Genomic DNA, 144,179 nt, shown 5'->3' on the forward strand with positions numbered 1-144,179 from the left:
TGTGTAGAAATGTTTTCTAATCTCGCTCCTGAAAGGTCTGGCTCTAATTTTTAGACTGTGCCCCCTACTCCTAAAATCCCCAACCAGCGGAAATAGTTTCTCTCTATCCACCCTATCCGTTCCCCTTAATATCTTATAAACTTCGATCAGATCACCCCTTAACCTTCGAAACTCCAGAGAATACAACCCCAATTTGTGTAATCTCTGCTCGTAACTTAACCCTTGAAGTCCGGGTATCATTCTAGTAAACCTACGCTGCACTCCCTCCAAGGCCAATATGTCCTTCCGAAGGTGCGGTGCCCAGAACTGCTCACAGTACTCCAGGTGCGGTCTAACCAGGGTTTTGTATAGCTGCAGCATAACTTCTGCCCCCTTGTACTCCAGTCCTCGAGATATAAAGGACAGCATTCCATTAGCCTTCTTGATTATTTTCTGCACCTGTTCATGACACTTCAATGATCGATGTACCTGAACCCCGAAGTCCCTTTGGACATCCACTGTTTTTAACTTTTTACCATTTAGAAAGTACCCTGTTCTATCCTTTTTTGATCCAAAGTGGATGACCTCACATTTGTCTACATTGAATTCCATTTGCCACAGTTTTGCCCATTCATCTAATCGATCAATATCCGGAATGGATGAAGGTTTCAGTAGCTGAAGGTCAGAAGAAATCAGCATGAAATGACTGGCGTTTTTTCCCCCCTTAAATTGCTTTCGACACTTTGCAACGTGATGGACTCTCTGAAAATCTTTCCATACAACAGGAATAGGAACAGGAGGAGGCCATTCAGCCACTCGAGCCTGTTCCACCATTCCATTTGATCACGGCTGATCTGTACCTCAATTTCACTGACCCGCTTTTGCTCCATGTCCCTCGATACCTTCACCAAACAAAAAAAATCAATCAATCTCAGTCTTGGAAATTTCAATTGGCCTTCGTAATAACTCTGAGTGGGTTTGGTGCACATGTGTATTTTTTTTTGTTGTTTCGACGAGGCGATGAAAGCATAAATGTTCTTCAAATTAAGCCGTAGGGGGAGATTTACAATTTCCACTGACCTTTGTGTGAAAAAGTGCTTCCTGAATTCACTCCTAAATGGCCCAAGCTCTAATTTTAAGGTTGCGTCCCCTTGATCTGGATTCCACAGACCAGAGGAAATAAGTTTCTCTGTTTCTACTCTATTGAATTTCTTAACATTTTAAAACACCTCAATTAGATCTCCCCTGCTGCCCCCCCGCCTCAATCTTCTAAACTCGAGGGAATACAGGCCATGGTTATGCAAACCTGCCTTCACGATTTAGGCCCTGGTATCATTCTGGTGAATCTGCACTGTAAATATAGAATCATAGAAGTTTACAACATGGAAACAGGCCCTTCGGCCCAACATGTCCATGTCGCCCAGTTTATACCACTAAGCTAGTCCCAATTGCCTGCACTTGGCCCATATCCCTCTATACCCATCTTACCCATGTAACTGTCCAAATGCTTTTTAAAAGACAAAATTGTACCCGCCTCTACTACTGCCTCTGGCAGCTCGTTCCAGACACTCACCACCCTTTGAGTGAAAAAATTGCCCCTCTGGACCCTTTTGTATCTCTCCCCTCTCACCTTAAATCTATGCCCCCTCGTTATAGACTCCCCTACCTTTGGGAAAAGATTTTGACTATCTACCTTATCTATGCCCCTCATTATTTTATAGACTTCTATAAGATCACCCCTAAACCTCCTACTCTCCAGGGAAAAAAGTCTCAGTCTATCCAACCTCTCCCTATAAGTCAAACCATCAAGTCCCGGTAGCATCCTCGTAAATCTTTTCTGCACTCTTTCTAGTTTAATAATATCCTTTCTATAATAGGGTGACCAGAACTGTACACAGTATTCCAAGTGTGGCCTTACTAATGTCTTGTACAACTTCCACAACAGTGTTACGCCATGTAATGTGCAAATGATCCAACTGAACAGCCAAAACAAAAAATGATTAAAAAAAAGCAACTTTCTAACTGCAGGAAAAAAATCTAGAAGGGTCGAAAAAGAAGCATGAAATACCAGGCATCCTCGTGAAATACGACATTAGCTCCCTCAAGATCCTGATCTCCGAAGAAGGAATGCCCACCAGCCAGTTCCTCATTCGCCTTTGTGGCATAATCGGTGGGATCTTCTCTACTGCAGGTAGATATGTTCTTATGTCCTTAAACAAAAGCGTAAGAAATAGGAGCAGGCTAATCCCGGGGATGAGGGGGCGGACATATGAGGAGAGGTTGAGTAGATTGGGACTCTACTCATTGGAGTTCAGAAGAATGAGAGGCGATCTTATTGAAACATATAAGGTTGTGAAGGGGCTTGATCGGGTGGATGCGGTAAGGATGTTCCCAAGGATGGGTGAAACTAGAACTAGGGGGCATAATCTTAGAATAAGGGGCTGCTCTTTCAAAACTGAGATGAGGAGGAACTTCTTCACTCAGAGGGTCGTAGGTCTGAGGAATTTGCTGCCTCAGGAAGCTGTGGAAGCTACATCATTAAATAAATTTAAAACAGAAATAGACAGTTTCCTAGAAGTAAAGGGAATTAGGGGTTACGGGGAGCAGGCAGGAAATTGGACATGAAGCTGAGTTCGGATCGGTCAAGGCCCTGTGGGTGGCGGAGCGGGCCCAGGGGCTGAGTGGCCGTGTCCTGTTCCTACTTCTTGTGTTCTTTAGATTTGAGGTTAGGATCAGATCAGCCATGATCTTATTGAATGGCGGAGCAGGCTCGAGGGGCCGATTGGCCTACTCCTGCTCCTATTTCTTATGTTCTTATGAGCCTGCTCCACCATTCAATAAGGTCACGACTGATCTTCTACCTCAACTCCACTTTCCCGTCAGATCCCCATATCCCTTGATTCCCTTAGTGTCCAAATATCCATTGACCTCAGTCTTGAATATACTCAACAACAGAGCATTCACAGCCCTCTGGGGTAGAGAATTCCAGGAGATTCACAACCCTCTGGGTGAAGAGATTTTTCCTCATCTCAATCCTAAATGGCCGACCCCTTATCCTGAGACTGTGCCCCCTAGTTCTAGACTCTCCAGCCAGGGGAAACAGCCTCTCAGCATCTACCCTGTCAAGCCCTCTCAGAATTTCATACGTTTCAATGAGATCGCCTCTCATTCTTCTAAACTCCAAAGAATATAGGCCCATTCGACTCAATATCTCCTCGGAGGACAACCCTCTCATCCCAGGAATCAATCTAGTGAACCTTCGTTGCACTCCCTCTAAGGCAAGTATATCCTTCCTTAGGTAAGGGTTTGATATGAAAGATACAACGGATCTGACAAACTCAACTCAGTGTATCAGTCCCTCAGTCTGTGTATCGGTGTTCCCAATGCCTGATAGTTTTCAAGGGTTCTTGTATGTGTCACTTTATGGTGACACATACAGGAACCCACAGCTGGAGTACTGTGTGCAGTTCTGGTCGCCACACTACAGGAAGGATGTGATCGCTTTGGAGAGGGTGCAGAGGACATTCACCAGGATGTTACCAGGGCTGGAGCGCTTCAGCTATGAAGAGAGACTGGGAAGATTGGGTTTGTTTTCCTTGGAGCATAGGAGGCTGAGGGGGGACATGATTGAGGTGTACAAAATTATGAGGGGCACAGATAGGATGGATACTAAGGAGCTTTTTCCCTTCGTTGAGGGTACTATAACAAGGGGACATAGATTCAAGGTAAAAGGCGGGAGGTTTAGAGGGGATTTGAGAAAGAACTTTTTCACCCAGAGGGTGGTTGGAGTCTGGAACTCACTGCCTGAAAGGGTTGTGGAGGCAGGAACCCTCACAACATTCAAGAAGCATTTGGATGAGCACTTGAAATGCCATAGCATACAAGGCTACGGACCAAATGCTGGAATATGGGATTAGAGTAGACAGGGCTGATGGCCGGCACGGACACGATGGGCCGAAGGGCCTCTATCCGTGCTGTATAACTCTATGACTCTATGACTCTAAGTGCGCAGCGACGTCGAAGGACGAGATACCGCTTCCCATTGGCGATTCTCGACCCAGTGAATTTCTGGTGGAGCGGTCTCAGCAGAGGTCGAGTCACGCAAGTAGTATTTTTGCTTCTTGCGTCAGGAGTCCCCCACTTGAGCACGTAATCCAGGCGGACACTCCCTGTGCAGTACTGAGAAAGGGCTGCACTGTCGGAGGTGTCGTCTTTCAGGTGAGAGGCTAAACTAAGGCCCCGTCTGTCTGTTCGGGTGAATGTAATAGATCCCAAGACACTATTCGAAGAGGAGCAGAGGAATGTTGCTGGTGTCCCTCAACCAACACTTCTGTGCCTTCGAGCATCCTCTCTGTCAGCTTTGCTTGCCAGTGTAGTGTAGGAGTCTTACAACCTGGTGTTGTAAGACTCCTTACATAGTGTAGGGGAATCAAGGGATATGGGGATCAGGCAGGAAAGTGGAGTTGAGGTTGAAGATCAGCCATGATCTTATTGAATGGGAGAGCAGGCTCGAGGGGCCGTATGGCCTACACCTGCTATTTCTTCTGTTCTTATGTAGAGTTGAGAAAGAATAATGAATCTTCAAATATATGGCTATTTAAGAACATAAGAAATAGGAGCAGGAGTAGGCCAATTGGCCCCTCGAGCCTGCTCCGCCATTCAATAAGATCATTGGCTGATCTGGTCCTAACCTCAAATCTAAACTCATGTCCAATTTCCTGCCCGCTCCCCGTAACCCCTAATTCCCTTTACTTCCAGGAAACTGTCTATTTCTGTTTTAAATTTATTTAATGATGTAGCTTCCACAGCTTCCTGGGGCAGCAAATTCCACAGACCTACTACCCTCTGAGTGAAGAAGTTTCTCCTCATCTCACTTTTGAAAGAGCAGCCTCCTTATTCTAAGATTATGCCCCCTAGTTCTAGTCTCACCCATCCTTGGGAACATCCTTACCGCATCCACCCGATCAAGCCCCTTCACAATCTTATATGTTTCAATAAGATCGCCTCTCATTCTTCTGAACTCCAATTTGCCCATATACCAACTTCGAAAGGTAAGTCAGTGGCTGTGAAGGTCTGAGGGATGTCCTGAAAGATGTTATATAATATGAGACTTCTTTCTTATCAACTTCTAATCCTTGTTTTCAAATCCCACCATGGCTTCGCCCCTCCCGATTTCCATCGCTCCGCACTGGCGGCCGTGCCTTCAGCTGCCTAGGCTCCAAGCTCTGGAATTCCCTCCCTAAACCTTCTCTCTCCTGCTTCAAGATGCCTCCTAGAACCTACCTCTTTGACCAAGCTTTCGTCGTAATGTCTCATGTGGTGCGGTGCGGTGTCAAATTTTGTTTGATAATCGCTCCTGTGATGCGCCTTGGGACATTTTACTACATTAAAGGCGCACGTTGCTGTTGTTGTCCATATAAAAAGCTGGCACAGTACTTTTAGGGTGCAGTCATACCCCGACTGTGACGTCGGAGTGACTGATTTGGACTCCGCTCTGGCACTGCAGTTAGTGTGAACGGAACCTGAATCGGGCATCGGGGACTGACCGGTCCGCACAACAAAGCTGCGTGACGCTTCCTGCGGGAGGTCGTCTCACTCCACTCCACCACTAGTTCAAGCCCGAGCACCAGATTCACACTCCAAACACCAAACTTGGGGAATGTGAATGCGCTTCTGTTTTCTGCGAGTGGCTCTCCTCAAAATTAGACAGAGTATTTCCCGTTTTGGGAGGGGAGGGGTCGGGTTGGGTGGGGGGGTGGGGAAAAGGATTATCATCTTTAGGTCTGCAAAGAACAGGTGCGAAGTGATCCTGTGGTAAGTGGACGTTTGAAACAAAGGGCGGTGGAAGTTTGGAACTCTCTTCCGCAAACGGCAATTGATACTAGCCCAATCGCTAAATTTAAATCTGAGATAGATAGCTTTTTGGGAACCAAAGGTATTAAGGGATATGGGGCCCAAAGGCAGGTATATGGAGCTAGATCACAGATCAGCCATGATCTTATCAAATGGCGGAGCAGGCACGAGGGGCTGAATGGCCTGCTCCTGTTCCTGTGTTCCTATGAAACAAAGCACTTGAGAAGAAAGGAAAAATTGCATTTATATGGAACCATTCACATTCTACAAACCTAACAAGTAACTAGTCCGTCTGTTTTTGGTGATGTTGGTTAAGGGATATTAGCCAGGACCCCAGAAGCATTCCCCTGTTCTACGTCAAATTAGTGCCATGGGATCTGACCAGGCACTCAGGGCCTCAGTTGAACTTCTCATCTGAAAGACGGCGCCTCGGGTGATGCAGCACTCCCTCAAATACTGCACCGGAGTGCCAGCCTGGATTACGCGCTCAAGTCCCGGAGTGGGACTTTTCTGACTCAGAGGCAAAAATACTACCACCTGAGCCAAGCTGACACTTGAAACAGGCTTTCCGTTATGTACCCGGGATGAAAAAAGGGGCATTCAGGTCCATACCCGGCCACTCCATGCACCAGCCCTCCCTTTCCCCGAACTCTTGGGAGAGGCAAGAAAAAAGAACTGCAGCGAATTCAACCATCCGCTGTCAAAATTTTCCTCTCTGACCCCTCATGGGCAACCAGGCAAGATGCATTAATTGCCTTCCAGAATTATTCGGCCTTACCTTCCACGTGAGGTGATCGCCTCATTTGCCGAAAATCCAGCTAACGCCTTAGAATCATAGAAGTTTACAACATGGAAACAGGCCCTTCGGCCCAACATGTCCATGTCGCCCAGTTTATACCACTAAGCTAGTCCCAATTGCCTGCACTTGGCCCATATCCCTCTATACCCATCTTACCCATGTAACTGTCCGAATGCTTTTTAAAAGACAAAATTGTACCCGCCTCTACTACTGCCTCTGGCAGCTCATTCCAGACACTCACCACCCTTTGAGTGAAAAAATTGCCCCTCTGGACCCTTTGGTATCTCTCCCCTCTCACCTTAAATCTATGCCCCCTCATTATAGACTCCCCTACCTTTGGGAAAAGATTTTGACTATCTACCTTATCTATGCCCCCTCATTATTTTATAGACTTCTATAAGATCACCCCTTAACCTCCTACTCTCCAGGGAAAAAAGTTCCAGTCTATCCAACCTCTCCCTATAAGTCAAACCATCAACTCCCGGGAGCCTTCTCGAAAGACTTCAGAGTCAGTCCTCACTACCACCTCCAGAATCTTGTTCTACTTTTCTCTGAGCAATCAACCTGTGGGACTCCCAAATATTTAATCTCATTCCTGCTTCCCGGTTTGTTTGGTGGCCAAACCCCATTACACAAATGATCCATTCACTTTTACGTTGTCAATATCCTCAATCAACTTGCATTATATATCTCCTTTAATGTAGTAAAACGTCCCAAGGTGCTTCACAGGAGCATCGAACAAAGTTTGACACCAAGCCACGTAAGGAGATATTGGGACCGATGACCAAAAGCTTGCTCAAAGAGGTAGGTTTTAGGAATCTTAAAGGGACTCGATAAAATTAACATAAGTAAAGCAACAGTAATGAAGAAAATAATAGCACTAAAGAGTGACAAATCCCCAGGACCAGATGGTTTCCATCCCAGGGTTTTAAAGGAAGTCGGTGAGCACATTGCGGATGCCCTAACTATAATCTTTCAAAGTTCTCTAGATTCAGGAACTGTCCCTCTTGATTGGAAAATTGCACGTCACTCCGTTTTTTTAAGAAACGAGAGAGAGGGAAACCGGGGAATTATAGACCAGTTAGCCTAACATCTGTTGTGGGGAAAATGCTGGAGTCTATAATTAAGGATAGGGTGACTGAACATCTCGATCAGAGAGAGCCAGCATGGATTTGTGAAAGGTCGGTCGTGCCTGACAAACCTGATTGAATTTTTTGAAGAGGTGACTAAAGTAGTGGACAGGGGAATGTCAATGGATGTTATTTATATGGACTTCCAGAAGGCATTTGATAAAGTCCCACATAAGAGACTGTTAGCTAAGATAGAAGCTCATGGAATCGAGGGAAAAGTACGGACTTGGTTAGGAAGTTGGCTGAGCGAAAGGCGACAGAGAGTAGGGATAATGGGCAGGTGCTCACATTGGCAGGATGTGACTAATGGAGTCCCGCAGGGATCTGTCTTGGGGCCTCAATTATTCACAATATTTATTAACGACTTAGATAAAGGCGTAGAAAGTCTCATATCTAAGTTTGCCGATGACACAAAGATTGGTGGCATTGTAAGCAGTGTAGATGAAAACATAAAATTACAAAGCGATATTGATAGATTAGGTGAATGGGCAAAACTGTGGCAAATGGAATTCAATGTAGACAAATGTGAGGTCATCCACTTTGGATCAAAAAAGGATAGAACAGGGTACTTTCTAAATGGTAAAAAGTTAAAAACAGTGGATGTCCAAAGGGACTTAGGGGTTCAGGTACATAGATCATTGAAGTGTCATGAACAGGTGCAGAAAATAATCAAGAAGGCTAATGGAATGCTGGCCTTTATATCTCGAGGACTGGAGTACAAGGGGGCAGAAGTTATGCTGCAGCTATACAAAACCCTGGTTAGACCGCACCTGGAGTACTGTGAGCAGTTCTGGGCACCGCACCTTCGGAAGGACATATTGGCCTTGGAGGGAGTGCAGCGTAGGTTTACTAGAATGATACCCAGAATTCAAGGGTTAAGTTACGAGCAGAGATTACACAAATTGGGGTTGTATTCTCCAGAGTTTCGAAGGTTAAGGGGTGATCTGATCGAAGTTTATAAGAAATTAAGGGGAACAGATAGGATGGATAGAGAGAAACTATTTCCGCTGGTTGGGGATTCTAGGAGTAGGGGGCACAGTCTAAAAATTAGAGCCAGACCTTTCAGGAGCGAGATTAGAAAACATTTCTACACACAAAGGGCGGTAGAAGTTTGGAACTCTCTTCCGCAAACGGCAATTGATACTAGCTCAATTGCTAAATTTAAATCTGAGATCGATAGCTTTTTGGCAACCAAAGGTATTAAGGGATATGGGCCAAAGGCAGGTATATGGAGTTAGATCACAGATCAGCCATGATCTTATCAAATGGCAGAGCAGGCACGAGGGGCTGAATGGCCTACTCCTGTTCTTAAAGGAGGAGAGAGAGGCAGAGAGGCTTAGGGAGATAATTCCAGAGCTTAGGGCCTAGGCAGCTGAAGGCATGGACGCTAACGGTGGAGCCAAGAAAATCGGGGATGCGCAAGAGGCTGGAGATCTCGGAGGGTTTTGGGGGGTTAAAGAGATAGGGAGGGGGCGAGGCCAGAGGGATTTGAAAACAAGGATGAGAATTTTGAAATCGAAACATTGCCAGACCGGGAGCCGATGCAGGTCAGCGAGCACAGGGGTGATGGGGGAACTGGACTCGGTGCAAGTTAAGATACGGGCGGCAGCGTTTTGGATGAGCTCAAGTGTACGGAGGGTGCAAAGTGGCTGTCCGGCCTGGAAAGCATTGGAAGAGTCAAGTCCAATACCTTCGAAGTCTACATCTCTCCAGCGAATACAAACCCAAAGTATGAAAACCATGCGTCAGTCTTGGGCCCACTACCCTTTTGCCTGGGTCACAATCAAAATGGCAGATGTGGGTTCAATGACATGCAATTCTTGAGTGAGAAGAATTGAGGGATATGATGAGAGGACTTACATTTATATAGCGCCTTACACAACCTCAGGACGTCCCAAAGCTCTAATTTCTCCAGATTCACGTGCCATGTAGTCCACTTGTGAAGGTCCCGACTCTGCCACACAATTTGGTGTTTTCTGCATGTTTAATTACTGTACGACCTATACCCTCCTCCAGATCATTAATGCACCGAACCCTGGGGCACATTGTGACCGGATCCCATTGGGAAGCCATTCCATTTAAAACTACCCACTGTTGGTGTGCAAAGTACTGTATGGAAAATCACAGCGTTCGTAAGACTAATCAGAACATGCTGCAGTCCAGCCTGTTTATTCAGGAAAGGGAACTTTAAAAAAAATTAAACACAAAAAGATAAGTTTTGAGGAAAAGTCACAATCAAAATAGCAGAAGTGGGCTCAACTGGATGCACTCCTTGAGCAAGAATTGAGGGACATGATAGAATCATAGAAAGGTTACAGCACGGAAGGAGGCCATTCAGCCCATTGAGTCCATGCTGGCTCGATGCAAGAGCAATCCAGCTGGTCTCACTCCCCCGCACTATCCCCGTAGCCCTGCAAATTTTTTCCTTTCAAGTACTTGTCCAGTTCCCTTTTGAAGGCCATGATTGAATCTGCCTCCACCTCCCCCTCTGGCAGTGCATTCCAGATCCTAATCACTCGCTGTGTAAAAAAGTTTTTTGTCATGTCGCCTTTGGTTCTTTTGCCAATCATCTTAAATCTATGTCCTCTGGTTCTTGACCCTTCTGCCATTGGTAACAGTTTCTCTCTATCTACTCTGTCTCGACCCTTCATGATTTTGAATACCTCGATCAAATCTCCTCGCAACCGTCTCTGTTCCAAGGAGAGCAACCCCAGCTTCTCCAGTCTATGCACGAAACTAAAGCCCCTCATCCCTGGAATCATTCTGGTAAATCTCTTCTGCACCCTCTCTAAGGCCTTCACATCTTTCCTAAAGTGCGATGCCCAGAACTGGACACAAAACTCCAGTTGCAGCCGAAACAATGTTTTATAAAGGTTCATCGTGACTTCCATACTTTTGTACTCTATGCCTCTATTTATAAAGCCCAGGATCCCGTATACTTTTTTAACCATTTTCTCAACCTGTCCTGCCACCTTCAACGATTTGTCCACATATACCCCCAGATCTCTCTTTCCTGTACCCCTTTTGACCCATCATGCAAGCTCCAGTGCTGGCTCCTGAACTAGAGTTATCTATTATAATCCTTTTTTCCTGCCCTTTTTTCATATTTTCATATCCCCATGATCCAGGTGATTTGTGCTGGTCAAATATTTTGTTTCCAACTGATAATGTTGCACAACTTCAATTAACTTGCTATTGGATGACTTAACTTGTCCTTGGCGGCAAATTGCCATGTAATTATACAGAAAATAGCTAACAGTTTTTTACTGTCAATAGTTACTTAACATGTGGGAAAACTTGACCCAAAGTTTATGTTTAAAATTTGGCATTTAAGCTTCACATCACAGGGCATTGGTTTTGTGCCCAAATTCTAAGTGCACGGTGATCTATTTCACCCATTATTTTGTTCTTTTTACCCCTCTTTTCCTGAAGGTGCTGAATTATGCTGGGGCATAAAAAACCTGCAAGGGGATATAGACAGGCTGGGTGAGTGGGCGGAGATTTGGCAGATGCAATACAATATTGGAAAATGTGAGGTTATGCACTTTGGCAGGAAAAATCGGAGAGCAAGTTATTATCTTAATGGCGAGAAACTGGAAAGTACTGCAGTTCAAAGGGATCTGGGGGTCCCAGTGCAAGAAAATCAAAAAGTTAGTATGCAGGTGCAGCAGGTGATCAAGAAGGCCAACGGAATGTTGGCTTTTATTGCTAGGGGGATAGAATATAAAAACAGGGAGGTAATTGCTGCAGTTATATAAGGTATTGGTGAGACCGCACCTGGAATACTGCATACAGTTTTGTTCTCCATACTGAAGAAAAGACATACTTGCTCTCGAGGCAGTACAAAGAAGGTTCACTCGGTTAATCCCGGGGATGAGGGGGCGGACATATGAGGAGAGGTTGAGCAGATTGGGATTCTACTCATTGGCGTTCAGAAGAATGAGAGGCGACCTTATTGAAACATATAAGATTGTGAAGGGGCTTGATCGGGTGGATGCGGTAAGGATGTTCCCAAGGATGGGTGAAACTAGAACTTGGGGGCATAATCTTAGAAGAAGGGGCTGCTCTTTCAAAAGTGAGATGAGGAGAAACTTCTTCACTCAGAGGGTGGTAGGTCTGTGGAATTTGCTGCCCCAGGAAGCTACATCATTAAATAAATTTAAAACAGAAATAGACAGTTTCCTAGAAGTAAAGGGAATTCGGGGTTACGGGGAGCGGGCAGGAAATTGGACATGAATTTAGATTTGAGGTTAGGATCAGATCAGCCATGATCTTATTGAATGGCGGAGCAGGCTCGAGGGGCCGACTGGCCTACTCCTGCTCCTATTTCTTATGTTCTTATGTTCAGACCTCCAGTATCTCATCCAAGCATCTATTTTTGAGCATAGGCAATGAGCGTCAGCAAGGTGTTTAACTGTGGAGGCCATCAGAGCCAAAGCTTCTTTCATTTTAGCCATTCTTTTCAGTTCTCTTCAGCCCACTCTTTTATAAAATGCACAGACTCTCCCATTCAACAATGTAGAACATTGATGAACACCGTCAATGTAGAAAACATCTCAAGGTCCTAAACGGGGGAGGGAGGGAGAAAAAAATGAGAATAGGCAAGGGGAAGGATGCCTAGCCATGAAGGCAGAGATTAGGAGGGGTGACCGAAGGCTTGGTTGAAATGATGTGTTTGAGAAAGTTTTTAAAGGTGAGAAGACTTACATTTATATAGGGCCTTACACAACCTCAGGACGTCCCAAAGCTCTTTACAGCCAACGAAGTACTTTTGAAGTGTTATGCTGTTGTAATGTAGGAAACGCGGCAGCCAATTTGCGCACAGCAAGGTCCCACAGACGGCAATGTGATAATGACCAGATGATGTTTTCAGTGACGTTGGTGGAGGGGTAAATACTGGCCAGGAGAACTCCCCTGCTCCTCTTCAAGATAGTGGCCGTGGGATCTTTTACATCCGCCTGAGAAGGCAGATGGGGCCTCCGTTTTAACGTCTCATCCGAAAGACAGCACCTCTGACAGTGCAGCACTCCCTCAGTGCTGCATTGGAGTGTCAGCCATGATTTTGTGCTGGGGGACTTGAACCCACAAATTTCTGACTGAGAGGAGAGAATGCTAGCACTGAGCCAAGGCACATACATGATGTTGAGATCAATTAAAAAAAGCAAATGATTATTGGGTATTTACCTGTTCCTATCAATTCTTACATTACTTCCTTTAGGACTACTGCACGATATGTGTGGGTTCATTATTAATCTTCTTTGCTGCCAATGCAAGACCAGAGAACAGTTGCAAAGGTAAGTTATACAACGTCCAATATCTGGCTTTGTTATAGTAGAGTAGCAACCATAGAAAATTATTGGTTAAACTATCTGTTCTCAAGATAATTAAGGACGTTGGAAGGTCATTCCAACATGATTAAAGACGTTGATAGGGTAGAGAGAGAGAAACTATTTTCTCTGGTGGGGGGAGTCCAGAACAAGGGGGCATAACCTTAAAATTAGAGCTGGGCCACACAGGGGTGATGTCAGGAAGCACTTCTTCACACAAAGGGGCGTGGAAATCTGGGACTCCCCCCACCAAAAAAATCTGTTGAGGCTGGAGGTGAACTGAAAATGTTAAAACTGAGTGATAGATTTTTTTGTTGGGTAAGGGTATTAAGGGTTACGGAACCAAGGCGGGTAAATGGAGTTAAGATACAGATCAGCCGTGATCTAATTGGCAGGATGAAAGAAACTATTATAGCACTGGAAAGGGATGATGTAGTTGAGGGGTCAAAGATAGAATCTGTTTGGTTAGAATTAAGGAACAACAGAGGAGCTATTACGCTATTGGGTGCATACTATAGGCCACCAAGAATTGAGGGATACAATGAGAAGACTTACATTTATATAGTGCCTTACACGACCTCAGGACGTCCCAAAATAGTGGGAAGGAGATACAGTACAATATTTGCAGGCAAATAGTGGGAAGGAGATACAGTACAATATTTGCAGGCAAATAGTGGGAAGGAGATACAGTACAATATTTGCAGGCAAATTACGGAAAGATGCAAGAACTATAGACTAGTGATAATGGGGGACTTCAATTATCCTAATATAGGCTGGGACAGTAACAGTGCAAAAGGCAAAGAGGAGAAGAAATCCCTGAAATGTGTTCAAGAGAACTTTCTGGAACAGTGCGGTTCCAGCCCAACCAGGAAGGAAACAGTGCTGGATCCAGTTCTGGGGAATGGAGTGGGACAGGTGGAGCACGTTTCAGTGGGGGAGCATTTGGAGAACAGTGATCATAATATCATTAGGCTTAGAATAGTTATGGAAAAGAAAAAAGGATCAAAGGTGAAAATGCTTAACTTTTCAGTGAGTTAAAAAGGGATCTTGCCCAGGTGGATTGGAATCAAAAATTGGGTAGGCAAAACAGTAATTGAACAACTCAAGGAGGAGGTACAGAGGAGACACATCCCTACGAGCGGGAAAGGAAGGGCACCCAAAGCTGGAGCTCCCCGGATGACTAAAGATAGAGATTAAAATGAAACAGAAAAAGGAGGCTCATGACAAATGTAAGGGAGAGAACCAGGCTGAATACGGAAAAATACAGAGATCTAAAAAAGGGAATAAGAGGGGCAAAGACAGAGTATGAGAATAGATTAGCGGCTAACATAAAGTGAACCCAAAAGTCTTTTATAAACATATATATAGTAAAAGAGTGGGACCGATTAGGGACAAAAAAGATCTTCTTGTGGAGGCAGAGGGCATGGCTGAGGTAACAAATGAATACTTTGCATCGGTCGTCACTAGAGAAGAGGGCGCTGCCTTTGTAGCGGTAAAGGAGGAGGTGGTAGCGGTATTGGATAGGATAAAAATAGATAGAGAGAAGATACCTAAAAGATTGGCAGTACTCAAAGCAGAAAAGCCACCCGGTCCGGATGGGATGCATCCTAGGGTTAACGAGGGAAGTAAGGGCGGAAATTGCGGAGGCTCTGGCCACAATCTTCCGATCCTCCTCGGATATGGGAATGGGGCTGGAGGACTGCAAATCTTACACCCCTATTCAAAATTGGGGAGGGGGATAAACCAGGCCAGACAGCCTAACGTCAGTGGCGAGCAAACTCTGAGACACAATAATCCGGAACAAAATTAATCAGCACTTGGAAAAGTATGGGTTAATAAGTGAAAGTCAGCATGGATTTGTTAAAGGAAAATAGTGTTTGACTAACCTGACTGAGTTCTTTGATGAAGCAACAGAGTGTTGATGAGGGTAGTGCGGTTGATGTTATGTATATGGGCTTTCAAAAGGCATTTGATGAAGCACCACATAATAGACTTGTTAGCAAAATTAAAGCCCGCGGGATTAAAGGGACAGTGGCAGCGTGGATACAAAATTGTCTCGGGCTCAGAAAGCAGAGAGCAGTGGTGAACGGTTGTTTTTCAGACTGGAGGGAAGTACACGGTGGTGTTCCCCAGGGGTCAGTATTAGGATCACTGCTCTTTTTGATAGATATTAATGACCTGGACTTGGGTATAGAGGGTATAATTTCAAAGTTTGCAGATGACACGAAACTTGGAAATGTAGTAAACAATGTGGAGGATGGTAACAGACTTCAGGAGGACATAGACAAACTGGTGAAATGGGCAGACACATGGCAGATGAAATTTAACAGAGAAGTGTGAAGTGATACATTTCGGTAGGAAGACTGGTACAATTTTAAAGCGAGTGGAGGAACAGAGACCTGGGGGTGCACATATTCGCACCAGACAAGTGCCAAGCAATGACCATCTCTAACAAGGGAGAGTCTAACCACCTCCCCTTGACATTCAACAGCATTACCATCGCCGAATCCCCCACCATCAACATCCTGGGAGTCACCATTGACCAGAAACTTAACTGGACCAGCCATATAAATACTGTGGCGACAAGAGCAGGTCAGAGGCTGGGTATTCTGCGGCGAGTGACTCACCTCCTGACTCCTCAAAGCCTTTCCACCATCTACAAGGCACAAGTCAGGAGTGTGATGGAATACTCTCCACTTGCCTGGATGAGTGCAGCTCCAACAACACAAGAAGCTCGACACCATCCAGGACAAAGCAGCCCGCTTGATTGGCACCCCATCCACCACCCTAAACATTCACTCAATTCACCACCGGCGCACAGTGGCTGCAGTGTGTACCATCCACTGCAGCAACTCGCCAAGGCTTCTTCGACAGCACCTCCCAAACCCGCGACCTCTACCACCTAGAAGGACAAGGGCAGCAGGCACATGGGAACAACACCATCCCGACTTGGAAATATATTGCCGTTCCTTCATCGTCACTGGGTCAAAATCCTGGAACTCCCTTCCTAACAGCACTGTGGGAGAACCTTCACCACTCAGACTGCAGCGGTTCAAGAAGGCGGCTCACCACCACCTTCTCAAGGGCAATTAGGGATGGGCAATAAATGCTGGCCTTGCCAGCGACGCCCACATCCCATGAACGAATAAAAAAAAAACACAAATCTTTGAAGGTGGCAGGACAAGTTGAGAAGGCTGTTAAAAAAGCATACGGGATCCTGGGCTCTATTAATAGAGGCATAGAGTACAAAAGCAAGAAGGTTACACTGAACCTTTATAAAACACTGATTAGGCCTGAGCTGGAGAATTTTTTTTCAATTATGGGCACCACACTTTAGGAAGGATGTCAAGGCCTTAGAGAGGGTGCAGAAGAGATTTGGTGCCAGGAATGAGGGACTTAAGAGGCTGTTTTGAGGCTGGAGAAGCTGGGATTGTTCTCCTTAGAACAGAGAAAGTTATGGGGGGATTTAATAGAGGTGTTAAAAATCATGAAGAATTTTGACGGAGCAAATAAGGAGAAACTGTTTCCAGTAGCAGATGGAGCTGCACTCATCCAGGCAAGTGGAGAGTATTCCATCACACTCCTGACTTGTGCCTTGTAGATGGTGGAAAGGCTTTGGGGAGTCAGGAGGTGAGTCACTCGCTGCAGAATACCCAGCCTCTGACCTGCTCTTGTAGCCACAGTATTTATATGGCTGGTCCAGTTAAGTTTCTGGTCAATGGTGACCCCCAGGAAGTGAGCAGAGGACACAGATTTAAGGTGATCGTCAAAAAAGCCAGAGGCAACACGAGGAAACATTTTTTATGCAGCCATTGTAAGGATCTGGAATGCGCTGCCTGAAAAGGCGGTGGAAGCAGGTTCAACAGTAACTTTCAGAAGGGAATTGCATAAATACTCGAAGGGAAAAAAAAATTACAGGGCTATGGGGAAAGAGCAGGGGAATGGGACTAATTGGATAGCTCTTTCAAAGAGCCAGCACAGGCGCGAGGGGCTGAAAGGCATACTCCTGCTCCTACGTCCCATCTTAATTCATCCATGCAGAAAGACCCTAAAGTCCCATCATTGCAGCATTCTCCAATGATTCCAGGGTTTTTATCTTCCCCTGTTGGTTATTCCACGTTAAGAATTTCCTCCTAACATTCTTAAATTTGCCCTTTTCCTATTCTCAACTTTTTAAAAATGTTTCCAAATTTACCTTTCCCATCCTGTTAACTATTACAGACGCCTCTCATCCCTCAGACGCCTCCTTTCGCAGCTGAACAGACCAAAAGCTCCTTGAATCTTCCCTCAGACCTCTTGACACGAGGGATCAGACTCGTGGCCGTCACAGCATAGCCAAGTTAACTGGTTTCCACGCTTTGTTCGAAAATTCCCCCGCGGCTCGTTGCGTGCACTCATCTCTCGCAAGCTGCTCTAAGTCGTAAACGGGAGTTGATGAGGCTAAAATGTACCTTGTACAGGATTACTTGGCACTAGATTTTTTTCACACGCGCTCAGAAGTCCACTGTAAACTGTACGTTAGGTCAGTTGATCAAGAACCAGTTTTCCTCGTGGCCTCATCCTGAGAAACTAATGCAGCAAAGCGACAGAATGGAGAGAGCTTGGTTAGCTCGTCTGTCTGGCCAACCTATTAAAAATCTCTGTTTTAAAAACTACCTGTCACGCCGCTGAAAAGTTCTAATTGAACGTTCATCTTTTTCAGACGCGGGTGAAATTCTCCTCCAACCAAACGGCACAGAACAGTCACATCACCATAATCCTCCAGCCTACGTTTGGAAATGCAAGGTGTCGATGCTTTTGAAAGCAGCAGGATTTCAAACAATTGCTGGAGATGGGGCGCGGAGGGGGGGAGGGGGCAGGAGAGGAGAGGAGAGGAGAGGAGCAGCAGGGTAAACCTCTTTTTAAAAAAAAATTGTATTTAAATAAACACTCCATTTTGGTTTTTGGTTCTCAAAGGCACCCATTTAATTTTCCATTCACAAATCACTGTAGTTGTACTGCAAACTGTGACACTGATGCTTGTCCATTTTTCATACAAACAGTGTAAAAAATATGAATGCTGCCGTTGCAGTGTAGCATTTAACATTGCTTTCAGGATGAAAAAAGTTTTTACTCGAAGTGTACAGAAAATCATTTCCTTAAAATTAAAGTCAATTGCAATACAGATTTAACCTTACTGGTACACCAGCTGATAACCAATAAATATTAGCCATTTCAATTACAAATGTCATCTATTGTCCTCTGTAGAAACATTCACTAAAAAATAGTGTCGTTATTGTTTCTTAAGGCTGCCAGCCACACAATGCACAATGAAGTACTATTTTTACAACAGTTCTTAACAGCACAATAAAAGCCTGTGCCACTTCCACATCCCCCCGTCCCCATCACCATGCCATACACAGTCGCAAATTTTTTATTTTTTTTTTAAGTGCTGCACACAGACCAGTCCCGGCAAAGTAGACCTCGACGAGGTTCTAAAAAGAAAAACTGTTGAAAATTAAGATACAAGCTCAGGGTCGCCAAATCCCAGTTAAAGTGAAAAGGGCTCTCACGGTTTACAAAATCCCCATTTTTTTTTTGTGCGGCCGTGTAAAGCGAGACTTCAATTTCAGTCGCCAAACATTCGACATCCGCGTAATAAATTTAAACTGGTCTTCTCTTGAGATCGGTGTTGGGGGCCCGCCCCCGCCCCCCCCAGTTTAGAGATACGGGGGAAGAGAGAGGGGGGCACAAACATTTTGCCGCAGAAGGCAACGACGTTCTGAAGACTGGAGCGTTTCACGAAGGTTTTTTTTTAAAACACAAGTTTGGTTCGGACTCCAGTCCGGCCATTCCCCTCCTCGCGCAAGGCAAGAGGAGGAGGAGTAACCCGATGAACATTTTCACCTGCGGTACATCACCGTAGTTCAGCTGCCAAACTACTGATTGCATTTGTCTCATGCTTTGTAAGCAAAGGGAGCGGACAGGTATGGTGACTTGCATCGATCTACGCGCAAAATGAGGAGAATCTCGAAGAAAATAAAAACTACAAGAATGATGAGAGAGTGTGTAAATGCAAGTACCCACTCGTATGGATTAAAGGCTGGTGGCTTTGGGTCTTGGCTTACGTTATAACCTCTTGGCTTCTCTATGCTGTTGATTTGAAACAGATCATCTGATTTTCTTTTTTTTTTAAAACGAAGACGAGCGGCCAGATGCTACATTTCACTCAACCAGTCCACCAGAGCCAACAACTATTAGTAAGGTCAAACCGCCGATACCTCAGGTCAACAGCTGTGATTATAGCTTTTCACACCAACATCAAGCACGTTGTTTGTATCGCAGAAGGATTTGAGATGTGTCAGCATTGCAGTCCCAATATTCAGCAGGGTAGAGGTTAAATGGTACCCACCCAGTATAACTATGTGATGCGATCGAAGCTCATTGTTATTAGTGAGATGTTAGATTACATTGGTTGTGAGGCCACAAAAATCTAAACTGGATATTCGCAGCTCAGGTTTTAAAGAGGGAACCTGTAACATAATTCCAAAAACAATACGCTTTACTCGGTCAACTTTTATACCAACAGCAACAATGCCAGCATCCCAATTGGAACAATCAAATGGAAAATGCCAGTAAATCTGCGAGGCCAGCTGACATTCTCACATCCATAAATACATTAACGTTTGTTAAAAATTTTCAGCGTGAAGCCCATAAAGTCTAGCGAAGTCAGGCACATTCTGATACTCCAAGTAAGACAGCTCTCCCTCCCCCAGGGCAAGGCAAAACCCATTAACAAGTTCATTTTCTCAACTTTATCATCAAAATTCAACTGCTTATACATGTCTGCAGAGAGCATAGTGCGTTAATTCATCAATCCCACTTATCTTTCAGGAATGTTTACAGGTAGTATAGATAGCTTGCGTCTTCCACATACGCCCACGGCTCTAAATTAGAGCGCATTTGGAAAAGGCAGGTGGGTGGGAAGGGGTGAAATCAGAGTTGGGCGGTGGTACAAAAACGGGCGATGGCGAATCGGCCGCCATTTTACACTTCGCCCGATTTTCTTTTCCACTGAAGCCACTCCTCCCCAACTAGGTTTTTGCTTTTTGCATTCAGACATTCAGTTAAAGCTCCTGGAGTATAAACTCTGTACCCAAGTCTTTTGGGGTGGGACTGGACTGTCCCACAGGGGACTGCTGCAGAAAGTATGGAAAAAAGTTTCCTCTGGTACCCTTCAGTCACTGCACCCCCCAAGCGCAGGCTGCAGACTTTCCAGCCAAGAGCGTGTCTTGTTTTAACATTTACCGATTAATTATAGGATTGCTGCTCTGTGCTTCTTGGTTCAGCTAAAGCAAATACTGCTATCGCTATTAAAAGGCAGATCAGAAGAAGCTTAAGAGGGAAGTTGATCTTCATGACCAGTGAGTCGAGTGGATAAGCATACGAAGGCAAATTCTAGCCTCAAACCCGATGTGAACGTGAACGTTAGGAGGCTTCTTTCTCTGGGTTTTATTTGCACCATTGAAGTTTAAACTGAACGTCCTATCCTGTGACCAAAAGGTTAATCGATAAAGCCAAACTGAACATGCACTATGAGTAAATTACCATTTGCGGGACAAACTCTACCTGCAACAGGATACGTTTCAAAAAAACTTCTCATGAAGAGGCAGAGATGACCTACAGAAATTTGAATACAGTTATTCAATGGAAAAAAAAAATGAAACTTATTTTCCCCATGTCATTCTTCCTTCAGTGTTAAAGCTTATTTTAAAACCCTGAAACTGATTTTTTTTTTTCACTGTACTTCAGTGCATTTCTGTACTAGATGGTGCTAGATAGCCTAAATTATCATAAAGTAGCTTCAACAAATTACATACATGACAAAATATAACAAGGTACAGGTATTTTTTTTTTTAGTACAAACATTAACACAAGATTTATCAATGTCCAGTACAGCTATCCATAAATGCATAGGTGACTGAGTGCTTGTGGTTCCTTCAGTATCTCATGGTGCTAGATGCCCTGAAGTAGGATAAGAACTTGTAGCACAGGCTGACCACAAAGTACCAGATGTTCCGCGCCATCTGCGATCTTGCGATGAAAACTCTCCAGATCAGGACAACCAGGATTGTATTGAATGCATAGCGAATATTTCTCAACCTACAATTTGAAGGAACACAAGTTTCTCAGGCTTGCCACATACATGTTTCTCAAAACGTAGCTTTGAATTAATCCGCACTTATTTCAAAAACTTCACACGGACGGGAGTGAATGGGAAAGGAATCTCGACCCGCCTGGCACCATTTTTTGCTAACGTGTCGATTTGCTAATGAGCGTTGAGAAAATGCACAGGGTGCTTATCGTTCGTTCTTCGGGCAATGCTCACATTTATTGCCCGTCCCTCACTGTCTTCAGATGTGGAGATGCCGGTGATGGACTGGGGTGGACAAATGTAAGGAATCTGACAACACCAGGTTATAGTCCAACAGTTAAACTTATAACTTGGTGCAAACCGTGTGTGGGGAAATTCTTGCTGAGCCACCTCAGAGGGCATGAAGAGGACTGGAGGCTTGTGTGGGCAAGACTGGGTAAGGGTGCCAGGTTCCCTTCCCTAAAGGGATCACTGAACCGGTGGAGTTTTTAAAATGACAAATGTCAGCTTTCGTGGTTATTTTTTCCCCCCCCCAGGCGCCTGCCCACAAGTCACCAGATTACCATAACCACTACATAAGAACATAAGAAATAGGAGCAGGAGTAGGCCAATCGGCCCCTCGAGCCTGCTCCGCCATTCAATAAGATCATTGGCTGATCTGGTCCTAACCTCAAATCTAAAATCATGTCCAATTTCCTGCCCGCTCCCCGTAACCCCTAATTCCCTTTACTTCCAGGAAACTGTCTATTTCTGTTTTAAATTTATTTAATGATGTAGCTTCCACAGCTTCCTGGGGCAGCAAATTCCACAGACCTACTACCCTCTGAGTGAAGAAGTTTCTCCTCATCTCAGTTTTGAAACAGCAGCCCCTTATTCTAAGATTATGCCCCCTCGTTCTAGTTTCACCCATCCTTGGGAACATCCTTACCGCATCCACCCGATCAAGCCCCTTCACAATCTTATATGTTTCAATAAGATCGCCTCTCATTCTTCTGAACGCCAATGAGTAGAGTCCCAATCTACTCAACCTCTCCTCACATGTCCGCCCCCTCATCCCCGGGATTAACCGAGTGAACCTTCTTTGTACTGCCTCGAGAGCAAGTATGTCTTTTCTTAAGTATGGACACCAAAACTGTATGCAGTATTCCAGGTGCGGTCTCACTAATACCTTATATAACTGCAGCAATACCTCCCTGTTTTTATATTCTATCCCCCTAGCAATAAAAGCCAACATTCCGTTGGCCTTCTTGATCACCTGCTGCACCTGCATACTAACTTTTTGATTTTCTTGCACTCGGACCCCCAGATCCCTTTGTACTGCAGTACTTTCCAGTTTCTCGCCATTGAGATAATAACTTGCTCTCCAATTTTTCCTGCCAAAGTGCATAACCTCACAGAACTGTACCTGGTCACTTTAGTTATAACTTATGTTTAGTTTAACAATATGTTTGGCCTCAAACTGAGCATGAACTTCATCTCGACTATGAGATGCAACCCGGCTCGATCATCTTCACCGGAAGTATTTCAGTAAAGCCGAGACATTTAAAAAAAATTTTTTTTTTTTTTAAAAACTGCTATAGATCAAATCACTAAACTAAGATTAAAACTATTTTCTCCATAAGGAAGACTGGCGGTCTTTCAGCAGGCCACGCGAAAAGGATTTAGTCCCAAGATTTTAAGATATGGCGGCAGCACCCGAGTTTCAAATTTGTCCTCAGGATCTGACCTTTCACTTGGGAAGTTGATGCCACTTTTAGGTGCCGACAAAAAGCACATTGTTGTTGACTCGATGTGTGGTTCTCATAAGCTGGTACGGCCAAGCCGAGCTCCCGACCGTGGGATGATAAGGAAACGCCACACGGGCTGCGGCGGTTCAAAAAGGCGGTCCCACCATCACCACCACCACCTTCGAGGGCAGCTCAAGGGCTGGGCACTAATTAACTGTGGCCGCGCACAGGCATGAGAGGACCACGGTAAAGTGATCTGACGACCATCTCAAACCATGCCAAATTAGTCAGAAAGAATTGTAGGCTCACTTTTCTTTTTAAGAAGTATCTGAATTAGATCCCTTTCCCCTCCCGCTCCCTATCCTATCCTCTTCTCCTCACAATGCTGCAATTTAAATCGCACACATTACGTCACCGAGCCGACATACTTGATCAGATGTTTCCTGGCAGCAGGTAGGCCGGACAGTTCTTCGTTGAGCACATATTTCTTGGTTCCCATACAGTAGTTCTCCATGTACTCTGCCCAGTGAAGCTGCCTCACATCAAAGTTGAATACCTTATAAGCAAAAAAAAAAAAAAAATTACAATTCGTATTAATAAAACATTGCGCACACAGACTGGAGAAATATTCAAGCCGTGCAACTGGAATCTGGACAGCTAGGCTGAGTTTGCCAAGAAATTTTATGAATTAACGAGTCAGAAATTCCTGGAACTGCAGACAAAAATAACCTGCCTGCAGATCTTCATACCGCAGCACATCAGCACTTTACTGATGAAGCAGAATTTCTGCAGACTGGATTTCACAAAAGAAAAATTTCTATTTCTACGATGTTTCCACTGGCAGGAGGGTCGGGGTCGGCAGCCAGAGGGCACAGATTTAAGGTAATTGACAAAAGAACCGGGGGGGGGGGGGGTGGGGGGGGGCGCGGAGGGGGAGAAGAAGAGAATTTTTTTTACGCAGCAAGTTGTGATGATCTGGAACGCGCTGCCTGAAAGGGCGGTGGAAGCAGATTCAAGAGTAACTTTCAAAAGGGAACTGGATAAATAGTCGAAGGGGAAAGATTTGCAGGGCTATAGCTCAAAGAGGCCATTTGGCCCATTGAGCCTGTGCCGGCTCTTTGAAAGAGCTATCCAATTAGTCCCACTTCCCCTGCTCTTTCCCCATAGCCCTGTAATTTTTTTTCCCTTCAAGTATTTATGCAATTCCCTTTTGAAAGTTACCATTGAATCTGCTTCCAGGCAGCGCATTCCAGATCATAACAACTCGCTACTTAAAAAAATGCTTCCTCATGTCGCCTCCGGCTCTTTTGCCGATCACCTTAAATCTGTGTCGTCTGGTTACCAACCCTCCTGCCACTGCAAACAGTTTCTCCTTATTTACTCTATCAAAACCCTTCATGATTTTGAACACCTCTATCAAATCTCCTCTCCACCTTCTCTGCTCTAAGGAGGACAACCCCAGATTCTCCAGTCTCTCCACATAACTGAAGTCCCTTCATCCCTGGCACCATTCCACTAAATCACTTCTGCACCCTCTCTAAAGCCTTGACATCCTTCCTAAAGTGTGGTGCCCAGAACTGAATACAATACTCCAGCTGCGACCTGAAACGTTAGCCCTACATTTTTCTCTCTCCACGGATGCGGCCTGACCTGCTGAGTGTGTTGGCCAGAGGCTGCAGAAGACTGCTGAGCTGAATTCGAAGTGCTAACAAAGACACTGACCTTTTGAACTGAGGTGACCTGGAGTTCAGTCACTGGTCTGAACTGGGTTTGAATTCGTTCCGCTTCTTACAGGGACAAAGGGACGGTGATGCTACCTGGGCCCTTGGAACAGAGCCAATCAGGGGGTGACATCGGTCACTCCAGCAACTCTGAGCCAACGGGAGAAGACAGCATCGTTCGAAAAGACAGACTTGGGGAATAAAAACTGAAGAGTTGCTGGCTTGGTCTCAGTGTGTGTGTGTCTTTGTTTGTTTGTGAGCAAGAGAGAGAGTCAGTGTGTGTTTTTGTTGGTGTGTGTTTGTGTCTTTGTTTGTGAGGGAGACTCTGGAGACGAACCCTCGTGGAAGTGAGAACCTTACGTCAGGGACGTAAAGACTGCGTCGGGGACGTGGAGACGACGTCGGGAGTAAGAGATAGAATTGCCTGGCCAGCAGCGTCTCTCCTTTCCGGGTAATATATCCTTTCTATTCTGGGACCACTCTGGGAGTGTTGTCAGGGAAACCTAGTGGGTGTGCGTTTAAAGCCTAATACTCGGGGAGTATTACTAGAGAAACCTAGTGGGTGTGCGTTTGAAGCCTAATACTCGGGGAGTATTACTTGGAGAAACCTAGTGGGTGTGCGTTTAAATCCTAGTTTGAGTATAAACCTGTATAACCTGCTGTAAACTACATGCCTATATCTAACCAGACGTATAAGCGGTATGTACATGATCTAATAACGTTAATAAAGCGAATTGAGAATTGAGAGAGAATTGACTCTTCCTCTGTGTACTAAGCCAAAACCGTTAACCGGTGACTTCCGGTCAACAAGTGTTACCAGCATTTAGTGTTTCTTCGTCAAAAGTACTTCACTGGCTGTAAAGTGCTTTTGGGGGCGTCCTGAGGTCGTGCAAGTTCTTTCTTTATAAGTGATCTATATTGGGCAGCCAATGCCGAGGTTACACCCTAGACCTGGATCAATGCTGCACAAATATTACATGCTACATGATGCAATGCTGATCTTCAACTGGGTTGTTGCATTAAAGTCAACATCTCCACTTCTTGCCCAAAGTCCACCGGGCACCCCAGTGCGTTTGGACCCAGAGATTAGGTGAACTACTGGCTGTTTTCAGAATTGTTTCACAAGCAACAACCTATTTTTCACATCATGTGGGGAACGGATACAACAACTTGCATCGATACCAGCACCCTGTACGCGGTATAAAACGGCCCAAAGTGCTTCACAGGAGCGTCTTTGGTAGGGAGGGAGAGGCTTTTCTCTTAAACTGTACAACGGTCAGCAATAAATCCTCACCCTCGTTCTCAAATCCCTCCATGGCTTCACTCCTCTCTGTCTCTACAACCTCCACGCCAGCCCAACAATCCTCCGAGATCTCTGCGCTCCTCCAATTCTGGCCTCTTGCGCATCCCTGATTTTAATCGCTCCACCGCTGGCGGCCGTGCCTTCAGCTGCCTCGGCCCTAAGCTCCGAACATCCCTCCCCAAACCTCTCCACCTCTCTCCGATCCCAATATATCCTTAAGTGGCTCGGTGTCAAATTTTGTTTGATAACCGCTCCTGTGAAGCGCCTTGGGACGTTTTACCACATTCAAAGCGCTATAGAGATGCGAGTTGTTATTGTAATCAGACAAAAATTGATACCGAGCCAAAGGAGGAGATATTAGGACAATTGAGGTAGGTTTCAAGGAGCGTCTTAAAAGGAGAAAGGCGGAGATGTTTACAGAGGGAATTCCATAGCTCAGGGCCTAGGCAGGTGAAGGCACGGCCGCCAATGGTGGGGACGAAGGAATCAGGGACGCGCAAGTGACCAGGATTGGAGGAACGCAGATACTATCTTTTCGACAGCTGCTTGCACAGATCACTTGGGAATATATCGGCCGTTCCTTCATCGTCGCTGGGTCAAAATCCTGGAACTCCCTTCCGAACAGCGCTGTGGGAGAACCGTCACCACACGGGCTGCAGCGGTTCAAGAAGGTGGCTCACCACCACCTTCTCGAGGGCAATTAGGGATGGGCAATAAATGCCGGCATCGCCAGCGACGCCCACATCCCGTGAACGAATAAAAAAAAAAGTGTGGCTCTACAGGATGTCCAAATGAAGGTCTGAAACACGAAACAGACACGCAACCACTGAGGAGATGGGGAACCAGGCACGTCCATCAGAACAGCAGAAAGTTGCAGACTTTTTTTTTTGTGCGACGCTCTTCAACTGTTTGTAACGTGAACTTGCAGCTCTCGGTGATAGAAGCATTTCTCCCTGCAGCCTTGGTCTCACTTACTGGATTATAACCGCAGTGCTTAGCAACCAGGCGTGCTGAAGACATGTCTGCTATTGACATTGCGATGAATCATTTAACCAGTCGCAAACAACTTTCTGGGCTGGCCAATGGTGCAGAAGCACAGTAAAAAGCCGTAACGTTTTAAACTGCTGGATAACAAATTACAGGGTAATTCTGGAGGGCATTGTAACAGGGTGATTTTCAGTTTCATCGTGCCACTTTCCATTTACACAGCTTTAATTGGACTGCACACTGAAGCAACATTAGTGAATCAATAAATTACACCTCAAGTGTTATTGAGGTGCCAAGGAGAACAGAAAATCGTTCATCTCAAGGCACACCCATGCATGTGCCATCAACACTGCTGTGTGTCTGAAAACAGGTTGGCTGGAAAAGTGATGAATGGCAAAGGCAGCCTAGAAAAGGAAAAGAGGGGCTGAAAATGATTTTGAGAGAGAGCGCGAGAGAGAGAGAGCGCGCGAGAGCGAGCGCGAGAGAGAGAGAGAGCGAGAGCGAGAGCGAGAGCGAGAGCGAGAGCGCGCGCGAGAGAGAGAGAGAGAGCGCGAGAGAGAGAGCGAGAGAGAAAGAGCGAGAAAGAGCGAGAGAGCGAGAGAGCGAGTATAATGTTCTACTCAACCCACACTTCAGAGACCACAAAAAGCAAAGTTTCTCAATACATTATCTGTCAACTGTGTCCTTAAGACCTCAGTGTGATCCACTCAATAGCCAAGTTCTTAACACTGACCATTACCAGGAGTCAGAACTCTCCTACTTCTGGCCTGCCTGACAGGCAACATTAGTCCCCAAGAGAATTACAACTCTGTGAAGTTAGCGAACAAGACAGCCCTCCTGCAACAGAGTCAGCGTGCCCTACCAAACAAAACGGGTCATGCCTGCGACGGTCATATACAGACAATCAGAGTGGATCTTCCCAAGTCATTACGGAGGGCAATGCCACAGAAACGTGCACTGACTGGTGTCTCACAATCCCCACTCTACCGCAGGGAGATACCTGTACACTGACTAGTGCCTCTCAATCCCCACTCTCTCTCGGAGATATCTGTACACTGGCTGGTGTCTTTCAGTCCCCTCTCCCTCAGGGATAGTAATTATCAAAAGGGAATTGGATAAATACTTGAAGGGGAAAAATCTGCAGGGTGAAGGGGAAAAGAGCAGGGGAGTGGGGCTAATTAAAAAATAGCTCTCTCAAAGAACCGGCGCAGGCAGGATGGGCCAGATGGCGTCCTTCTGTGAAGTATCATTCTATGAGAACAAAATAGCCCACGTTTCCAACTTTAGGACAATCATGCATTTAGTTTTAAAGGCAATCTGACCAATTTAGAAACTGCCCCGCAGTAGACGTGGTACAGTTTCCAGTCTGCGACGTGCATGGTAGCTAAGACCCTGGGAGCAAGGCAAAATTAAAGCAGCATTGTACTTTTAATCGTTGCTGACCACAACAAAGCAGACACTTTCTGTGGCACCCTCTGATTGCCACGTGACAGAAGGCACCCTTCAGGCCGTTGGCTGCAAGCTAGTCCCTGGATCAGCATGTTTCTTCGTCCGCCCCCCCCCCCCACAGTGACGGAGTCAGAAATCACTTCAACATTTCCTTTTCGGAACAGCATTTTCAGATTTCTGCAGGGCAAGATCACCTTCCTAATGCCTCTTGGGAACGAGAAGTAGCACAACTTGTACTTCTGGCCTTGATGCACCATCTTGATAATACGGAGGTATATTAAAATCAAAGAAAAAGATACTGAAGGCGGCTGGAAAACTTCTCTACCCTTGAAACCCATAAATACCCAAGTAAGATAAATTCTAATAAGGACCTTGGCTTTTATTAATTGGCAAAAAACACTTCATTAGCACATTAACCCAGAGATGCTGACAGCATCCATATCAATTCAATACTGCGTCTCTCAGCAGTCACTAGATTTCATATAACGAAACCACTGCTTTGTACAAACCGAATTTATCAAACTTCGACGCTGAAAATGGAATTCCTTCAGGACAATTCCGATTCAAGTGCATTTTGGTCAAGTTTACTGAAAAACATGAAGTTCAAGTCTGGTGTGATTGCTATTCTACTTAGCAGATAAAACTCAGCATTCTGTTTGAAAGAAAGGATCTGCATTTATATAGCGCCTTTCATGACCTCAGGACAAGCGCTGCACAGCCAATTACGTACTTTTGAAGTGTAGTCACTGGTGTGACGTAGGAAATGCGGCAGCCAATTTGTGCACAGCAAGGTCCCACAAACAGCAATTAGATAAACGACTTTCTGTTTTAGTGACTGATGTTGGTTGAGGGATAAATATCGACCAGGACACCAGGGGAAACTCCCCCTGTTCTTCTCCGAAATAGTGGCCGGGGGGATCTTTTACGTCCACCTAAGGTGGACGGTGGTCCCGGTTCAACGTCTCAACCGAAAGTCGGCACCTCCGACACTGTAGCACCCCCTCAGTACTGCGCTGAAGTGCCAGCCGAGATTACGTGCTCAAGTCTCTGGAGTGGGACTTCAACACACAACCTTCTGACTCAGAGGTGAGACGGCTACCCGCTGAGCCACAGCTGGCATCAGTTTTTGCAGTTTCAAACCATTTCCTCATCACACAGCACAAAAACTGCCCCTGGCTCGCCATTGTATTTATGATCTCACTCGGAGGCCACGGGGTGGGAAATGGCACAATGTCAGTGGTGTGGAAAGGGGGTTGATCACCTGGCTGAAGAGTTAAGAACTAGGGGGGCCATAGTCTCAGGATAAGGGGTCGGCCATTTAGGGCCATGACGAGGAACAAATTCTTCACTCAGAGGGTTGTGAATCTTTGGAATTCTCTACCCCAGAGGGCTGTGGATGCTCAGTCGTTGAGTATATTCAAGACGGAGATCGATGGATTTTTGGACACTAAGGGAATCAAGGGATATGGGGATAGGGCAGGAAAGTGGAGCTGAGGTAGATGATCAGCCATGATCTTATTGAATGGCGGAGCAGGCTCGAAGGGCCGTATGGCCTACTCCTGCTCCTATTTCTTATGTTGCAGCTGAACTTATTGTTGGGGGCAGAGTAGAAGCAGAGCTGGGTAGTGATGCTGGGTGCCTAAAATGGATACAACCTACAGCCTTCACCTTGAGCACCAAAATACTCCAGAAAAAAAAATACAATCCCACTCTGAACCATCTGCAATAAGCTGACGTCTCAAAAGAATGAATCCAATTTATATATAGCTTATGGAATGACAAATTCAGGGCAAAAAATACAAATAGTTACAGCGCACGTTAAATAAGACCTACTTTCTTGTCTTCTGGGTTCATCTGACTCATAAGCATGTTTATGTTATCAGTGTTCCACACCCATGAGTGGCTTGTGAAGTATTCAACCAACATCATTGACCTGTGTAGCCGATTAATGATTTTCATCATCCTAAACATCAAGAAAGTCAAGTTAATCGAAGCAATCAAACACAAATATAAGTAGTTGCAAATTTTTCGCATCAAATAAATTACAGGTAAAACTAACAGCATGTCACTCTGAATACAACCCACACTGCAAAAAACGACTGACAAAAATTACAGCATAATTGTTTCAGTAAAAAAGGTTAAATTCCATTAGCTTTAAAGAACAAAAATCTAGTGACAACAGCAATGGCCCACAGGCAAAGTTACTGGAAAAACGGACAGGATCACAGAGTTCGATTCCCAAAGCATTGGTAAAATCCCAATGGAATTTCACTTATTCAGTTACCATAAATCAGTAGCCTAGCCCATGAACAAATGAAGAACTGTGAAATGTACTCATGAACGATGGGGTTATGAACCATTTCAGTACGGCTCATCGCCCAAGACCCTCAAGACCCATTTCCAAGACAAGATGCGCAAGTTTCAGTACTGGGAGTTTAAATACAAAGTCAAGAACAAAACTCAAGGACTGGAGGGTTTTCAGGACTCAGAAGTCCATGTGTTTTGAAAGTTTGCAAAGTTTCAATTATTAAACGAGGGCACACAAGTAGGGGGAAGAGGGGGGAGGGAAGAGGAGAAACTGCAAATGGTGAAAATCGGAAATGAAATCAGAAAACGTGGATGTGCAAAGCAGCCCCGTCACCATGAGAAACAGGTGTCAGAGACCCGATGATGGGCGCACACCCGAAAACAATAACCTCCTCCTTTTCTCTTCGCGAATAGGCTTTAGCCGGGCAAGTTTTCCGATTTGCAAGTCATTTCAAACTTTTCAATTTAAACACAACTTTCCAATCCTAATTACAGGCCAAGTCAAACCTGAATGAGACAAATTACCATGCAGTGGGTGAAACTGGGCTTGAAAAGTTGAAATTTCCACAACAAGACAGCAAGCTCCATCCGAGGTTTAATACCCTAATTATTATCTGGTTAGAATCGGACATATTGGAATCCAGGTCACCGTTTTGCAATTGCTTACAGACTGGCGCGTGGAGGTAAGTCAAATTCTGTTTTTTTTAAAAAAAAAAACAAATCACACAGGATTCCAGCATTTTACCAGTGATTTTTGCAGCTCGAATTGGACAAAAGGCAATTTGTCCATGAAACCGACAGTGAAAGTGGGCAGTGCTGATTAACGATCAAAATCCGCTTCCCATTACCGCAACCCATCTTTTGAAACAACTGCCCGAGTTGTGACATCAACACCGTCAATCTGCGGATTCAGCTTGGGAACACAACGACGCTACTAACTGGCTGCTGACCATCCGCCCATTTCAAACTTGCTTCGAAAGTTAACACTGCTGTGGATGCAAAGGGTCCACACACCTTAAACCTTGATGTGGAGATGCCGGTGATGGACTGGGGTTGACAATTGTAAACAATTTTACAACACCAAGTTATAGTCCAGCAATTTTATTTTAAATTCACAAGCTTTCGGAGGCTTCCTCCTTCGTCAGGTAAATGTTCAGGAGCTCCTTGAAGCCTACGCATTTATACATCACAGAACAATACATGGTGTTTACAGACTGCCCCTGCAACTGCCCGTTGCCAAGGCAATCACCGTGTTCAGACAGAGAGGTGTCACCTGCAGAACCCCCGAATACACATTCAACAAAAAAACAAACAGGAAAAAAAAACAGAGAGAGGCAGAAACATCCGGAAGGCAGAGAAAGCCAGCAAATGACCCATTATATTAAAAACAGATAACATTTGTTCGCTGGTGGGGTAACGTGTAGCGTGACATGAACCCAAGATCCCGGTTGAGGCCGTCCTCATGGGTGCGGAACTTGGCTATCAATTTCTGCTCGACGATTTTGCGTTGTCGTGTGTCTCGAAGGCCGCCTTGGAGTACGCTTACCCGAAGGTCGGTGGATGAATGTCCATGACTGCTGAAGTGTTCCCCGACTGGGAGGGAACCCTCCTGTTTGGCGATTGTTGCGCGGTGTCCGTTCATCCGTTGTCGCAGCGTCTGCATGGTCTCGCCAATGTACCATGCTCTGGGGCATCCTTTCCTGCAACGTATGAGGTAGACAACGTTGGCCGAGTCACAGGAGTATGAACCATGCACCTGGTGGGTGGTGTCCTCTCGTGTGATGGTGGTATCTGTGTCGATGATCTGGCATGTCTTGCAGAGGTTACCGTGGCAGGGTTGTGTGGTGTCGTGGACGCTGTTCTCTTGAAAGCTAGGTAATTTGCTGCGAACGATGGTCTGTTTGAGGTTGGGTGGCTGTTTAAAGGCGAGTAGTGGAGGTGTGGGGATGGCCATAGCGAGGTGTTTGTCCTCATTGATGACATGTTGAAGGCTGCGGAGAACATGGCGTAGTTTCTCCGCTCCGGGGAAGTACTGGACGACAAAGGGTACTCTGTTGGTTGCGTCCCGTGTTGGTCTCCTGAGGAGGTCTATGCGATTTTTTGCTGTGGCCCGTCGGAACTGTCGATCGATGAGTCGAGCGTCATATCCCGTTCTTACTAGGGCATCTTTCAGCGTCTGTAGGTGTCCATCGCGTTCCTCCTCGTCTGAGCAGACCCTGTGTATTCGCAGGGCCTGTCCATAGGGGATGGCCTCTTTGACGTGGTTAGGGTGGAAGCTGGAAAAGTGGAGCATCGTGAGGTTGTCCGTGGGCTTGCGGTAGAGTGAGGTGCTGAGGTGCCCGTCTTTGATGGAGATTCGTGTGTCCAAGAAAGAAACTGATTCTGAGGAGTAGTCCATGGTGAGCTTGATGGTGGGATGGAACTTGTTGATGTTATCGTGTAGTCTCTTTAGTGATTCCTTGCCGTGGGTCCATAGAAAGAAAATGTCGTCGATGTATCTGGTGTATAGTGTTGGTTGGAGGTCTTGTGCAGTGAAGAAGTCCTGCTCGAACTTGTGCATGAAAATGTTGGCGTATTGGGGTGCGAATTTGGTCCCCATGGCTGTTCCGTGTGTTTGGGTAAAGAACTGGTTATCGAAGGTGAAGACATTGTGATCCAGGATGAAGCGGATGAGTTGTAGGATGGCGTCCGGAGATTGGCTGTTGTTGGTGTTGAGTATTGATGCTGTCGCAGCGATGCCGTCATCGTGGGGGATACTGGTGTATAGTGCCGAGACGTCCATCGTGGTGAGAAGTGTTCCTGGTTCAACTGGTCCGTGGGTACTGAGTTTTTGTAGGAAGTCTGTAGTGTCGCGACAGAAGCTGGGGGTTCCCTGTACGATGGGTTTCAGGATGCCCTCGATGTATCCAGAGAGGTTCTCACACAGGGTTCCGTTGCCTGATACGATGGGACGTCCGGGTGTGTTGGCTTTGTGTATCTTTGGGAGGCAGTAGAAGTCTCCCACGCGGGGATCACGTGGGATGAGAGCGCGTAGGATGCTTTGAAGGTCTGGATCGAAGGTCTTGATCAGTTTGTTGAGCTGGTGGGTGTGTTCTTTGGTCGGATCTGCGGGTAACCGTCTGTAGTGTTCCTGGTTGTCCAGTTGTCGGTATGCTTCTTTGCAATAGTCTGTTCTGTTCTGTATGACGATGGCTCCTCCATACAGACGGTTACCCGCAGATCCGACCAAAGAACACACCCACCAGCTCAACAAACTGATCAAGACCTTCGATCCAGACCTTCAAAGCATCCTACGCGCTCTCATCCCACGTGATCCCCGCGTGGGAGACTTCTACTGCCTCCCAAAGATACACAAAGCCAACACACCCGGACGTCCCATCGTATCAGGCAACGGAACCCTGTGTGAGAACCTCTCTGGATACATCGAGGGCATCCTGAAACCCATCGTACAGGGAACCCCCAGCTTCTGTCGCGACACTACAGACTTCCTACAAAAACTCAGTACCCACGGACCAGTTGAACCAGGAACACTTCTCACCACGATGGACGTCTCGGCACTATACACCAGTATCCCCCACGATGACGGCATCGCTGCGACAGCATCAATACTCAACACCAACAACAGCCAATCTCCGGACGCCATCCTACAACTCATCCGCTTCATCCTGGATCACAATGTCTTCACCTTCGATAACCAGTTCTTTACCCAAACACACGGAACAGCCATGGGGACCAAATTCGCACCCCAATACGCCAACATTTTCATGCACAAGTTCGAGCAGGACTTCTTCACTGCACAAGACCTCCAACCAACACTATACACCAGATACATCGACGACATTTTCTTTCTATGGACCCACGGCAAGGAATCACTAAAGAGACTACACGATAACATCAACAAGTTCCATCCCACCATCAAGCTCACCATGGACTACTCCTCAGAATCAGTTTCTTTCTTGGACACACGAATCTCCATCAAAGACGGGCACCTCAGCACCTCACTCTACCGCAAGCCCACGGACAACCTCACGATGCTCCACTTTTCCAGCTTCCACCCTAACCACGTCAAAGAGGCCATCCCCTATGGACAGGCCCTGCGAATACACAGGGTCTGCTCAGACGAGGAGGAACGCGATGGACACCTACAGACGCTGAAAGATGCCCTAGTAAGAACGGGATATGACGCTCGACTCATCGATCGACAGTTCCGACGGGCCACAGCAAAAAATCGCATAGACCTCCTCAGGAGACCAACACGGGACGCAACCAACAGAGTACCCTTTGTCGTCCAGTACTTCCCCGGAGCGGAGAAACTACGCCATGTTCTCCGCAGCCTTCAACATGTCATCAATGAGGACAAACACCTCGCTATGGCCATCCCCACACCTCCACTACTCGCCTTTAAACAGCCACCCAACCTCAAACAGACCATCGTTCGCAGCAAATTACCTAGCTTTCAAGAGAACAGCGTCCACGACACCACACAACCCTGCCACGGTAACCTCTGCAAGACATGCCAGATCATCGACACAGATACCACCATCACACGAGAGGACACCACCCACCAGGTGCATGGTTCATACTCCTGTGACTCGGCCAACGTTGTCTACCTCATACGTTGCAGGAAAGGATGCCCCAGAGCATGGTACATTGGCGAGACCATGCAGACGCTGCGACAACGGATGAACGGACACCGCGCAACAATCGCCAAACAGGAGGGTTCCCTCCCAGTCGGGGAACACTTCAGCAGTCATGGACATTCATCCACCGACCTTCGGGTAAGCGTACTCCAAGGCGGCCTTCGAGACACACGACAACGCAAAATCGTCGAGCAGAAATTGATAGCCAAGTTCCGCACCCATGAGGACGGCCTCAACCGGGATCTTGGGTTCATGTCACGCTACACGTTACCCCACCAGCGAACAAATGTTATCTGTTTTTAATATAATGGGTCATTTGCTGGCTTTCTCTGCCTTCCGGATGTTTCTGCCTCTCTCTGTTTTTTTTTCCTGTTTGTTTTTTTGTTGAATGTGTATTCGGGGGTTCTGCAGGTGACACCTCTCTGTCTGAACACGGTGATTGCCTTGGCAACGGGCAGTTGCAGGGGCAGTCTGTAAACACCATGTATTGTTCTGTGATGTATAAATGCGTAGGCTTCAAGGAGCTCCTGAACATTTACCTGACGAAGGAGGAAGCCTCCGAAAGCTTGTGAATTTAAAATAAAATTGCTGGACTATAACTTGGTGTTGTAAAATTGTTTACAAACCTTAAACCTTAGCAGGTCTTTTTTTTTTTAATTTGCTTTTCACGTGCTGACAGACCTGCTGCACACTTCCAGCCTTCAGAATATAACTGCACGACCAGGAAGGCCACTCGTTAATTCATTTATCCAGAAAGACCCCGACTGCAGCGTCCAATCGGTTCTTAAATGATTCCAGGGCTCCGCTATATATCCAGGAGACCATTCCAGGTGTTTATCACTCCCTGGAGAAATTCCTGTTATCAGGTCCTAAATGTGCCTGTTGCTGGTTTGAACATGTGCCCCCTTGTCCCACCTCTTGCAATTTAATGGTCCAGATTTACCTTTTCCATGCCATTTACTTCCCCTCAAGTTACACCTCCGACACGAGGGATCAGAAATGTGCCTCTTCTCCGCACTACCTCCAGTGCTTGGATGATTTTCTGTTTCTCATTTCAGATTTCTAGCATTTGCAAGTTTCCTTTTTTTTTAAAAAAACCAGCACCACGAAGGATCATGAGTGACTCAAAAGGCACTATCCGGGTGCAGCTTACTGAAGGTGCAGGGCTCTCTCTTTGTAAGACGCGTTTCCATTGTGTGCACTCCAGAAACTCACAGCATTGCAGCTTCGTGCGTGCGGGTCTATAACTCTGCTGATGGGCCTTCAAGACCAGTTCCCGACTCAGGGTGTAAAAGGGGAGCGAGCAATGCATGGAGGCAGCTCTTCAAACAGGAACCAAACCTTAAGCCGTAAAGGTGCCCAACATTAAACTTGCAGTAAAGATTAAACATGCTGTGCTTCTGGCAGAGTCTCAAATGCTGCAGCCTCTAACACGTTTGCACACTAATCCTAATGCTTCAAATAGTAGTGCTATTTTTTCCCCCCCATTCATGCTCTTGACCCAAAATTCACACTGTGAGCAATGTACTTTACACTAAGCAGCATCCAGTTTGAACTGCGAGCTTTGGGCTGAGAACAAGGAACGGAGCAAAGTAAGCACTGTGAAATTATACAGAATCTACAGCACAGACAGCCCAACTGGTCCATGCCGGTGTTTATACTCCACACAAGCCACCAACCACCCTGCTCCCCTGTATCCCCCCATTCCCTTCTCCCTCATAAATGGATCAAGTTTCCCCTTAAATACATCAACGCTCTCTCTGCTTCAACCACTCCATCTGGCAGTGAGTTCCACGTTCTCACCACTCCCTGTGTAATGAAATGCCTGTTAAATTCTTTATTTGATCGGTTAGCAGCTATCTTATATTTATGCCCCCTTGTTCTGGACTCATCCAAACAGCCTTTCCACCATCTACAAGGCACAAGTCAGGAGTGTGATGGAATACTCTCCACTTGCTTGGATGATTGCAGCTCCAACAACACTCAAGAAGCTCGACACCATCCAAGATAAAGCAGCCCGCTTGATTGGCACCCCATCCACCACACTAAACATTCACTCCCTTCACCACCGGCGCACTGTGGCTGCAGTGTGTACCATCCACAGGATGCACTGCAGCAACTCGCCAAGGCTTCTTCGACAGCACCTCCCAAACCCGCAACCTCTACCAGCTAGAAGGACAAGAGCAGCAGGCACATGGGAACACCACCACCTGCACGTTCCCCTCCAAGTCACACACCATCCCGACTTGGAAATATATCGCCGTTCCTTCATCGTCGCTGGGTCAAAATCCTGGAACTCCCTTCCTCACAGCACTGTGGGAGAACCGTCACCACACGGACTGCAGCGGTTCAAGAAGGCGGCTCACCACCACCTTCTCAAGGGGCAATTAGGGATGGGCAATAAATGCTGGCCTCGCAAGCGACGCCCACATCCCGTGAATGAATAAAAAAAAAGGTTCTCCACATCCAACCTATCAAACTCCTTCATAATTTTAAAGATCTTTATCAGGTCTCCTCTTAGTCTCGTTTCCAGAGAAAAGAGCCCCCAAGCCTGCTAAATCTTTCCTGATGTTTGAATCCTCTCAATTCTGCACTTTCTCCAGTACTTCAACATCTTTTAGCATATGGAGACCGGAACTGCACACAGTACTCCAAGTGTGGTCTAACCAAGGTTCTATATAAATTCCGTAGATTTTACAGCACAGATTGATTGCAAAAGCTGTTAACCTGGTCACAATATTCTATCTTTTGCATTTTTTGTCTCTAGTTAGAGCAGTGCTGGTCATGTGGCTAATTGTACTTCTGATTACAAAGTAAATAATGAGAATTAGTCACAGTCATTGGGATTTGATAGAGGTGTTCAAAATCATGAATGGTTTTGATAGAATAAATAAGGAGAAACTGTTTCCAGTGGCAGAAAGGGCCGGTCACCAGAGGACACAGATTTAAGGCGATCGGCAAAAGAATAGAGGCGACACGAGGAAACATTTTTTTTTTTTACGCAGTGAGTTACGATGATCTGGAATGCGCTGCCTGAAATTTGCAGAGCTATGGGGAAAGAGCAGGGGAGTGCGTCTAATTGGTTTAGCTCTACCAAAGGGCAGCGCAGGCACAATGGGCCGAATGGTCTCCTTCTGTGCGGTATCGTATCATCATACTCTGTGACCTCAATGCTCTCATTCACACGGCATGTGCACGTGATCGTCAACCTTTTTGTGCGTTTGTTGGTAAAGTGATAAGAAAAGCAGAGCGTGCGCGTGTGTTTTTTTTTAATTGCTGTGTGTGGTTATACTTCCTTGGTTACCGAATCTTAATGGATGTTTGAGTAAATATACACGCGAAGTACATTGTGTGTGCAAGGCGTTCCCTACTAAAATGAGTCCATGTGGGCTAATACGATATCGCCATAGCCACACCTGTGGCTAGTCGACGATTTCTATTAGACAACACCGAGTTAGAGGAACTGTGTTTTATGAGTGTTTAAGGTGCTGCGATTTTGCCTTTTTGCATTGTGTGGGCATTTGCCCAAAGGGCTCTGCTTGTGCCCTGGTTTGTCACATTTTAGGTAGGTGAAGGTACAAGTGCATCGGTAAACACGGTTAGTCCATGTTGTACTGTCCACTGGCAATGATTTTATACTGTGCTTGAGATGGGGGTGCATTTCTATGGCACCTTTCACAACCTCGGGACATCCCCAAGCTCTTTACATTAATGAAGTACTCTTGAAGCCTAGTTGCTGTTGTAGTGTAGGAATTGCGGCAGCCAGTTTGAACACAGCAAGGTCCCACAAACAGCAATGTGATAATGGCCAGATAATCTGTTTTCGTGACGATGGCAGAGAGATAAACGTTGGCCAGGACACCGGGGAAAACCCCCCCTGCTGTTCTTCAAATAATGCCGCAGGATCTTTTACGTCCACATGAGAGTCATAGAGTCATAGAGTCATACAGCACGGATAGAGGCCCTTCGGCCCATCGTGTCCGCACCGGCCATCAAGCCCAGTCTAATCTGATCCCATATTCCAGCATTTGGTCCGTAGCCTTGTATGCTATGGCATTTCAAGTGCTCATCCAAATGCTTCTTGAATGTTGTGAGGGTTCCTGCCTCCACAACCCTCTCAGGCAGTGAGTTCCAGACTCCAACCACCCTCTGGGTGAAAAAGTTCTTTCTCAAATCCCCTCTAAACCTCCCGCCTTTTACCTTGAATCTATGCCCCCTTGTTATAGAACCCTCAACGAAGGGAAAAAGCTCCTTAGTATCCATCCTATCTGTGCCCCTCATAATTTTGTACACCTCAATCATGTCCCCCCTCAGCCTCCTCTGCTCCAAGGAAAACAAACCCAATCTTCCCAGTCTCTCTTCATAGCTGAAGCGCTCCAGCCCTGGTAACATCCTGGTGAATCTCCTCTGCACCCTCTCCAAAGCGATAACATCCTTCCTGTAGTGCGGCGACCAGAACTGCACACAGTACTCCAGCTGTGGCCTAACCAGTGTTTTATACAGCTCCATCATAACCCCCTTGCTCTTATATTCTATGCCTCGGCTAATAAAGGCAAGTATCCCATATGCCTTCTTTACCACCTTATCTACCTGCTCCGCCGCCTTCAGGGATCTGTGAACTTGCACACCAAGATCCCTCTGACCCTCTGTCTTGCCTAGGGTCTTCCCATTCATTGTGTATTCCCTTGCCTTGTTAGTCCCTCCAAAGACAAGGTTTCAGGTTAACATCTCATCCGATAGAGGGCACCTCTGACAGTGCAGCATTCCCTCAGAACTGCACTGGAACGGTAGCCTAGATTGTGTGCTCAAGTCACCAGAGTGGCATTTGACCCCACGACCTTCTGACTCAGGCGACAGTGCTACCCACTGAGTCACTATGGTGCCAATCAGCTTGGATTTATGGCCACTATTATAAACAGCTAATTTTCTTAGGGTCTACTGTTCAAGGAATAGTTGGGGACTTACAGCAATGTGGACATAAAATTCAAGGCTGTGTCTGGTTCCCTCCCAGTCGGGGAACACTTCAGCAGTCAAGGACATTCAGCCACCGATCTTCGGGTAAGCGTTCTCCAAGGCGGCCTTCGAGACACACGACAACGCAAAATCGTCGAGCAGGAATTGATAGCCAAGTTCCGCACCCACGAGGACGGCCTCAACCGGGATCTTGGGTTCATGTCACGCTACACGTAACCCCACCAGCGAAAAAAGAGTTATCTGTTTTTAATACAACTGGTCATTCTCTCTCTTTCTCTTCCTTTCGGATGTTTCTCTCTCTCTCTCTGTCTTTGGGTTCGGACCGTTTGTATATTCAGTAGTCCTGTACGTACTGTCTCTCTGTCTGATTGCCTTGACAACGGGCAGTTGGAAAGATTATCTGCAATCACCAGGTATTGTTCTCTGACTATATATGTGGTAACCTTCAAGGAATCCCACACTCACCTGACGAAGGAGAAAGCCTCCGAAAGCTTGTGATTTTCAAATAAAACTGTTGGACTATAACCTGGTGTTGTAAGATTCCTTACATTTGTCCACCCCAGTCCATCACCGGCATCTCCACGTCATGGACCTAAGTAGGTCAAACTTTAAAGAGTTCAACTGCATTTCTTCGCCATACATCACTGCAAGATCAGTGTAACTAGGAGCAAAAGAAACCACTTCCATCAACGAGCCAGAGAGTCACTTCATTCAGGAGTCCCACAAGGCCACTGACAACTATCAATACTGCCCTTTGCAGCAAATAAACAACAAAGTATTACTTGCACATGGTGGCATCTCCTCCACACGACCATGGATAAACCCAATCTGCACTGGCACCACAGACATCTTCCCCACACACCCCACCACCCCAGCTTTTAGCACCCCCACCTCAAGCACAGTACAAAATTATTGGTCAATGGGCCAACACGTTCAGCAGCATCTTCATAAGCAGGCTGCCCAGCAAATTTTCCATAAACAGTTCCTCCAACTGAAAGGCAAAAAATGTGTAAGTTAAATTGTGAACTGGTTAACAGCTTTTGCAATCAATACAAAACCGTCGGAATAAAGAGCTCGCATTACTGTTGACTGCGAGGATTCTTTGTGAAACGAGTCGGGGCAGCTTCAACCCAGTTCTTAATGGGCATGGGTCCATTAAACTGCCTGCGTTTTGCACTAACGTTCAAAAAGGCGACAGGAATGGTTGATGAGCAAAAACGCTACACCACTAGCTTCTCCAGACGGAGACTAAATTAGATTAGAGCGAAGATTAGCTTACAATGCAGCTGGACTGCTACATCTGACGTAGGAGTGCTTTATAATGCAGTGAAGCCTGAAACGAGAAAGTTCAATTCTCATGCACCAACACTTGCCTCGATACACAACACTTTCCCCAAAATACAAACCTCATGCAATTGCTACCAAGGCCTGTCTATTACAATTTAGATTGTAAACCAAGAATTTTCCAGTTGGAAGAAAATATGGAAAAAAATTATGACCAAACAGGTGAGCGTATCATTTTTGAAAACACATCACCCAAGGATTCAGAAAATAAGCACAATACTGAATTCCCAAGCGTTATCTTAAGCCCTGGAGAATACAGTACAAATATAGTCTGAGTATACTTTGCAAACTACGCAATAAACCCCATGGTTACAGATAAGGGCCCACCTCCACCTCCTCTTATACAAACAGTTGGGCAACAGCTGCTGCGTGCAGACCGAAACCTGCGTCTTTGAGTTGTTGAGTTAGTGTAGGCTCCCAAAATCACAGTAAATCAATTACTGGCGAGTACAGTTTCCAGTCAGCTCACATGATGATAACGCCACGCTATTAGGTCAGGCTTACACAGAAGCAGGAAGATCAACAATATACCGACAGCACAATAATCAAACTTACACTATGTACAAACTGGGTTGACTGTTTAAAACTAAGGCGGCGCCACTGATCCGTAAAGTTTTCGAATCAAGTCTCGGATAGCAAACGCTCAAGATTATTTCTTGGGGAGTTCCCGCTGTCTCCTTCAAGTGCAGAATCTTAGCAAATCGATTACTTCAGACTGTGAGAACGTCCTTGGGTTATAACAGATGCTTCAGCCTTTGATAGATCAGTCCCTTCGACAAACAGTGCCCCCCTACGCCACAGTGAACGCCGAGATCACGGCCTAGGGCTACCCCCTGCCCTCCGCGACGTTCACAACCTTGAGCGGGTGAGAGACGGGGCGGAGGCCTGGGAGCGAGAGGGAGGCGTGGCCAGCTGCGTGGATCACCTCCATCTTCGTGACGAGGGAGTTAATGAGCTCCTTGCAGTTTGAGGTGAGGGCGAAGGGGCTGGGGAGAGGGGGTTTAAGGAAGCGGAAGGAGGCTCAGATGTTTGCTCTCCAGGGTGATGCTGGAATCGTGGGCAGATTTGGTTGAAGAGTGTGTGAAGCTCAATAGTGCTTGGCTTGGCATGGCTAGGTCAGGCCAGATCTGGTGACAGATGGCTGGGCCATTTGTGTGCTAGGTAAACATAGGAATATAAGGAGGCCATTCAGCCCCTCAAGCCTATTCCACCATTCAATTAGATCATGGCTGATCTGTACTTCAACTCCATATCCCTCGACACCCTTACCCAATGAAAATCTATCATAGAATCATAGAAGTTACAACATGGAAACAGGCCCTTCGGCCCAACATGTCCATGTCGCCCAGTTTATACCACTAAGCTAGTCCCAATTGCCTGCACTTGGCCCATATCCCTCTATACCCATCTTACCCATGTAACTGTCCAAATGCTTTTTAAAAGATCTCATGTCTTGAAAAGTCCCAGCATTCACAGCCTTGTGGGGGACATGGTTCCACATTTCCACTGCCCTTTGTGTGAAAAAGTGCTGCCTGATTTCAATCCTAAACGGCCCAGCTCCAATTTTAAGATTGTGCCCTCTTGTTCTGAATTCCCCCATCAGAGAAAATAGTTTCTCAGTGTCTGCCCCATCAAATCCTCTTAACATCTTAAACACCTCAATTAGAATCACCCCTCAACCTTCTAAACTTAAGGGAACACAAGCCAAGTTTATACAACCTGGCCTCGCAATTTAACCCTTCAAGCCCCAGCATCATTGTGGTGAACCTGCGCTGCACCCCCTCCAAAGCCAACGTATTATCCCTCATGAGGTGCGATGTCCAGAACTGAGTGCGATACTCCAGACGGGGTCTGACCAACAGCTGAAGCATCACTTCCTCCCCTTAGTATTCCAGCCCCCTTGAGATAAAGGCCAACATTCCACCAGCCTTTTTGATTGCTTTTTATACTGTGCACGAGCTTTTGTGTACATGGACACCCAAAATCTCTCTGCTCTTCCACGGTTCCTACTTTCTTACCGCTGAGAAAATGTTCTGATTTATCGACCTTGGATCCAAAATGGATGACCTCACACTTCCCCACGGTGAACTCCCACCTGCCACTGTTTTGCCAACTCACTTAATCTGTCCATGTCCCTCTGTAACTTCCTGCTCCCATCCACACAACTTACTGTGCGCCTCCTAACTTGGTCATCCGCAAAAACGGATATGCAACTCTCGACTCCTTCGTCCAAATTTTTGAAGATACAGGGTGAAAAGCTGAGGCACCAGTACAGATCCCTGGGGAACACCACTTCTCAAACTTGAGTTTGCACCCCTCAGACTTCGGAGAGTGAAGGTTGGGGGCTGCAGCGAGGAAACCAGCAGATGTCAGGGACTAAGAATGTTGCTGGGAGCAAGGGAAACAAAGACAGGTGAGAGAGTAGTTAAATGAATTGCCAACGGCAGAGATGGCAGAGTGAGCCGGGGGGCCAGAACAGGGGAATTGGGAAGGAGTGAGGTTGAATGGTGAGTTTTTCCTCATGGGCAGATGGTATTGTAAGCGGGTAGGATGATGTGGCTGGTAAAGACGACAAGGGCGTGGTCAGATGTAGCCTCGTGCGACTATAAAAGTGATCATGAAGCTGGTCGCATTTTCATTAAAAAAAAACCCCAACTGGTTCACTAATGTCTTTTAGAGAAGGAAACCTGCCATCCTTACCCGTTCTGGCCTATATGTAACTCCAGTCCCACATCGATGTAAAAGGCGGGAGGTTGAGAGGGGATTTGAGAAAGAACTTTTTCACCCAGAGGGTGGTTGGAGTCTGGAACTCACTGCCTGAGAGGGTTGTGGAGGCAGGAACCCTCACAACATTCAAGAAGCATTTGGATGAGCACTTGAAATGCCATAGCATACAAGGCTATGGACCAAATGCTGGAATATGGGATTAGATTAGACTGGGCTTGATGGCCGGCGCGGACACGATGGGCCGAAGGGCCTCTATCCGTGCTGTATAACTCTATGACTCGTAACTGCCCTCTGAGGTGGCTTAGCCAGCCAATCAGTTGCATCAAACCATTATCGGCGGTTCAAGAAGGCGGCCAGCACCCCACCACCACCCCAATGACGGACAACCAGGGACGGGCAATAAATACCGGCCTTGCCAGAGCCACCCACACCCTGAGAATGATTTTTTTTTTTTTTTAAAAAGGCTGTGGGGTCCAAGCCCCGTTCCAGGATTTCAGACCATGGTCCAGATTGGCACCGTAACTTTTTGTGTCTCTCATCTCTGGTATCATCTCAGTGACTTCCATTAAATGGTATGCCCAAAGTCGCACTGTCAACCAAACCAGTTTGGAACAGCAATGCGATCATATTCAGTGCAAAAGGCAGAGATGCACCTTTGACGTTACAGCAGATCTACGATAAAACTGGTCTAACCAGAAAGCTGCACTGTGCCTCAGCTCGGCCACACCCAAACTGGAAAAATAGGTCATAGCTGAGAATACTCCATTGGCTTTGACAATATTACGCGACAAACCACGGTAGTGATAAGAGTCAACAAGTGCACACAGTTCACACCTACTAAAACAGGCATCCCTTTATAACCTATCACTGCACTCCAAAAAAAATAATTCATTGAAATATTGCAAAGCACTGTACACAATGACAAATAAGGTGCTACATAAATGCAAGTGTTTGCTTCTTTCTTCAATTAATTACTTCATTGTTAAAATATTATGCATCTAGGACAAGAAAAGGCTATCAGACTTGCGTGCGCTCACCCCATTTGACGCTGGACTCATCCCCACGTCCTGAGAGAGGCAAGAGAAAAGACTAGTAACCAGTTCAAGAACGCCATGTCAAAAATTCCTCTCTTGCCTCTCAAAAGGTGATCAGGCAGACCCCAGAGTGCCCCAAACCCATTAGTTATTTCACAGAATAATTCATCTTACCTTCCCTCTGCCACGTCATTTTTTCTTTCCAAAAATGCGCCTAACGCCTTCTTGAAGGACTGCAACGAGTCAGTCCTCGCTACCAGCTCTGGAATCCTGCTCCACAGGTCGATCACCATCGGAGAAAAGTAAAGCTAAGGCGTATCTAACCTCACTTCAAACGGGTAGTTAAACCTGGCCCATCACCGCAAACAATCTACTGTATGTCATCAATACCCGTAAAAATTGCGGGAATAGCTGAATCAGATCCCTTCTGCGTCTGTGCCTCTCCAGCAGATTCAAACCCAAGGCATGAAGTTGGTCTCCACAGCTCAGTACGCTTAGGCCAGGATTGTCCTCGTTACCCTTGTCTGCACCCCTCTCAATGCCACGATGTCCATCGGGAATTGGGGATACCCAAATTTTATACAATACACCATGAGATATCACCAGTGTCTTATATAACGTCATTATTGTGGCCCTACTTTTGTACCAAATAGCGTAGCCAATACAGCCCAGGACCCTGGTCGCCTTGACCACAGCTGCTTGACCAACACTGCACTTGAAGCTTTAGGGACCAGGCACCATTAATCTAGGCCCACTCACGCTATTCTCTATCTCATACCAGAGCCTACTTCCTCAAACTATCCAAACCCAGCGGCAACCTATTTGCTTTTTCTAAAGTCTCGATTCCACTGCAAAATTTACTATGGTCCTTGAATCTAATCACTCGCCTTGCTCATTACCTGCCCCCACACGATAAGACACTTATCCATGCTTTCGTCACCTCGAAGTATGACTTTTCAAGTTGGCACTGTTGCTTCAACCCTCTACAAGTTACAACTGGACGACAAGGACGAGGAGCAGGTGTGGAGAGGCTGCGGCGGGGAATGGATGGGGGAAGGGCAGCGGAGGTCGACAATGGGAGGACAGAGAACAGTGGGGGGGGGGGGGGGGGGGGGGATGTCAAGTAAAGGGAGAGCGAGAGGGAGAACACAAGAATCAGCAGCTGACTGTTTTTAGGAAGAGAATCACTCCCATCGATCGTCTTCCTTCCCCATAACTATCGGTGATTGCTACTTTTAAATAATCTGAGCGTCCAAATGGCAATTGTTAAATACGTCCGTGTGGACACCACACAGTGACTGGCACAGGTTATCAGTGAAAACTCCCCATCACAGCTCCACCTATAGCAGGTAATATGTTATCCCCATCAGTAGGCTTCACATTGAAGTTTTTGATGAAATACACATCCCAAGTAGCAAATTTAATATACATACAGCAAGAGAGAAAATGTCCAGCCAGCGACTTATCTTCTTTTGGGAAGGGGGAAGATAAGCAGGCCTCTTTAAGCTTTGGATAGCACCCAGATGACATGCCAACGTTCTGTGGCAGACTCAGTAATCTGCTATCAAGCCAGGCATGCTTGAAGTACTTTAGGATATTGTTAACAATTGACCAGCCAGCTCGAGTCATCAATGGGACCTGCAGAGGCTAGGACTCTTCCCACTGGGGGCAACCCCTGATAACCCTGCAAGGCAACGCCTTAATGGCTTGGGTGGAAGCCTAGCGGTGCTGCGTGCTATTAAAACTCCAATAGGGACCACTGCATTCACTTGGGGAGCCCCAATCCTTCCTCTGCCAACCTGCATCCAAGCTCTTTTTCTTAAGTGGGAGGCGTCTCTCCGGGGAAGAGTATGTGCATTAAAATATCTAGTTGCGTGGTTTGCAGGCGGGATTCTGCACGTCTGACACCTCGCTGACCAAAAATAACAGCAGTAAAAATAGTATGCTAATAAATTTACAGATACAGAAGAGTATAGAAAAGGAATGAAAGAGACATAAATCTGATGATCTTGCAAACCACTTTTGTCCAGTGACAATAGTTTGAAAACCTATTATCTATTCACTGTACCAATGTTAACAAATTTTTCTTGATGACGAGTAATTAAAGTGAAGTGTCAGCCACGGCTCAGTGGTAGCTCTCTGGCCGGAGTCAGACGGTTGTGGGTTCAGGTCCCACTCCGGAGACCCGAGCACAAAATCTAGGCTGACACTCCAGTGCGACAACTATCGGAGGTGCCGTCTTTCGGATGAGGCGTTAAACCAAGGCCCCGTCTGCCTTCTCAGGTGAACGTAAAAGATCCCATGGCACTGTTCCCCCCCGTGTCCTGACCAATATTTATCCCTCAACCGACGTCACTAAAAAACATTAGCTGGTCATCATCACATTGCTGTTTTTGGGATCTTGCTGTGCACACAATTGGCTGCCGTGTTTCCTGCGTTACAACGGTGATTACACTTCAGAAATACTTGATTGGCTGTAAAGAGCGCTGGGACATCCTAAAGTTGTGAAAGGCACTATATAAACACAAGTTCGTTCTTACTTTCCAGTTTCTGTAGTTATTTGTAAACAAAGTACATCCTTGTCCTAATGGGGATAGTTTGCAATCAGCCGGCACAATCAAACTTTAATAAAAAGGGATGTGAAAGCGTTTGGTGCAGTTTGATCCTTCGGGAACGACAGGAGTTCGTCAACTAACATATGTGGATCTTGTTACAACTTCTGAGAAAGGCTGAATTTTGTTTGGTGTGCTCAACTTTTGTTCCGTCATAATTAATTTCAGTTCTAAAACTCTTTCCCTAAATGCTTCATGAAAAAAAATCTGACATTTCATTTGGTGTGTCAATCACATCATCATTGCCAGGTCGATAAGATGCAGAGTTATACTGTACTCAATGGGCGGGTAATTCCCAGGTCACAACGCAAGTTACTGTATTCAACAGTTTTAACATTTCCATCGCTATATACAATAAATGGTCTCTGAAATATAAAATATAAACTTGAAAGTATGTACTAGGCTGCATAATGGCATTGAGCTCCGATACATATAGAAACATCGAAAATAGGAGCAAGAGTAGGCTATTCGGCCCTTCGGGCCTGCTCCGCCATTCAAAATGATTATGGCTGATCGTCTAACTCAGTACCCTGTTCCCGCTTTTTCCCCATATCCCTTGATCCCTTTAGCATTAAGAAATATATCTATCTCCTTCTTGAGTACATCTAATGACTTGGCCTCCAGTGGTAGAGAATTCCACAGGTTCACCACCCTCAGTGAAGAAATTTTTCCTCATCTCGGTTCTAAATGGCATACCCCGTATCCTGAGACTGTGACCCCTGGTTCTGGACTCCCCAGCCATCGGGAACATCTAGTCTGTCTCGTCCTGTTAGAATTTTATATGTTTTGATGAGATCACCTCTCATTCTTCTAAGCTCTAGTGAATATAGGCCTAGTCGACCCAATCTCTCCTCATACGTCAGTCCTGCCATCCCAGGAATCAGTCTGGTAAACCTTCGTTGCACTCCCTCCATGGCAAGGACATCCTTCCTCAGATAAGGAGACCAAAACTGCACACAATACTCCAGATGTGGTCTCACCAAGGCCCTGTATAACTGCAGTAAGACATCCCTGCTCCTGTACTCAAATCCTCTTGCAATGAAGGCCAACATACCATTCGCCTTCCTAACTGCTTGCTGCACCTGAATGCTCGCTTTCAGCGACTGGTGTACAAGGACACCCAGGTCTCGTTGCACCTCCCCTTTTCCCAATCTATGTAATTAACTTTACAACACACTAGATTTATTCAGACCACTGTTGTACATTTATTTTTCTTTTTAGGTAGACAAGCACTTCTGCAAATTTAAGCTTCTACAAACCTCCTTGCAAAATCTGGATTCACGCACTAGATTAATCTACCAACAACCCCAGCTAGAGCCCTGAATTACTTTAGGGCCAATTTTCTGTGTGAATATTTGTGTTGGCACAAACTAGGAAAGCCTGGTGAGGCGTGCAATGATAATTGGTGAATCGCCAATGAATATAAATATGCCAGAACCTCTATTTGACTGCTTTTATTTATTGCCAATTTAAAAAGCAAAAAGTATCTCTCTCTCCAACTCAACCAACGTTCTATCAAAGAAGTCGACCATTATTTTTTAGTCCCAACCCCTTCTGAAGTGGCTCGTTTAGCTTGAGCGGCGGGACAGCAGCATCCGTGTGCTGGCATTGCACAATTATATTGCTGAAGGCAGTTATCTGATCTCAGCGGCAAGATCACAGCCCCAAGATGCAAAGGCTTGATTCTGCTGCCAGCCAGGTCAAGGCAGCTGGTTTTCGCAATGTAAACGGATGAAGCCAGCGCACTGATGCCACCCTCCCGCCATCCAAACTGAGTCTCGTGCTCCACTTTCACACTAGGGCTAGCTGTCGGATGAGCTGCAATACACTATTGGGGGGGCGGGTCAGCTGGAGTTGATCTCGCCAACTAATGCTACAATGGCTTATCATAAGAACATAGGAACAGGAGTAGGCCATTCAGCCCCTTGTGCCTGCTCCGCCATTTGATAAGATCATGGCTGATCTGTGATCTAACTCCATATACCTGCCTTTGGCCCATATCCCTTAATACCTTTGGTTGCCACAAAGCTATCTATCTCAGATTTAAATATTGCAATTGAGCTGGTGTCAATTGCCGTTTGCGGAAGAGAGTTCCAAACTTCTACCACCCTTTGTGTGTAGAAATGTTTTCTAATCTCGCTCCTGAAAGGTCTGGCTCTAATTTTTAGACTGTGCCCCCACTCCTAAAATCCCCAACCAGCGGAAATAGTTTCTCTCGATCCACCCTATCCGCTCCCCTTAATATCTTATAAACTTCGATCAGATCACCCCTCAACCTTCGAAACTCCAGAGAATACAACCCCAATTTGTGTAATCTCGCCTCGTAGCCTAATCCATCGGCTCACAGACAAATAAGACCAACAAGCGAAGTAAACAAGGATGTCGTCTTCAGATAAACTCACTTACAACATCTTCGAACAGTGCCACCACACACTTTCCAATTACATCCAAATACAAAACACACCTGGGCATTCAATCAAGGATTGCTGGAGGGTGGCCCCTCCGAGTCGATCAAGTCCTTAAGCTGACCGCCAGCCCAGTCTTGCAGGCGATCGATTTAAGCGAGGCTCGTGTATCAGACAGTGTTTCTGGACAGAACACTGCCTCGTAGCGAGACCAATAACTAAAATCCTAGCCTCAGTGGATATTCGTACCCTGCCATCTCGAATTGCAGTTACTGTAAGTCCCGGCTGGGATGATAAACATATTCACCCTCCAAGTATTAGTCAACAGGGAATGGAATTGATGACAGCGATTGAGGAGCTCACAGCTTAGGGTTTTTTTTTTCCCCCCCATAATATCTTACCTTTAGACAATGGGCTTCATTCTTTTAATTAAAATTTTATTTCTGGTACGTACAAGACGAATTAAGCGGAAAAACCTCCAAGGATATAACTTTTCATTCAGCGACACGTGACCTTCTGTTCCCATGCCCTTTTAACCGTCCCTGTATGGCCGCCTGCAATTCTTCACAACAGCGGGATCAGGTTAAAACTAATTAACTCGTGCTTGTGGGGATTTTTCTTCTGGAAAAACGGAGGGGGGGGGGGGGAGGTAATTTTAAAAGATTGCTCGGATCGTAATTCAGATGTGGCCTGATGGACAAAAGCAACTCATTTACTTAGGGTAGGAAAAGCAAATCAAGTCAATTTGAAACCCAACTTGAATTTATTGCCGTAACAAACTATTGCTCATGGAATGTCATTGCTTTATCCATGATGTGGAGATGCCGGTGATGGACTGGGGTTGACAATTGTAAACAATTTTACAACACCAAGTTATAGTCCAACAAATTTATTTTAAATTTCACCAAGCTTTCGGAGGCTTCCTCCTTCCTCAGGTGAATGTTGTGGACATAAAGTGAAGATAAACTCACTTACAACATCTTAGAACAGTGCCACCACAACTTTCCAATTACATCCAAATACATAACACACTTGGGCATTCAATCAAGGATTGCTGGAGGGTGGCCCCTCCGAGTCGATCAAGTCCTTAAGCTGACCGCCAGCCCAGTCTTGCAGGCGATCGATTTAAGCGAGGCTCATGGATCAGACAGTGTTTCTGGTTCCACAACATTCACCTGAGGAAGGAGGAAGCCTCCGAAAGCTTGGTGAAATTTAAAATAAATTTGTTGGACTATAACTTGGTGTTGTAAAATTGTTTACAATTAAATAAAGCTGTTGGACTATAACCTGGTGTTGTAAGACTCCTTACATTGCTTTATCGCCATCCCCTCCCACCACCCCCATCCGAGCTCCCCAAAATATAGTTTGATTCAGATGCAGTCTAGTCCTCTTGAACAACCAACCTGTTCCAAAACTGGTTCCTTAAACCCTCTCTCCGACACCACTCTTACAATCTCACAATCAGCTGCCTAATCTTTCACCTGTCCATTTTGACGCAAGCCACTAGCAGTACTCCAGAAAATACTCGTCTTGAGGTCTTGCCTGTATCTTTCTTCCTGTGCAAGAAACCTTCCTCAATCGTAACAACATAGTTAGTTCCCCAAATGACAACGACCACCAGCTGCTCATCCAAGCTCCCAAAATTTAGTCCACATGCTACTCAGTGCCTTTCACCCATGCTCAGAGCCTCTCCCCCCAGATAAGGGCAGGAAATTGGGCATTAATTTAGATTTGAGGTTGGGATCAGATCAGCCATGATCTTATTGAATGGCGGAGCAGGCTCGAGGGGCGATTGGCCTACTCCTGCTCCTATTTCTTATGTTCTTATAATGATACTTATTTCCTTCAGAAATGGCCTCCAGAGTCTGATCTTCAACCACCTCCTTTTTTTCCCCCGAGGGGAGAAAGGTGTTGGGCTACTTTCAGGCTTACATACTGCTCGCCTCCCTCCTGACGGCACCCGCTGGCTCCCTTTGCGCGGCATGCTGCGTTCTCCCAACCCTTCCCCTCCTGTTACAGACACGCACTTTCTAAGGAACACGGATTCGAAAACTCTCTCCTCGGCCTGTGGACTGGGGAATGAACTCCAGTGCTCCTCGATTACAAGAATCCATTGCTCGAGTGATGACTGTTAAGTCTAAGTGCATTCTTCCTGCGTCTCGCTCAGATATGGGGAATACGACACCACCCATTGCAATGGTCACACCATGGTGCACATGCTGGTTAAATAACCTACACCTTTAGATGTTGAGAAACTATACTTGAAAATTTAAAATCTCACACCTTTCAGCTTTTTCAAAGATAAATGCAAGTAGCTTTTTTGTTTAGATGGGTGGAAGAAACAATGGATTGTTGGGCTTCCATCGTAAGAAACATTCCAGCTGAGAAGTCAAGCCGAGGTTCCGCCTGCCCATTCTCGCGGTACGGGTGGGTATAAAAGATCCCATGGCACCGTGCAAAGAGGAGTTCTCCAACGGAGTCCCGGTCCATAGACTTCCCTCAACCCGCACCACCAAAAACAAATTAACCAATCATTTGCCGTTTGTGGAATCTTGCTGTGTGCAAATTGGCTTCTGTGTTTACCTACCTAAGTGACTGTCTTTCAAAAATAATTACGTAAGGCGTTACATAAATTTCTTTTATTGATCACCTTTCACTCCACTGCTTGTAAACCTAACCCAATTTCAATGCGCTAATCGAAGGGGAAACTTTCCCACATTCTTCCAATCAATTCCATGCCAGAATTTGACAGCCGTATTTTGGACCCCTCTGCTGTAGAGTATAAACATTACATTTCTAATAGATTCCTACTATGCCTTACATTTTCCTTTCCACAACCTCCCCTCCCCCCCCCCAACGTTGTGCGCTATTTCACCCGAGCAGTCAGACAGGAGACTTACTCCCAGACATCAGACGCCATTCCCTATCCGGCTGGTAGCGGAGACCCGGGGTGGCTGGTTCACGGATTTTTCCCCTCCTTCCAACTAAGCGCCTCGCCTCTTAGTGCCGACCCGCCCGCACGGCTGAGACGGGGAGCTCGCCACTTGGGGAAACTGCAGGTTACGTGTTCGCACCCCGCGACTCTTAACGCGGCAAGCTGGCGCTCCACTGCACAAATGCACCTCAACTTTAAACCTGAAGATCCCTATTAAAAAATCTGAAAGGACCATGGAGAACGACCATGCAGGTTTTTGTGATTAAGATTAGTGCACCAACAGCTACCTTAAAAAAACACAAATGCAAAGTTAAACAGCGTTAAGAACCATGCCACTAAAGCCCATGTATGTGGACTCCCAAAACACTGCCAATACAGAGGCTATTCTCTGCTGAGCTATTCTTACCGGGGTTTGTGACCAGTCAGCCTGAGACAAGCATCATAAAACAATGCAGGTACTGTATGACTGACAGCAATCCAATACTGATGCAAAATAGGGTTGGAACGAAGGTTTACATTTGGGCGTCTCATTGCCCGTTCTAAAGGATTCATCTTGAAGGACATATTTACATGATACTCTGCAGAGAAAATAAGTATAATTGTTGTTTTGAACGAAACGTACCAGACCACTTGTGGGATAGTGAAGATTTAAAGGAAAATTCCAGGCTTCAAGTTAAAGTTGCAAAAAACACTCTTCCATTTCGTTTACAAAATTAACAGGTTTCAAAGTGCACGTTTTCCATTCAGGCAATAGCTGCATCAGATCAGCTGCCGTCATAATACTTCCATTTAAATAGATCAACTGGGAAATATCAAAATAGTCTTTTATTACAATTCGTAAAAAAAAAGTGAAAGGGTGGATTACTGAGCATTTGTGGCTCTGGTGAAAGTCAAACTGAATTGAAAGACACACAGCTCCTCCACTCCCGCCCGCAGGACATTATATTCAGGTGGCAATGGAAAACAATTCACTTTCAAAACTGTTTCTCCCCCCACCCCACACACACACCCGCCTCCGCACAGACCGGAATTTGTGCTAGGGACGTGAATTAAATACAAGCCTGAAGACTTCCTTTAAATGTGTTGACAACTCCCAAACATTTCTAAGTTCCAATGATTTCAACAGTAGCTTAAATGAGAACATTTACTTGTGCACCACTCTATACCATCCTTCCAGAAAATATGAGGGACTGGTGGATCCAATCAGTATTTTATGGTTGCTAAAATTATCCTAACTGTTGAGAGGTCCTTTTTTTTTTGCACGCCAAATGGCTAGATGGAGACTATAGCTCAAGAGTTCTGAAGTAGAACAAAAAGACGGGCTTTTGAAAAGACACATATTGGTTCAGTTAAGGAGACAAGTACAGGGTAAAGCTAGCCACCATTACCTTGGTTTTCTTCCAGTAAGCCTGAGGTAGACATCATACAGGAATGCTGGGGCCTTATGGCTTACAGCAATCCAGTAGTGATAGATCAAGTGATTGGAGGTTAGATTTACATTGGGCCGTCTGAAGGCCTGTTCGAGAGGGTTCCTCTTGAAAGTGGATATTACATGGTACTCTGAGGAAGAAAAGTTGCATGACAGTATAATGATTTTTTTTTGCATCTGCTCAGACCTCTAGTGAGGCCAACAAGGATTTAGGGCTGTAAAGGAAGCATCAGTCCCCACTGCACAAATTTTCGTTGCTCACCCCGAAGTGGCACTACTGCCAGAAATTAGCAACGTGGCTTTACCAGGCAATCAACAGACTACTTGATGGTAGCCATTCTGCGACCAGTGGACATTTGTGATCTAATCAAACATCTGATTTCATCAATATTTGTCCCGTCGTTGTAGAAAACGGACAAGGGTTAAAAATGTGATTAAACGGATATAATAGACACCATTGCGATTTCACTAGGTTCTGGCTGAACTACCACTTCTTGATTTACGTTCAGTTGGAAAAATAAAAATCAGACCAAGACAGAGCGAAGCAGCTCTAGTCTTCGAAAAGCATATTCAGACAGGAATTTTTAAAAAAAATTGACCGCCCTATATAAAGGCAACAGGGTTTTCGAGCAGTCCCAGTGCCATAGGAAATGAAGCAAGGTGTTTGTTCATCAACCACACACGCAAACAGAACAGGATTTAACACGTAATCCTACCAGCTGCAGAATGACTAAATAAAATACATCAAACTGTAGCAGTAGAATATGCAGACCATATAATCGCACCAAGAAGGCTTTCCAAGTTGACTGGAATCATAGAAATTTATGGCACAGAAGGCGGCCATTCGGCCCATCGTGTCTGTGCTGGCCGAAAAAGAGCTATCCAGCCTAATCCCACTTTCCAGCCCCTGGTCCGAAGTCTTGTGGGTTACGCCACTTCAAGTGCATATCAAAGCACTTTTTAAACGCGATGAGGGTTTCTGCCTCTACCACCCTTTCAGGCAGTGAGTTCCAGACCCCCCACCAACCTCTGGGTGAAAAAATTTCTCCTCAACTCCCCTCTAATCCTTCTACCAATTACTTTAAATCTATGCCCCCTGGTTATTGACCTCGCTGCTAAGGGAAATAGGTCCTTCCAATCCGCTCTATCTAGGCCCTTCATAATTTTATTCACCTCAATTAAATCGCCCCTCAGCCTCCCCTATTCTAAAGAAAACAACCCCAGCCTATCCAATCTCTCCTCATAGCTAAAATTCTACAGTCCTTGCAACGTTCTCATAAATCTCCTCTGTACCCTCTCCAGTGCAATCACGTCTTTCCTGTAATGTGGTGACCAGAACTGTATGCAGTACTCTAGCTTGGCTCTTTGTACAGTATATAAGCTGCCGCAGAATAAAGCCCTCGTTTGTAGGAAACTCTCTCCCTGGTCAGCTGAAATAGAATCATAGAATGATTTCAGCACAGGAGGCGGCCCTTCGAGCCCGTGCTGGCAAGTGTTAGGGGGCGATACTGGTCTTCGCCAGTAGCACGAAACGGACTTGTAGCGAATCAGCAGCCATTTTTACACCATGCCCGATTTCTTTTTCCCACTGAAGTTTCTACTGCTGTAGACTGATTTTACTCCCGTTGTCTGAAACTATCACTTCGCGTCATGAGACGCAGTGGGCAAAAACAATGGCAAGAGAGGATTTAAAAACTCCCAATGACACAAGGCAAATGGAAAAGCATGCTGTGTGTATATACAAAAATATTTGGTGCATTACCCCTGTAACCCTCGACTCGGATATATTCATCATAGCAGATACTGACTTTTCCTTTAAAGAGCTTCATTTTTTTGTTTAAAAAAAAAACTTTAGGTCTTGTACGAAAATGCAACATACTTTAGAATGCTACTTCATGAGACCAGTATTCCCCCCTGATCTTAAGTTATACAAGCTCTGCTTTCATCCCCAAATGGAATCAAAATACCTAACCTCTAAGAAAATCAAGGGTTATTTAATTGACCCTCGATACATGGGGGTATTAAAAATAAGATACTCCTGAGGAATAGCCCATCAAGACCCGCTACATTCCTTCAAGCACGAGTAATCCTCTGGGTCCTACATCACCCATTTCAATCTCAATCACACTGTCCGTGTCTGCGGCATAATTAATTTTCCATTTTCAACTCTGCAACCAAAAAGGGGCAGGATGCATCTAATTTGGGGTTTCGGATTACATTTTTGCAGCCGACTGAGAAAGTTTGATGTATTTTAAGTGTATATGATGGAGTTAACAAAATTACATCTGTAGTACTATCGAAATCAGTGACCATTTTACTGATAGGCCAACCAGTATCGCATTGTAACGCTCTGTAAAACCTTTTTTGTTTGGACTTGAATTCCGTCAATTAAATGGCCCTCATTTTTGACAAGCAGCGTGGGAAGATCACGCAATCGGAACCACCACCTTTAAACCTATTCCACACGGAAAAAGAGCTACAACACAAAGAAATCAGGTTGGGAACAACACGGTTGACACAAGCATATCTCGAGATCTTGTGACACTATAGAGCCCAAGAAAATAAGAATACAGTAAGTAAAGAGATTCTCTGGGTCAAAATTGCATTTGGTTACAAGTGGAGGAAAATAAATTTGAATCATCTTTTCTTAATATTTTCAATATTCTACTCGCTGTACATTAAGACAAAGCGTGAAACTGTACTTTTCGACCTCATTGTATTATTGTAGTGGTGACTTTCTTTTCTGTACAAGCAGTGCCACGCAGGCAATTAGCCAGAAAATAACCGGACCGTTAATTGTGAAGATTATTGGACTCCATATGTAATTTAACTCCAGGTGTCATGAAACTAAAACCGGGTTCCAAATCATGCAAGAAAACGACCCATGAATCAGGACTGTAACATGGGACACTTTGTTGGGAGTCCCAATTCTCCTCTTGCTTCATTTCGATTAGAAAATTTCAAAAGAGCAGCTGTATGCAGAGTTGATTATTCCAAAAACTATATTTCAACCATGCTACGCTAGACAATGATACTGAACTAAAATTATACTGTAATTAAGTTAATAGCAAGCATTTAACATTTATGCAATGAAAGAAGTATTTTAAAACAATAAACCACATTTCCTACCAACTTCACCCCAATGGAAAGGATTGGTACCGCCCGTAGTACAGTTGTAAACTAAGATGTTTCTTGGTCTGAAAGGTAAAATTAAAACTACACTTGGTACTTTTAATGCCGCAATCGACTTTGTTCTGAAAGAAGTAAATGTAATTTCAGAGTCAGAATCTGAACAGTATTCATTTCAAACCTTGCAATGGTTCAACCCTACAACCAATACAAGGTGGGGCGGGGGGGAAGTATAGACATCTGGACTGTGCCTCTGGAATTTCTTTTTAAACAAGAAATTTAATTTGGAAACGTACTGAAATTGCTGAATAAGTAGATTAGTCCATGAAAGGGGGATGGTAGAAAAAAATAATTGAGCCACTCTGGGATGCATAAAGTCTTTTTCCCCTTAACATCTTGGAGCTGCTGAGGACAGGTACAAAAAACTAAGGGGCAGCTACAAAGAATAATTTAAAAGGCTAATGGAACGTTAGCCTTCACCTCAAGGGGGCTGGACTACAAATCGGCAGAAGTTATGCTTCAGTTGTTCAAAGCTCTGGTGAGACCCCATCTGGAGTACTGCTTTCGGTTTTGGGCGCTGCACCTCAGGTCGGATATATTGGCCTTGGAGGGGGCGCGGGGCAGATTCTGCAGAATGATGCTGGGCTTAAAAGGGTCAATATGAGGACAGGATGCACAAACTAGGCTTGTATAGACGATTAAGGGGTGATCTAATTGAGGTGATTAAAGGATTTGATAGGGGAGAGAGAGAGAGAGAGAAACTATTTCCTCTGGTGGGGGAAGTCCAGAACAAGGTGGGGGAAGTCCAGAACAAGGTGGGGGAAGTCCAGAACAAGGTGGGGGAAGTCCAGAACAAGGTGGGGGCATAACCTTAAAATTACATCAGGGGTGATGTCAGGAAGCACTTCTTCACACAAAGGGGAGTGGAAATCTGGAACTCTCTTCCCCCAGAAAGCTGTTGAGGCTGGGGGGTCAATTGAAAATGTCAAAACTGAGGTTGATAAGATTTTTGTTAGGTAAGGGTATTAAGGGATAGGGAACCATGGTGGATAAATGGAGTTAAGATTCAGATCAGCCATGATCTAATTGAATGCAGAACAGGATCGAGGGCCTGACTGGCCTTCTCCTGTTCCGATGTTAAGGGGACACAAAGTGGCAGGTCTCATGAGGTTACACATTTAACATGCATGGTACCCATTTCTTTACCAGACACAGAGATGGGGGGGTAGTACTTCAAACAGGGAGTACTCTGCAAGGAATTTCTTTCCCCTTTAAAGCTGCATTAGCCACTTCAAGTTAAAGAGGAGTCACCTGCTGTACCTATGAACGCCCGAATACCACGCTGCTGCCAGGGTCATGTTTATAACCACATCCACTGGAATCAGATCTGCCACGGCACTGTTTGACGCTCTCATGGTACGAAGGATTCCTTTTCCAGCCTAAAAGATCAACCAATTAGATATAGGGGAGGGGAAATAAAGCTCATTCCGAAGCTTTTACACTGAATTGCAATATCGTTACAACTCGCTACAGCAAATGACAACAGCGCTGTGTTAGCAGATTGAAGTGGACAGTGGCTGAATGCTGCCATTTTGGAAAACGTTTACAGAAAAGTAGTTACGAAGACCTTAATACAAGTGTTGCCTGCGCAAGTAAAATGCAGGCACTGAGATCATGAATCGTACACAATTCCCTGATACGTGCATTTGCAGGGAGAGGTTCTGTGCTGGGAACATGCAGGCAGAATATTGACCCTTGTATTCAAGGTAGAAAGTTGGCATTTTTTTTTACCACAGATTAAAGAATATAACGGTACTGCTTTAATAACTACATATTTTAATGTCACACCACCTCAGCACGACTGATTTGAATTTTGACAGTATCCCTATGGCTACACTCGACATTGGGAGGGGGGGTCTGCATATTTTCTTTGCATATGTCTTCTTTGCATGTGTCTTCAAATGAACAAAGATAAAACTGAAGAAAATTTGGCACTGGCAGCAAGAAACCGCACAACCAAATTGGCTCAAGTTAGGCCAAGCGCTTCCAATCAACGACCTGTGCCCAAGGGCAGGTCCAAGCTCGATCCCCAGTCCAAGATACAGCGAGCGAGGGATCGTCAGCTTGGCTTGCGGTATCTCACATCAGAGGAGGGGGAACATTGAGGCAGAGAATCGCTGGTACCCAGATGGGGGCATGGCAGCGCCCTGAAAGCGGACCACGCTCCTTCCTTCTCAGCTGCATCCGTCAGACTGGGTAAAGTATTGTGCATTAGAAAAATAAAGAGGCCAACTTGCCTAAATACCCATCTAAAGAATTTCTTAATTAACCTGACAACGGTCCAAGTCAAAATGATGTGGCATTATAGATTAATTTTCAATTCATCACAGATAATTCACGAAGACAATGCAATCATCAAACTTCCAGTATTTTCTTGCGTCAATTGGTTTCTAACACCCACTGCAGCTTTTATAGGGATATTGGTAGCTTAAATAGTGAAATTAGAAAACGTTTCAGTCTCAAGGGGCACGATTTTCAAATGCAAGTCCGTTGCGTCGGGGGCGGGCAAAGAAAAGTCGCAAAAATCCGGAGCGGGGACGAATCCCAGCTCCGAGTTTCACACAGGCGCACCGTTCCCGAACCCGGAAATCCCGCCAGCAATTAAAACCGGCAGGACGATATTTAAAACAAGCAAATGTACCTCAGTACTTAAAGTGCTTCGTTTCTTACATGTTGGCCACTTAAAACGATTTTCAAACTTACCTGGGCGGCTTTCCCACGGCTTCCGATTCATGCCTGGTGAAACCGGGCATGAAGGGCCGGATCAGTCAAAAAATGAAGTAAACAAATGAAATAAAATAACATTTCACAACTTAAAAAAAAATAAACGGACTGACCCTTCAAACAATGTCACCTGCACCCCCCTGCTCCGATGTCTCTCCAATGTCTCCCCCCACCCCCCAACGATGTCCAATGTCTCTCCCCGCCCACGCCACTCTCTCTTGTAGCAGCCGACGAGGTCTCTCTCTACCCCCCGACCCGGACTTGCAGCTCCTGTCGGCAGCCAGCCTGTCAATCAGGCTCGCTGCCGGGCGCCAAACCCGGAAGAGGCTTCAATTGGCCTCATTGGGGTTGCGATCGGACACCGCAACCCGCCTAACCAGCCTGCCGGGTTCGGCGCCCGCAAATCACACCCCTCCCTCCCTGCCCCATCCTGCCGCCCTTTGAAAATTGACCCCAAGGTCTCAAAAACTGACACGGCAGAAGGGAAATTACAACTTTGCATATTTGCAAGTCCTGGTGATCAATATGAAGTAATGCCAGCACAGTAGCTGATACATTCAAATGGATTTCACATAGCAGCATTAGCAAATAGGGTATTGGGTTATAAGAGACAAGTACTTCAATTTGTAACTGAACACAGTATGCAATGGACAGTCTGTTTTATGCAATAGATTTGAGAACCTACGAACTGATGTAACTCAATATTACTTACAGCAATGAAAAGTCCACTAGGTCCATTGAAGTTATCAATCCAACCCTGTTTGCAGAAGATACAAGAAAGGAGACCAAAAGAAAAAAAATCTTGTTAAGTCGCTTACTACATACTGACATTTACCATACAGCGACTATCTCATTAAATATCTTCTAAAACACAGCACAATGATTACTGAGTAACAGAAGTATAATGGTTGTAAAAGAACATTCCGACTGAATGAGAGCAGACATCAATGCATGAAACCCTGCAATATCAGAACAGGACGACTGGATCATTACTACTATTCCTAAAGTTATACAGCATTGGTAAACACTGGAAGCTAAGCAACGAGTAGCCGTGGACACACAAGGCGTACCCCCACTGGCACAGCGAGCGAGCAGAATAACCTGCAGTGCCACTTGGTCATTTCCATTAAACCCTGAAAACGTGACCGCAGAAATACACTGCGAGAAAGATGTCCAAACTGCAGGCAGTGGGCCATAACCCAACCACAGGCTTTGGAAATCTGGCCCATGAATCCCAGGCAACCGAACTCTGTTTGACTTTTCTTTCCCACTCACCCGGCTTGCCCTCTTGGGATTTCATGGGCCTGGAGGTTTGGGAATGGCTGCTCAAAGGATTGTTGCCTCTTTCGAGGTCAAATCCTAAATCCGAACACCAAAAGATCTGTGCAAACCTGCAACTTCAGATACACGCGAAGTAACGTGGATTAAACATAGAATAGAATCATAGAAGTTTACAACATGGAAACAGGCCCTTCGGCCCAATATGTCCATGTCGCCCAGTTTATACCACTAAGCTAGTCCCAATTGCCTGCACTTGGCCCATATCCCTCTATACCCATCTTACCCATGTAACTGTCCAAATGCTTTTTAAAACACAAAATTGTACCCGCCTCTACTACTGCCTCTGGCAGCTCGTTCCAGACACTCACCACCCTTTGAGTGAAAAAATTGCCCCTCTGGACCCTTTTGTATCTCTCCCCTCTCACCTTAAATCTATGCCCTCTCGTTATAGACTCCCCTACCTTTGGGAAAAGATTTTGACTATCTACCTTATCTATGCCCCTCATTATTTTATAGACTTCTATAAGATCACCCCTAAACCTCCTACTCTCCAGGGAAAAAAGTCTCAGTCTATCCAACCTCTCCCTATAAGTCAAACCATCAAGTCCCGGTAGCATCCTAGTAAATCTTTTCTGCACTCTTTCTAGTTTAATAATATCCTTTCTTTAATAGGGTGACCAGAACTGTACACAGTATTCCAACTGTGGACTTACTAATGTCTTGTACAACTTCAACAAGACATCCTAACTCCTGTATTCAATGTTCTGACCAATGAAACCAAGCATGCCGAATGCCTTCTTCACCACCCTATCCACCTGTGACTCCACTTTCAAGGAGCTATGAACCTGTACTCCTAGATCTCTTTGTTCTATAACTCTCCCCAACGCCCTACCATTAACGGAGTAGGTCCTGGCCCGATTTGATCTACCAAGATGCATCACCTCATATTTATCTAAATTAAACTCCATCTGCCATTCATCGGCCCACTGGCCCAATTTATCAAGATCCCGTTGCAATCCTAGATAACCTTCTTCACTGTCCACAATGCCACCAATCTTGGTGTCATCTACAAACTTACTAACCATGGATTAAAACTTTACGTGAGACCCGCAAGGTTTGTACCTAAGCAGCCCAAGTATACATAAAACTGCTTTACATTATGTCTAACATCCCCAATTTCTTTCGCCCCACCGTTGGCGGCCGTGCCAGGTCCGAAGCTCTGCAATTTCCTAAACCTCTCTACCTCTTCCTCTTCCTTTATGACGCTCATTAAAACCTACCTCTTTGACCAAGCTTTTGTCCTAATAAACTCCGTATGCAACTCGTTGTCAAATTTTGTTTGATAAAAGCTCGTGAAGTGCGTTGGGGGCGTTTTACTAGGCGCAATATAATTGCAAATTGTTGTCATCTAAACCATTAAGGAATTACCACAAAACTTACAGGGAATGGTTCCTTCCAGCTGGCTCCCACAATTGAAGGTCTGACAATTGCAACATTTAAGTTTCCACATTCCTGCTGTACAACATATTCTGCCATGGCTTTAGTGTAGGTGTAGGTGTTTGGTCTCTCGCCGATTAACTTTCTTGTAATGTCCTGAACGAGACCATCATCCATCCACCTGCGAAAAATTTATAACGGTGAAAAATTTGAAGCCTTCAAAAATAGCTGTTCCAATCTATGACTGAATTGGTTCAATTTAAGAGGGGATCTAAAACTATAAATCAAAAAGCAAGATTTATATGGGCCACCAATCCCACTGAAGTAACCCTACCAAAGTTCAAACAGGTACCGAAATCTACAAAGTAGAACACTACAGGTACTGCAACGAATGAAGGTCAGAGTCGAGGTGTGAGAATATGCTAGTACTCCCAATTACCAGAATACAAAATCGCACAGACTAACAACACAATGCCTAAAAATCTGAAGTATGCTGCTCCCGAGAGCCAGAAAGAGAGTGTACGCTTTGAAATCCAGCATTTATTTGCAGAAAGCTATCAGCTACTTGCCATCCAATATTCCCAGAATCTACAGTAATTTTAAAATAGCTTTTGAAATTTTTCTGCACAGCTTGGGAGGGAAAGAAAAAGTGTAAAGACTGAATGCAATGGTCTACATCTCAGGAAAAAAAAAATCTAACCAGTGAGAATTGTGTTTTATAAACAAGTACAGGAAAGAAATAAGACAGCAAACATACTCCAGAGCATCAATCAATTTCTTAGGATCCACTGGAGGCGGATAAATGACCTCCTCAATATGCTTGCGATTGCAATGCGCATACGCGGTGGAAACGTGAATGAAGACCTCAAGCTTCTTCATCAGCTGTGCAAAAGCAAGGAGCTGGCGGGTAGCAACTACATTCAACTGCATTGCATCTCTGTAAGGGAAGAAGATCAAAGTTAGTGATCAGACACACCAAAATACAAGTATTGAAATACACTGGCCAATTATTTTAAAAATAGGCTCATTAGAGAATAGGACATCATCACGCAGTTAATCTCCCATCAGTTTTTTAAAAAAAAATAACATTTAAGGTAATTGGCAAAAGAACCATAGGCGAGATGAGGAGAATTTTTCATTTTTTAACGCAGCGAGTTATGATGATCTGGAATGCGCTGCCTGAAAAGGCGGTGGAAGCAGATTCAATAGTAGCTTTTAAAAAGGAATTGGATGAATACTTGGAAGGGGAGCTAGCTCTTTCAAAGAGCCAGCAGAGGCGCGATGGGCCGAAAGGCCTCCTTCTATGAGTCTATGAAAATGAAACAAAATACAAGTACATCCCCATATCAATGTAATCCAAGAACAAAGACAACCACAAAAAATTAAGCATCAAAGCTCTTGATGTCGAATTGTAGAAATTTTCAGCATAGAATGTACAAAGACACATTACCATTTTGTGCCACAACGACCTTTGTTTAACTCACCAGGATTGTAAACGCGTTTAATGTAAACATTAAACTGCATTTACAGCCACTCAAATTTGGTTCAACATTAAATGTATAACCTGAGGATATTGCAGTCTGTTCAATATATTTTATGTCACATGTTTAAAGTCACCACTTCTTGAATATATATCTAAAAATATATATTATATACACACACCACTTACTTTTAAATCTGTAAAACTTCACTACATTAAATCTTATAGCCTGTGCATCCCAATCCAAAATTTTTAAGTGATGTTATGGCAATATTAGACATAACATTATAGTTTGCCAAGTTGTGCTGTGCAGCAATGTTAAGCGCGGGCTTTGTGCGCATAGAAAATGCCACTCATGGATGTGTAAAAGAGCTGATTTAAAATCAGAACAGAGAAGGAGCTCTCACTCTCCTCAGCCAAGTGCTGTATGTGAGTATCCTTTTTGCGAAAATGTAAACAAATTGCAAGGGAACCGATCGGCAGTTATAAAGTTACATACTGACTTGCTGGTTTCCTGACCTGATGTTCTGAAAGGCAAGATTGTCGAAAATTTCTAAACCCTGCACAACACACTTGGTCTTTCATAAAAGGCACTGCTGTGCCAGATTCAGTACAAAAACATGTTCTTATTTTAAAACTGCACTTGCTGTACAACAGATGTACAAATAACCACATTAAAACAATTTAACAAAGAACCAATTTGAGAATACCTGTTCTTGTATCAAATCAAATGAAGTCTTTCTGATTGCACGTTTACAATCTCAGTTTTCAGGCGTTCATTCAGTCCAATGAGGGACAAGTTGAAATTGTACAAAAGAATAAAGCAAAAAGTAATTTAAAGCAATTCTTGTACTGTGTCAAAGCAGCCAGCTTGGGTGGTGGGGGCGGGGGGTGGGGGGGTTACCTTACACAGTGGTAAGATTAAAGATACTAGCCAGAGTCACTACCGGCTGTGGCAGCCTTTGAAACTTTGGAGTTGCCTTCTGCTGCTCGAGACCCCTGCGTCAGGATCTGGAGGCACTACTGCAACACGAGTGGCTTAAAGAGCCCTGAGCCGGTTCATTTTCATTAGTCTAAAAACTTGATGCCTCATACAACAATTTCTCTTTTTTTTGGGGGGGGGGAAGAGGGTGGAATACATTCGTGAATCATTCAGCAATGTGGCCGCAGAAATTCCAGAGTCCCTGCTCCGCCACTGACTGCAGCGAGCACGCACCCCGTCTCAACAGGGACAGGGGCAAGGACGGAGTCGTTTCTGTCGTCGCGGGAGGCAGCCCGTGCAGGCAGCCCGCACCGTTGGTGCCGCTGGTAATCGGGGCAGCTCTGGCATGGAAATCCCTAGGTCCAGGAAGCGCCTTAGGCAAATGGCAGGCTTTTAAAAAAAAAATCCAACGTTCCAAAAGGTGAATCAAACCTCTCAAGGATCAATTACCTTTCTCTTGGGCAGTCCGAGGATCTTTAAAGGCTCAGTACGGATCCCGACATCAGCTTTCAGCTGCTGGACCTCTCGGACGGCATGCTGGGCAAAACTCACAGGAGCTCCCCAAAAGGCTCTTGCAGATGCGTGGGGAGAGGGCGAAAGACTCACCCGCGCACTGCCCTCCCTGAACAGATCCACCCCAAACTCCCCTCCCCCGAACCACCCACCCACCCCCAAACAGGTGACCTTCCCACTTTGCGACCCCCACTCCCCACTGGAATTTTGGCCCCATAGTATTTTGATTTCCACAAACTATCATGTCCCTACAACTGCATGCTCTGCATTTGCAAGAGACAGAAATGTTAGGGCTTATTCCACAATGCAACACCAATATCCTCATTATTTATTGGGAAAATCTTATAGGACAAGTTAAAACATTATACAGCAACCATTTCATCAAGAACTCATGATTGTTATCAGTTTAGATGGAATTTTTTTTTAAAAATTGCAAACACCTACTTCAAGGTTTCATTGAAGCGAACTGTAGCAGCGCAGTGAAAGACGATATTAATGCAGGACGTCAGGAGTTCCTTGTCAGCCTGGCTGAGCCCAAGCTCTGGCTGAGTCAATTCACTGCTCAATGCTACAATCTTCTCTTTGAAATCCGGCTGCTCATCTCGCAGTCTGTCAAAAAGCTGCACAGGGATGAAATTATAAAACAACGTTAGATACCCGACAAAGAACAAATGCTGCCACCTCACCCTTGTGATGGTTAATGTATTTAGTGGATAAAGGGCATATTAATAAAACTACATAGTGCTGATTCTCAATTCAAATGGTAGTATGGCGATTTTTTTTTAAATGTTAAAGTTTATCTCTATCAGTGGAAAATAGTAATTAAAATTTATATTCAAGTACACAAAAGGAGTGGCTCATCGGTAGCACTATCATCCCGGAGTCAGAAGATTATGGGTTCAAATACCAATCAAGAGACTTGACCACAAGTGCAGTACTGAGGGAGCGCTATGTTGTCGGGAGGCACAGTCTTTCGGATAAGGCGTTAAACCGAGGCCCCATCTGCGCTCTCAGGTAGACATCAAAGCTCCTATGACACTTTTCATGGAATGATGTGGAGATGCCGGTGATGGACTGGGGTGGACAAACCTAAGGAATCTTACAACACCAGGTTATAGTCCAACAGTTTTATTTGAAAATCACAAGCTTTCGGAGTTTACCTCCTTCGTCAGGTGAGTGAGTCACTCACCTGACGAAGGAGGTAAACTCCGAAAGCTTGTGATTTTCAAATAAAACTGTTGGGCTCTAACCTGGTGTTGTAAGATTCCTTACACTTTTCATGGAAGAACTGGGATGTTCTCCTGGTGTCTTGGCCAACATCACTAAAACAGATTATCTGGTCATTACCTCACTGCTGTTTGTGGGACCTCGCCGTACGCAAATTGGCTGCTGCGTTTCCTACATTACAACAGTGACTACACTTCAAAAGTAATTGATTAGCTGCGAGGAGCGTTGGGACATCCTGAGGCGATGAAAGGCGCTATGCAAATGTAAGTTCCTTCTTCAAGTTAGATCACATTAAAACTCAGGTCTTAGGCCTTAAAATTAGCTCAGAATAAACTCAATAAAAGACTTTTAGGAGGGCAAAGCCACGATAGCAGAATGAGAAAACGGGTGGCAGATCCAATTTAATGGGAGGTTAACATATTTTGGGAAAAAATACTCAATGGAATATTGGAAGAACGGGAATATACACTCAATGGAAAGATGCTGAGCAATATAGACGAACAGAATTCAAATACAAAATACAATTCCCTTAAAGTTTTAGTGTACATCGATAAAACCATAAAAAGGCCAATAGCATTTTGGATTTTATAAACGTGACACACAGATTGAAGAAGTAATGATAAATTTGTACACGGCAATGGTTAGGCCACAGCTGAAGTGCAGTGCGCAGTTTCAAGTGCCCCGCTGTAGAAAGCACATTAAAGCATATAAGTGGTAAAAGTGTAGTCAAAGGAAGGGTGGGACCGATTAGGAACCAAAAAGGAGGCAGTCTCCTTTGTCTTCAGTAAAGAGGATGCTGCTGCCAATGTCACAGTAAAGGAGGAGATGGCAGAGAAAATGGATAAGATTGAAGTGTGATGTGGAGATGCCGGTGATGGACTGGGGTGGACAAATGGAAGGAATCTTACAACACCAGGTTATAGTCCAACAGTTTTATTTGAAAATCATAAGCTTTCGGAGATTATCTCCTTCGTCAGGTGAGTGAGTGAATGAGAGGTTCTCAAATCGCTTATCTTATATTAGGCTGGGACACGATCACACCAATCAAAGGTGTCGTTGGTGTTCAGACAGGTTAGCCACTGAAAACAGTACATCCCAGTATACACAATGGGTCAGATTACAAAGCCAGAGAGAGAAAGAGACCCGAAAGGCAGAGAGAGAATGTCCAGTTGTATTAAAAACACAGATAACTTTTTTTTCCTGCTGGTGTGGTTACGTGTAGCGTGACATGAACCCAAGATCCCGGTTGAGGCCGTCCTCATGGGTGCGGAACTTGGCTATCAATTTCTGCTCGGGTAAGCGTTCGCCAAGACGGCCTTCGAGACATACGACAACACAAAATCGTCGAGCAGAACTTGATAGCCAAGTTCCGCACCCATGAGGACGGCCTCAACCGGGATCTTGGGTTCATGTCACGCTACACGTAACCCCACCAGCAGGAAAAAAAAGTTATCTGTTTTTAATACAACTGGACATTCGCTCACTCTCACACTCTCTCTCTCTCTCTCTCTCTCTGCCTTTTGGGTCTCTTTCTCTCTTTGTCTGTGTAATTTGACCCATTGTGTATTCAGTATACTGGGACCTACTGTTTTCCGTGGCTAACCTGTCTGAACACCAACGACACCTTTGATTGGTGTGATCGTGTCCCAGCCTAATATAAGATATGCGATTTGAGAACCTCTCATTCACTCACTCACCTGACGAAGGAGATAATCTCCGAAAGCTTGTGATTTTCAAATAAAACTGTTGGACTATAACCTGGTGTGGTAAGATTCCTTAAGATTAAAGTAGATAAAGAGGAGGTGCAAAAAGTTGGCAGCGCTCAAAGTAGAAAAGTCACTTGGTCCGGATGGGATGCATCCTAGGTTGCTGAGGGAAGTAAGGGTGGAAATTGCGGAGGCTCAGGCCAATCTTCCAATCCTCCTTAGATATGGGGGTGGTGCCAGAGGACTGGAGGATTGCAAATGTTACAACCCTGTACAAAAAAAGGGAGGATGATAAACCCAGCAACTACAGACCAGTCAGCCTAACGTCAGTGGTGGGGAAATTTTTAAGAGACATTAATCCAGGACAAAATTAATTGGCATTTAAAAATATGGGTTAATAAATGAAAGCCAGCAAGGATTTGTTAAAGGCAAGCTGCGTTTGACTAACTTGACAGTTCTTTGATGAAGTAACGTAGAGGGTTAATGTTGTGTATATGGATTTCAATTGGCATTTGATAAAGTACCACATAAAAAACTTGTTAGTAAAATTGAAGCCCATGGGATTAAAGGGACAGTGGCTACGTGAATACGAAATTGGCTAAGGGACAGAAGGCAAAGAGTAGTGGTGAACGATTGATTTTCCAGACCGGAGAGATGTGTGCAGTGGTGTGCCCCAGGGGTCGGTATTAGGACCACTGCTCTTTTTGATATGTATTAATAACCTGGACTTGAGTTTACAAGGTATAATTTCAAAGTTTGCAGATGACATGAAACTCGGAAATGTAGTAAACAGTGAGGGGGATAACAACAGACTTCAGGAGGACACAGATAGACGGGTGAAATGGGCAGAGATATAGCAGATGAAATTTAGCGCAGAGAAGTGTAAAGTGATTCATTTTTGTCGGAAGAATGAGGAGAGGCAATATAAACTAAATGGTACAATTTTAAAGGGGTGCAGGAACAGAGAGACCTGGGGTTGCACATACACAAATCTTTGGAGGTGGCAGGACAAGTTGAGAAGGCTGTTAAAAAGGCATATGGGATCCTTGTCTTTATAAATAGAGGCATAGAGTGCAAAAGCAAGGAAGTTATTCTAAACCTTTATAAAACATTGGTTAGGCCCCAGCTGGAGTATTGTGTCCAATTCTGGGCACAACATTTTAGGAAGGACGTCAAGGACTTGAGGGTGCAGAGATTTACTGGAATGGTACCAGGGATGAAAGACTTCAGTTACGAGGATACTAGAGAAACTGGAGTTGTTCTCCTTGGAGAAAGTTATGGGGAGATTTGATAGAGGTGTTCAAAAATCATGATGGGTTTCAATAGGGTAAATAAGGAGAAACCGTTTCCAGTGGCAGAAGGGTTGGTAACCAGAGGACACAGATTTAAGGTAATTGGCAGAAGAACCAGAGGACACAGATTTAAGGTAATTGGCAGAAGAACCAGAGGCAACATGAGCAAAAAAAAACGTACCCAACAAGTTGTAATGATCTGGAACGCGCTGTCTGAAAGGGCAGTGGAAGCAGATTCAATAGTAACTTCCGAAAGGGAATTGGATAAATACCTGAAGTGGAAAAATTTGCAAGGCTGTGGGGAAAGACCAAGGGAGTGGGACCAATTGGGATAGCTCTTTCAAAGAGCTGGCACAGGCATGATGGGCCGAATGGCTTCCTTCTGTGCAATATCATTCGACGATTCTATGAAAACCACAGACAGCAGCTAGCATAGATTTGCCAGATTGATGTCTGGGTTGAGAAAATATAGTTATGACGAGAGACTGGAGTTGCTGGAACGACATCAATTGCAGCAGAGAAGTCTGAGAGCTGTTTGGAGGGTTGTAAAATTATGAAGGGTTTTTATAAAAGTGTATGGAAAACCAGGATTGACGAACCAGCACCGACACAACCAAATACCAACTTAGCACCCAGCAGCTGGTCACCTCCCTAATTCTACGACGCTGCTCGGCACTATTACGCCCCTGTATAACACCTTGGGACTTTTATTGTGTTACGGCATCATTTAAATTCAAGTTACTGAAATATTTACAAACAACTAAAACTTATTCGGACCGCTGGCAAGGAATCCATTGTATATATAAGGCTCCATTTTGTGGCAAACAGATGTCATCGGAATTTGCTAATTGCAGCGCTTTGGAACATGTCCAAAAGTTAGACTGTCAAATCTCGGCTTCCTTTTCCCTTCCTCCGTGGTTGGCACCAACTGGATTTGTGACGACAGTTCCTTGTTCTTTAACTTTGACGTCCTTGTAGATATGCTTTTTACTCACTTATCCCCCTCGCCACACACAGTCAACACATCCTCATGTACACATCTGTCAGGCCTTGACCCACCCTACCTCTGCAGCCTTCAGCCCTCCATACCAACTCTCACTCCACAAACCACAACTGCGCAACCCTCCCTCAGCTCCACCGCAAGCGACAAAGCCTCTGGTCAACACAACCCTGTTGACTCGAATTCTCTTGCCGAATCTCTCAAGTCTCTCCATCCTCAAGAGCCTCCTCAAAACCCTTTACCTTCACCTCCCTTAACTCCCATTTATTCCCGGATCGAGGAGTTTAAGATATTGAAGGATTTGACAGGGTAAATATGGAGAAACTATTTCCTCTGGTGGGAAAACAAGGGACATAATCTTAAAATTAGAGCTTGGCCGTTCAGGACTGAAATCAGGAAGCACTTTTTCGCACAAGGGTCGTCGAAACTTGGATCTCTCTCCCCCACCAAAGATGCTGATGTGGATGCTGGGGGGACAATTGGAGCTTTCAAGACTGAGATAGATTTATTTTTGTTAGACGAGGGATATGCAGCAATGGCGGGAAATGGAGTTGAGGTGCAGATCAGCCATGATCTAATTGAATGGCGGAGACGGCCCAAAGGGGCTGAATGGCCTCCTTGTATTCCTAACGTTGCTATGTTAACATTTATAGATTGTGAACAATTTTACAACACCAAGTTATAGTCCAGCAATTTTATTTTAAATTCACAAGCTTTCGGAGGCTTCCTCCTTCGTCAGGTGAACGATGTTCACCTGACGAAGGAGGAAGCCTCCGAAAGCTTGTGAATTTAAAATAAAATTGCTGGACTATAACTTGGTGTTGTAAAATTGTTTACAATTGTCAACCCCAGTCCATCACCGGCATCTCCACATCATAACATTTATAGAATCATAGAATCATAGAAGTTTACAACATGGAAACAGGCCCTTCGGCCCAACATGGCCATGTCGCCCAGATTATACCACTAAGCTAGTCCCAATTGCCTGCACTTGGCCCATATCCCTCTATACCCATCTTACCCATGTAACTGTCCAAATGCTTTTTAAAACACAAAATTGTACCCGCCTCTACTACTGCCTCTGGCAGCTCGTTCCAGACACTCACCACCCTATGAGTGGAAAAAATTGCCCCTCTGGACCCTTTTGTATCTCTCCCCTCTCACCTTAAATCTATGCCCCCTCGTTATAGACTCCCCTACCTTTGGGAAAAGATTTTGACTATCTACCTTATCTATGCCCCTCATTATTTTATAGACTTCTATAAGATCACCCCTTAACCTCCTACTCTCCAGGGAAAAAAGTCTCAGTCTATCCAACCTCTCCCTATAAGTCAAACCATCAAGTCCCGGTAGCATCCTAGTAAATCTTTTCTGCACTCTTTCTAGTTTAATAATATCCTTTCTATAATAGGGTGACCAGAACTGTACACAGTATTCCAAGTGTGGCCTTACTAATGTCTTGTACAATTTATAACTTGTAATAAGTTATCCCAACCTTTCTCCTTGTGAAGAGCCTTGGAAGGTTTTCCACACATAAGGTACAAAACAAGTGCGTGAGTTGTTTTTTTTTGGTATCATTTGCGAGGTTCTGGAAATTTGTGGGCAAAATTAGGCCAATGTTAGTTAAATTTGGTTACACCTTTTTAATGGCCTAATTTTTTCAGTTTGTGCGATGCAACTCACGAGTGGATTGCTGATTACCATAGGTGTGGAGCACATGAATGAATAATGAAAAGTGTTTATCCTCAAGCATATAAAGCTCATTGTGTTCAGCGTAACACAGATGGAAGCTCTTTGAAACAGTAATTACTGCGGCTGGGAACCAGTAATTATATATTAAATACACGGTTTGTCGGTGGTGAGGGGGCGAAGGAGAGAAAGGGAAGAGAAAAATCAGTACATACATAGGTCTTTAAATTGAAAAACCAAGTTAAAGGGCTGTCTTGAAAAGAGTGAGAAACGAAGAAAATCAAGAAGAAGCGATTAGGTGAGGCCCAACTTGTACAGAGCCTCCCAAGACAAACATCAATCGTGGCATTGCTTAGGTAGTTTGAAACAGTCTTTTGCTGTTTCGCCGCTAACCTGGCCTGTCCCTTTAAGGACACTGCTCAAGCACTTCCTTTAAGAATCCAGATTATTGTAGCTGCCTGTGAATTCCAGAGGTTAATTAAAGATCAGCAACTTTTAGACTCCAGAGCATAAGAACCCATGTATGAAATACCTGGCTGTGTCTCTCATCTAAGACTGTTCTGCATCTGTGACATAGTGTAACGCTCAGAGTGTGCACCAGACATAAGAAGCATTAACTGCGTCTATCAGAATACAGAACACAGAACAAAAATAAAGCATTTTCAAAAGCCACATATTAACACTGGTATTCCCAAAAATTCCTGTATCAACACAACTTGCATTTATATAGCGCCTTTAATGTAGTAAAACGTCCCAAGGCGCTTCGCAAGAGCATTTTCAAACAAAATGTGACACCGAGCCACATAAGGAGAGTGGGACAGGTGGTAAGGGGAATGTTTTAAGGAGCATCTTAAAAGGAGGAGAGAGGTAGAGATGCAGACAGGTTTAGAGCGCGCTTAGGGCCGAGGCAGCTGAAGGCATTGCCGCCAACCAAAATCAGGGATGCGCAAGAGGTGAGAATTGGAGGAGTGTGGAGATCTCGGAGTGTTGCAGGGCTGGAGGAGGTTACAGAGATAGGGAGAGGGCGAGGCCGAGGCCATTTATTTGGTCGAGAAAATATAATTTGTGTACCAGCAGAACAAATTAGTACTTTAGACATCCAACAGGGACCTGCACAAGAAATTAGTTTACCGTTGTTATGCCTCTCCATTTAGCTGGGCCTTCTTTTTAAGAATGATAAGATATCGAATCAAACATGAATGCAATGAACAGAAATTTTTTTAAAAAGAGATACACTTCTTGCACACAGCCCTTCCCTTTGCCCAATCTCCCTCAAAATAGACAGAATCATGAAATAACCAACCATGGCCTGAAACACCATTTACCTTACAGTTCAGCATCTCCTGAACTCGTGCTTGAGGATTCTGGCCTGCTTTGGGTCTCACGAGGATATATGCAGTCTTGACTGCAGGACAAGAGCGGAGCAACTTCTCGAGCAGCACCTTTCCCATGAAGCCGGTGGCTCCAGTGATGAGAACATTCTTGCCCAGGTAGAATTCTGGTATCGTCACCATGTTGTCCTCCCAATGTCAACAACAGGATTTTAACTGGCTCTTTTGAGTAGAGAAATCTACAGCAGTCTGTTGGAAACAGAAAAGAGTGCAATTAATAACAAGCACAGCAAAGGCAACACCTCATTCCCTCTCCCCAAAAAGCAACACATTTTTATTATATGCAGCACCTAATTTTTCAATAAACAAACCCAATTCTAAAATTTCAATTGGGAAAGCATGGCCAATTCTGCTTGCTGCATTTACAATGTTTGAAACAACCTGTGCAAGATTCAAAGCATCTCGCGCTATTATAGGGGAGTAATCGCAAAGTGACCTTCGATCAATGCAGTTCAGAGTAACCACCGTTCATACATCATAGCCACATTTATTGACAATATAGTGAAATGCACTGTGACATGCCATTTAATGAAACCAGGAGAATGCCGACAGCTGGAAAGCCTCCCATCTATATCCTAAAATCCTCCACTAAAGATTCTGAGCAACCGAACTTTAGCTACAGTCCCCACTGCTTATAGCGGGTGCATTTTTGTGAATGCGATTTGCCTTCTCTACATGATGGCCGGGGTAGAGCTATGACAGATCGGAGCGGTGTTGTGTGTTTAACATTGGCCTGTGTGTCTGTGTCTGGAGGGTATTCAAAAAGGTGAGGGAAATTTACAGTAATTTTTCTATGTATTAAACATGGTGCATTGAATAAAAAAAATTAAAAATAAACCATTAGTCAGGTCAGAGGCTGTGTATTCTGCAGCGAGTGACTCACCTCCTGTCTCCCCAAAGCCTTTCCACCATCTACAAGGCACAAGTCAGGAGTGTGATGGAATACTCTCCACTTGCCTGGATGAGTGCAGCTCCAACAACACGCAAGAAGCTCGACACCATCCAGGACAAAGCAGCCCGCTTGATTGGCACCCCATCCACCACCCTTAACATTCACTCCCTTCACCACTGGCGCACAGTGGCTGCAGTGTGTACCATCCACAGGATGCACTGCAGCAACTCGCCACGGTTTCTTCGACAGCACCTCCCAAACCCGCGACCTCTACCACCTAGAAGGACAAGAGCAGCAGGCACCTCCAAGTCACACACCATCCCGACTTGGAAATATATCTCCGTTCCTTCATCGTCGCTGGGTCAAAATCCTGGAACTCCCTTCCTAACAGCACTGTGGGAGAACCTTCACCACACGGACTGCAGCGGTTCAAGAAGGCGGCTCACCACCACCTTCTCAAGGGCAATTAGGGATGGGCAATAAATGCCGGCCTCGCCAGTGACGTCCACATTCCATGAACGAATAAAAAAAATTAGTAACCAACATTTATTAGTTCTTTAAAAGACGATACGTACAATTTCAGTGCACCATTTAATGAACATAAATGCTGATAGACAAGCAGGTATCAGTACTGTGACTAAATCTTTTCTGGTTAGGGCTTTCCCTTCTTAAGAGGGCAACAGAAATGCATATCGAATTTCTGATGGGCGTGGAAATTATTGGGGAGTCTGATGGACTTACAGTCCATCGTGTATATGCGGTGGGAACTGTACTTTCTTTTAATCCTGAGTTTGGTTTGCAGAGTTTCTCTGGGTATCTCTGGGAGATCATCCCTATTCTTGACAATAATATCAATTGGAGGGTCTCCAGGATCTCTCCAGCAGAGGATGTTCCCGATGGCTGGGGAGTCCAGAACCAGGGGTCACAGTCTCAGGATACGGGGTATGCCATTTAGAACCGAGATGAGGAGAAATTTCTTCACTCAGAGGGTGGTGAACCTGTGGAATTCTCTACCACAGAAGGCAGTGGAGGCCAAGTCATTAGATGTATTCAAGAAGGAGATAGATATATTTCTTAATGCTAAAGGGATCAAGGGATATGGGGAAAAAGCGGGAACAGGGCACTGAGTTCGATGATCAGCCATGATCATTTTGAACGACGGAGAAGGCCCGAAGGGCCAAATGGCCTACTCTTGCTCCTATTTTCTATGTTTCTATGACTGTACTGAAAAGTGTAAGGAATCTTACAACACCAGGTTATAGTCCAACAAATTTATTTTAAAATCACAAGCTTTCGGAGATTATCCCCTTCGTCCCCTTCATTCACCTGACGAAGGGGATAATCTCCGAAAGCTTGTGATTTTAAAATAAATTTGTTGGACTATAACCTGGTGTTGTAAGATTCCTTACATTTGTCCACCCCAGTCCATCACCGGCATCTCCACATCATGTACTGAAAAGGGCATTCTGAACAAAATACAAGGTCTCTTCCCACCAAAAGGTATTTGTTCTTGGGATGTGGACGAGACTGGCTAGGCTGCATTTGTTGCCCATCCCTAGTTGCCGTGGGCATCAAGAGGGCACGATGAAGTCCGCCCAAATGAATCCTTCCCTTCCAGATATCGACTTACCTTCTGTGTAGTCCCAGCATTTTGTTTTTCTTTAGATTTCCAGCATTCAATTTTTTAAATACACACACACATACTTTTTTTCGCTGCTTTGTAAACAGGCCGCATCTCCTGGGACAAGCTGCCTGCAAGTCCACTCCACTTTTATTAATGACTTGTTCTGAACTCCAAATTCCATTATTTATGTTTACATGTCAGTTTGGCTCAGTGGACAGCATTCCTGCCTCTGAGTCAGAAGGTCACATGTTCAAGCCCCAATCCAGGACTTAAGCAGATAGCCTAGGCTGACGCCCCAGCTCTATATGCGGTGGGAACTGTACTTTCTTTTAATCCTGAGTTTGGTTTGCAGAGTTTCTCTGGGAGATCATCCCTATTCGTGGCAATGGAGGGTCTTCCAGGGTCCCTCCAGCACCGCTTCAGCGGAGGAAAATCCCACATTGTCAAAGATGCCGTCCTTCACAAGAGACGGCAGAGCAGGGCCGCCCCGTCTCCTGTTCAGGTGGACAGACATTAAAGATATCATTCCACTATTCAAACAAGAGCAGAGCTCTCCTGATGCCACGGTCAACATCCATCATTCAACCAACAGATCAACCACCGACAGATTAACCGGTCAATGTCTCATTTGCTGTTTGTGGGACCTTGATGTGCACAATCTGGCTGCCGTGTCTGCATACCAGACAGATATGATTGTACTTTTAAAAGTAGTGCATTGGCTGTGAAGCACTCGGGGACATTGAGGAATAAAAGTTGCTGTGTTAATGTAGGTTCTTTCTTCTTTACACCAGAAGTATAAAAGAAGAGACCAGGAAACCACTGGATACAATATTTATTCAACAGGCAACAATAGCTTTTGTTAACAATGTTCAGGCACTAATTGGCGGGGTCCACCAGTGGATAAATATTGCATCCAGGAGGTGCTGAGTTTGGTTCCCGCACTTTATGTTAGAGAATCCAGTCAGCCTCATAGGTGAGCTGAGATTATTTGATAGCAAGTCTACTGCATCCATCACTGCAAAAAGCAATGGCTAGGAAATGGGAGTGCAAGAATAGAGAAGGGCAGCATTGCTCAGCTTGGTTTATAAGCAAAACAGCACCATTAATGTACTAATGCTAATTAAACCATGATGAAACGGTACTGTTCTATAATCAGTTGTTGTTAAAATGTCAGCCCGATGACTGAGAATACTTCCATGATTTATTGACAACTTGCCTATTCATAGGAAATGCGCAATTTATAAATCTTACTTTAAAAGCACGTAACTCCTAAAGTGTATTTTCAAAAGGCCTTCGATAAGGTTCCAAACAGTAGGCTCATGTCTAAGGTCAGGGCATGTGGAGTCAGGGGACAGGTAGCAGAATGGATAAGCATGTTGGCGATAAAACAGAAAACAGAGAGTAGGGGTTAAAAGGTGGGAAGTGATGTTCCACAAGGATCGGTGCTGGGACCACTGTGGTTTACCATTTACACAAACAATTTGGGCTTGGGAATTGGAAGTACAATTTCAAAATTTGCAGACACCACCAAATTAGGGGTTATAGTTAATTCTGAGGAGGGCTGCGACAAAATACAGGAAGACGTTAATAAATTGCAGAATGGGCGTGTAATTGGCAAGTGAATTTCGATATAGGTAAATGTGAGGTATTACATTTTGGTATGAAGAATAAGGGGGCCACATACTTCTTGGATAATAAGAGTCTAAATGGGGTAAAGGAGCAGAGGGATCTGGGGGCACAGATAGACAAATCACAAAGTAGCAATACAGGATAATAAGGCCATGAGAAAAGCAAACCAAGCACTGGGGTTCATTTCTAGAGGGATAGAATTGAAAAGCAGAGAAGTTGTCAAACTTGTATAGAACCTGGTTTAGACCACACTGGGAGTACTGTGAACAGATCTGGTCTCCATATTATAAAAAGGATACAGAGACACTGGAGAAGGTGCAAAAAAGATTCACTAGGTTGATATCAGAACCGAGGGGCTATACCAATGAGGAAAGATTGAACAGGTTGAGGCTCTTTTCGCGAGAAAAGAGAAGACTGAGGGATGACCCGATTGAGGTCTTTAAGATTACGAAAGGACTCGATAAGGTTGTCGTAGAGAAGATGTTTCCACTTGGGGGGGGGGAAACCAGAACTGGAGGCCACAAATATAAGATAGTCACTGATAAATTCAACGATTTTATTTGAAATTTACAAGCTTTCGGAGGCTTCCTCCTTCCTCAGGTAAATGTCAGGAACTCCTCGAAGCCTACGCATTTATGAATAAATTGTTTACAATTGTCAACCCCAGTCCATCACCGGCATCTCCACATCACTGATAAATTCAATAGGGAATTCAGGAGAAACTTCTTTACCCAGAGAGTGGTGAGAATGTGGAACTCGCTACCACAAGGATTATTTGAGGCAAAGAGTATAGATGCATTTAAGGGGAAGCTAGATAAACACATGAGGGAGAAAGGATATGTTGATGGGGTTAGATGAAGTAGGGTGGGAGGAGGCTTGTGTGGAGCATAAACACCGGCATGGACCCGTTAGGCCAAATGGCCCTGTTTCTGTGCTGTATGTTCTATGTAATTCAATGCATCCTCATTCCATCCATAAAATAGAAGGCATACTTAAGCAGCACATTAATGCACCAAACTGCCGTCTTTCTCAGTGCTGATTAACAGATGTAAAACACTAGATTACCTCATTCACCATCTACCACAAAACAATGAAAGTAATCCACTGTACGTGAAGTGCTTTTGGATTTTTGAGAAACATGATAATGCGCTGAATAAACTCAACTCTGACAAACTAATCAAAATGTTATGCTTTATTAAATCTAAGATGCTTGAACTATTATTGGAAACATCAAAACATTTTAATGAATCTCCTGTAACAGACGCTTATTAACACAACGGTACACATTTAAAAATATTTTGGCAGAAATTTGGTGGATTTTTTTTTCCCCCTTTATTTAGGTGTCAGCCGTGGCTCAGCAGTAGCACTCTCTCCTCAGGGTCAGAATGTTGTGGGTTCAAGTCCCACTCCAGAGACCTGGGCGCATAATCCAGGCTGACACTCCAGTTGCGCTGGATGCCATATTTCGAATGAGACGTTAAACCGAGGCCCTGCCTGCCCTCTCAGGTGGGTGTAAAAGCTCCCGTGACACTACTTGAAAAGCAGGGGAGTTCTCCCCTGTGTCCTGGCCAACATTTACCCCTCAACCAATACCACCAGAACAAATTATCTGGTCGTTATTGCTGTACGCAAATTAGCTGCCGCATTTCCTACATTACAACAGTGACTGCACTTCAAAAAGTACTTCCTTGGCTGCACAAAATGTTTTGGGATGTCCTGAAAAGAACTATATAAATGCACGTCTTTTTTTAAATATTAAATTAAAAAATAAGGCAAGTCATTTTTCGATGAATATATTTTGCAGATTGCAGTTTTCAAAGCAGCAGCTGAAGAATCAGGTTGTACCACTACACAGAAACCCGGAGGAAAACTAGCAATCAGAATTAGGCCAGAGTATGACCAAGTCTATCAGATTCAACAACAACTTGCATTTATACTGCGCCTTTAACGTAGTAAAACGTCCCAATGCATTTCACAGGAGTGATTAATCAAACAAAATTTCCCACCGAGCCACATTACGAGATGTTAGGACAGGTGACCAAAAGCTTGGTCAAAGAGGTTGGTTTTAAAGAGTGTCGTAAAGGAGAGGAGAGAATTCCAGAGCTTGGGACCAACGGTGGAGCGAAGGAAATCGGGGATGCGAAAAAAGGCCAGAACTGGAGGAGCGCAAAGATCGCTGAGGGTTGTCGGGCTGGAGGAGGAGACAGAGATAGGTAACCTCACTGATGACTAGTTTGACAAAGTGATCTACATACATGTTTATAAATTACTAACAAATCAACTGTGGAACTGCTCACAGTAAATCAGGTAACACACGATTTTAGAACGTCAGGAGCATTATGGCTTTTAAGGTGTAGCCGTGTTTAAGTTAGCCGGTTCCTTCAAGGCCACAAAATCCAATTGCTGTGAGCAGCAAGATCTCGGGGCCAATTAGAGATTAATCACCGTTGGGAGGGAAGTTTACAGACCGACAGATGATGATAAATTCCTAAATCCATTTCAGAAGAATCCAGCGCCATTTTTTTTTAAACACACATCCAACAGTCTGAAATGTGCTGGATTCGAAACTACAAACTGCTGATGGACAGACAGGGTGTAGCAAATTTCTCTGGGGTTATTAGGTTTTTTAAGTGGAAATTTGGCTGCATTACTGAAAAACAGGATATTAAAAAAAGTTAGACATGCTAATTACTGATGTTAAAAATTGTATATACATGCCATGCTTTAAATAGGAAAAAAAAATGCCTGTGCAAAATAAGAGATAGTTTGGAATTCTACTGAAAGCAGAAAATTGAAAAACAGGAAGTGCACTGCAAAAAGCACAATAAGCTTGTGTATAATGCTATTATTATTCAAGAGTGTGTGAAGATAGGGACAAGAACAGAACAAGCACAGTATGGTACAAGAGAAAACATTCTCATGCATCAGGAGATGCCTTGAAGTGCAGTAAGAGTAGGGTAGACACAATATGATTTCTAATATAGAATCATAGAATCATAGAAGTTACAACATGGAAACAGGCCCTTCGGCCCAACATGTCCATGTCGCCCAGTTTATACCACTAAGCTAGTCCCAATTGCCTGCACTTGGCCCATATCCCTCTATAATATGCACCGTGGCAAATCTTATTGATCCAGAGCAAAATACAGCTGCAAATTCTTCGAGCAGAAACAAAGGGTAATGGAATACTCTCACACAAAAGCTGCGGATGCTGGAAATCTGACGAAAGGTCATCGACCCGAGACGTTAACTCTGTTTTTCTCTCTCTCTCTCTCCACAGATGCTGCCTGGTCTGCTGAGTATTTCCAGCATTTTCTGTTTGTATAACAGAATACCCTGTTGCAACAGTCACCACACACACCAGGGACACAGCGTGTACGTCAACATCAAGGCTGAAAACATGAGCACTGCCAAGCCAAAGCCTGGGGGAGGGACAAGGAAAAAAACATTTTGAAGTTTGCTGCAGAAAAAATTTACAGTTGCAAGATTTATTTGTGTGTTGATGAATTTTGCAGATTAAGATATAATCTGAAAATAGGTTTAACTGCAGCCGAAATCACAACAAAATAGCTAATCCTCCCCCCAACTACCCTTTATAACAACTTGCATTTAAATAGCGCCTTTAGTCGTAAAATATCCCAAAGCGCTTCACAGGAGCGATTATCAAACAAAATCTGACACTGAGCCACCTAAGGAGATATTAGGACAGATGACAAAAAGCTTGATCAAAGAGGGAGGTTTTAAGGAGCGTCTTAAAGGAGGAGAGAAGGGTAGAGAGGTTTAGGGAGGGAATTCTAGAACTTAGGGCCGAGGCAGCTTTTGGTCACCTGTTCCTTGGCTTGGTGTCAAATTTCGTCTGCGAACGCTCCTGTGAAACGCCTCAGGACATTTTTGCTGCGTTAAAGCCGCTAAATAAGTTGTTCTTGTTGTAATTTCAAAGTCAACTGTTCAAATACTCTTGCAATACCTAGTCTCCCATTAGCAAATATTTAACTTCAGCAGTCCAGTAACTATCAAAGGCTTTTCCAATAACGAACAGAAGTGCACATATTCGATAGGTTAGCAGAATTGGAATTGCAACTGTCGGACATTGCATTTGCACCCAAGTATACCACCAAACCCTCAGAACAGTGAGGCGCTGTGATACGAGATGGCATCCAATTCCACTGCTGTAACAGACACCATTTTAGCACATATCAAAATGGTCCTGTTACATAACACTGCTCCAAGTGCAACTTTTAAATGCCAGATGAACGAAATGCTTTACTAAATCTTTGCAGACCTCCATACGGAAGGCAGGCACAGCACACTGTGCTAATCCCAATAAAATCCTATTAGCATATGCCTTACAGAGCTAGATATATAGTCTTGATCTGCTGATCTGCCAAACTCTGATGAATCAATAGGTGATGCCTGCTGCTGATCATGTGGATCAGCAAGTTTTACAGTTTGTAACCAAATTAAATACTGTACAGTAATAGATCAGCAGAAGCCAGCAAATGGCTCCACATCACTGGCACCAGATTTTAGAGAAGTGCCAAAAAAATGTAAACTGCTGGAGCTGTAACCCTCGCTCAATGGTCTTTTTGATGCCCCTTTGCCGATTTTTCTACCGTCCTGAAGGCATCAACTCCTCACGGGGGCATGGTTCCAGGGCACTAGGCAGTCTCCGCTACCTCCCCCAAGTGGGTCAGATGTCAGCCCCGGACAGTGAGTGTTGGCAAACTACTCAACCACACAGGGCATCGCAAGAACATAAGAAATAGGAGGACGAGGCCAGACGGCCCCTCGATCCTGCTCCGCCATTCAACAGGACCGTGGCTTCGCCCTCAACTCCATTTTCCCGCCCGCTCCGTGTGTAAATGCCTGCATCACAGAGGCCTACACACGGTCACGTCTCGGAGAGGATCACTGGGATCCCGATTTTCCACTCCCTAATCAAGGGGAGCTCCACGGTCCATCGGAACAACCAAGCCACGATGTTAGCTGAGATGACCAGGGCGTGTGCCTTCCTGGTCTGTGTCGCTCAGGTACTCACTCGATAAACTTACCGAACCACTGGGGGAGCTGCATTCTGGATGATACTACTGAGGGCGGGGAGAAAAAGGAACTGTTCTTTGTAATATTAATTTTCACTCCTTAATCTTACTCATAACGTCATATTCTTTATTCAGTAATCTCACAATGCAGAACTCAAATCGCTTATTTGATTAAAAAGCCCCCAGAGATCAGTGTCTATGGAGGAAGTACTGTAAAGTGAGAAAAAAAGGTTTTTAAAAAAAAAATCTTGTCTTTACAAATATTTACCAATTTCAACACTCATTAACCCTTATTGTGCCAGGCAACGTGTCTGGTGCTGGGGCTTGAGCGATGCTGAAAAATCAAATCAAAACTTGGTCAGCTCGTTTCTGTGACACAAACACCTCAATCGTTGAAGTTCCAGGCTTTTAACTATACGTAACTAGTTTGCAGGCCAGTCAGTTTCTTCTGCCGCAAATCCCACCTCTAAAAGCAGAAGTGGGAATCTGGGAGACAGAGGAACGGGTACACATCTGAACAACTTACATTTTCATTTTCATAGTGCTTTGTGTGTTAAATGTTACATGACATCTAAATGAGGAGAAACGACCGCCCAGTAACAGTGGAGCGAGTGGCGAGGAAAGCATTAGCGGAGGTGACTGAACGTATAGCCAAAGGAGGAATATAGGAACAGGAATCATAGAATGGTTACTGCACGGAAGGAGGCCATTCGACCCAGCTTGTCCCACTCCCCCGCCCTTTCCCGTAACCCGACAAAGTTTTTTTCCCTTCAAGTACTTATCCGATTCCCTTTTGAAAGCCACAACTGAATCTGCCTCCACCGCCCCCTCAGGCAGTGCATTCCAGATCATAACCACTCCCTGCGTAAAAAAGTTTTTCCTCATGTCGCCTTTGATTCTTTTGCCAGTCACCTTAAATATATGTCCTCTGGTTCTTGACCCTTCCATCAATGGGAACAGTTTCTCTCTGTCTGGGCCCCTCGTGATTTTGAACACCTCTACCAAATCTCCTCGCAACCTTCTCTGTTCCAAGGAGAACCACCCCAGCTTTTCCAGTCCATCCACGAAGCCATTCAGCCCCCCCAAGCCTGTTCCACCACTCAATTAGATCATGACTGATCTATATCTGAACGCCATTTGTGAACGATTTTGAAGGCGAGGCTGCAGAGCACGGGGCTTCAGGGAGAACCGCGGGGTACAAGCCCAAGGTGGACAGAACACGCTCTGCCATTGAAAGTGGATCAGTGGAGATGCACAAGAGAGGCAGGGTGCAGGAGCGTCACCAATGGATGGAGGGATGCTATGGTGGGACTTGTAAATAAGGAGGATGATTTTGAATTGAATGCACTGAGGGATAGAGTCCTTAGAGATTGGCGAGGACAAGGGCAATCGACCAGCAAGACAGTGCAGGATGTTCAATGGAAAAGGAGTACAGAATGTTAGAATAGGTTACATAAAGTAGGAAAAAGTACAAGAGATTAAGTAGAAGATAGAAAAAGTAGGAGGAAGATTGGGCAGGTAGAAGTGTTTACTTTCTTTTGGTATTTGTTATAGTGTTAATAAAAATGGCATTTCAGAAGCTTCATTACTGTAATTTTAGGCTTCATTTTAGCATGCTAAGAACAAGCTGGAAACAGACAAAAAAAAAACCAGTGAGCCTGGAATGCCTCCGAGCAGCCAGCAGAACAATGTTGGGTGTAACATAGCAAAAGAAATGTTTCACCTGTTCAGAGTTATTGTTCACTATTTTACCAAGGCAGCCTGATCAACCTGTTTACCTTGTTGTTTTGCGGTTAACAAGATCATACCAAAGATACCATAATGCAAGAAAAGGGGTTGTTTTCTAAGACTTGGATGCCTTGACAAAAATGTTTTGATTGCAGCAGGGACTCAGTAGATGTAATGTCTGTAGTCATCTGTTGCCTCTCCAACTTCCTTCCTGTTTAATTGCCAATCCATATTAATCCTTGAGATTTCTTCTCGGTAACATGAAGTACCCCGTACTAATCAATTAATGTGCAACCAAATATTGTGCCAATCAAAATTACAATAGGCAGCAAATCTCTGGGAAGCTTAAATATGTTGATAACTTTATTTAACAGGTATTTTGCTGAAAGTTGTGGATCAGTTAAACAAGAGAATTCTAATCTTTCATTTACTCGGCATGGGAACATTGGAACAGGAGTCGGCCACCATCAAGCTCACCATGGACTACTCCTCAGAATCAGTTTCTTTCTTGGACACACGAATCTCCATCAAAGACGGGCACCTCAGCACCTCACTCTACCGCAAGCCCACGGACAACCTCACGATGCTCCACTTTTCCAGCTTCCACCCTAACCACGTCAAAGAGGCCATCCCCTATGGACAGGCCCTGCGAATACACAGGGTCTGCTCAGACGAGGAGGAACGCGATGGACACCTACAGACGCTGAAAGACGCCCTAGTAAGAACGGGATATGACGCTCGACTCATCGATCGACAGTTCCGACGGACCACAGCAAAAAATCGCATAGACCTCCTCAGGAGACTAACACGGGACGCAACCAACAGAGTACCCTTTGTCGTCCAGTACTTCCCCGGAGCGGAGAAACTACGCCATGTTCTCCGCAGCCTTCAACATGTCATCAATGAGGACAAACACCTCGCTATGGCCATCCCCACACCTCCACTACTCGCCTTTAAACAGCCACCCAACCTCAAACAGACCATCGTTCGCAGCAAACTACCTAGCTTTCAAGAGAACAGCGTCCACGACGCCACACAACCCTGCCACGGTAACCTCTGCAAGACATGCCAGATCATCGACACAGATACCACCATCACACGAGATGACACCACCCACCAGGTGCATGGTTCATACTCCTGTGACTCGGCCAACGTTGTCTACCTCATACGTTGCAGGAAAGGATGCCCCAGAGCATGGTACATTGGCGAGACCATGCAGATGCTGCGACAACGGATGAACGGACACCGCGCAACAATCGCCAAACAGGAGGGTTCCCTCCCAGTCGGGGAACACTTCAGCAGTCATGGACATTCATCCACCGACCTTCGGGTAAGCGTACTCCAAGGCGGCCTTCGAGACACACGACAACGCAAAATCGTCGAGCAGAAATTGATAGCCAAGTTCCGCACCCATGAGGACGGCCTCAACCGGGATCTTGGGTTCATGTCACGCTACACGTTACCCCACCAGCGAACAAATGTTATCTGTTTTTAATATAATGGGTCATTTGCTGGCTCTCTCTGCCTTCCGGATGTTTCTGCCTCTCTCTGTGTTTTTTTTTCTCTGTTTTTTTTCCCTGTTTGTTTTTTTGTTGAATGTGTATTCGGGGGTTCTGCAGGTGACACCTCTCTGTCTGAACACGGTGATTGCCTTGGCAACGGGCAGTTGCAGGGGCGGTCTGTAAACACCATGTATTGTTCAATATGTATAAATGCGTAGGCTTCAAGGAGCTCTTGAAACATTTGCCTGAGGAAGGAGAAAATCTCCGAAAGCTTGTGAATTTAAAATAAAATTGCTGGACTATAACTTGGTGTTGTAAAATTGTTTACAATTGTCAACCCCAGTCCATCACCGGCATCTCCACATCATGACCATTCAGTTAGATCATGGCTGATCTGTACAATTCGAAGGGTTGCTTCTTGCACCAAGACAGACATTAAAATCAATGTTAGCTTATACGATCCGAAAAGCCCAGGTCACTGGTGATTTGTTCTACTGTGTGGCCACTTAAAAGTGTAGTCTTCTCTGGGTAGAGCCTAAATCTGCCAATGATGTCGCAGCCCTTTTCCCCCCAACGATGGTCTGGACTTTTCCAAACTGCTAGACCCGCCAAGGTTATCGAAAAATTTGAAAGCAGAGGCAGAAATATAAATCAACGAGGGAAACCAGCATCAAGGAGAGAATAAATAATAAAAGGTGAGTGGGATGCAGAGAAAAATATAATACAAAAAGTAAGCAAGAGATCAGTGGCCTCCAAACATTGCACGCTCCTCCAGAGATAAAAACTTCATCGGTATTTACAGATCTTTAGGTGTTTGTATCAGCTGTGCCTCAGTAGTCAGAAAGTTGTGGGTTCAAGTCCCACTCAAGAGACTTAAGCACAAAAATCTAGGCTGACACCCCAGTGCAGTGCTGAGGCAGTGCTGCACAGTCAGAGGTGCCGCCTTTCGGATGAGACGTTAAACTGAGGCCCCGTCTGCCCTCTCAGGTGGACATAAGAACGTAAGAAATAGGAGCAGGAGTCGGCCAATCAGCCCCTCGAGCCTGCTCCGCCATTCAATAAGATCATGGCTGATCTGATCCTAACCTCAAATCTAAATTCATGTCCAATTTCCTGCCCGCTCCACGTAACCCCTAATTCCCTTTACTTCTAGGAAACTGTCTATTTCTGTTTTAAATTTATTTAATGATGTACCTTCCACAGCTTCCTGGGGCAGCAAATTCCACAGACATAAAAGATCCCAAGGCAATATTTCAAGAAAGAGCTGGAGAGTTCTCCCCATTGTCCTGGCCAATATTTGTCCCTCAGCCAACACCACTAAAACAGATTATCTGGTCATGATCAGATTGCTGTTCGTGGGACCTTGCTGTGCGCAAATTGGCTGACGCGTTTCCTACATTACAACATTGACTACACCTCAAAAGTACTTAATTGGCTGTAAAGCGCTTTGGGATGTCCTGAGGTCATGAAACATGCTATATAAATGAAAGTTCTTTCTATTTATTGGACTAAAATACACTTAGGAAAGTTGCAATTGTGGTCTAGGTGCCCGCAGGCCTCCTTGGTATTTAATTAGGTGGTCAAGGAGAAAAGCTTGGACACCCCTGGCATAGACCTTTAGAAGATAACATGCAGCAACACAATTGAAATATGAATAGAAGAATTTAAGAGCATCTGCGAAGTTCTTTGTATGTGCTTCCTAAGCAAAAAATTCTGCATGCAGAATTGCGTGACCGTTAACAAGTACCAGACTGATCGCCGATAAGAAATTATCTTCAATTTTCAATGAAAAATGGTGGGAATCATAGAATTCAATATAGAATTCACAGTACAGGAACAGGCCTTTCAGCCCAACTGGTCCCTGCCAAAGTTTTCTAGATTCAGGAACCGTCCCTCTAGATTGGAAAATTGCACGTCACTCCGCTTTTTAAGAAAGGAGAGAGAGGGAAACCAGGGAATTATAGGCCAGTTAGCCTAACATCTGTTGTGGGGAAAATAATTAAGGATAGGTGACTGAACACCTCGAGAATTTTCAGTTAATCAGAGAGAGCCAGCATGGATTTGTGAAAGGTGGGTCGTGCCTGACAAACCTGATTGAATTTTTTGAAGAGGTGACTAAAGCAGTGGACAAGGGAATGTCAATGGATGTTATCTATATGGACTTCCAGAAGGCATTTGATAAAGTCCCACCGAAGAGACTGTTAGCTAAGATAGAAGCCCATGAAATAGAGGGAAAAGTACGGACTTGGTTAGGAGGTTGGCTGAGCAAAAGGTGACAGAGAGGAGGGATAATGGGTAGGTACTCATGTTGGCAGGATGTGACTAGTGGAGTCCCGCAGAGATCTGTCTTGGGGCCTCAATTATTCACAATATTTATTAATGACTTAGATGAAGGCATAGAAAGTCTCATATCTAAGTTTGCCGATGACACAAAGATTGGTGGCATTGTAAGCAGTGTAGATGAAAACATAAAATTACAAAGGGATATTGATAGATTAGATGAATGGGCAAAACTGTGGCAAATGGAATTCAATGTAGACAAATGTGAGGTCATCCACTTTGGATCAAAAAAGGATAGAACAGGGTACTTTCTAAATGGTAAAAAGTAAAAAAAACTGTGGATGTCCAAAGGGACTTAGGGGTTCAGGTACATCGATCATTGAAGTGTCATGAACAGGTGCAGAAAATAATCAAGAAGGCTAATTGAATGCTGGCCTTTATACCTAGAGGACTGGAGTACAAGAGGGCAGAAGGTATGCTACAGCTATACAAAACCCTGGTTAGACCACACCTGGAGTACTGTGAGCAGTTCTGGGCACCGCACCTTCGGAAGGACATACTGGCCTTGGAGGGAGTGCAGCGTAGGTTTACTAGAATGATACCCGGACTTCAAGGGTTAAGTTACGAGGAGAGATTACACAAATTGGGGTTGTATTCTCTGGAGTTTCGAAGGTTAAGGGGTGATCTGATCGAAGTTTATAAGATATTAAGGGGAACAGATAGGGTGGATAGAGAGAAACTATTTCCGCTGGTTGGAGATTCTAGGAGTAGGGGGCACAGTCTAAAAATTAGAGCCAGACCTTTCAGGAGCGAGATTAGAAAACATTTCTGCACACAAAGGGTGGTGGAAGTTTGGAACTCTCTTCTGCATTCTCTGTTCCTATGTTCAGTGTTTAAACTCCACATGAGCCTCCTCCATTCCCCTCTTCATCTAACCCTATCAGCATATCCTTCTTATCTCCCTCATGTGCTTATCTGGTTTCCCCTTAAATGCAATATCAATAACGGAAAGGAAAAAAAATCAGAATTCCATGTAATAAAAACAGAACTTGACACCAGTGAAAATCCCATATAATGAAAACTGTAAATGAGTGGGTCCAGTTATCTACACTGAGTCCGTTCAACACAGTTTAAACAAGGGAGTCACTGAATTAATTCCATGACTCATACACATTCAGATCTGTTCATGTTGGCAGAAGGCAAGATTGACTTACTGTGTTCCATTTACACAGCTTTAATCCAAAGTGGCAGCTCTGTTGCTTCTTCCACATTGGGAGTGGAGCAGCCATTGTTACAAGGTATTATCTAAAAATTTAAACCCTTTCAATCTTGGGTTTAAAACTAATACAGCCACGGTACACACTTGAATCAAACATTGGCCTCGCCGTGTAAAAGCAGCATGGTGGAAACAGTTTTGACCTTATCCTGCAAAAACCAGTTTATATTTAATCACAGGCAGAGAAAGAAATTCTCCCTGCCAAGCCAAGTGCCTCCTGTCTGCATCCAGTTCACTTCGTCCTTCCAATATACAATTTAAGTTTTTTTTTTAAATTGTTTGTTTCTGGGATTATGGGCGACACAGGCAAGCAAGCCCGGTCGCCCTGAACAACTGACTGGCTGCTTCGGAGGACATGAAGAGCCACACAGTGTGGGACTTAACTCACATGCAGGCCAGATGGGTGGGAGCAGGTAGAAGGTTCCCTTCCACAGATTACCACACTTATTGAATTCAGTTTTCACAATTTATCATGGTGGGATTGAACTATTGACCTCTGGGTTGCTAATCCAGTACCAAATCCACTTACACTACTGTGCCCGCAGAGTTCAGGAATAATTCCAGCTAAATGGCTTTTGTACTTTTTATTTAAAATTCTTACTTTTAAAAAAAAAAATTGCACTGTTAAGTACATGGGCTCAGAACACTTACAACTACAAAAAATTGGGATGGGAATTCCCCCATCAGTAGACGGCCAGCAGGGTGGGGGAGGGTGCTTGGATGGGGATCCCCTATCAGTAAACAGCCAGCAAGGGGAGCGGGGTCCCATAGTCCTGATGGTCTACCCACCTTCCGAGGCCACGGGAGCCTTCTCCGCCTTGCCATGCTTCCCTCCCCCTCCGCCGTATCCACATCCTCTGGACACATAAGAACATAAGAAATAGGAGCAGGAGTAGGCCAATCGGCCCCTCGAGCCTGCTCCGCCATTCAATAAGATCATGGCTGATCTGATCCTAACCTCAAATCTAAATTCATGTCCAATTTCCTGCCCGCTCCCCGTAACCCCGAATTCCCTTTACTTCTAGGAAACTGTCGATTTCTGTTTTAAATTTATTTAATGATGTAGCTTCCACAGCTTCCTGGGGCAGCAAATTCCACAGACCTACTACCCTCTGAGTGAAGAAGTTTCTCCTCATCTCAGTTTTGAAAGAGCAGCCCCTTATTCTAAGATTATGCCCCCTCGTTCTAGTTTCACCCATCCTTGGGAACATCCTTACCGCATCCACCCGATCAAGCTCCTTCACAATCTTATATGTTTCAATAAGATCGCCTCTCATTCTTCTGAACTCCAATGAGTAGAGTCCCAATCTACTCAACTTCTCCTCATATGTCCGCCCCCCTCATCCCCGGGATTAGCCGAGTGAACCTTCTTTGTACTGCCTCGAGAGCAAGTATGTCTTTTCTTAAGTCTGGACACCAAAACTGTATGCAGTATTCGTTTCTCTCATTTTCACCTCCTTTTCCCTTGCACCATCACTTCTGTCATTTAATCATCTTCTGCCCTCCATTTGATCACAGGCCTCTTTTTATCCCACCCCCTTTTCCCTGACTCTGTTCATCTATAACATCTTCCAGTTCTGACGAAGGGTCATCGACCTGAAACGTTAACTCTGTTTCTCTCTTCACAGAGGCTGCCTGACCCCGCTGAGTGTTTCCAGAAATTTTCTGTTTTTACTTTCAACGACAACATCGGGAAGAGAGCAACATCTTAGGACAGGTTAGTTAGTACTTGAACCGATGGTCAAATTTTGACCACCACAATTTATAGATGCAGGAAAAAGTCATTTTTCAATCACTAGTGTGTTTATTATGGTAAAAAGGACCCGAATTATGTTTAGTCTGCACCTGCTTGCTGTATTGTAAATGAGGTAGAGCAAAATTGTGGCCATGTCTAATGCCATCTTTTTTGTCAACAAGTCCTTAATCACTGAGCATGCACATCTGTGTTGAACAGTGCTCATTACACTGATGCTACAACAGAACAACTGTCGACAATTATATACAATTGAGTGACTCTCAATACTGGGGAGGAGTGTGTAAATATTCACTATTCACTCAGCAAACGTGTTAATGATTAAAACAGAGATGCTTCGCTCACTGATAGTCTATGTAATAATCAACAGACTATGTAATAATCAACTGCTTATGTAAATAAGTCTTATACAAGTAACATGAAGTTTCACACACTTAAAGTCTGTCGCTCTTGCACCTGATTGATAAGAGATATGCACGTAGCAACTTAAAAAGACTGTTTAAAAAAACGTCAGTCATTTCCTGCCTGACCTGGCCTCTCTCCCCACTGTTGGTTATTCACATGCCAGCCTGGTTTCAGCAACTTTTGTTGCCTAAAATATTCATGACTGTCCTGTAATCTCATGACCGAAACTACAGCAAAGAGAGTCTCCCGAGTACAGCAGGATTATTTCTCCAGCAAAATGCAGTGAGTGGAGGATAGTTACATAATACAAATTGTGTGCGCAAAATCAATCCCAGTCACTGACAGCAATCTCCAGGTGCAATTGATGGGGGAATTACCCAATCATCTCCATTCTGGCCGTGACTTGCGGTGTGACTGTATGCAGCCTACGATAACTTGACTTTGTGGCCTTAAAAAGGGCTGAGCAGCTTAAACCGTCCCAAACTTTGCAGTGGAATAATACCATCCGATACACGGTATAACATTCCTGTTATTGTAAAACAGCATATCCTCCGGCTTACACTCAGCAATGTCACGGGAGCTCTGCTGACATTCTTTGAAAATGTTGGTCGCGAACTTGCAAAACAGAAACATTTCTTTGATTAGCTTCCACTAAATGCCCATCAGTTCCTACTTTCACCAGGGAACCTGCGGTATCCAGTTCTGTGAATCGATTGAAACTAAGGACATAAAAAACAAACTGCAACATGATCTTAAAAGCAATTGATTGTTTACAAATCAATTGAACCCATGGTTGTGCGGTTAACCGCAATGTGCGCAGATAAAAGGGTTTCTGGCCAATCTGCCAACTTCCAGGCTTATATCAAAGATTAAACACGAATACAAAATTCATTGGAAACAGGAAAAAAAAAGGGAACAGCACTAGAGTAGAAATCAATACTGGGATCAGCTGCAGGTACATTTTTCTACATATGTACCTGTGAATATAAGTTCATCTTTCCAAATTCTGAGAATTGCTGTCTCAACGGGGATGAGGGGCTTTAGTTATGAGGACAGACAAGAAAAACTGAGGGTCCTTTCACTCGAACACGGAAGGCTGGCAGAAGATCGGATAGAGATTTTTTAAATTATAGGGATAAAATACAAGGGATCTTTATCAGGTAAATTGGGAAAAAATGCTTCCATTGGCCGGTGAATCAGCACCGACGGGGCATAAATTAAAGATTATCACCAAAAAAGTAAAAGGCAGAGGTTGGGGGAATTTTTTAAAAAAAATAAAACGCAGAGGGTTGTTGGAACATGGTAAGCTCTGCAACAGGGATGCCTGAACTTTTGTAGTTGGGGTCAGATTCCCATGCCGAGACCAGTTGAGTGGGCCACGTGATTTACGCAGAAATGTAAGCCTTGACGCAAAGAAAATTCAAACGCTCAAAATTCAAACCACCACGCACACTAAAGCAGTACAACTCAAAACAAAAATCAAAATCGCCAAAACCCGCAACAAAAGATGCGCAAAACTTCGAAGCCCCTCCCGAATCTTTCTCCCCTCGTCATCCTCACTCCCATCCTTCTCCTGCCCCAAAACTTAAACCGGGAAGCTTCAGCCTCAGCTCAAGTGCTGACTGATGCAAAAAGGCTGCTGCTTGATTAGTCTAACTCCATCAGAGAGACTGGCACATTCCAAGGTCCAGGACTACGTGCTCAGGGACACACCGAGGATGGGTGCGGCCGCCGCAAAGGCTCTGTGGGGAAAGGCAACCGTTTAGAGCCTTCCCGCCACTGTATACCGAGGGGCTGCAATCAGGGAAAAACCACCCCGGGCAGAATGTAAAATTCAAATTGCTGTAATGTACCTGTAATGAATATGTAATCAATAATCTGTATTGAGTATAATGCAATGAGACACCCCAGAGTGTCATCAACTGTAATTATGTACAATGTGTTCATTGAACTGTACTTGATGTAACCTGCAAATTGTATAATCTGTATTGTGTACGTTTGGAATGTGATATGACAACTGTATTGTATGTTTTGCTGCAAATTTTATGAATAAAGTATATTTTTGGAAAAAAAAAATCAGGGAGGAGCAGGCTTTTCTGCTGCCTGGCCCGTTAAAGTTTAAAGGGTGCAGCTGAGCCACTCACAGAGCCCCGACCGTTTCTCATATTAAAACGCTCGAAGCCGCTTCCGTTGAAACTAAAGCAAAAGCAAAAAATGCCGCGGATGCCGGAAGTCGGAAATAAAAACAGAAAATGCTGGCAACGCTCAGCCGGTCGGGCGGCACCTGCGGAGAGGGAAGCAGAGTTAACATTTCAGGTCAATGGCCTTTCAATGGAACGGGAAGAAGTAAAGATTTAACGTTTTTTCCAATTAAACTAACCCCAGTTGAAATCAGTTTTGTGCTTACGGGCTAGCCAGATTTGGCCTGTTGGATACTCCAACTGTACCAGAAACACGGATGGTTGCAAAATCTACTGTGGCTTTTAAAAGGAAGTAGATAAATATTTGAGAATTTTTTTTTAAAAAAAGATTGTGGGGGAAGGGCCGGGGATAAGATCTAAGTGTGTCGCTCGAGCAAAGGCAGGTGTAATGTTCCAAATAGCCGCCTTCTGCGTGTAGCATCCTATAATTATAAATGCCTTTAAACGCAGTACGATACATAACTTACTAATAGTTTCCAGCGTTAAGAACGTATACCACAGCAACCGACACACATCACAGATCGACCATTATCTCAACCTGAAACACTGCGGGCCTGAACTGCAGCAGATCCAGTAATTCAATACTCAGCCAGCTTGCCTCGTTAATTGGTAGAGCAGTCACTGGCCCCATGTGACAGCAGAAAACCTTGCAAGCCAATGCCCGAGAGAGCACGATGGTCCTGGCTCGGCAAGCAGGAAGGAGCCGCTCGAGGAACAGCGCCTCATCTTTCGTTTAGGCACTTCACAACCTTCTGGACTCACTGATTTCAATAACTTCAGATCATAACTACCACTCCCATTTTTTTTCTCGGTCAGCTCGTGCTGGTAATGGTTCTGCTGCTGCCATTTACAGCTACTCCTGATCAATCTTTTGTTTCTTAACCTGTCCCATTACCACCCTTCTTGCCTTGCATCATTATCCCTTTTGTCATTTAATCACTCGTGCCCTCTACCCTATCACGGACCTTCCCTTTTGTTCTTTCCTCCCCTCCCCGCCTCACCGTTCCCTGGCTCTGAACTTGCTCAAAAATTTTAACATCTTCCAGTTTTGACGAAAGGCCTGAAACGTTAACTCTGTTTCTTTCTCCACAGATGCTGCCGGACTTGCTGAGCTTCTCCAGCATTTTCTGTTTTCATTTCAGATTTCCAGCATTTTGCTTTTGAGGAAGGAACCTTATTGATTCTCTATACTGGTAAGCTGAGCGCCGGTAGCTGATTAAACCCCACCAAAAACCCCTGCACAGATATGGGCGTCTTAAGCCTAGGCTCTTGCTGGCCTGTGCCTGCATTGTCAGAATGCGGATAAGTGGGTTGAGCCCCCACATTTACAAAACTGAGCTAATCTACAAAGGCGCAAAGCTAGCTGGAAGCCCTGCGTTTGTCAAACAGGAGCGGAGAGCAAGGGCCAATCATAAATCCATCGCAATTAAATGTCATAATTGAATCCAGAATTGCAGTCATTTTACTTTCAAACCTGCCCGGAGAATCTGACTGCTGCTGCACTGTCAGAGGTGACGTCTTTCAAATGAGATGTTAAACCGAGGCCCCATCTGTCCTCTCAGGTGGACGTAAAAGATCCCTTGGCACTATTCGAAAAGGAGCAGGGAAGTTCTCCCTGATGTCCTGGCCAATATTTATCCCTCAACCAACATCACTAAAAAAAACAGATTATCGCATCATTATCACGTTGCTGTTTGTGGGATCTTGCGGTGCACAAATTGGCGGCCGCGTTTCCCTACATTACAACAGTGACTACACGTCAAAAAGTACTTCATTGACTGTAAAGTGCTTTGGGACGTCCTGAGGTTGTGAAACTCGCCGTATAAATGCAAATCTCTCTTTTTTATCCAAGTTATTTTATTTACCTATTTTTGTTAACCTGCTTCCTTCCCCGCCCCTGAACTGCTATTTTGGAATCAGGACTTAAAACAAAATAGGTGATTCCGTTAAGTACTTGCCGCATATAACTTAAAAGGCGACAGAAATAAATGGATCCTGCTATTGGAAAATGTTACGGGCAACCATTCCAGTTATGCATTTAGTGCGCTGAACAGTGAGGCACAAGTGAAAGCATAACCATGTGAAATTTTCAAACTACGACTACTCAAATGGAGAGTAAAACTCCGCAGTACAATTTCAGATTATTTCCTTTTAAACGTTGGGTAGATGTTTTTCCGAAGCTGTTAAAAAAAATTTTCGCAAGAAGCTCAAGGCCAAACTTCCCCTTGCCTGGGATTTGTGTCCTTGATCTACAGGAAATGTCTGGAAGTCAGTATCACTCACCTGTGTTTTCAAGGTTACCTGGCTGAAGGGTCGACAGACTTGGAAATAAAGGTACACAGTCCAGGCCGTGACTCAGATCATCAAAAACAACCTATTTGGTGTCAGGCTTGGAGTTTCAAAGGTGTTGAAAATCCCTCCGGCAGCAGTTCTCGCGCTATGTTGCAGAGGTTCGTAATTATATTTGTAAACAATTTTACAACACCAAGTTATAGTCCAGCAATTTTATTTTAAATTCACAAGCTTTCGGAGGCTTCCTCCTTCCTCAGGTAAATGAGGAAGGAGGAAGCCTCCGAAAGCTTGTGAATTTAAAATAAAATTGCTGGACTATAACTTGGTGTTGTAAAATTGTTTACAATTGTCAACCCCAGTCCATCACCGGCATCTCCACATCGTAATTATATGGCATTGACAGAGCTCAGAACGGTACAGCAACTGACCAGGTAGCTGTGAATGGTTTGGTGGGTCCTTACTTTCCAATTGCATGCTTTGATGTTGCTGCAAAAACTCTGAACCGCAGGCCAGTTACCTGGGCGAAGATGCTAACAAATCAAAAAGGTGCAACCGCCAAGTCGGAATGGCTGAGGCGTTAATGCTACAAGATACTGGGCCATAGTGCTCAGCCACAAGAAAGATATTGTCGACAGTGGAAGCATAGGACCAAGACTGTGCGAATGCTGATAGGGCTGACAACACCAGCTGATGTGGCCAATGATTTCCTCTCCCGAAACAACTAGAGTCATAAACAAGCTGAGGCTAGACTTGCACCTGACAGGTGCCTGAAGAACTGGTGCAGGAGAGAAGGGCCTCGCATTCCTGAGGGAAGTTGACACCCGAGGGGTGGCCTTCATCTGAACCAAAAGAGGACCAACATCCTTGCGGAGAAGATTAAAAAAAAGAGTGGGGGGGGGGGGCGGGGGGAGGATTTAAACTGATACAGCAGGGGATGAGGACATTCTAAGTTTGAGATAAGAGGGAGAGAGTAGAGTTAATAGGTCTATTGGAGTAGAAGCAGAAGGCTTACCGAAAATAAATACTGAAGAAATATCAGAATATAAATCCTTAGGTAATTTCCTGATTTAAGTAAGAAACAAACAAGCTATGACGAAGAGATAAAAACATTTGCAGATGGGGCATGGGAGACTAAAAAAAAAGCCACAAAAAAGAATAAGGATCAGCGAGGCATAAAAACATTAAGTCAGGATTGAGTGGTATGTACATGAATGGACTTGAACTCAAAAAAAATCGGAATTGCAGTAAATTTAATAAATGTGCAAATAAGGTGACTCATAAAAGGCTGGTTAGAAAAATTCAGGCATGTGTCATAGCAGAAAATGCAGCAACACGCATAGAAAGTTGGTTGAGACAGGAAACCAAGTTAGGGTAAACGGGTGCTGTTCGGATTGGACAAGGATGGGAACGTGGAAACGGGAACACAATCTCAAAAATTTGGTAGAAACACACAGCAGAATGGGCAGACAGGTGGCAGATGCAATTTAATTGAATTGTTCTGTCTTAAACCCCTACCAGGCTTTTTATTTTTTTTTAATTCTTGCTGGCTGTGTGCGGAACATAGGAACATAAGATCAGGAGTAGGCCATTCAGCCCCTCGTGCCTGCTCCGCCATTTGATAAGATCACGGCTGATCTGTGATCTAACTCCATATACCTGCCTTTGGCCCATATCCCTTAATACCTTTGGTTGCCAAAAAGCTATCTATCTCAGATTTCAATTGAGCAATTGAGCTAGTATCAATTGCCGTTTGCGGAAGAGAGTTCCAAACTTCTACCACCCTTTGTGTGTAGAAATGGTTTCTAATCTCGCTCATGAAAGGCCAGGCTCTAATTTTTAGACTGTGCCCCCTACTCCTAGAATCCCCAACCAGCAGAAATAGTTTCTCTCTATCCACCCTATCCGTTCCCCTTAATATCTTATAAACTTCGATCAGATCACCCCTTAACCTTCAAAACTCCAGAGAATACAACCCCAGTTTGTGTAATCTCTCCTCGTAACTTAACCCTTGAAGTCCGGGTATCATTCAAGTAAACCTACGCTGCACTCCCTCCAAGGCCAATATGTCCTTCCGAAGGTGTGGCGCCCAGAACTGCTCACAGTGTGGATTGGTGTGAGGCAATACATTTTTTTTGGGGGAGGTGCTCAGTACTCCAGCACACTGCTAATGTCTGACCAACAAGCTTGGCTCATTAATGAGATAAAATTCTTCCCAACTGGCTCCACACAACCCTACCAGACAATCCCCTAATGGATAAAATGGTCCTGGATGGGCAAACTGTGGAAAGCCAACCAATGCTTTGCGCTTGTAAGCTGCATGGGCCAGATTCCAAACCCGGGTGCCAAAGATGAAAAGATGTCTCTGTGTTACACCGTTGTGTGACCAGAGGTTAGTTTTGCATACCGCTTAGGTAAGAGCATGAAGTTTGTCTATAGGTTAACATAAAGGTAGTTAAAAAGGTAGCATTTTGCCATTTGAAAAGGAAACTTCATTATTCTTGGAAGACCAAAAAGCACAACGAAAAAAAAAATGAAACTATGAACCACAGCCAGGAAACTCACTACAGAATCTTGGACCGAGCCAATGATCACAAGTTCTTTGAAGCTAGAGTTCTAACAGCAACTCATATTAACAGCTACAGATGATACCGAGAAAGAAATGCCACTCACAATCATGTAAAATACGAATTATGTTAGATATGTTTATAATCAAAGAACATTTCCCATTCTCAACTGAGACATTCTTAACTGCGACAGAAAATAATTCACTTGAAGTTCAGCAGCCATTTGCAGACTGCTCAAAAATTCTCTACAGGTCAACAGTCACATCTTGGCGGAAAGTGCAACTGTACACAATTCATGACACTATATTTTAGAGTAGCAGTGGATGCTTTAAACATGTTCTAATCTGATAAACCTATTTTACGGCAGTAGAAAATTTGTGCACAATCTGACTGAACACTCCTAAAGGCTTACCAGGCTTTTTATTTTTTTTAAATCCTCGCTAGCTGTATTCATGCCAGTAGAAACAACAAAGGCAGCTATTCTACTGCTAACCTATACATCGACACAGAAATACTTTCATTTGAACTGCTCTGCTGAATCAGGACATAGATAATGAAATTAGCTAATAAGGAATGAAATGTCTCATGTATATCAAGGGTTTTGCCAAGTCAGCAATAGTGCCCGTGCAACTGCCACTATAAATATCTCAATACACACACACACCTTTGAGATCACTGTCATTAGTAGACTGGAAACATTAAAAAAATTACTTGAAATGACAGTCAGGAATGTCAGTAGTGATAACATAGACGGAACAATTCAAATGCAGGACAGACAGGCAGAGACAGACGTGGTACATCTGAGTCAGAAGGTTGAGAGCTCAAGTCTCACTCCAGAGATTTGAGCACAAGAATCTATGCTGACACCCCAGTGCGGTACTGAGGGAGTGCTGCACTGTCAGAGGTGCCATCTTTCGGATGAGACGTTAAACCGAGGCCCCGCCTGCCCTCTCAGATGGACGTAAAAGCTCCCATGACACTATTTGAAGAGCAGGTGAATTCTCCCCGATGTGCTGGCCAACATTGGATGAGTGCAGCTCCAACAACACTCAAGAAGTTCGACACCATCCAAGATAAAGCAGCCCGCTTGATTGGCACCCCATCCACCACCCTAAACATTCACTCCCTTCACCACCGGCGCACAGTGGCTGCAGTGTGTACCATCCACAGGATGCACTGCAGCAATTTGCCAAGGTTTCTTCGACAGCACCTCCCAAACCCGCGACCTCTAACACCTGGAAGGACAAGAGCAGCAGGCACATGGGAACAACACCACCTGCACGTTCCCCTCCAAGTCACACACCATCCCGACTTGGAAATATATCGCCGTTCCTTCATTGTCGCTGGGTCAAAATCCTGGAACTCCCTTCCTCACAGCACTGTGGGAGAACCGTCACCACACGGACTGCAGCGGTTCAAGGAGGCGGCTCACCACCACCTTCTCAAGGGCAATTAGGGATGGGCAATAAATGCCGGCCTCGCCAGCGACGCCCACATCCCATGAACGAATAAAAAAAATTTACCCCTCAACCATTATCACAAAAACAGATTATCTGGTCATTATCACATTGCTGTTTGTATGTGCGCAAATTGACTGTCGCATTTCCTGCATTACAACAGTGACACTTCAAAAAGTACTTAATGTGTATCATAAACGCTCCTGAGTTCATGACTGGCGTTATATAAATGCAAGTTATTTATTTACTTTTCATATAAAAGGAGCTCCTATAACTTTGACCAAGCTTTTGGTCACCTGTCCTAATGTCTCCTTCTTTGGCTCGGTTCAACTTTTGTCTGATTGCGCTCCCGTGAAGCTCCTTGGGTCGTTTTACTGCGATGAAGGCGCTCTCTCAACGCAAGTTGTTGATGTGGCATCATCCAACTTAGTGAGCAATGCCATGGGAGATCCTCCAGCAATTTCACAACGCTAAGGCAGTCTGTCACAATGCTGCTACTGTTCCAAAAGCAATCCGATATATTTCTGTGGAACTGCCACGCAACTGTTGTGGTCATATAACCTGACACCGTTTAGGCAGGTAGCCTGAGTACGTTTTGGCACCAAGGATTTCGTTCAAAGCCTCAAAAGTACTAGGGCGTTTTCATTCCACCACGTAAACAGAGTGCATATAACTGGGTCACTAAGCACGCAACATTGAAAATCATCTGCGCAGAAATCTCAAGTTCCATACCCGATTACAAAGAAAACCTACCTCAAAAAGAAAATCTGGTCATACTCATTGCAATTAATACAAGCATATTTTGTATACAATTAGAGATATACATATTAACGATTCAGGCTCAAATTTATCAAGTTTAAGTTGTGAAATGTAACCAAACCCGATTTTAGAATCTTTGTGCGTTTGCGTCACAAGTAAAATCTTTCAACTGTTACGTTATACATCACCTGAAAGGAGTTTCTCACCTGCAACATCTGCACCAAAAGTGTAGCCGTAATTTCAACGACTATTAGGGGTCCAGCAAAGTGAGACATTTAACTGGGAGGGTGAGGGGGGATGCAAAGAGAGGAGGGGAGGTGGGAGCCCCAGCCCAGAGTGCCAGGGAATATTCAAGAATAGGGCTTTTATTCCTGTGTCTCACTTTGCAGTGCACCTTCTCACAACCCACTTCGCAAACAGAATCCAAAAAATTGCACCAATTGGCTCCTGCTGATCACCGCTAACAGCAAGATTTTTTAAAACCTGTCTTTTCAGAAATCTACCTTTTTTGGCGGATTTCAACCAGCACAGGACGCATTTGCTAATTTCAACAAAGTATAAAATTGTCTTCTAATGTTTAATCCCCGCATTTAACTGTACTGCACTGGGAAGGGGTGATTTAAGACGAGGGATTGGATCCGATAGTTTAAACTCTACATTTACTTCACCACTCCAATAAACATTATATAGTTTTTTTTTAAATGCAATTTATTGTTTTGGGATATTTAGTCACACTTTGGATGTCATACTTAAATTTCTGGCAATTTTTTTTTTAAAGTACCAGTCAACCTCCCACTGCTTTGCATGTGGGGAATTTTTTTTTTATTATTCGTTCATGGGATGTGGGCGTCGCTGGCAAGGCCGGCATTTATTGCCCATCCCTAATTGCCCCTCGAGAAGGTGGTGGTGAGCCGCCTTCTTGAACCGCTGCAGTCCGTGTGGTGACGGTTCTCCCACAGTGCTGTTCGGAAGGGAGTTCCAGGATTTTGACCCAGCGACGATGAAGGAACGGCCGATATATTTCCAAGTCGGGATGGTGTGTGACTTGGAGGGGAACGTGCAGGTGGTGTTGTTCCAAAGACCAAAGACAGTTTTCAGGTGCAGTGGGAAGTGGGAGTAGAGGTTAGAGTGTATTTGATTCAGGGCATGCAGCTGTAATTGAGTCCCCATTTTAAAGTCATACATTCTGACCTTATTTTATGTATTTCCATTATAAATCCACATTTATAATTGAAACTGCCTATGTAAACCTGTCACTGTAATTGCACCATTCTACTAGTGATGGCGCTGCAGCACCTTACAGGGTGTAATTACAGTGTGACGAGTTTACATCGGTAGTTTCCATCATAAATGTGGACATAACCTTTTCCATAATAAACTGACACAAAGTGCACGCAGATATAAGATTACACACACACACACTTAAAATGATCTGATAATTCAATTTTTAAAAAACATTAAATCCTGTGTTATTTACATTGCCCAATTCAAATTATTGGATAACTCAATTTTTAGATTACATTTTTTAAATTCTCATCGTCGTTTTCGAAACCCTCCATGGCTTCGCCCCTCCCTATCTCTGTAACCTCCTCCAGCCCTAAATCCCTCCGAGTTCTCTGCCCTCCTCCAATTCTGGCCTCTTGTGCATCCCCGATTTTCATTGCTCCGACATTGGCGGCCGTGTCTTCAGCTGCTTAGACCCTAAGCTCTGGAATTCTCTCCCTAAACCCATCCACCTCTCTCTCCTCCTTTAAGACGCTCCTTAAAACCCATCTCTTTGACCAAGCTTTTAGTCACCTGTCCTAATATCTCCTTACGTGGCTCCTGTTTGATGCAGCAGGTACAGGCACAACAAGCAATTAGGAAGGCAAATGGCATGTTATACTCCAACCCCCTTGCAATAAAGGCCAAGAGTAAGGAGGTCTTGTTGCAATTATATAGGGATCTGGTGAGATCACACCTGGAGTACAGTGTACAGTTTTGGTCTCCTTACCTCAGGAAGGATGCACTTGCCTTAGAGGGGGTGCAACGAAGGTTCACTAGATTGATTCCTGGGATGAGGTAGGAGGAGAGATTGAATAGAATGGGCCTATATGCTCTTGAGTTTAGAAGAATGAGAGGTGATCTAATTGAAACGTATAAGATTCTGAGAGGGCTTGACAGGGTAGATGCTGAGAGACTGTTTCCCCTGGCTGGAGAGTCCAGAACTAGGGGGCATAGTCTCAGGATAAGTAGTCGGGCATTTAGGACTGAGATGAGGAAAAATCTCTTCACTCAGATTGTTGTGAATCTTTGGAATTCTCTACCCCAGAGGGCTGGGGATGCTCAGTTGTTGAGTATATTCAAGACTGAGATCGACAGATTGTTGGACATTAAGGGAATCAAGGGATATGGGGTTAGGGGGGGAAAGTGGAGTTGAGGTTGAAGATCAGCCATGATCTTATTGAATGGTGGAGCAGGCTCGAGGGGGCCGTATGGCCTACCCCTGCTCCTATTTCTTATGTTCTTATAACGCTCCTGTGAAGCGCCTTGGGATGTTTTACTACATTAAAGGCGCAATATAAATGCAAGTTGTTGTTATTTAAGAAATAGCAATCCACTCATTTCTTGTTCGTTTCTTCTGACTTTGCCAAGGAATTTACAAACCGGTTACATTCTAATTCACCCCAGAACGTGCCTGTTTACAGCAATTAAACCTCATGGCCCTAAAGGCACAGTTCCACTTATACTCAGCTCCGCCTTGCACAGAATAGATTGTGCGTTACTTGGTGTGACGCTCCTGTCCTTATCAAAGGACATATCTTCCAACTTTTAACGAGAATGCCATGGTAGATCCACTAACGGGGAAAAAGTTACAGGCTTGTGTTGTTAAAAGGCTGTCATTTTAGCATAAATGCAGATTCACACTGTTCATAATTGGCCGAGCTACACCAAAAATGCTTTTGTAAAACCGATTTGATGGACTAATACATAAAAAGCGCTAGAAAAAAATAAAGCAATAAAGAATTGTTTCAGTTCTTCATAGAACCAACAATAATGGTATAGTATGCTTCCACATCTCAATCATCTACCTGCAAAATAAATGGACTTATAAATAGCCAACACAAACATAATCCATCAAGTATTAATCAGGTTTCAATTATAGGAATCTTACAACACCAAGTTATAGTCCAACAGTTATATTTGAAAATCACGAGCTTTCGGAGACTTTCTCCTTCGTCAGGTGAGTGTGGGATTCCACGGAAGGTACCGCATATATAGTCAGAGAACAATGCCTGGTGATTACAGATAATCTTTCCAACTGCCCATTGTCAAGGCAATCAAAGTGTTCAGACTTAGAGACATTACATACAGGGCTACTGAATATACAAACGGTCAGGACCCAAAGACACAGAGAGAGAGAGAGAGAGAGAGAGAGAGAGAGAGAGACACACATCCGAAAGGAAGAGAAAGAGAGAGAATGACCAGTTGTATTAAAAACAGATAACTCTTTTTTCGCTGGTGGGGTTACGTGTAGCGTGACATGAACACAAGATCCCGGTTGAGGCAGTCCTCATGGGTACAGAACTTGGCTATCAATTTCTGCTCGACGATGCATAATTGAACCACGCAAAATATTCTTCGACCGACATGCTAAACTTTGAAGAGCTGAGATACGTAGAGCCATGACATGTTTTCTCTACCCTTTGTTGACGGACAGTCAATAGCTTCTTTTATGTTGGCTTAGCGCAGCTGACTGCTGACATGCAGGCCAGTGATAACATCACATCACATTAAATTTGCCAGATTAACTAATGCTGGCAGCCATGGAGACTTTTTTTTTAAAAAACCAGGTCTTCCAGGTTCTCTTTGCTTTTGCCAATAGTGCGTGACCTATGCATTGAGAGCCAGCAACACTACGCCAATGTAAAAGAATGCAATATTGACAATAAACCCGGTACAAAGTTCTCAAAACTAATTACCTTTTAAGTATTTTTGGGCACTGGTGACATACTGGATTTAGCACACCACCCTCACCTCTGGCATCTGGGTTTGATTCTACCCTGACTGAAGAAATGAAAGTTACTTCCCCTGAAAAAGAGTCATAATTAAAGCGGAGCAGGCTCGAGGGGCCAGATGGCCGACTCCTGCTCCGATTTCAACCCAGTCCTTAATAGGTCAAGAGCCATCAGCCCTGAACTGTCTACAGTTTAGCCCGAGGCTGGCATTTTCACTCAGAGACCACAAGAATGACTGACTTGGGAAATGTTTTTTTAAAAAATCACTTCATTTCGTTTGTGGATATAAGAAGTACTTGCTGCAGGAAAACTACTTCCCCTCACATTGTGATGGCGATTGCAAATGTGTAAAATTATCGTCCATGTAATTCCATTCCTGGTTTGAGACCAGGTCGACAGTTTAAACTGACAGTGGTTTTCCATCTACCATCTACTTCTGGTGACATTGGAGAACATACATCGCATCTCATTGAAACATGCAAAATTCTCAACAGGGTAGATGCAAGGAGGATGTTTCTCCTGGCTGGGGAGTCTGGAACCAGGGGTCACAGTCTCAGAATAAAGGGTAGGCCATTTAGGGCTGAGATGAGAAGAAACTTCTTCACTCAGAGGGTGGTGAATCTTTGGAATTCTCTACCCCAGAGGGCTGTGGAGGCTCAGTCATTGTCTACATTCAAAACAGAGATCGATAGATTTCTGGATATTAAAGGCTTCAAGGGATAAGGGGATGGTGCAGGAAAATGGCTTTGAGGTAGAGGATCAGCCATGATCTTGTTGAATGGCGGAGCAGGCTCGAGGGGCCGATTGGCCTACTCCTGCTCCTGTTTCTTATGAGAGCCATATTTTTAAAAGTCGCCATTGGGTGCGCACGTGAAATTAAAAGCACGAGTGAGATTCCCACTCTTTCAGCAAAGGAAGCCAGTCGAGGGTCTACGGACTCCTGACCGGAAATGGCAGAAAAGGATCATAGGAAAGAGCGGCATCTTGGAAGATCACTGGTCTCTGTTTAAGCACTGCTCCCCTGTGACCCTCAAGTGTTTATATTAAACACAAAACATGACAAGGTAAATACGAAGACAAAACAAGGGCCAGCGCCTATAAGCGGCTTCAAAAGTTGAGATTATACGACATTCAGTTGTTGCGTTTGTAGTCCTGCAGGGAACATAGAAAAGAACAATACTGAAAAAGATTCTCCACTCCATCAGGCCAGTCCCAAGAACTAATGGCCCAATCCCTCAGATATCTAAAACAAAAACACAAAATGCATGAAGCAATCCAGCAGGTCAGTCAGCACCTGTGGCAAGAACAGGCACGTTAATGCGTCAGGTACAGACCCTTCATGAATTGGGTTTTTTTCCTCATAGACGAACAGCATTTAGAAAGGAACAGAACAACAGGAAGAAGGGGGGGAAACATACAAGGGAGTAGAATGACATGTAGGGGGCTTAAACGGAAAACAAGAGTTGGTTAAATAGAAGTGATAGTAACATGAAACAATGAGAAGCGTAATGAAAGAAATGAAAGGCATTTAAGAAATGCAGAGGACCTGTAAATAGCTGAGGTTTGGGGGAGGGAGGGTGGAGTAAGGCAGGTCTGTAATGGAAACAAGGAAAGCTGGCAAAGTGGAACAGAAACCAACAGCCAAGGAGAAGAAAAAAGCAGACGGGCATCAAGGGTGCACGGTATGATGATAGAGTCCCCACCCCAAACACCAAGACATCACACCCACTCCCCCACCAAAATGCTGACACTCCCATCCCACATCGTCAGTATCCCCTCCCAAAAAGGTGGGAGCTGAAGTTATTAAAATCAATATTAAGACCAGAGGGCTGCAAACCTGGCCTAACAGAAAGATGAGGTGTCGTTCCTCGAGCTTGCATTAAGCTGCACTGGAACAGTGCAGAAGGCCAAAGACGGAGAAGTCAGAGTGGGATTGAGATGGGGAATTGAATTAGCAAAAATTCTCTAGATCAGATCGGTATGAGGAACCTGCTTCCTGCTCTCAATGTACCAGAAAAGGTCAGGAAGGGGACTCGAGTCAGACTGGAAATAAAGTGACCAACATATCTTAAACAAAGACGGTCATAGCTAGTACTCAAGGAGGTTTCCCCAAAGATACATCTTTTATCTGGAGGAAGTAATTTGAGTTAAAGGTGAGAGCAAAGGCGAAAGACTGAACAGGCTGGGCCTCTTTTCTCTATTAAAGAGAAGGCTGAGGGGTGACCTGATAGAGGTCTTTAAAATTATGAAAAAGTTTGATAGGGTAGACGTAGAGAAAATGTTTCAACTTGCGGGGGAGTCCAAAACTATAAGTCATAGATACAAGACAGTCACTAATAAATCCAATAGGGAATTCAGGAGAAACTTCTTCACCCAAAGAATGGGGAACGCACGACCACATGGTGCAGTTGAGGCAAATAGCATAGATACATTAAGTAGAAACTAGATAACCACATGAGGGAGAAAGGAACAGAAGGTTATGCTGATAGGGTGAGATGAAGTAAGGTAGGAGAAGACTCATGTGGAGCATAAACACTGGCATGGACCAGTTGGGTCGAATGGCCTGTTTCTGTTCTGTAGACTCCACCTAACTATGCGAGTTCAGCCAGGCCGAGGGTGGTGATCGAGCCGCTGTTCAAGTAATATCTATCCAACTGTTCCACACTATCTGCTCTCGTGGGCAGCCTGTACCATGCATTCACCATCCTCTGTGTAAAATAAAATCTAAACTTTCTGTGCAACTTGCCTCTTCCAAACTTCAGCCCAAGTCCCCGAACTCCAAGAGTTTGTGGCTGTCTGGATCATTCTATCGGGGTTCAATTTATCTACTCCTTTCAGCATTTTGATCAATGTCCCCCCCACTGCCTTCCTCTTCTCCGGAGTAAGCACTGTCAGACTCTTCCAACATCTCCTCTTCAACGTGGTTCTATTGCTTAAACATGTCATTCTGACCTGTGCTGTCAAATGAGCACGACAGCTGGACATAACTTCAGAATTTGTCAGAATTCTGTACTCAGTACTCAGCATGGCAATTACTGAATTTGAAGAATCAGCAGCAGAAATACCCAACTGCTGAGATCACGCCATTAATTTTAAATGTGTGATTGGCTGCGTCTCAGATAAAGACAATGCTTACATTTAGGGACTCAAATATTTTTGCTACGGCAAAGTCATTTCACTCGTGTCACAATTGAGCTATTGAATGACTTAACTTTAAGTCAATTTGTTCATTTTGTCAAATCTTTATGTAAGTAGCTATTCAATTATGGGAGGGCTCAGATCCTGTGCTGCATCAACACGGTGCCAAGCTTTCTGGAAAAATACAAATACACCATTAACTAAAATTGAAACAGTCCATTAGGTGCTTTCCTGACGTGTGCAAGATAAGGTTTAGAATTTTTTTTTTATAAATACTTGAGTATCCAGAATAAAGTTATGCCATCAGCTAGAACAATCAAATATCCAATTTATAGCAATCACTTTCAAAAGCATCTGCGTACTTTTAGGTTCCATTCTCCTGCTGATGAAAACTGTCCCATATATAAAATGTAGTGTGGTTTCACTAGCTGGAAGGCAAAAGACAGCAACCAGAGCTGTGCGTGTCAGCTCTGCTCATTTGGTAGTACCCTGGTATGAGTCAGAAAGTCATGGGCTTGAGTCCCAGACGAGAACCCCAGTTCGTAACTTGGGCTGCCTGATCTGAGGAGGCCCATCCTTCAGATCAGCCGGTAAACTGAGGTCCCGTCTGCCTTTCTCAGGTAGAAAGTATAGATTTCCATGGCACTGTCCAGGGAAGAACGTTGAGTTCACCAGGTCAATATTTCTCGGTCAACCAACACCATCAGGGGAAAAAAAGATTAATCATTCTCTCATTGCTGCCTGTTGTTGGCTATTAATGGCTGCTCGGTTAGCTTTCGTGAAAATTGTCACTGCACTCCAAAAAGTAATTCATTATGTGGAACACTTTAGACATATCCACGACACAAGCAGGCTCTATATAAATACAAGCATTTCTTTCTCCACTGTCAGCTTCACTGTCCAAAGCTCCTCCCTGTACCAATGCCGCATTCTCTCCAACTTTCCATTATTAAAGACAGAAGAAAAATTACTATTGCTGCAACATCTTAAGCATGTGATTTCTGTATTTTTTTTTAAAAAACTACCCTTTTGGAGGATCATACAATTTGCAATTGCGACAGGGGCCAATTTATATATTCATCTGATTCCCATTTGGTACAATCGGGCATGAATGCCTAGTTCAGAACCAGTGGAAACTGAGTTTTCACATCACTGAGGAGACAAAAACCCATTTTGGAAGATAATGAGCTTGGTGGTTCATTTGTTAGCAATCTATCCATGCCACAGATTTAAAACAAAATATCAGATGCAGCGTGAGGATACTGGGGATACAAACACTGAAGATCTTTAAAAAGCTGCTAGATGCAAAATTGTGATGCCAAAAAAATTCCACTGCAGATAGGGATCGCATGTTAGGTCACTGTATGAATTAAACAAATAGTTTCATGAGTGGTCTTTTTTTTAAAATTCATTTTCAGCATGTGGGCGTCGCTGGCAAGGCCGGCATTTACTGCCCATCTCACGTTGTCCTGAGATGGTGGTAGTGGGCCTTCTTTTTGAACCAATACTTGCTAGGCCACTTCAGAGTCAACTACCTTGGTTTGAGACCGGGTAAGGACGGCAGGTTTCCTTCCCTAAAAGGACATTAGTGAACCAGCTTCGTGGTTACTTTTACTGATAACAGCTTTTTTTTTTATTTCCAGATTTTTTTTTGTTAAAACTGATATTCAAATTCTCAAACTGCTATGGTGGGATTTGAACTGGATTGTTAGTCCAGTAATATAACCATTACAGTACCGTAACGCTAGGAAAGGAAAGCTCGGTGTCTTAAAGCTGTCTGAACGCAAGGATCAATAATGTTTCAGAGCTCAAATTAGGCAATTATATGTTACTTATTAACTACAATCCTATCAACCCTGTTGCGCGATGTGTGATTTGTATTGTAAAAAGAGTGATAAACCTGGTGTATATACCTAAACAGTAAATATTGAACTGCAGCTCAACTGTCAGCTGATATCGGGCAGCCCGCATTGCAATCAAAAACTAAAAATTCCAACTGAAGTCATCTGAATCCCAAGATCATATTTCACCTCTGGAAGACTCTCCCGGCCAATGTCGAAGAAGAGAGAAAATAATCCATTTGGCCAATTTCTTCCACGACAATGCTGTTGTTGTTCAGATCTGCTGACACTGGGGCAGGCCATGAGAAGCAGCCAGACGCGCAAGCTTCAATTCACAGACTATGGAAAGCTAAATTTATAATCGGAGAACCATTGATGTTGCTAAAACGTGAAGATATTTTCACGAACCTAACATTACTTGACCACAAAATTGTTTTTTATGTACAGTGTCTTAAACTACTTATAGAAGGATCAGTTAAACTCATTCCTGAAAGCTTTGAACTATTGTGCAGGGTAACTGAAATCTTAAAAGCTGCACAAAATATCCATTGCACTAATTGCAGAACCATAACAATTTGCCCTATTTACCAGTCACGTCTCATTTTTCTGCAATATTATTCTGGGAACTTGAACCACAGTGTTGTAATGGAGATATGGCCGTTGCTGGCAATGCCAGCATTTATTACCCGTCCCCAGTTTCCCTTGCTTGCGAGGGCAGTTAAGAGTCAACTACGTTGGTATGGGGGGCTAGAGTCACATGTAGGCCCCAGACCCGGGTAAGGTCGGCAGGTTACCTTCCCTAAAGTGAACCAATTTTTAGGACAATCCGACAGCCTCATTATCGGTTTCCAGATTTTTTTTTTAAAAACGGAATTCAAATTCTCAAAAGCGCCGTGGTGGGATTTGAACTCGCGTTCTCTGGAATATCAGTACAGATCTCTGGATTGCTAGTCCAGTGACACAATCACAACACCACTGGACCCATGCGCGTGGTAGAGTGAAATGTCGAGTATGAAAATTGCTCACTTGAACTCACAAAAATCACCCAAAAGAACAGTACAGATTTTATTCTTCCAAACTTGGGTTCTGTCTGGCATGAGCATTTTGAGCTGTGCTTCACTGAGATTGCGTTGGAAGCAATCTAAAAATGATAAATTGAGAGCATCCATTAGCTTACTGTGCAATATTAAAGCATGTTGACTTATCTGCGAGTTTTCCAAAAAGCCTCTACGCCCAGCGACAACACTGCAACTATCATTAATAAGCAACCTCTCCACAGAGAACGACATCTTGTTGACGGACAATTTAACTTTTTTTTGTGTAGATTCCATGTTGGACAGGTCTTCAAAATAATTGGAGGGGACTCCAAAACAATGAAAAAAAGTCAGTTTTGTGAGCAAACGTGTGCACTCAATGTAAGAGACGGACGTGGTACGCAACCGTACGCCAAGTATAATGCACACAGGCGGAGAATAAGCTTGATTTTCTCAAAACGAGATTGTCAATTTTAGCATCAAATTCGACAACAACTTGCATTTATATCGCGCCTTACACGTACTAAAACGTCCCAAGGCGCTTTACAGTCAAGTGATCAGACAAAAATTGACATCAAGCCAAAGAATGAGATATTAGGACGGGTGACTCAAAGCTTGGTCAAAGGAGTTAGTTTTAAGGAGCATGTTAAAAGATGAGGGAGAGGTGGAGTGGATTGGGTGGGGGGGCGTTAACAGGAACAGGAGTAGGCCATTCAGCCCCTCGTGCCTGCTCCGCCATTTGATAAGATCATGGCTGATCTGTGATCTAACTCCATATACCTGCCTTTGGCCCATATCCCTTAATACCTTTGGTTGCCAGAGCTCAGGGCCTAGATGGCTGAAGTTTAAATTCATGGTATTTTGAGCTGCATAATAAGACACTGAAATTCTATTGCACTCTTTTATCCAGCACACAAATAACTTTCATTCGATCAGCGTGAGATTTGATCCAGGGTACTGAGAGATGGAAGGCTAGAAATGAACCGACTGCCAGCCCAGCCCCCCATGTCAGTTCTAAAGCTTCCCTTCTCTTGCCAATTGAAACCAGAATACACAAGTACACAAATTAACATATCTTGCACATTTATTTATCTGACGAGGTTTGGAATGGAAGGGTGTGAAGGCCTTGGAGAGGGTGCAGAGGAGATGTATCAGAATCATGAGGGGCTTCAGTTACGCAGGGAGACGAGAGGAGCAGAGACGGTTAAGGGCAGATTTAATAGAGGTGTTCAGAATTATGAGGGGTTTTGATAGAGTAAATAAGGAGAAACTGTATCCAGTGGCAGGAGGAACAGTAACTAAAGGACACAGATTTAAGGTAATTGGCAAAAGAACCAGAGGAGAGATGAGGAGAATTTTTTTTTTAAACGCAGGGAGTTGTTATGATCTGGAACGCGCTGCCTGAAAGGGCGGTGGAAGCAGATTCAATAATAACTTTCAAAAGGCAATTGGATAAATACTTGAAAAGGGAAAACACTTTTACAGGGCTCTGAGGAAAGAGCTGGGGAAGTAGGACGAATTGGACAGCTCTTTCAAAGAGAGGGCACAGGTGCGATGGGCCGAATGGCCTCCCATTGTGCTGTATGATTCCATGATTGATGCATGACAAACCTCAACCAGATTAATAAATGCACAGGATCACTCCATCAACACCCAACCTCCTGCAAAAAAACAAACAACATAACTCGGGATTAACTTCTCCGATTTCTGTTGATGTCTCAAATGCAAATTGTTTTTCACATCACAGGGGTTCCTCCTTTAAGGGTTAAATTATGTGCAGGGCTTTGCAACTGGAAAGTGTGCAGAGGTGGGTTGCTACGTTACTGCACCCAAAATAGATGCCCGATAATAACACCGGCGGACCGGGGAATGTGCTGCTGCTGGCACCAGGAGAGCTATGGGGAGGCAGAAGGGGAGCGCCTATCAGAGAAGGACTGGGGGAGGATGGGACGGGAAAAGGCACGAGGTGGGGGGGGGGGGGGACAATGGGAACCGGGCAAGGGCCCATCTTTAGGGGGGTGGGGGAGAAGGGCACAGGCACTGACAGGGGGGGTGGGGGGGAATTCAGGTTCAGGCAGGGTCCCATGTACATGTCGCATGGGGGCTGGCAGGGTCTGTGGGGGGGGTGAGGGTGGAAGGGGAGATCCGTGGGGGGGGGGGGGGGGGGGGATGAGAAGGGAGATCCGTGGGGGGGGGGGGGTGGGGGGATGAGAAGGGAGAGCCGTGGGGGGGGGGGGGTGGGGGGGGGAGGAGAAGGGAAGTCCGTGGGGGGGGGGGGAGGGGTGGAGGAAGGGGAGGTTAGTTGGGGGGGGGGGAGGCGGTGGTGGAGTAAGGGGATGTCCGTGGGAGTTGTGGGGCGAGGTCCATGGGGGGGGGGGGGGGGGGGATAGAGGAGGGATGGTCCATGGTGGGGGGGGGGGGGGGGGGGGGAGAGGGGGTCTGTGCGGGGTGGGGTGCGAGAGGGATCCTGTTTGGGGGGGATCCTCCGGGGCAGGGGGCCACAGTTTTGGTGGGGGGGTCTCTGGGGCAGGGGGCCACAGTTTTGGGGGGGGTCTCCGGGGGAGGGGGACCCTGTTTTTCGGGGGGGGGTGGTCTCCGGGGCAGGGGCGGTCTCCGGGGCAGGGGCAGGGGGACACTGTTTTTCGGGGGAGGGGGGTGTCTACGGGGCAAGGGGACCATGTTTTTCTGGGGGAGGGGGCGCTCTGGGGCAGGGGGACCCAGTTTTGCAGAGGGGGGGGGGGGGGGGTCTCCAGGGCAGGGGGACCCTGTTTTGCAGGGGGGGGTCTCCAGGGCAGGGGGACCCTGCTTTGGGGGGGGGGTCACCGGGGCAGGGGGACCCCTGTTTGGGCAGGGGGTGTCCTCTGGGCCTGGGGGACCTTGTTTTTTTTTTGGGGGGGGGGGGGGTCTATGGGGCAGGGGCCCTTGTTTTCGGGGGGAGGGGTCTCCAGGGCAGGGGGACCAGATTTTTTTTTTGGGGGGGGGGGGGGGGAGGTCTCCAGGGCCTGGGGACCCTTGTTTTCAGGAGGGGGGGGGTCTCCGGGGCAGGGGGGGGGGGGGGAAGAGTAGAGGGGAGGGGATCGCTTATAAGGGGGGGGGGGGGGGGAGGGGGTCGCCTGTGTGGGGGGGGGGGGGGGGTCGCCTGTGGGGGGGGTGGGGGTCGCCTGTGGGGGGGGGGGGAGGGGGGCACCCGTGGTTTCTTTCCTTACCCGCCCTCTCCCGATGCTGCCGTGTCGGGGTGAGGGGAGCAGCGCGGAGGGGGTGTGTGTGGTTGACGGGGAGGGGGGGCGGCGGCGGCGGCGGTTGCGGAGAGCGGCCTAGGCCCGGCCGGGACCCGCGCTCGAGCCCGAGGTGATCTCCCCCTCTCCCGCCCGCCCCCCTCGGCCTACCTGATCCGCTCCGGCCGCCGAGTAACAGAGCCACAGGTCCGGGTGCCGCGCCGTCAGAGGCCAATTGCCCGCCGCTCCCAGTCACACCACCCTCGGCCCGCCCGCCGCCGCCGCCGCCTCAGCGCTTCGCTCCGCTCCGCTCCCTCCCGGCCTGTCACCGGCTCACACCGCCCCGCCCCTGATTGGCCGAGACGCCCGCCCAGCACGGGGGCGGAACCACTGGAGCTACCAATCAGAGGAGGCAACGCTGTCCGCTCCGCGTTTCTATTGGATAAGACTCACGTCAATCCGCGAGTGGGCGGGTACTTCATCTGCGAGTTTGGCTTCTATTGGATAGGATTCATGTCAATAAACCAGTGGGCGGGTACTTCAGCTGAGAATTTGGTTTCTATTGGATAGGATTCATGTCAATCAACAAGTAGGCGGGTACTTCAGCTGAGAATTTGGTTTCTATTGGATAGGATTCATGTCAATAAACCAGTGGGCGGGTACTTCAGCTGAGAGCTTGGTTTCTATTGGATAGGATTCATGTCAATCAACAAGTAGGCGGGTACTTCAGCTGAGAGCTTGGTTTCTATTGGATAGGATTCATGTCAATCAACAAGTAGGCGGGTACTTCAGCTGAATGTTTGGTTTCTATTGGATGAGACTCATGTCAATAAACCAGTGGGCGGGTACTTCAGCTGAGAGTTTGGTTGAAAGAATCATAGAAGTTTACAACATGGAAACAGGCCCTTCGGCCCAACATGTCCATGTCGCCCAGTTTATACCACTAAGCTAGTCCCAGTTGCCTGCACTTGGCCCATATCCCTCTATACCCATCTTACCCATGTAACTGTCCAAATGCTTTTTAAAAGACAAAATTGTACCCGCCTCTACTACTGCCTCTGGCAGCTCGTTCCAGACACTCACCACCCTTTGAGTGAAAAAATTGCCCCTCTGGACCCTTTTGTATCTCTCCCCTCTCACCTTAAATCTATGCCCCCTCGTTATAGACTCCCCTACCTTTGGGAAAAGATTTTGACTATCTACCTTATCTATGCCCCTCATTATTTTATAGACTTCTATAAGATCACCCCTAAACCTCCTACTCTCCAGGGAAAAAAGTCTCAGTCTATCCAACCTCTCCCTGTAAGTCAAACCATCAAGTCCCGGTAGCATCCTAGTAAATCTTTTCTGCACTCTTTCTAGTTTAATAATATCCTTTCTATAATAGGGTGACCAGAACTGTACACAGTACTCCAAGTGTGGCCTCACCAATGCCCTGTACAACTTCAACAAGACATCCCAACTCCTGCATTCAATGTTCTGACCAATGAAACCAAGCATGCTGAATGCCTTCTTCACCACCCCATCCACCTGTGACTCCACTTTCAAGGAGCTATGAATCTGTACTCCTAGATCTCTTTGTTCTATAACTCTCCCCAACGCCCTACCATTAACGGAGTAGGTCCTGGCCCGATTCGATCTACCAAAATGCATCACCTCACATTTATCTAAATTAAACTCCATCTGCCATTCATCGGCCCACTGGCCCAATTTATCAAGATCCCGTTGCAATCCTAGATAACCTTCTTCACTGTCCACAATGCCACCAATCTTGGTGTCATCTGCAAACTTACTAACCATGCCTCCTAAATTCTCATCCAAATCATTAATATAAATAACAAATAACAGCGGACCCAGCACCGATCCCTGAGGCACACCGCTGGACACAGGCATCCAGTTTGAAAAACAACCCTCGACAACCACCCTCTGTCTTCTGTCGTCAAGCCAATTTTGTATCCAATTGGCTACCTCACCTTGGATCCCATGAGATTTAACCTTATGTAACAACCTACCATGCGGTACCTTGTCAAATGCTTTGCTGAAGTCCATGTAGACCACGTCTACTGCACAGCCCTCATCTATCTTCTTGGTTACCCCTTCAAAAAACTCAATCAAATTCGTGAGACATGATTTTCCTCTCACAAAACGATGCTGACTGTTCCTAATTAGTCCCTGCCTCTCCTATCTATTGGATAGGATTCATGTCAATCGACAAGTAGGCGGGTACTACAGCTGAATGTTTGGTTTCTATTGGATGAGGCTCATGTCAATAAATCAGTGGGCGGGTACTTCAGCTGAGTGTGTGGTTTCTATTGGATGAGACTCATGTCAATAAACCAGTGGGCGGGTACTTCAGCTGAGTGTTTGGTTTCTATTGGATGAGACTCACGTCAATCAACCAGTAGGCGGGTACTTCAGCTGAATGTTTGGTTTCTATTGGATGATACTCACGTCAATCAACAAGTAGGCGGGTACTTCAGCTGAATGTTTGGTTTCTATTGGATAAGATTCATGTTAATCAACCAGTGGGCGGGTACTTCAGCTGAGAGTTTGGTTTCTATTGGATAGGATTCATGTCAATCGACAAGTAGGCGGGTACTCCAGCTGAGTGTTTGGTTTCTATTGGATAAGATTCCTGTCACTAAACCAGTGGTTTATATTGGATAGGATTCATGTCAATCGACATGTAGGCGGGTACTCCAGCTGAATGTTTGGTTTCCATTGGATTAGATTGCTGTCAATCAACCAGTGGGCTGGGACTTCAGCTGAGAGTTTGGTTTCTATTGGATAGGATTCATGTCAATAAACCAGTGGGCGGGTACTTCAGCTGAGAGTTTGGTTTCTATTGGATAGGATTCATGTCAATCGACAAGTAGGCGGGTACTTCAGCTGAATGTTTGGTTTGTATTGGATGAGACTCATGTCAATAAACCAGTGGGCGGGTACTTCAGCTGAGAGTTTGCTTTCTATTGGTTAAGATTCATGTCAATAAACAAGTGGGCGGGTACTTCAGCTGAGTGTTTGGTTTCTATTGGATAGGATTCATGTCAATCGACAAATAGGCGGATAGTTCAGCTGAATGTTTGGTTTCTATTGGATAAGGCTCATGTCAATAAACCAGTGGGCGGGTACTTCAGCTGAGTGTTTGGTTTCTATTGGATAGGATTCATGTCAATCAACAAGTAGGCGGGTACTTCAGCTGAATGTTTGGTTTGTATTGGATGAGACTCATGTCAATAAACCAGTGGGCGGGTACTTCAGCTGAGAGTTTGGTTTCTATTGGATAGGATTCATGACAATAAACCAGTGGTCGGGTACTTCAGCTGAGTGTTTGGTTTCTATTGGATAGGATTCATGTCAATCGACAAGTAGGCGGGTAGTTCAGCTGAATGTTTGGTTTCTATTGGATAAGGCTCATGTCAATAAACCAGAGGGCGGGTACTTCAGCTGAGTGTTTGGTTTCTATTGGATAGGATTCATGTCAATCAACAAGTAGGCGGGTACTTCAGCTGAATGTTTGGTTTCTATTGGATGAGACTCATGTCAATAAACCAGTGGGAGGGTACTTCAGCTGAGTATTTAGTTTCTATTGGATGAGACTCACGTCAATCAACAAGTAGGCGGGTACTTCAGCTGAATGCTTGGTTTCCATTGGATGAGACTACCGTCAATCAACAAGTAGGCGGGTACTTCAGCTGAATGTTTGGTTTCTATTGGATGAGACTCATGTCAATAAACCAGTGGGCAGGTCCTTCAGCTGAATGTTTGGTTTCCATTGGATGAGACTACCGTCAATCAACAAGTAGGCGGGTACTTCAGCTGAAAGTTTGGTTTCTATTGGATGAGATTCATGTCAATAAACCAGTGGGCGGGTGCTTCAGCTGAGAGTTTGGTTTCTATTGGATAGGATTCATATCAATCAACAAGTAGGTGGGTACTTCAGATGAATGTTTGGTTTCTATTGGATGAGACTCATGTCAATCGACCAGTAGGCGGGTACTTCAGCTGAGTGTTTGGTTTCTATTGGATAGGATTCATGTCAATAAAACAGTCGGCGGGTACTTCAGCTGAGAGTTTGGTTTCTATTGTGTACAATTCATGTCAATAAACGGTTGGCGGGTACTTCAGCTGAGAGTTTGGTTTCTATTGGCTGAGGCTCATGTCAATAAATCAGTGGGCGGGTACTTCAGCTGAATGTTTAGTTTCTATTGGATGAGACTCATGTCAATAAACCAGTGGGCGGGTACTTCAGCTGAGAATTTGGTTTCTATTGGATAGGATTCATGTCAATCGACAAGTAGGCGGGTACTTCAGCTGAATGTTTGGTTTCTATTGGATGAGGCTCATGTCAATAAATCAGTGGGCGGGTACTTCAGCTGAGTGTTTGGTTTCTATTGGATGAGACTCATGTCAATAAACCAGTGTGCGGGTACTTCAGCTGAGTGTTTGGTTTCTATTGGATGAGACTCACGTCAATCAACAAGTAGGCGGGTACTTCAGCTGAGAGTTTGGTTTCTATTGGATAGGATTCATGTCAATCGACAAGTAGGCGGGTACTTCAGCTGAGTGTTTGGTTCCTATTGGATAGGATTCAGGTCAATCAACCAGTGGGCGGGTAGTTCAGCTGAATGTTTGGTTTCTATTGGATGAGACTCATGTCAATCGACCAGTAGGCGGGTACTTCAGCTGAATGTTTGGTTTCTATTGGATGAGACTCATGTCAATAAACCAGTGGGCGGGTACTTCAGCTGAGAGTTTGGTTTCTATTGGATAGGATTCATGTCAATCGACAAGTAGGCGGGTACTTCAGCTGAATGTTTGGTTTCTATTGGATGAGGCTCATGTCAATAAATCAGTGGGCGGGTACTTCAGCTGAGTGTTTGGTTTCTATTGGATGAGACTCACGTCAATCAACAAGTAGGCGGGTACTTCAGCTGAATGTTTGGTTTCTATTGGATGATACTCACGTCAATCAACAAGTAGGCGGGTACTTCAGCTGAATGTTTGGTTTCTATTGGATAAGATTCATGTTAATCAACCAGTGGGCGGGTACTTCAGCTGAGAGTTTGGTTTCTATTGGATAGGATTCATGTCAATCGACAAGTAGGCGGGTACTCCAGCTGAGTGTTTGGTTTCTATTGGGGATAAGATTCCTGTCAATAAACCAGTGGTTTCTATTGGATAGGATTCATGTCAATAGACATGTAGGCGGGTACTCCAGCTGAGTGTTTGGTTTCTATTGGATGAGATTCCAGTCAATGAACCAGTGGGCGGGTACTTCAGCTGAGTGTTTGGTTTCTATTGGATGAGACTCATGCCAATCAGCAAGTAGGCGGGTAGTTCAGCTGAGAGTTTGGTTTCTATTGGATAAGATTCCTGTCAATAAAACAGTGGGCGGGTACTTCAGCTGAGTGTTTGGTTTCTATTGGATAGGATTCATGTCAATAAACCAGTGGGCGGGTACTTCAGCTGAGAGTTTGGTTTCTATTGGATAGGATTCATGTCAATCGACAAGTAGGCGGGTACTTCAGCTGCATGTTTGGTTTCTATTGGATGAGGCTCATGTCAATAAACCAGTGGGCGGGTACTTCAGCTGAGAGTTTGGTTTCTATTGGATAGGATTCATGTCAATCAACAAGTAGGCGGGTACTTCAGCTGAAGGTTTGGTTTGTATTGGATGAGACTCATGTCAATAAACCAGTGGGCGAGTACTTCAGCTGAGTGTTTGGTTGCTATTGGATGAGACTCACGTCAATCGATAAGTCGGCAGGGACTTCAGCCGAATGTTTGGTTTCGATTGGATAGGATTCATGTCAATAAACCAGTGGGCGGGTTCTTCAGCTGAGAGTTTGGTTTCTATTGGTTAAGATTCATGTCAACAAACCAGTGGGCGGGTACTTCATCTGAGTGTTTGGTTTCTATTGGATAGGATTCATGTCAATCGATAAGTCTGCAGGTACTTCAGCTGAATGTTTGGTTTCGATTGGATAGGATTCATGATAATAAACCAGTGGGCGGGTACTGCTGCGAAGTGTTTGAACAAAAGAACATAAGAAATTGGAGCAGGAGGAGGCCAATCGGCACCTCGAGCCTGCTCCGCCATTCAATAAGATCATGGCTGATCTGATCCCAACCACAAATCTAAAGAACACAAGAAGTCGGAGCAGGACCCGGCCACATAGCCCCTGGGCCCTCTCCGCCACCCACAGAGCATTGACCGATCCGAACTCAGCTTCATGTCCAATTTCCTGCCCGCTCCCCATAACCCCTAATTCCCTTTACTTCTAGGAAACTGTCTATTTCTGTTTTAAATTTATCTAATGATGTAGCTTCCACAGCTTCCTGGGGCAGCAAATTCCACAGACCGACCACCCTCTGAGTGAAGAAGTTTCTCCTCATCTCACTTTTGAAAGAGCAGCCCCTTATTCTAAGATTATGCCCCCTAGTTCTAGTTTCACCCATCTTTGGGAACATCCTTACTGCATCCACCCGATCAAGACCCTTCACAATCTTATATGTTTCAATAAGATCGCCTCTCATTCTTCTGAACTCCAATGAGTAGAGTCCCAATCTACTCAACCTCTCCTCATATGTCCGCCACCTCATCCCCGGGATTAACCGAGTGAACCTTCTTTGTACTGCCTCGAGAGCAAGTATGTCTTTTCTTAAGTATGGAGACCAAAACTGTATGCAGTATTCCAGGTGCGGTCTCACCAATACCTTATATAACTGCAGCAATACCTCCTTGTTTTTATATTCTATCCCCCTAGCAATAAAAGCCAACATTCCGTTGGCTTTCTTGATCACCTGCTGCACCTGCATACCAACTTTTTGATTTTCTTGCACTAGGACCCCCAGATCCCTTTGTACTGCAGTACTTTCCAGTCTCTCGCCATTAAGAAAATAACTTGCTCTCTGATTTTTCCTGCCAAAGTGCATAACCTCACATTTTCCAATATTATATTGCATCTGCCAAATCTCCGCCCACTCACCCAGCCTGTCTCTTTCCCCTTGCAGGTTTTTTATGTCCTCCTCACTCTCTACTTTCCCTTTCTATTGACATGAATAAGATTCATGTCAATCGACAAGTAGGCGGGTACTTCAGCTGAGAGTTTGGTATCGATTGGATAAGATTCATGTCACTCGACAAGTAGGCGGGTGCTTCAGCTGAGAGTTTGGTTTCTATTGGACAGGATTCATGTCAATAAAGCAGTGGGCGGGTACTTCAGCTGAGAGTTTGGTTTCTATTGGATAGGATTCATGTCAATCGACAAGTAGGCGGGTACTTCAGCTGAATGTTTGGTTGCTATTGGATGAGACTCACGTCAATCGATAAGTCGGCAGGGACTTCAGCCGAATGTTTGGTTTCGATTGGATAGGATTCATGTCAATAAACCAGTGGGCGGGTTCTTCAGCTGAGAGTTTGGTTTCTATTGGTTAAGATTCATGTCAACAAACCAGTGGGCGGGTACTTCATCTGAGTGTTTGGTTTCTATTGGATAGGATTCATGTCAATCGATAAGTCGGCAGGTACTTCAGCTGAATGTTTGGTTTCGATTGGATTGGATTCATGATAATAAACCAGTGGGCGGGTACTACTGCGAAGTGTTTGGTTTCTCTTGAATAAGATTCATGTCACTCGACAAGTAGGCGGGTGCTTCAGCTGAGAGTTTGGTTTCTATTGGACAGGATTCATGTCAATAAAGCAGTGGGCGGGTACTTCAGCTGAGAGTTTGGTTTCGATTGGATAGGATTCATGTCAATCGACAAGTAGGCGGGTACTTCAGCTGAATGTTTGGTTTCTATTGGATGAGACTCATGTCAATCGACCAGTACGCGGGTACATCAGCTGAGTGTTTTCTATTGAATAGGACTCATGTCAATCAACCAGTGGGCGGGTACTTCAGCTGAATGTTTGGTTTCTATTGGATGAGACTCATGTCAATAAACCAGTGGGCGGGTACTTCAGCTGAGTGTTTGATCTCTATTGGATGAGACTCACGTCAATCAACAAGTAGGTGGGTACTTCAGCTGAATATTTGGCTTCTATTGGATGAGACTCACGTCAATCAACAAGTAGGCGGGTACTTCAGCTGAATGTTTGGTTTCTATTGGATAAGATTCATGTCAATCAACCAGTGGGCGGGTACTTCAGCTGAGAGTTTGGTTTCTATTGGATGAGACTCATGTCAATAAACCAGTGGGCGGGTACTTCAGCTGAATGTTTGGTTTCTATTGGATAAGATTCATGACAATCGACCAGTAGGCGGGTACTTCAGCTGAGTGTATGGTTTCTATTGGATAGGATTCATGTCAATCAACAAGTAGGCGGGAACTTCAGCTCAGTGTTTGGTTTCTATTGGATAAGATTCATGTCAATCGACAAGTAGGCGGGTACTTCAGCTGAATTTTTTTTATTCGTTCACGGAATGTGGACGTCGCTGGCAAGGCCGGCATTTATTGCCCATCCCTAATTGCCCTTGAGAAGGTGGTGGTGAGCTGCCTTCTTGAACCGCTGCAGTCCGTGTGGTGAAGGTTCTCCCACAGTGCTGTTAGGAAGGGCGTTCCAGGACTTTGACCCAGCGACGATGAAGGAACGGCCGATATATTTCCAAGTCGTGATGGTGTGCGACTTGAAGGGGAACGTGCAGGTGGTGTTGTTCCCATGTGCCTGCTGCTCTTGTCCTTCTCGGTGGTAGAGGTCGCGGGTTTGGGAGGTGCTGTCGAAGAAGCCTTGGCGAATTGCTGCAGTGCATCCTGTGGATGGTACACACTGCAGCCACGGTGCGCCGGTGGTGAAGGGAGTGAATGTTTCGGGTGGTGGATGGGGTGCCAATCAAGCAGGCTGCTTTATCTTCGATGGTGTCGATCTTCTTGAGTGTTGTTGGAGCTGCACTCATCCAGGCAAGTGGAGAGTATTCCATCACACTCCTGACTTGTGCCTTGTAGATGGTGGAAAGGCTTTGGGGAGTCAGGAGGCGAGTCACTCGCCGCAGAATACCCAGCCTCTGACCTGCTCTCATAGCCACAGTATTTATATGGCTGGTCCAGTTAAGTTTCTGGTCAATGGTAACCCCCAGGATGTTGATGGTGGGGGGTTCGGCGATGGTAATGCCGTTGAATGTCAAGGGGAGATGGTTAGACTCTCTCTTGTTGGAGATGGTCATTGCCTGGCACTTATCTGGCGCGAATGTTACTTGCCACTTATGAGCCCAAGCCTGGATGTTGTCCAGGTCTTGCTGCATGCGGGCTCAGACTGCTTCATTATTTGAGGGGTTGCGAATGGAACTGAACACTGTGCAGTCATCAACAAACATCCCCATTTCTGACCTTATGATGGAGGGAAGGTCATTGATGAAGCAGCTGAAGATGGTGGGGCCTAGGACACTGCCCTGAGGAACTCCTGAAGCAATGTCCTGGGGCTGAGATGATTGGCCTCCAACAACCACTACCATCTTCCTTTGTGCTAGGTATGACTCCAGCCACTGGAAAGTTTTCCCCCTGATTCCCATTGACTTCGATTTTACTCGGGCTCCTTGGTGCCACACTCTGTCAAATGCTGCCTTGATGTCAAGGGCAGTCACTCTCACCTCACCTCTGGAATTCAGCTCTTTTGTCCATGTTTGGACCAAGGCTGTAATGAGGTCTGGAGCAGAGTGGTCCTGGCGGAACCCAAACTGAGCGTCGGTGAGCAGGTTATTGGTGAGTAAGTGCCGCTTGATGGGACTGTCGATGACACCTTCCATCACTTTGCTGATGATTGAGAGTAGACTGATGGGGTGGTAATTGGCCGGATTGGATTTGTCCTGCTTTTTGTGGACAGGACATACCTGGGCAATTTTCCACATTGTTGGGTAGATGCCAGTGTTGTAGCTGTACTGGAACAGCTTGGCTAGAGGCGCAGCTCGTTCTGGAGCACAAGTCTTCAGCACGACAGCTGGGATGTTTTCGGGGCCCATAGCCTTTGCTGTATCCAGTGCACTCAGCCGTTTCTTGATATCACGTGGAGTGAATCGAATTGGCCGAAGACTGGCTTCCGTGATGGTGGGGATATCGGGAGGAGGCAGAGATGGATCATCCACTCGGCACTTCTGGCTGAAGATGGTTGCAAACGCTTCAGCCTTGTCTTTTGCACTCACGTGCTGGACTCCGCAATCATTGAGGATGGGGATGTTTGCAGAGCCTCCTCCTCCCATTAGTTGTTTAATTGTCCACCACCATTTACGACTGGATGTGGCAGGACTGCAGAGCTTTGATCTGATCCGTTGGTTGTGGAATCGCTTAGCTCTGTCTATAGCATGTTGCTTCTGCTGTTTAGCATGCATGTAATCCTGAGTTGTAGCTTCACCAGGTTGGCACCTCATTTTTAGGTACACCTGGTGCTGCTCCTGGCATGCTCTTCCACATTCCTCATTGAACCAGGGTTGATCTCCTGGCTTGTTGATCATGGTAGAGTGAGGAATATGCCGGGCCATGAGGTTACAGATTGTGCTGGAATACAATTCTGCTGCTGCTGATGGCCCACAGCGCCTCATGGATGCCCAGTTTTGAGCGGCTAGATCTGTTCTGAATCTATCCCATTTAGCACGGTGGTAGTGCCACACAACACGTTGGATGGTGTCCTCAGTGCGAAGACGGGACTTCATCTCCACCAGTACTGTGCGGTGGTCACTCCTACCAATACTGTCATGGACAGATGCATTTGCAACAGGTAGATTGGTGAGGACGAGGTCAAGTAAGTTTTTCCCTCGTGTTGGTTCGCCCACCACCTGCCACAGGCCCAGGCGAGCGGCTTTATCCTTCAGGACTCGGCCAGCTCGGTCAGTAGTGGTGCTACCGAGCCACTCTTGGTGATGGACATTGAAGTCCCCCACCCAGAGTACATTTTGTGCCCTTGCTACCCTCAGTGCTTCCTCCAAGTGGTGCTCAACATGGAGGAGGACTGATTCATCAGCTGAGGGAGGACGGTAGGTGGTAATCAGCAGGAGGTTTCCTTGCCCATGTTTGAACTGGTGCCATAAGATTTCATGGGGTCCAGAGTCAATGTTGAGGACTTCCAGGGCCACTCCCTCCTGACTGTATATCACTGTACCGCCACCTCTGGTGGGTCTGTCCTGCCGGTGGGACAGGACATACCCAGGGATGGTGATGGAAGAATTTGGGACGTTGGCTGAAAGATATGATTCTGTGAGTATGGCTATGTCAGGCTGTTGCTTGACTCGTCTGTGGGACAGCTCTCCCAATTTTGGCACAAGTCCCCAGATGTTAGTAAGGAGGACCTTGCAGGGTCGACGGGGCTTGGTGTTTTGCCGTTGTCGTGTCCGGTGCCCAGTGGTCCGATGACGGGTGGTCCGTCCGGTTTTATTCTTATTATGACTTTTCGTAGCGAGATTTTACAACTGAGTGGCTTGCTAGGCCATTTCAGAGGGCAATTAAGAATCAACCACATTGCTGTGGGTCTGGAGTCACAGAAAGGCCAGACCGGGGAAGGACGGCAGGTTTCCATCCCGAAAGGACATTAGTTTGGTTTCCATTGGATGAGATTCACGTCAATCAACAAGTAAGCGGGTACTTCAGCTGAATGTTTGGTTTCTATTGGATAAGATTCCTGTCAATAAACCAGTGGGCGGGTACTTCAGCTGAGAGTTTGGTTTCTATTGGATAGGATTCCTGTCAATCAACCAGTGGGCGGGTACTTCAGCTGAGTGTTTGGTTTCTATTGGATAAGATTCCTGTCAATAAAACAGTGGGCGGGTACTTCAGCTGAGAGTTTGGTTTCTCTTGGATAGGATTCCTGTCAATCAACCAGTGGGCGGGTACTTCAGCTGAATGTTTGGTTTCTATTGGATAAGATTCCTGTCAATAAACCAGTGGGCGGGTACTTCAGCTGAGAGTTTGGTTTCTATTGGATAGGATTCCTGTCAATCAACCAGTGGGCGGGTACTTCAGCTGAGTGTTTGGTTTCTATTGGATGAGATTCCTGTCAATGAACCAGTGGGCGGGTACTTCAGCTGAGTGTTTGGTTTCTATTGGATGAGACTCACGTCAATCAACAAGTAGGCGGGTACTTCAGCTGAGTGTTTGGTTTCTATTGGATGAGACTCATGTCAATAAACCAGTAGGCGGGTACTTCAGCTGAGTGTTTGGTTTCTATTAGATAGGATTCATGTCAATCGACAAGTAGGCGGGTACTTCAGCTGAGTGTTTGGTTTCTATTGGATAAGATTCATGTCAATCGACAAGTAGGCGGGTACTTCAGCTGAGTGTTTGGTTTCTATTCGATAAGACTCATGTCAATCGACCAGTGGGCGGGTACTTCAGCTGAATGTTTGGTTTCTATTGGATGAAACTCATGTCAATAAACCAGTGGGCGGGTACTTCAGCTGAGAGTTTGGTTTCTATTGGATAGGATTCATGTCAATCGACAAGTAGGCGGGTACTTCAGCTGAGTGTTTGGTTTCTATTGGATAAGATTCATGTCAATCGACAAGTAGGCGGGTACTTCAGCTGAATGTTTGGTTTCTATTGGATGAGACTCATGTCAATCGACCAGTAGGTGGGTACTTCAGCTGAGAGTTTGGTTTCTATTGGATAGGATTCATGTCAACCAACGAGAAGTCGGGTACTTCAGCTGAGTGTTTGTTTTCTATTCGATAAAATTCATGTCAATCGACAAGTAGGCGTGTACTTCAGCTGAATGTTTGGTTTCTATTGGATGAGACTCATGTCAATCGACCAGTAGGTGGGTACTTCAGCTGAGAGTTTGGTTTCTATTGGATAGGATTCATGTCAATAAACCAGTGGGCGGGTACTTCAGCAGAGAGTTTTGTTTCTATTGGATAGGACTCATGTCAATAAACCAGTGGGCGGGTACTTCAGCTGAGTGTTTGGTTTCTATTCGATAGGATTCATGTCAATCAACCAGTCGGCAGGGACTTCAGCTGAGAGTTTGGTTTCGATTGGATAGGATTCATGATAATAAACCAGTGGGCGGGTACTACTGCGAAGTCTTTGGTTTCTATTGGATAAGATTCATGTCAATCGACAAGTAGGCGGGTAATTCAGCTGAGAGTTTGGTATCGATTGGATAAGATTCATGTCAATCGCCAAGTAGGTGGGTACTTCAGCTGAGAGTTTGGTTTCTATTGGACAGGATTCATGTCAATCAACAAGTAGGTGGGTACTTCATCTGAGTGTTTGGTTTCTTTTGGATAAGATTCATGTCAATAAACAGTGGGCGGGTACTTCAGCTGAGTGTTTGGTTTCTTTTGGATAAGATTCATGTCAATAAACCAGTGGGCGGGTACTTCAGCTGAGAGTTTGGTTTCTATTGGATAGGATTCATGTCAATAAACAAGTGGGCGGGTACTTCAGCTGAGAGTTTGGTTTCTTTTGGATAAGATTCATGTCAATAAACCAGTGGGCGGGTACTTCAGCTGAGAGTTTGGTTTCTATTGGATATGATTCATGTCAATAAACCAGTGGGCGGGTACTTCAGCTGAGAGTTTGGTTTCTATTCGATACGATTCATGTCAATAAACCAGTGGGCGGGTACTTCAGCTGAGAGTTTGGTTTCTATTGGATAAGATTCATGTCAATAAACAGTGGGCGGGTACTTCAGCTGAGAGTTTGGTTTCTATTGGATAAGATTCATGTCAATAAACAGTGGGCGGGTACTTCAGCTGAGAGTTTGGTTTCTATTGGATAGGATTCATGTCAATAAACAGTGGGCGGGTACTTCAGCTGAGAGTTTGGTTTCTATTGGATAGGATTCATGTCAATAAACCAGTGGGCGGGTACTTCAGCTGAGAGTTTGGTTTCTATTGGATAGGATTCATGTCAATAAACCAGTGGGCGGGTACTTCAGCTGAGTGTTTGGTTTCTATTGGAGGAGATTCCTGTCAATGAACCAGTGGGCGGGTACTTCAGCTGAGAGTTTGGTTTCGATTGGATTGGATTCATGTCAATATACCAGTGGTCGGGTACGTCATGCTGAGAGTTTGGTTTCTATTGGATGAGACCCGTGTCAATAAACCAGTGGGCGGGTACTTCAGCTGAGAGTTTGGTTTCTATTGGATAGGATTCATGTCAAACGACATGTCGGCGGGTACTTCAGCTGAGTGTTTGGTTTCTATTGGATAAGATTTATCTCAATAAACCAGTGGGCGGGTATTTCAGCTGAGTGTTTGGTTTCTTTTGGATAAGATTCATGTCAATAAACCAGTGGGCGGGTACTTCAGCTGAGAGTTTGGTTTCTATTGGATAGGATTCATGTCAATAAACCAGTGGGCGGGTACTTCAGCTGAGAGTTTGGTTTCTATTGGATAGGATTCATGTCAATAAACCAGTGGGCGGGTACTTCAGCTGAGAGTTTGGTTTCTATTGGATAAGATTCATGTCAATAAACAGTGGGCGGGTACTTCAGCTGAGAGTTTGGTTTCTATTGGATAGGATTCATGTCAATCAACAGTGGGCGGGTACTTCAGCTGAGAGTTTGGTTTCTATTGGATAGGATTCATGTCAATAAACCAGTGGGCGGGTACTTCAGCTGAGAGTTTGGTTTCTATTGGATAGGATTCATGTCAATAAACCAGTGGGCGGGTACTTCAGCTGAGTGTTTGGTTTCAATTGGATTGGATTCCTGTCAATGAACCAGTGGGCGGGTACTTCAGCTGAGTGTTTGGTTTCTATTGGATGAGACCCGTGTCAATAAACCAGTGGGCGAATACTTCAGCTGAGAGTTTGGTTTCTATTGGATAGGATTCATGTCAAACGACATGTCGGCGGGTACTTGAGCTGAGTGTTTGGTTTCTATTGGATGAGACTCATGTCAATCGACCAGTAGGCGGGTACTTCAGCTGAGTGTTTGGTTTCTATTGGATAAGATTTATCTCAATAAACCAGTGGGCGGGTACTTCAGCTGAGAGTTTGGTTTCTATTGGATAAGATTTATGTCAATCGACAAGTAGGCGGGTACTTCAGCTGAGTGTTTGCTTTGTATTGGATAAGATTTATGTCAATCGACAAGTAGGCGGGTACTTCAGCTGAGAGTTTGGTTTCTATTGGATAGGATTCATGTCAATCAACCAGTGGGCGGGTACTTCAGCTGAGAGTTTGGTTTCGATTGGATAGGATTCATGTCAATCGACAAGTCGTCGGATACTTCAGCTGAGTGTTTGGTTTCTATTGGATAAGATTCATGTCAATCAACAAGTAGGCGGGTACTTCAGCTGAATGTTTGGTTTCTATTGGATGAGACTCATGTCAATAAACCAGTGGGCAGGTACTTCAGCTGAGTGTTTGGTTTCTATTGGATAGGATTCATGTCAATCAACAAGTAGGCGGGTACTTCAGCTGAATGTTTGGTTTCTATTGGATGAGACTCATGTCAATAAACCAGTGGGCGGGTACTTCAGCTGAGTGTTTGGTTTCTATTGGATAGGATTCATGTCAATCGACAAGTAGGCGGGTACTTCAGCTGAATGTTTGGTTTCTTTTGGATGAGACTCATATTAATCCACAAATACGTGGGTGCTTCAGCTGAATGTTTAGTTTCTATTGGATGAGATTCATGTCAATAAACCAGTAGGCGGATACTTCAGCTGAGCGTTTGGTTTCTATTCGATAAGACTCATGTCAATCAACAAGTAGGCGGGTACTTCAGCTGAGAGTTTGGTTTCTATTGGATAAGATTCCTATAAATAAACCAGTGGGCGGGTACTTCAGCTGAGAGTTTGGTTTCTATTGGATAGGATTCATGTCAATCAACAAGTAGGCGGGTACTTCAGCTGAATGTTTGGTTTCTATTGGATGAGACTCATGTCAATCGACCAGTAGGCGGGTACTTCAGCTGAGTGTTTGGTTTCTATTGGATAGGATTCATGTCAATCGACAAGTAGGCGGGTACTTCAGCTGAATGTTTGGTTTCTATTGGATGAGACTCATGTCAATAAACCAGTGGGCGGGTATTTAGCTGAGAGTTTGGTTTCTATTGGATAGGATTCATGTCAATCGACAAGTAGGCGGGTACTTCAGCTGAATGTTTGGTTTCTATTGGATGAGACTCATGTCAATAAACCAGTGGGCGGGTACTTCAGCTGAGAGTTTGGTTTCTTTTGGATAAGATTCATGTCAATAAACCAGTGGGCGGGTACTTCAGCTGAGAGTTTGGTTTCTATTGGATATGATTCATGTCAATAAACCAGTGGGCGGGTACTTCAGCTGAGTGTTTGGTTTCTTTTGGATAAGATTCATGTCAATAAACCAGTGGGCGGGTACTTCAGCTGAGAGTTTGGTTTCTTTTGGATAAGATTCATGTCAATAAACCAGTGGGCGGGTACTTCAGCTGAGAGTTTGGTTTCTATTCGATACGATTCATGTCAATAAACCAGTGGGCGGGTACTTCAGCTGAGAGTTTGGTTTCTATTCGATACGATTCATGTCAATAAACAAGTAGGCGGGTACTTCAGCTGAGAGTTTGGTTTCTATTGGATAAGATTCATGTCAATAAACAGTGGGCGGGTACTTCAGCTGAGAGTTTGGTTTCTATTGGATAAGATTCATGTCAATAAACAGTGGGCGGGTACTTCAGCTGAGAGTTTGGTTTCTGTTGGATAGGATTCATGTCAATAAACAGTGGGCGGGTACTTCAGCTGAGAGTTTGGTTTCTATTGGATAGGATTCATGTCAATAAACCAGTGGGCGGGTACTTCAGCTGAGAGTTTGGTTTCTATTGGATAGGATTCATGTCAATAAACCAGTGGGCGGGTACTTCAGCTGAGTGTTTGGTTTCTATTGGAGGAGATTCCTGTCAATGAACCAGTGGGCGGGTACTTCAGCTGAGAGTTTGGTTTCTATTGGATTGGATTCATGTCAATAAACCAGTGGGCGGGTACTTCAGCTGAGAGTTTGGTTTCTGTTGGATAGGATTCATGTCAAACGACATGTCGGCGGGTACTTCAGCTGAGTGTTTGGTTTCTATTGGATAAGATTTATCTCAATAAACCAGTGGGCGGGTACTTCAGCTGAGTGTTTGGTTTCTTTTGGATAAGATTCATGTCAATAAACCAGTGGGCGGGTACTTCAGCTGAGAGTTTGGTTTCTATTGGATAGGATTCATGTCAATAAACCAGTGGGCGGGTACTTCAGCTGAGAGTTTGGTTTCTATTCGATACGATTCATGTCAATAAACCAGTGGGCGGGTACTTCAGCTGAGAGTTTGGTTTCTATTGGATAAGATTCATGTCAATAAACAGTGGGCGGGTACTTCAGCTGAGAGTTTGGTTTCGATTGGATAAGATTCATGTCAATAAACAGTGGGCGGGTACTTCAGCTGAGAGTTTGGTTTCTATTGGATAGGATTCATGTCAATAAACAGTGGGCGGGTACTTCAGCTGAGAGTTTGGTTTCTATTGGATAGGATTCATGTCAATAAACCAGTGGGCGGGTACTTCAGCTGAGAGTTTGGTTTCTATTGGATAGGATTCATGTCAATAAACCAGTGGGCGGGTACTTCAGCTGAGTGTTTGGTTTCTGTTGGATTGGATTCCTGTCAATGAACCAGTGGGCGGGTACTTCAGCTGAGAGTTTGGTTTCTATTGGATAAGATTTATCTCAATAAACCAGTGGGCGGGTACTTCAGCTGAGAGTTTGGTTTCTATTGGATAAGATTTATGTCAATCGACAAGTAGGCGGGTACTTCAGCTGAGTGTTTGCTTTCTATTGGATAAGATTTATGTCAATCGACAGTAGGCGGGTACTTCAGCTGAGAGTTTGGTTTCTATTGGATAGGATTCATGTCAATCAACCAGTGGGCGGGTACTTCAGCTGAGAGTTTGGTTTCGATTGGATAGGATTCATGTCAATCGACAAGTCGTCGGATACTTCAGCTGAGTGTTTGGTTTCTATTGGATAAGATTCATGTCAATCAACAAGTAGGCGGGTACTTCAGCTGAATGTTTGGTTTCTATTGGATGAGACTCATGTCAATAAACCAGTGGGCAGGTACTTCAGCTGAGTGTTTGGTTTCTATTGGATAGGATTCAAGTCAATCAACAAGTAGGCGGGTACTTCAGCTGAATGTTTGGTTTCTATTGGATGAGACTCATGTCAATAAACCAGTGGGCGGGTACTTCAGCTGAGTGTTTGGTTTCTATTGGATAGGATTCATGTCAATCGACAAGTAGGCGGGTACTTCAGCTGAATGTTTGGTTTCTTTTGGATGAGACTCATATTCATCCACAAATACGCGGGTGCTTCAGCTGAATGTTTAGTTTCTATTGGATGAGATTCATGTCAATAAACCAGTAGGCGGGTACTTCAGCTGAGTGTTTGGTTTCTATTGGATAGGATTCATGTCAATCCACAAGTAGGCGGATACTTCAGCTGAGCGTTTGGTTTCTATTCGATAAGACTCATGTCAATCGACCAGTGGGCGGGTACTTCAGCTGAATGTTTGGTTTCTATTGGATGAAACTCATGTCAATAAACCAGTGGGCGGGTACTTCAGCTGAGAGTTTGGTTTCTATTGGATAGGATTAATGTCAATCAACAAATAGGCGGGTACTTCAGCTGAGAGTTTGGTTTCTATTGGATAAGATTCCTATAAATAAACCAGTGGGCGGGTACTTCAGCTGAGAGTTTGGTTTCTATTGGATAGGATTCATGTCAATCGACAAGTAGGCGGGTACTTCAGCTGAATGTTTGGTTTCTATTGGATGAGACTCATGTCAATAAACCAGTGGGCGGGTATTTAGCTGAGAGTTTGGTTTCTATTGGATAGGATTCATGTCAATCGACAAGTAGGCGGGTACTTCAGCTGAATGTTTGGTTTCTATTGGATGAGACTCATGTCAATAAACCAGTCGGCGGGTACTTCAGCTGAATGTTTGGTTTCTATTGGATAGGATTCATGTCAATAAACCAGTCGGCGGGGACTTCAGCTGAGAGTTTGGATTCGATTGGATTGGATTCATGATCACAAACCAGTGGGCTGGTACGACTGCTAAGTGTTTGGTATCTATTGGATAAGATTCATGTCAATCGACAAGTAGGTGGGTACTTCAGCTGAGAGTTTGGTTTCTATTGGACAGGATTCATGTCAACAAACCAGTGGGCAGGTACTTCAGCTGAGAGTTTGGTTTCTATTGGATAGTATTCATGTCAATCGACAAGTAGGCGGGTTCTTCAGCTGAGAGTTTGGTTTCTATTGGATGAGACTCATGTCAATCGACCAGTAGGCAGGTACTTCAGCTGAGTGTTTGGTTTCTATTGGATAGGATTCATGTCAATCGACATGTCGGCGGGTACTTGAGCTGAGTGTTTGGTTTCTATTGGATGAGACTCATGTCAATCGACCAGTAGGCGGGTACTTCAGCTGAGTGTTTGGTTTCTATTGGATCGGATTCACGTCAATCGACAAGTAGGCGGGTACTTCAGCTGAGTGTTTGGTTTCTATTGGATGAGTTTCCTGTCAATAAACCAGTGGGCGGGTACTTCAGCTGAGTGTTTGGTTTCTATTGGATAAGAATCATGACAAGAAAAAAGTGGGCTGGAACTCCAGCTGCGAGTTTGGTTTCTATTGGATAAGATTTATGTCAATCGACAAGTAGGCGGGTACTTCAGCTGAGAGTTTGGTTTCTATTGGATAGGATTTATGTCAATCGACAAGTAGGCGGGTACTTCAGCTGAGTGTTTGCTTTCTATTAGATAAGATTTATGTCAATCGACAAGTAGGCGGGTACTTCAGCTGAGAGTTTGGTTTCTATTGGATAGGATTCATGTCAATCAACCAGTGGGCGGGTACTTCAGCTGAGAGTTTGGTTTCGATTGGATAGGATTCATGTCAATCAACAAGTAGGCGGGTACTTCAGCTGAATGTTTGGTTTCTATTGGATGAGACTCATGTCAATAAACCAGTGGGCGGGTACTTCAGTTGAGTGTTTGGTTTCTATTGGATAGGATTCATGTCAATCGACAAGTAGGCGGGTACTTCAGCTGAATGTTTGGTTTCTATTGGATAGGATTCATGTCAATCGACAAGTAGGCGGGTACTTCAGCTGAATGTTTGGTTTCTATTGGATAGGATTCATGTCAATCGACAAGTAGGCGGGTACTTCAGCTGAATGTTTGGTTTCTTTTGGATGAGACTCATATTAATCCACAAATACGCGGGTGCTTCAGCTGAATGTTCAGTTTCTATTGGATGAGACTCATGTCAATCGACCAGTGGGCCGGTACTTCAGCTGAATGTTTGGTTTCTATTGGATGAAACTCATGTCAATAAACCAGTGGGCAGGTACTTCAGCTGAGAGTTTGGTTTCTATTGGATAGGATTCATGTCAATCAACAAGAAGTCGGGTACTTCAGCTGAGTGTTTGGTATCTATTGGATAAGATTCATGTCAATCGACAAATAGGCGGGTACTTCAGCTGAGAGTTTGGTTTCTATTGGATAAGATTCCTATAAATAAACCAGTGGGCGGGTACTTCAGCTGAGAGTTTGGTTTCTATTGGATAGGATTCATGTCAATCAACAAGAAATCGGGTACTTCAGCTGAGTGTTTAGTATCTATTGGATAAGATTCATGTCAATCGACAAGTAGGCGGGTACTTCAGCTGAGAGTTTGGTTTCTATTGGACAGGATTCATGTCAACAAACCAGTGGGCGGGTACTTCAGCTGAGAGTTTGGTTTCTATTGGATAATATTCATGTCAATCGACAAGTAGGCGGGTACTTCAGCTGAATGTTTGGCTTCTATTGGATGAGACTCATGTCAGTCATCAATAGGTGGGTACTTGAGCTGAGTGTTTGGTTTCTATTGGATAAGATTCATGACAAGAAACCAGTGGGCTGGAACTCCAGCTGCGAGTTTGGTTTCTATTGGATAAGATTTATGTCAATCGACAAGTAGGCGGGTACTTCAGCTGAATGTTTGGCTTCTATTGGATGAGACTCCTGTCAGTCATCAATAGGTGGGTACTTCAGCTGAGAGTTTGGTTTCTATTCGATACGATTCATGTCAATAAACCAGTAGGCGGGTACTTCAGCTGAGAGTTTGGTTTCTATTGGATAAGATTCATGTCAATAAACAGTGGGCGGGTACTTCAGCTGAGAGTTTGGTTTCTATTGGATAAGATTCATGTCAATAAACAGTGGGCGGGTACTTCAGCTGAGAGTTTGGTTTCTATTGGATAGGATTCATGTCAATAAACAGTGGGCGGGTACTTCAGCTGAGAGTTTGGTTTCTATTGGATAGGATTCATGTCAATAAACCAGTGGGCGGGTACTTCAGCTGAGAGTTTGGTTTCTATTGGATAGGATTCATGTCAATCAACCAGTGGGCGGGTACTTCAGCTGAGTGTTTGGTTTCTATTGGATAAGATTCATGTCAATCAACAAGTAGGCGGGTACTTCAGCTGAATGTTTGGTTTCTATTGGATGAGACTCATGTCAATAAACCAGTGGGCAGGTACTTCAGCTGAGTGTTTGGTTTCTATTGGATAGGATTCATGTCAATCAACAAGTAGGCGGGTACTTCAGCTGAATGTTTGGTTTCTATTGGATGAGACTCATGTCAATAAACCAGTGGGCGGGTACTTCAGCTGAGTGTTTGGTTTCTATTGGATAGGATTCATGTCAATCGACAAGTAGGCGGGTACTTCAGCTGAATGTTTGGTTTCTTTTGGATGAGACTCATATTAATCCACAAATACGCGGGTGCTTCAGCTGAATGTTTAGTTTCTATTGGATGAGATTCATGTCAATAAACCAGTAGGCGGGTACTTCAGCTGAGTGTTTGGTTTCTATTGGATAGGATTCATGTCAATCCACAAGTAGGCGGATACTTCAGCTGAGCGTTTGGTTTCTATTCGATAAGACTCATGTCAATCGACCAGTGGGCGGGTACTTCAGCTGAATGTTTGGTTTCTATTGGATGAAACTCATGTCAATAAACCAGTGGGCGGGTACTTCAGCTGAGAGTTTGGTTTCTATTGGATAGGATTAATGTCAATCAACAAGTAGGCGGGTACTTCAGCTGAGAGTTTGGTTTCTATTGGATAAGATTCCTATAAATAAACCAGTGGGCGGGTACTTCAGCTGAGAGTTTGGTTTCTATTGGATAGGATTCATGTCAATCAACAAGTAGGCGGGTACTTCAGCTGAATGTTTGGTTTCTATTGGATGAGACTCATGTCAATCGACCAGTAGGCGGGTACTTCAGCTGAGTGTTTGGTTTCTATTGGATAGGATTCATGTCAATCGACAATTAGGCGGGTACTTCAGCTGAATGTTTGGTTTCTATTGGATGAGACTCATGTCAATAAACCAGTGGGCGGGTATTTAGCTGAGAGTTTGGTTTCTATTGGATAGGATTCATGTCAATCGACAAGTAGGCGGGTACTTCAGCTGAATGTTTGGTTTCTATTGGACAGGATTCATGTCAACAAACCAGTGGGCGGGTACTTCAGCTGAGAGTTTGGTTTCTATTGGATAGTATTCATGTCAATCGACAAGTAGGCGGGTACTTCAGCTGAGAGTTTGGTTTCTATTGGATGAGACTCATGTCAATCGACCAGTAGGCAGGTACTTCAGCTGAGTGTTTGGTTTCTATTGGATAGGATTCATGTCAATCGACATGTCGGCGGGTACTTGAGCTGAGTGTTTGGTTTCTATTGGATGAGACTCATGTCAATCGACCAGTAGGCGGGTACTTCAGCTGAGTGTTTGGTTTCTATTGGATCGGATTCACGTCAATCGACAAGTAGGCGGGTACTTCAGCTGAGTGTTTGGTTTCTATTGGATGAGTTTCCTGTCAATAAACCAGTGGGCGGGTACTTCAGCTGAGTGTTTGGTTTCTATTGGATAAGAATCATGACAAGAAAACAGTGGGCTGGAACTCCAGCTGCGAGTTTGGTTTCTATTGGATAAGATTTATGTCAATCGACAAGTAGGCGGGTACTTCAGCTGAGAGTTTGGTTTCTATTGGATAGGATTTATGTCAATCGACAAGTAGGCGGGTACTTCAGCTGAGTGTTTGCTTTCTATTAGATAAGATTTATGTCAATCGACAAGTAGGCGGGTACTTCAGCTGAGAGTTTGGTTTCTATTGGATAAGATTCCTATAAATAAACCAGTGGGCGGGTACTTCAGCTGAGAGTTTGGTTTCGATTGGATAGGATTCATGTCAATCAACAAGTAGGCGGGTACTTCAGCTGAATGTTTGGTTTCTATTGGATGAGACTCATGTCAATAAACCAGTGGGCGGGTACTTCAGTTGAGTGTTTGGTTTCTATTGGATAGGATTCATGTCAATCGACAAGTAGGCGGGTACTTCAGCTGAATGTTTGGTTTCTATTGGATAGGATTCATGTCAATCGACAAGTAGGCGGGTACTTCAGCTGAATGTTTGGTTTCTATTGGATAGGATTCATGTCAATCGACAAGTAGGCGGGTACTTCAGCTGAATGTTTGGTTTCTTTTGGATGAGACTCATATTAATCCACAAATACGCGGGTGCTTCAGCTGAATGTTCAGTTTCTATTGGATGAGACTCATGTCAATCGACCAGTGGCGGGTACTTCAGCTGAATGTTTGGTTTCTATTGGATGAAACTCATGTCAATAAACCAGTGGGCAGGTACTTCAGCTGAGAGTTTGGTTTCGATTGGATAGGATTCATGTCAATCAACAAGAAGTCGGGTACTTCAGCTGAGTGTTTGGTATCTATTGGATAAGATTCATGTCAATCGACAAATAGGCGGGTACTTCAGCTGAGAGTTTGGTTTCTATTGGATAAGATTCCTATAAATAAACCAGTGGGCGGGTACTTCAGCTGAGAGTTTGGTTTCTATTGGATAGGATTCATGTCAATCAACAAGAAATCGGGTACTTCAGCTGAGTGTTTGTTATCTATTGGATAAGATTCATGTCAATCGACAAGTAGGCGGGTACTTCAGCTGAGAGTTTGGTTTCTATTGGACAGGATTCATGTCAACAAACCAGTGGGCGGGTACTTCAGCTGAGAGTTTGGTTTCTATTGGATAATATTCATGTCAATCAACAAGTAGGCGGGTACTTCAGCTGAATGTTTGGCATCTATTGGATGCGACTCATGTCAGTCATCAATAGGTGGGTACTTGAGCTGAGTGTTTGGTTTCTATTGGATAAGATTCATGACAAGAAACCAGTGGGCTGGAACTCCAGCTGCGAGTTTGGTTTCTATTGGATAAGATTCATGTCAATCAACCAGTGGGCGGGTACTTCAGCTGAGAGTTTGGTTTCTATTGGATAGGATTCATGTCAATCAACCAGTGGGCGGGTACTTCAGCTGAGAGTTTGGTTTCTATTGGATAAGATTCATGTCAATCAACAAGTAGGTGGGTACTTCAGCTGAATGTTTGGTTTCTATTGGATGAGACTCATGTCAATAAACCAGTGGGTGGGTACTTCAGTTGAGTGTTTGGTTTCTATTGGATAGGATTTATGTCAATCGACAAGTAGGCGGGTACTTCAGCTGAATGTTTGGTTTCTATTGGATAGGATTCATGTCAATCGACAAGTAGGCGGGTACTTCAGCTGAATGTTTGGTTTCTATTGGATAGGATTCATGTCAATCGACAAGTAGGCGGGTACTTCAGCTGAATGTTTGGTTTCTATTGGATAGGATTCATGTCAATCGACAAGTAGGCGGGTACTTCAGCTGAATGTTTGGTTTCTATTGGATAGGATTCATGTCAATCGACAAGTAGGCGGGTACTTCAGCTGAATGTTTGGTTTCTTTTGGATGAGACTCATATTAATCCACAAATACGCGGGTGCTTCAGCTGAATGTTCAGTTTCTATTGGATGAGACTCATGTCAATCGACCAGTGGGCGGGTACTTCAGCTGAATGTTTGGTTTCTATTGGATGAAACTCATGTCAATAAACCAGTGGGCAGGTACTTCAGCTGAGAGTTTGGTTTCGATTGGATAGGATTCATGTCAATCAACAAGAAGTCGGGTACTTCAGCTGAGAGTTTGATTTCTATTGGATAAGATTCATGTCAATCGACAAATAGGCGGGTACTTCAGCTGAGAGTTTGATTTCTATTGGATAGGATTCATGTCAATCAACAAGAAATCGGGTACTTCAGCTGAGTGTTTGGTATCTATTGGATAAGATTCATGTCAATCGACAAGTAGGCGGGTACTTCAGCTGAGAGTTTGGTTTCTATTGGATAGGATTCATGTCAATCAACAAGAAATCGGGTACTTCAGCTGAGTGTTTGGTATCTATTGGATAAGATTCATGTCAATCGACAAGTAGGCGGGTACTTCAGCTGAGAGTTTGGTTTCTATTGGACAGGATTCATGTCAACAAATCAGTGGGCGGGTACTTCAGCTGAGAGTTTGGTTTCTATTGGATAATATTCATGTCAATCGACAAGTAGGCGGGTACTTCAGCTGAATGTTTGGCTTCTATTGGATGAGACTCATGTCAATAAACCAGTGGTTTCAATTGGATCGGATTCATGTCAATGGACATGTTGGGGGGGTGCTTCAGCTGAGTGTTTGGTTTCTATTGGATAGGATTCATGTCAATCGACAAGTAGGCGGGTACTCCAGCTGAGTGTTTGGTTTCTATTGGATAATGTTCCTGTCAATAAACCGGTGCGCGAATACTTCAGCTGAGAGTTTGGTTTCTATTGGATAGGATTCATGTCAATCGACAAGTAGGCGGGTACTCCAGCTGAGTGTTTGGTTTCTATTGGATAAGATTCCTGTCAATCAACCAGTGGGCGGGTACTTCAGCTGAGTGTTTGGTTTATATTGGATAAGATTCATGTCAATCGACAAGTAGGCGGGTACTCCAGCTGAGTGTTTTGTTTCTATTGGATAAGATTCCTGTCAATAAACCAGTGGTTTCTATTGGATAGGATTCATGTCAATAGACATGTCGGCGGGTACTCCAGCTGAGTGTTTGTTTTCTATTGGATGAGACTCATGTTAATAAACCAGTGGGCGGGTACTTCAGCTGAGTGTTTGGTTTCTATTGGATGAGACTCATGTCAATCGACCAGTAGGCGGGTACTCCAGCTGAGTGATTTTTTTTTATTCGTTCATGGGATGCGGGCGTCGCTGGCGAGGCCAGCATTTATTGCCCATCCCTAATTGCCCTTGAGAAGGTGGTGATGAGCCGCCTTCTTGAACCGCTGCAGTCCGTGTGGTAACGGTTCTCCCACAGTGCTGTTCGGAAGGGAGTTCCAGGATTTTGACCCAGCGACAATGAAGGAATGGCGATATATTTCCAAGTCGGGATGGTGTGTGACTCGGAGGGGAACGTACAGGTCGTGTTGTTCCCATGTACCTGCTGCTTTTGTCCTTCTAGGTGGTAGAGGTCGCGGGTTTGGGAGGTGCTGTCGAAGAAGCCTTGGCGAGTTGCTGCAGTGCGTCCTGTGGATGGTACACACTGCAGCCACAGTGCGCCGGTGGTGAAGGGAGTGAATGTTTAGGGTGGTGGATGGGGTGCCAATCAAGCGAGCTGCTTTATCTTGGATGGTGTCGAGCTTCTTGAGTGTTGTTGGAGCTGCACTCATCCAGGCAAGTGGAGAGTATTCCATCACACTCCTGACTTGTGCCTTGCAGATGGTGGAAAGGCTTTGGGGAGTCAGGAGGTGAGTCACTCGCCGCAGAATACCCAGCCTCTGACCTGCTCTCGTAGCCACAGTATTTATATGGCTGGTCCAGTTAAGTTTCTGGTCAATGGTGACCCCCAGGATGTTGATGGTGGGGGATTCGGCGATGGTAATGCCGTTGAATGTCAAGGGGAGGTGGTTAGACTCTCTCTTGTTGGAGATGATCATTGCCTGGCACTTGTCTGGCGCGAATGTTACTTGCCACTTATGAGCCCAACCCTGGATGTTGTCCAGGTCTTGCTGCATGCGGGCTCGGACTGCTTCATTATTTGAGGGGTTGCGAATGGAACTGAACACTGTGCAGTCATCAGCGAACATCCCCATTTCTGACCTTATGATGGAGGGAAGGTCATTGATGAAGCAGCTGAAGATGGTTGGGCCTAGGACACTGTCCTGAGGAACTCCTGCAGCAATGTCCTGGGGCTGAGATGATTGGCCTCCAACAACCACTACCATCTTCCTTTGTGCTAGGTATGACTCCAGCCACTGGAGAGTTTTCCCCCTGATTCCCATTGACTTCAATTTTACTAGGGCTCCTTGGTGCCACACTCGGTCAAATGCTGCCTTGATGTCAAGGGCAGTCACTCTCACCTCACTTCTGGAATTCAGCTCTTTTGTCCATGTTTGGACCAGGGCTGTAATGAGGTCTGGAGCCGAGTGGTCCTGGCGGAACCCAAACTGAGCATCGGTGAGCAGGTTATTGGTGAGTAAGTGCCGCTTGATAGCACTGTCAACGACACCTTCCATCACTTTGCTGATGATTGAGAGTAGACTGATGGGGCTGTAATTGGCCGGATTGGATTTGTCCTGCTTTTTGTGGACAGGACATACCTGGGCAATTTTCCACATTGTCGGTTAGATGCCAGTGTTGTAGCTGTACTGGAACAGCTTGGCTGGAGGCGCAGCTAGTTCTGGAGCACAAGTCTTCAGCACTACAGCTGGGATTTTGTCGGGGCCCATAGCCTTTGCTGTATCCAGTGCACTCAGCCGTTTCTTGATATCACGTGGAGTGAATCGAATTGGCCGAAGACTGGCTTCCGTGAAGGTGGGGATATCGGGAGGAGGCCGAGATGGATCATCCACTCCGCACTTCTGGCTGAAGGTGGTTGCAAATGCTTCAGCCTTGTCTTTTGCACTCACGTGCTGGACTCCGCCATCATTGAGGATGGGGATGTTTGCAGAGCCTCCTCCTCCCGTTAGTTGTTTAATTGTCCACCACCATTCACGACTGGATGTGGCAGGACTGCAGAGCTTTGATCTGATCCGTTGGTTGTGGAATCGCTTAGCTCTGTCTATAGCATGTTGCTTCTGCTGTTTAGCATGCATGTAGTCCTGAGTTGTAGCTTCACCAGGTTGGCACCTCATTTTTAGGTACGCCTGGTGCTGCTCCTGGCATGCTCTTCTACACTCCTCATTGAACCAGGGTTGATCCCCTGGCTTGTTGGTAATGGTAGAGTGAGGAATATGCCGGGCCATGAGGTTACAGATTGTGCTGGAATACAATTCTGCTGCTGCTGATGGCCCACAGCGCCTCATGGATGCCCAGTTTTGAGCTGCTAGATCTGTTCTGAATCTATCCCATTTAGCACGGTGGTAGTGCCACACAACACGTTGGATGGTGTCCTCAGTGCGAAGACGGGACTTCATCTCCATGAGGACTGTGCGGTGGTCACTCCTACCAATACTGTCATGGACAGATGCATTTGCGACAGGTAGATTGGTGAGGACGAGGTCAAGTAAGTTTTTCCCTCGTGTTGGTTCGCTCACCACCTGCCGCAGGCCCAGTCTAGCAGCTGTGTCCTTCAGGACTCGGCCAGCTCGGTCAGTAGTGGTGCTACCGAGCCACTCTTGGTGATGGACATTGAAGTCCCCCACCCAGAGTACATTTTGTGCCCTTGCTACCCTCAGTGCTTCCTCCAAGTGGTGCTCAACATGGAGGAGGACTGATTCATCAGCTGAGGGAGGACGGTAGGTGGTAATCAGCAGGAGGTTTCCTTGCCCATGTTTGACCTGATGCCATGAGATTTCATGGGGTCCAGAGTCAATGTTGAGGACTCCCAGGGCCACTCCCTCCTGACTGTATATCACTGTACCGCCACCTCTGGTGGGTCTGTCCTGCCGGTGGGACAGGACATACCCAGGGATGGTGA

The 144,179-nt window shown here is 45.0% G+C and overlaps 1 protein-coding gene across 7 annotated transcripts; it reads right to left on the reverse strand.

Annotated features, from left to right (window-relative positions):
* Positions 1–18,022: 18,022 nt before the first annotated feature.
* On the reverse strand, positions 18,023–115,662 carry far1 (fatty acyl CoA reductase 1). 7 transcript variants are annotated; one of them, XM_067994238.1, is made up of 12 exons: positions 115,526–115,662; positions 74,662–74,916; positions 66,867–67,042; positions 64,205–64,384; positions 63,451–63,628; positions 61,442–61,486; positions 59,266–59,384; positions 57,946–58,013; positions 53,794–53,965; positions 30,243–30,372; positions 23,378–23,505; positions 18,023–21,230 (listed from the first exon to the last, which is right to left on the reverse strand). In XM_067994238.1, the coding sequence occupies exons 2-12, from the start codon at positions 74,848–74,850 to the stop codon at positions 21,068–21,070; spliced, it is 1,548 nt and encodes a 515-aa protein (XP_067850339.1). In that variant the 5' UTR covers positions 74,851–74,916; positions 115,526–115,662; the 3' UTR covers positions 18,023–21,067. The 7 variants fall into 7 exon arrangements, with proteins under 7 accessions (XP_067850339.1, XP_067850337.1, XP_067850333.1 ...); XM_067994236.1 differs by having other exon boundaries at positions 59,257–59,384; XM_067994232.1 differs by lacking the exon at positions 53,794–53,965 and adding an exon at positions 54,776–54,947 and having other exon boundaries at positions 59,257–59,384; positions 115,526–115,661.
* Positions 115,663–144,179: the final 28,517 nt, after the last annotated feature.

The sequence above is a fragment of the Heptranchias perlo genome, chromosome 12 (assembly GCF_035084215.1).
Source record: "Heptranchias perlo isolate sHepPer1 chromosome 12, sHepPer1.hap1, whole genome shotgun sequence".
Classification (NCBI taxonomy): domain Eukaryota; kingdom Metazoa; phylum Chordata; class Chondrichthyes; order Hexanchiformes; family Hexanchidae; genus Heptranchias; species Heptranchias perlo.

Bases quoted from the DNA above. Each gene is read 5' to 3' on its own strand.
- far1 (XM_067994236.1), bottom strand. From the start codon at position 74,850: ATGGTGACGATACCAGAATTCTACCTGGGCAAGAATGTTCTCATCACT. The intron at 53,966-57,945 runs GTAGGAAATGTG...TTTTCTCTGCAG, and splicing joins TTTCCATTGGGGTGAAGTTG to AGTATCATGTAAATATGTCC. The intron at 23,506-30,242 runs GTAGGTCTTATT...TTTGCTTATAAG, and splicing joins TGAACCCAGAAGACAAGAAA to GTATTCAACTTTGATGTGAG.